The 144,179-nt window shown below is 44.7% G+C and overlaps 1 long non-coding RNA gene across 1 annotated transcript; it reads left to right on the top strand.

The window, feature by feature from the left end:
• Positions 1 to 40,245: 40,245 nt before the first annotated feature.
• On the top strand, positions 40,246 to 44,212 carry LOC138504819 (uncharacterized). Its single transcript, XR_011279995.1, has 2 exons — positions 40,246 to 40,421; positions 43,414 to 44,212. It is a non-coding gene; the product is annotated as an uncharacterized lncRNA (long non-coding RNA).
• Positions 44,213 to 144,179: the final 99,967 nt, after the last annotated feature.

The following is a 144,179-nucleotide window of genomic DNA, read 5'->3' as shown; positions in this document are numbered from 1 at the left end:
AGTGAGAGTCACTCACGGTTTGGGTGATGGTGGTCTGTCTGCTTCCGCTGTCAAAAAGGGCTCACGTTGGTATCCCATCTTCCTGGACATCAACGGTATAGCGTCCTGCCAGATGCCGCTCAGGAGTCGTCTTCATATAGCCCATTTTCATGGGTTCCACTCCTTTTCTATTTGGGCAGAATCCACAATAAAAACATTGAGGTTGTCGATATCCTGTCCCTAGTATCAGTGGTCTGCTTTTCAAACTCGGTCTTCTCTCATCTGGCTTTATCGTGCATTCATCAGGTTGTCTCCACTTCGGAAAAAACAGTCTTTGTTCCTTTGGGTGGCAGAAATTCTGTACGGTGTCTCACCCGCTAGACATGGGTGCTCTGTTAAAGCCTGCCTTCTGGTATGTGGAATATATATCTACTGCTTCAGCCAGTGTCGGCCGATGATACTATCTAACCCATCTCTGCATCGGGCCAGGCTAAGCTTCTATGAATCGCTCCAGAGTCACTTTGTCCAATATTTCATGATTAGCCGCTGGGGGGAGGGGGCTGTAACAATTTCTCCGCTAAGCCATTAAGCCGGTAGTAGAGCTGCAGGGGGCTCTCACTGCTCTTCAGCCTCGTATCCCATAGTTGCATTTGATAGGATTCTTCATCAAGCCCAAGTCTATCCAGTACAGCATTCTTGATTTCCCTGCATTTCCCCGATAATAGAGGATAATAGATCTGGTGGCCATTGAGCACTTCGTGCAATCCTCTCAGAGCTTGTGAAAAAAAATGCTGGGTCCTCCCGTCCTTATATTTTGGCAATATTGCTGAGGGTACAAGGGGTTGATTCCTGGAACTTGCTACAGCATCCATAAGATGTAAGATAGTTTCATGTTGTTTGTCCTCGGCAGTCGTTTGCAATGAGCCCTGCAACTGTATAGCTTTCTGAAACGCTTGACGGTCTGCAACAGCTTGTTGAGACTGTATTTGTATAAGCTAATGTTGACCCTCTGCTAGTGTCTGTATCAGATTCTCCATGGCGCTCTCTATCCCACCTTCGTCGCCACTTTTAACAATTCAGGGACCCAAGCAGGTATTGGTATGCAGATGATTTATTCACTGAAGAATTTCAGTAAAAAGAAACACAACGAAAATAATTTCCTTTGAAGTTTGTTCACTGTCAAGGGGTTATCTGTGCTCGTGGCCAGGAAAATCTTCTGTTTCATTTTCTCCTATTTATACAAGCCTAGTTAGGCCCACCAGTCATTCTCCTTTCACTCACATTGCTCGGTGTTCTGAAATAACCAACAACAAAACCATTGTCAGCGTTCTTGTATGTATCATTCACTTCTGGATACATGAATACCAATCAGTGCTTCTCATTCTAAGTTCTTTCCTGATTGGCCCCGGTTGCCGAGTCTTGCCCCCTTTTTGAGCCGCCGTCCAAAGCCCTGTGGTAGGCCACCCTTCGTTGTGTGAAGTAGACTAAGCCTGGCCCGGTCACCATAGTAACGACAGATGCTGTGTTGTTGCTGCGAATAGCTGCCCCGCAAGTAGGGGTGTGAACCCGTTCAGATGTCAAGGCGGAAAGTGCTGAGTTTCGCTTCCCACAGCGAGTTGCGACCGCGTACTAGGTATCCAGCTGAGAGTTGACAAAAGTGAAAGAGAGGCAAAAGATTGTGAATCGAAGTGGTCCTGTGACGGCTCATGCCAAACCCTGCACACAATCGAAAGTTTTCGATGTTGATACAGTAAAGAAAGTTTATGGCAAAATAAATAAAGTTGGTTCGTGCCCGGCAGAGGGAGATCAATTGAAAGCTTTGGGTTAAAAAGAGTTTGTGTTAAGTGGATCAATCGGTCCGAGCCTGGCGGAGGGAGACTGATTGAAGATGTGTCAATGGGGATCTGAGACCGGCGGAGGGGGGTCCAGGGTGATGTAAGGAAGGCATGGTATCGAAGTAAAGACAGACACAAGTGATCACAGTTCAAGGGTGTTTATTAAACTGTATAATGGGTGAGATAAATGCCTAATCTAAACCTAAATCTAAGATGGGAGAGAGTTACGACCATCAAATAATAATAATAATACAGTCCAAGTGGAATCTAGTCAAATAAAAAGGGCCAGTACTAAGAAAAAATGATTGCCAATCCTTACCGCTATACTACAAATTAGTGTGGGATAATGTTCACAAGAAAAGAAAGAAGTGTTCACAAAATGATAAGTCAGGATGGTATAGCAGGGTCTCCCTTCCCCACTTTTTTAGCACGGACAAGATGACACTCCTGAGCACAGCACACTCCTAGGCTTCTCCAGCACGAGGTTACAGTTCCTTTCAACGATATCAGGACCTTCTGAGGCCAAGTCTCTTTTATGCAAAGGCTCTTGCGTTAAAGGGCCTGATGGACCATAAACAACAAACAAAAAACGTTCCTTCGGTAATCTTTTACGTTGGGCGATTACTCTCCGTCACTTGGATCCCCTCACCCGGGCTCTGATCGTTCTTCAACAAGTGCCTCCCTCAGTCGGGTTCACTACGGCTTTCCTTTCAAAATATCACCATTTGTAATATTCGAGAGTCTCAATGTCTTTTTAAACAATCATTCACTGTGGACATCCCTCGATTGGGTTCACTCTGGTCAACACAATGTTCACAGAGCTATCACTGCTCACCCTGATTCAGAGGCATCCCTCGGTCGGGTTCACATTTTCCAATTACACAGTTCACTCTACTTTATCACAATGTGGGATATACTTCCCTTAGCATTTCCTCTTGACAACGTGTCAAAGACTTTCAAGTATACAAGGGGTTTGACTTAACCCTTGTATGACCACTTTGACACTTCATGCCGGCCTCTCCTAGGGCCTCTTGGCATTTGCAGTTTCAGCAAATGGTACTGGTCAGAGTCCTTCGAATGAGCGCCCACGTGGCACTGCACCACTCTGCAGCTGGTCTTTCACTGGGTTTTCAAAGTTCAATCACACACAAGTTCCTTGTTCATGCAATGTTGCCTTTTTCAACATTGGGCTCAACACCGTCCGGTTTACTATCAGCTCTCTCCGACTCACCGGGTGTGCTGAACTGGTTGGTGTTTCAAGTCTCTGGAGTCAAGGACGGTACCACAGTAGTAAGCGCGTCTCCCCGCATGGGCTATTAGTGCGGGAGGGCTTCGTGCACCGTTGACATCTGTTATACCACACGCCAGTTGTACTTCCCGGCCTTTGCGGGCTTGGGTTGAAAAGGGCAAGGGCACTTCCCTCCTTGTTGTCCCATCAGATCTCGCCGCCTTTCTCCTCCGTTTGAACTGCCGTTCTGCAGTAGCTTCTTCCTCGTGCGTTTGGCCTTGCTCAAAGTGTGCTCTCGTGCCCCGCCTTTTATCCATGTGGGGAAGGGAAAGGGCCGTCAGGTTTGTGTAGTTATTATCGATTGCCTGACTCTGCTTGACCCTTGTGTTGGGACATGTCGGGTAAATAGCTCTGGTGTTAGTCTGTTGTCTTTCACGCTGTAAGAAAATGTTTGTTTCAGAAAGGGGTGGGATACCGCTTATAAATATCCTATGGGGTAGGATGGGGAAAAGGTGTTACAAGGAAGGGGGTACCGCGTCTCGCCCTTCGGTGTCCCACTTCCACTCCTCAAAGACCCCATTCAGGTGATCCTCCCCCACTGGTCCACCCCCAGGAACTGGATCCAATAGCGAAGGCCGTGTCCAGGCCATCTGGATGACAGTTCTCTGGGGACTAGAGGGTGAGACAACTTCAGGTTTCTCACATACCATTCCTTCATGCGATGTAGCCGCATTTGCTTCACAGGGAACCGGGAAAGGAAATCTACATTCCACCAGTCTTTACCTTTCCAGTGTTCCACTGTGAAGCAGTAGGGCTGCAGGTCTAGAAATCATTGCATGACCCGTAGGGTGGAGTCTTTGCATTGTCTAATCCAAACTTGGGGAGAATGGTCTGTGACTTGTGTGAACGTTCTTGCTAAGAAATAGTATCTAAGGTGGATAATGGGCCACATGATAGCCATGGCCTCTAGTTCCAGCACATAGTAATTTTTTTCACGTGGGAAAAGCTTGCAACTCATAAACAAGATGGTGTGTTCTAATCCATCATAAACTTGAGCTAGGACTGCTCCTAACCCTGTAAAGGAGGTGTCCATTTGCAAAATAAACTCCTTGGAGAAGTCTACTACCTTCAGGATCGGGTTCTGGCACAGAGTTTGCTTTAAGGTGTTATAACATATATAATCCTTGTCAGTGAAATGAAGTTTCTGGGGTTCAGAGTACTTGAGTGTATCTGTCAGCCTAGCTGTTTTGTCAGGCAAATTTGGGATAAACCTACAGTAATATCCTATTAACCCTAAAAAGGCTTTAAAATCCCTTTTGGTTTTAGGTGTAGGTGTACTTAGGACGGCTTTCAATTTCTCATGATAGGGTTGTACATTTCCATTCCCTACAAAGAAGCTGAGATATTTCATGACTGACTGGGCCAGTCTGCATTTGGATGGGTTAGCAGTTAGGCCGGCATCTCTGAGGAGTGTCATAAAAGTATGAAGATGGAACAGGTGGACTTCACAGTTCTACTATAAATTACGATATTATCAATAAACGCTCCACAGAAATCGGAATAGGGTCGTAAGATTTTATCCATCAGGCGTTGGAAAGTGGTTGATGCGCTGTGTAAGCCGAAAGGGAGGACTTTAAATTGAAACAGGACTGTTTCAATTCAACGCTGCGTCCAAAACGCTGTCTTTTCCGTATCTGGCCCATATACTGGGACCTGCCAGTACCCTTTTTTTAAGTCTAGGGTGGATAGAAAGGTGGCTTCTCTGAGCTTATCAATTAGGTCATCGGTGCGTGGCATGGGATAGGCATCAAAGTCAGAAATGTATGTATTTATTGTTTATTTATTTATTGTTTGCTTGTTAGGCGCTTATACAATTAGAAAATACTGTTTCAAAGCGCCCACAGGACAGCGAGGGATTGAGGATGGGAAATACATTACAAATCAAATATTTAAGACCAGAGGGGGGAGGGACGAACCTGCTATGCCTTGTGTGTATGCAGAACATGCAAGTGCAGAAAGGAAGAGGGAAGAGGGGGTAAGTGCTGGGGAGTCTGAGCTCGTGGGTGAGCCATAGATAAAGTGTTAGAAATGAGTGCTACATGGCCTGACCACAGGAGGTGTAAGTATGAGCCTCCAGAGCGGAGGGTGTGAATGCAAGTGCTGTGGTTAGACAGTAGCTGGGAAGAATTGGTGTGGGAGGTCAAGGACACAAGGATGCATAAGGGCCAAGGACACTGATTCAGTAACTGTGAGATTAGCAGAGGAGAGAAGGAAGGAAGGAGGAGGAAAAGAGGAAAGTCTTAAGGAGCTTCTGGAATTTGAGAAGATCCTGCTCAAGGCGCAAGATGTGGGGGAGGCTATTCCAAAGGAGGGAGCCCAAAGAGGAAAGAGAGCAACCCCCTGCCCTCTGTTTAGCAAAACGCTTTACACACAAAGAGTCGATGCCAGTGGAACAAAGTGGTCTAGAGGGAGAGTATTTAGTGAGATAAAGTTGAGGATGGTGTGGTCCGTGGGCCCAGACAACCTTGTGGATGATGCAGAGGGATTTGAATTTAATCCGTGCAGCAACCAGGAGCCAGTGAATATGTTTTAGTGCAGGAGAGATGCAGTCCCTGGGCTTAAGGCCAAGGATAAGTCTTGCTGCCCTATTCTCGATAAGCAGGAGAGGTCACAGAGTGGAAGAAGGAAGATCCAGGATGAGGCTGTTACAGTAGTCAAGTCTAGAGAGAACTAGGGCTTGAGTAACATTGAGCCTCGGAGGGAAAGTGAGAAAGTATCAAATTCCTTTGAGAAGGAAGAGCTGATAGTTGGACTTCTTGGCAATGTCCTGAGTGTGAGGGAGGAAGGAGAGAGGGGAGTCGAAGATGACTCCAAGGTTTCTGGCTTCATCTGAAGGCGCAGGGGGAGAGCCCAAGGAGGAGGGCCAGACTGGAAGAAGGAGAGAGCATTTATCCTAATGGGAAGGATCTCAATTTTACAGCGTTGAGGCAGATATCATTGGGGGCACACCAGGACTGGATGGCAGATAGGCAGTCAGAAGTGATGGAGGGTGGAAGAGGGTCAGCAGGGAGTCTGGAGAAGAGCCGTGTGTCGTCTGCGTAACACTGGAAGTTGGAAGAGAAGGAGGAGATGAGGTGTACAAGGAAAATGTTAAAAAGCCAGGGGAAGAATTGCATTAACTTGACGGAAATCTATACAAAACCTCTAGGAATGGTCAGGTTTAGTGACCATTATGATGGTGGAGGACCATGGGCTCGAAGAAGGCTTGATAATATTTGCTTGCAACATTTTGTTTAATTCTTCATCCACTATCTTTTTACGGCCTCTGGGAGTCTATAAGGTTTTAAATTAACCACTTTTCCCTTGGATGTTCTAATATAGTGGTAGGTACCTTTTATTCTTCCTGGTTTTTCTGAAAATACATCAGGGAATGATGTAACTACATCTTTTAGATCTTCTTGTTGTTGAATAGGTAGCTCTAGAGGAATTAGTTTAATGCGTCTATTTCTTCTGGAACCAAACAGGATAGTACTTTTGCCTGGGCAACTGATGGATTCACTTTCCACTCTTTTAAGAGGTTTACGTGATATAATTGGACCTTCTGTTTTATGTCCAGTTGGGCATCTTAATAAGTACAGGTTCCCTTTCGTTCTAATATTTCATAGGGCCCGTGCCACTTAGAAACAAGTTTGTTTTCGGAGGTGAGTAATAGGACCAATATGTTCTGTCATATGGAAAACGATCTTAAGCTTACTGTCTTGTCATGAATGGATTTTCGTTAGCTCTGGGCTTTTCCCATATGAGTGAAGACTAGATCTTGGACAAGTCTCATATGTTCTCGCAATCGACTACCGGTTTGTAAAATGGGAATGGGTGCCTCTTCTCATGCGTCCTAGGTTTCCCGGACCATGTCCAGGACATGTCTGGGCTCTGTACTATAAATTAGTTCAAAAGGAGAGAATCCTGTAGAGGCCTGGGGCGTTTTCCCGTCCTTGTTTACCAATTTTCGAGAGATTAATTTGAAGGTTTTGTTGAATTTTTCTATCAACTCATCAGTTTGGGGATGGTACACAGAATTTAGTAAGGTGGTAATATGGAGTAGCTCCTTGACTTCTGCCATAAGCTTGCTCATAAAGATTGAACCTTGATTGGTTAGTATTTCCTTGGGAAAGCCGACCCTGGAAAAATACAGTAGGAGGTGTTTAAGGATTTGCTGTGTGGTATTATTTCGCATTGGGAACACTTCGGGGTATCTGGTGGCACAGTGAACAATCACGAGGACATACTTGTGGCCTAGTCTGGATGTTTCTGGAGGACCAATGATGTCCATCCCAATTCTTAAAAAAGGGACTTCTATAATTGGCAAAAGATTCAAAGGGGCAGGTAATGGTATGTGCTTGCTAGTTTTCTGACATATTTTGCACATTTGGATAAAGGTCTTTATATCGGCGTGGATACCTGGCCAGTAAAACTTCCCACTCATGTGTGCCTGGGTTTTGGACTGTCCTAAGTGGCCCCTGGTAAGATGGGAATGTGCAACCTCCAGTACAACATTTCGGTGGGTCTTGGGGATTACTAAATGCGTCTTCACTAACCCTTCTGTAGATGTTTCTCATCTGTACAACAATCCCTCCTTAAGTAGAAAAAGGCGTTCCCCTTCTCTACACCTGCTCCTTCCAGAATAGCTTGTAAAAAAGCTTCAGCGAGAGCTGGATCATTTCACTGGGCTAAGGCTATGTCGGGATAGATGGTAGGCTCTTCTCCTTCCTTTCTTCGATGTTAAAAGATGTATCCGCTTCCCCAAGACCTAATGTACCTCTTTCTGTTTCATCTCGTTCACTTTCTTTAAAGTGAGGGAACAGAGCCCTTTCCAAAATTCCTTGTGCAATTTGATCCCCACAATGTACTTCAAATGGGATTTTGCCATTATTCTGTAAGAGAACCATTACATCTCCACAGAACTTGGAACTGATAACGCCTGCTAAAACGTCTATACCGAATTCCATGCTAGGCCAGATTATGGGGCCAATCTTATATAACAACCGGAGGGGGTATCAATCCCAAATCTGTAGGAATCATTCCTATTTTCCCAGGCGGGGGGTGACAGCTTCCCTACTGCTACAGATATCGAAAACTATCAAATCTTTTGTGGCAACAGAGGGGTAGAAGCTTGATGACTGCATTTTTGAAATTGTAGGGTTCCCCAATTAGTTTCAATTGAGTCACATCCCACTATGTAAGGAAGGCATGAAGGCATGGTATCGAAGTAAAGACAGACACAAGTGATCACAGTTCAAGGGTGTTTATTAAACTGTACAATGGGTGAGATAAACACCTAATCTAAACCCAAATGTAAGATGGGAGCAAGCTAGGACCATCAAATAATAATAATACAATCCAAGTGGCGTCTACTCAAATAAAAAGGGCCTTTACTAAAAGAAACTATTGCCAATTCTTACCGCTATGCTACAAATCAGTGTGGGATAATGTTCACAAGAAAAGACAGAAGTGTTCACAAAATGATAAGTCAGGATGTTGTAGCGGGGTCTCCCTTCCCACATATTTAGCATGGGATAAAGCAGGACTCCTGAGCACAGCACACTCCTGGGTTTCTCCAGCACGAGGTTACAGTTCCTTTTAACGATATCAGGACCTTCTGGGACCAAGTCTCTTCTGTGCAAAGTCTCTTGCCTCAGAGGGCCTGATGGACCATAAACAAACAAAATAAAGTTCCTTCAGTAATATATCACATTGGCGATTACTCTCTGCCCTTTGATCCCCCTCAGCCAGGCTCTGATCCTTCTTTCAACAATTGCCTCCCTCAGTCGGGTTCACTACGGCTTTCCTTTCAAAATATAACCATCTGTAATATTCGAGAGTCTCAATGTCTTTTTAAATAATCTTTCACTGTGGACATCCCTCGATCGGGTTCACTCTTGTCAACACAATGTTCACTGGGTTATTCTGCTCACCTTGATTCGCAGGCATGCCTCGGTCAGGTTCACATTTGTGAATTACACAGTTAATTTTACTTCATCACAATGCAGGATTCACTTCCCTTAGCTTTTCCTCATGACAACGTGTCAAAGACTTTGGAGTGTACAAGGGGTTTGACTTAACTCTTGAATGACCACTTTGACACTTCACGCCAGCCTCTCCTAGGGCCTCTTGGTATTTGTAGTTTCAACAATGGGGATGGCCAGAGTCCTTCGAATGAGCACCCATGTGGCGCGGGATCTCTCTGCAGCTGGTCTTTCACTGGGTTTTTCGAAGTTCAATCACACACAAGGTCCTTGTTCATACAATGTTGCCTTTTTCAACCTTGGGCTTCACACTGTCTGGTTTCCTATCCGCTCTCTCTCACTCACCGGGTGTGTGGAACTAGTTGGCTTTTCTTGTTTCTGGACTCAGTTATGGTACCACGGTAGCAAGCGTGTCTCCTTGTCTGGGCTATCAGTGCGGGAGGGCTTTGTGCACTGTTGACATCGGTTATACCACATGCCAGTTGTAGTTCCCGGCCTTATGATTCCTTTCATGGAGGCTTAGCGGGTTTGTGTTGAAAAGGGCAAGGGCACTTCCCTCCTTGTCGTCCCTTCAGGTCTCGCCGTCTTTCTCCTCCGTTTGAACTGCCATCCTGGAATAGCTGCTTCTTGTGTGTTTGGTCTTGCTCAAAGTGTGCTCTTGTGTTCTGCCTTTTGTCCCTATGGGAAAGGGAAAGGACTGTCAGGTGAGTGTAGTTATTGTCGATTGCCTAACTCTGCCTGACTCTTGTGTTGGGACATGTCAGGTAAACGGCTCTGGTGTTAGTCTGTTGTCCTTTACGTGTAAGAAAGTGTTTGTGTTGGAAAATGGGGGTGGGGGTAAAGCTTCTAAATGTCCTACGGGGTAGGATGGGGAAAAGGGGTTACAAGGAAGTGGTACTGTTTCTCGCCCTTCGGTGTCATACTTCCCCTCCCAGAAGAGCCCCCATTCAGGTGATCCTCCGCCACTGGTACACCCCCAGGAACTGGATCCAATAGCAATGGCTGTGTCCTGGCCATCTGGACGACAGATCTCTGGGGACTAGCAGTTGAGACACCTTCAGGTTTCTCAGTGAACATTGAATTACCTGAAGAATTTGATATGTGAAAATCCTAAGAACATTGTGTTGAAGTGGATCTGAGTGAATAGTAAATCACCTAAGAAAATTGTGTATATGTGAAATAAAAAAGAAAAGAAACTTTTTGTTTGTTTGTTGCAAATGGCCCTTTGAAAGAAGAGACTTTGAATGACAAGAAGGCCATGATGTTGAAGTTCTGAACTTCACCCTAGTGCTAGAGAAGCTAGAGACTGTGCTAAGCTAGAATGTGCCGCCTTATCCCATGCTGAAAACGTGGGGAAAGGAAGTCTATGGCTTGAATATCCTGACATATGATTTCTTGAACACTTTTCTTTTGCATAACATTGTTTCCCACACTATTTGTATTTAGAGGTAAGGCTTGGCAATAGATGTATTAAGGCCCTTTTATTTTGACAAGACACCACAAGGACTGCATTATTATTATTCGATGGTGGTAGCTTGTGCTCATCTTTAGATTTAGGATTAGATTGTCGTTTTTCCAACCCAACTGAAGTACAACAAACACCCTTGAGCTGCGGTCACTTGTGTCTGTCTTACTGTTGATACCATGCCTTCCTTACACTACCCCTAGCCTTATACGCTGTAAGAAACCGGTTTCATCCAAAATGTTTGAAAAAAATACCAAATGCGTGATTCAACCAGATTTTTGGCAATTCAAAAAATCTGAACGGCCGAAAAGTTAGACCAGATCACGTATTTATTGCTGGGGGATGCAGGGTGTCCACCGCACCCTTGCTCACTACATTGTGAGCGGGGAATGCGGGGGACACCCCTGCAGCTGTCCCGGAAAAAAAAAGGAAAGGACCCTGCAGCGCCGGTTCCCGATCATGGAAGTGAAAGGGAACAGGTGTTGCAGAGACACAGAGAGTCGAATTGCAAGGTAAGTAGGTGGGTTGGGGTGGGGGTGTGGGCCAAGTCAGTTATGTTCAGGGCAGAAAAGACCAAAGATTATTTCGAAAAAATTATCTTCAATCTTTTTTCCCTCGAACATTTTTTTTTTATTTTTTATTATTTTTATTGCATTTCTTAAACATCAACAGTAGAGAACTGTCCCCTCCCCCGTCCTTAACCCACCCCCTTCTCCCCCCTAGCACCCTCCCCCACTGGAGTCTCTGTTCTCGAGTTCATTAGTGCTGCTTGTTTAGTTTTTAGTGCTATGTGAACAAATCCACAATCCGTATGTTGTGTGGGCACCACTGTTCCATATAATCGCTCTGCAGGTATTTGAGCGCCGTTCACCTGTATGTGGTGAACTTTTGGCGGTTTCCCTGTATATTGTGCATGATATGTTCCATTGCCAGATGGGACCAAACTCTTTGCAGCCAGTCCAGGCTTGAGGGTGGTGTCATTTGCTTCCATTTCTTGGCTATTCCTAGCCATGCCGCTATCAGGAGCCCCATGAAGTTCCTTTTCTGCGTGTTCGTCAGGGTCTTATCACCGGGGCTCCACATCCCGCACATCCACACCTCTTCCCACAGCCCATCCGTATCTTTGAACATCACCTGGATCTGGGTCTTTACCTCTGCCCAATATTGTTGTAGCTTCGGGCAGTCCTACCAGATGTGTCTCCAGTTACCTTCAGCGTCGCACCCTCTCCAGCATTTATTCTGGATATTGTGGTACATTGTATGCAGTCTTTCCAGGGTGTAATGCCATTAAACCAGTATTTTCATCCACGCCTCCCTCAAGTGAATTGCTCTTGTCCATTTTGGGATGAGTTGCCAGACATGTTCCCATTGGACCTTTGTTATTGCTCTTCCCAGCGTTGTTTCCCACTTCTTCATTTATTGCCATTTGGTTTCTTCCCTCGGGGCGTTTAGGAATTTGTATATGACTGATACCAGTTTATTTGTACCAGAATGTGTCATAATGAATGTTTCGAATGGGGTAAGAGTTCTGGTTGCTGCTTTAACCATTTGTGGGGAGGATAGCCAATGGTGGATAGGTCATACTTGAATCTATCTTTTTCTGCCAGATCCAGTAGTTCTCAGCATTCCTCAAAAGATCTAATCAGTTGCTCATTGTACATATCCCCCACGTTCGTGCAGTCTGCCTCCTCCCATTTTCAGAATGCTCCCTGTTCCATACCTGGTAGGAACTCTGGGTTTTGAAATAGAGGCATGAAGGGTGCCGGATCTATTGACAGTATTCCCTTTTTTGTTGACCTATTCCAAATCTCCAGCTGTGTTTTCATGACTTCACTTATATTTACATGTTGGTGTCTATGTTCCGCGCTGGTCCACAAAAGGTGGCGTAATTGGGTTCTTGCCACAGTTGTCTGAGATCCATTCCTTTAGGACCCACAATTGAGCCGCCTCATAATACTTCCTGAAGTGTGGTAATGCCACTGATTTCCTCTGCGTTGTGAGTAGTATGTTTGAAAGTCTTGGAGTTTTCTTCTGCCACACGTATGCTGACACCGCTTTGTGGAGAGCTTTAAAGAAGGTTGGCGGGAGTTCGATGGGGAGCGCCTGGAAGGCATACAGCAATCTGAGTAGCACCGTCATCTTTATCACTGTCATTCGGCCCCAACATGTGATCGACAGCGGGTTCTACCTCTCTAGGTCCTGTTTGGTCTTTTCCAGGAGGCGTGGGTAGTTCCCTGCGTAGAGGCCATTCATTTTGTTCATCAAGGTCCCTCCGAGGTATTTCACCCCTTCTTTTGCCACCCGTAGTTGAAGCTCCTCTGTTTGTTTATGTATTTCTGCCCTGTTTCCGGCCAACATTAGGAGTTCGGATTTAGGTTTGTTGATTTTTAGGCCTGATATGGTGCCGAATTTCTCTATTTTTCGTATGAGGGTGGGTAGGGACTTTGTCGGATCCGATATTGTCATCAGCATGTCGTCTGTGTATGCCATCACTTTGTGTGTTAACCCTCCCATATGTATTCCTTTTATGTCTGGGGCCTCTCTAATCCGTTCTAGGAGTGGGTCTAAAAAGATTGCATATAAAAGTGGTGAGAGAGGACACCCCTGTTCAGTGCCCTCAAACATTTCTAATTAGGTCTTTCAACCCCAATCTAAGAAACCAGCCTGGTTCAAATCACCATCTAACTCCTCATGAGTTGGAGACTGGACGTCACATTAGAACCCTCCTTCCTCCTCCAACTAGGTTAAAAACTGATGCCCATAGTGTAGCAAAAACATTAGGTAATGAGATGCATGATTACCTAACAACAATGACTGCAAGTGTTTCTTTCATGTCTCAACAGGTCAAGAATCGAAGGGAGAGGTCAAAGAGAAGCGACAAAAACGATCAACCGATTGAAGCAGAGGATTTGTTAAAACAACCAATTTTATACCCAGGAGACCATGTGCTGGTACAAATGTTTGTACATACTTGGTGTATTCCCTGCTTTGAAGGTCTATACGAGGTGGAAGAATTAACACCCACAGCAGTCAGGTTAAAAGGAGGAAGAGCCCGGCTTCATTTGCACAACATCAAGCCATATAAAGGGGAAACGCCCAACCCCTCATGCACGTACCCCAGTGGAGCAAGAGAAGGAGTTCCGCATATGCAGACGTGTTCCATAGTCAAGAGTAAAGACAAGGAAAGTAAAGAACACAGCAGCACCTTTGACTAAAGGCCATTATCGTTTACCATTTGAAAAGGAGTAAACTGATTTGCAGTTATCCTGGAACATTTTTGTACAGGCTCAAGACACAGTGCATTAAAGTACTGGAACTGAAAGAAGAAAAGCACACTTCACCTTTACGTTACCTATTGCAATAACAGTACACACATTCTTGTATGCTGTTTTACCTAAATGGAACAGTCTTATCCAGCTCTAATAAGAAGATACATCAACGTCATAACATTTCTTAGAAACCCTAAGAACAATCATATTATTTTTAGGATAATTATTGCAATCATCTTGCAGTTTTTGATATAAAGGTGTGATTCCTTGAGACTTACAGAGTTACAGATTAAATGTTTGAGCAAAAATAAGGAGGTTTCAGAATATAAGAGGCTCATTGCCATCAAGGAAATCAATGAGTTTCCATCAAATAATAATTGTGGTGTCATTCTGCATTATGTGTTTGTGTTTTCCTCTGGGTTATTATAACATTTAGACATGTTATAAGAAACAATACAGATATGGTGGGTGACAATGAAGCATTTACTGTTCCACCTGATGAAATTATGAACAGCATTTTTTATAATCTTACTAGGCATTTATTTCGATTTAAAAGGGATGTTGGGGGAAGATACTGAAGATAAAAATACATATCTCGATAATTCAGCTCATTTAAATAATAACCTATGATATCAGCACATGAAAAAGGTAGGAAGGAGCCCATCAAATGAATGCTGCTATGTGTGTTACCTTATACCTTATACTTTAGGAACCTCTAAAATATTCATAGCAACAGAGGTTTTAGTGAAAAGGGCACATTGCCTGACACACCTTGCACTTTGCCTAACCAGAGGACAGTTCCAAGGCAGAACAGCATCCATAGTGTGGGTGAATAAAGCGACATCTCAAAGAGTAGACAAATATGTACAAGACAAAGTCAAAAGGAAAGCCAGAAACAATGCATAAAATAATAAAATACAAACAGCCTGGAATAAATGGAGCAGGAATTAAGATTGGAGAAAACAAGATGTTACAATGCAAGGATAAGAATGGGAAGGAAATACAAGAATCTTGGGAAAGAGTTTAACTACAAATTAAAGGAACAGTAAAGGAAGGTTGGGCTGAAGGATTGGTTGTGTGCAATGCAACAGCATTAACCGGTCAAGGGAAAGTAGCTGCGACAAATGCAGAAAAAGAATGCAAAAACCAACGGCATAAGATTGCAAGATTGTTGACATGGGTCGACAATGAGGGAGGACCATTGCAGGTACTCCCCCTGAAGAATGCACATTTATGCTTCAGAAATAATGGCACAGCGAAAGCTGGGGGGAAATCGAAAGTGTGACTGGGTTTTTGATGTACCAGGCATGAAAGAAGGAACAGCAGACCTGATGGACCATTATTGGGCCTGTGGCTCAAGAGCATATATAAAGTTGCCACCAAAATGGGGATGAGTTTGTTAATTGGTGCTGATAAGCACACACGCCTTAGAAGTCCACAAAGTGGCCTGCAGATTACAGACTTCCCAAAAATGAACACGCACCTGAGGAAGAAAAGATTGTTTCATTGAAGCAGACAGGGGAGAGATAATTACTTCTCAGCAAAATCAATAGATGCCTATTATAACATTCCAGATGAGCATAAGCTGTTCAACAGATTGGCTATTGTAGGCCATCTCAGCCTGGGACAGTAATCAGCACATGAGCACAATGGGGCTTGGGGAGAAGGGCCCCAGTGTGCCACCAGTTCCAATGAGATTACCCCTCTCTGGCTCTCCTGGCCGCAGGCAAGGACATTCTAGCTTGTAAGTTCATGCTGTATCACTTTTGTATCAACTGTCTTCAGTTTGGTACGGACAAGGTCTCTGCCTGCCTCGAATGAGTGGGCTTTGTCTCCCTGGTTCAGATTACACGTGTTGGGACCGCAAACTTAAGTTTCTCTTCTTGCATTTATGAGGATTTTCAGCTTCTTACTCTTTCAGGTGTGCTCTCTTCTGTTAACTCAAAACCTTCTCTCTCTTGGTGTCCTTGGCAAGGCTGTGCACAATAGCTGCACTTCAGAGTGAAATCAGTGTCTCAGGCCTCACCCTGTGTTCTTGAGCCTCATCAGTGCCTTCCATTCTTTTCAATGCGGCTGTGACTTCCACCTTAATTTACATGGCTGTTCATGTTTGTTGCGTTTTAGCGTCAGAAAGCAGTTCATGTGTATTCCTGTGCAACTTGTGGTTACTTGCACGGTAAAGATGTGCCCATTCTCTAGCTAAGTGAGCCACAAGCATGTTCTTCGTGTCTAAGAGAAATATGGCCTATGTGTCTGCATAACCTTGTTCTGGAATGTGTGTGCTTCATGTCTAACGCAATCTCGTGTGTGTGTTTGTTCAGCCATGTCGCCTTTTTATGAGTACTTCAGTGATGTCATCTGGTTATGGTCTGTAGGGCTGCTTTAGTGAGTGGCGTCTGTCACATTGATGGTATACGGGGGATTGATGCCCCCACTACACAGGTGTCAACCCAGACGAAAAAGGAAGGTGCACATCTAAGGAGCAGTGGAGAGATATACCTGAGCATGTATAAAAGAACCTTACATTTCCCAAAAAGTAGCTAGGCCCTGAGGATAAGGATTGTTTAAGCAGGTATGCCACACAAAATCTTTGAACGCTTCCTGTGCTATGCTCAGTTCACAGGATTCTCAAAAGATAACCAAATGACTGAGAGAAGGAGTTCATGGTCAGGAGATATACTGTCAAGGGAGGAGATGCTGAAACATCAGATGCTGGAAAAATAGATTTGACAATCCCAAATCTAGGAGGGAAACCATCAATGGTGGCCAAAGGATATTGGCCGTATTCGCGTTCTAACCTATCCCTCAGGTCCGGTATAGACCAGGTGTACTTAGCTCAGTCTATCCTCAAAGACTTGGGTAATATGTTGGAGAAGATTGATGCCGATGACGTCTGCAGCAAGGAACTGACGAGAATTGTGCATCAAGCCCAGCTGGCATTAGATATCGCCATGGATGCAATCAGGCAGCTGCTACTTCCTGGAGCAACCATTTGTTAGGTCTGATTTTCTATACTCTGGCCTGGTGGACAGATGTATAGAAGGCCAACCAATATTGTGACAGGTAAAACTCTGGGGAGCTGTCGCCATACCAGTTCAAGGTAGCAAGGCGAGTGGTCTAGGCTAAGTCTCAAGAGGTGGTGAGCTTGTAAGGGGTCCAAAATTAGCACACACAGCAAAGCAGTCAATGAACACACTTAGACAAACAGGTATAAAAATACGTCTTTACTTATGGCTAAAATAACACTGTGAAAAATGACTACTTACAGGTAATAATATCACACAACACTAACATTAGATACATATATGCAATTACTGGTGTAGGACAAAATACATATCAAACACCTGAAAAGAAAGGTACAGATTAGTATTAGCATTACAAGTTCACATCAAATCACCCCTAACTTCCATTTCTCCTCCTCGGATGGACAGGAGCCCATCCCAGATGCCAGCAAAGCATCTAACCTGCGATGCCCGCCCAGGATGCTCCTTCACTTACTGAAACGGTGCTAGGGTAAGCCTACCCGCCCTCCCCTAATCAGCTGCTCGTTCTGCTCTGCACCACTACAGGCCCTGTCTGCTGTATCATAGTATTGCAGGCCTGAATGCTCCTCTAATTTGATGGCGTTCTGCTCTGTGCCACTGCAGGCCCCGTTTACCCCATTGCTCGACTCCAGGCCCGATTGCGCCTGTGAACAGCTGATTGCTGTTTTCGGCGCCATTGACCATGCCGAGTCCCCAACTATGGGTGAGTATCATACCAGCTGGTTTGGTCATACATAATCAACCAGGATTATTCCTGGAGGATGAAGAATATAAAACGGGTTTCAGTAAAATCGTCACCAAATGTAGTAGAGATCTGATGGCATTGACCATTTCTACAGCCCAAAGATTAGCTATATCACTACAGAAGGAAAGTGAGGCAGATTAATTAAAATTTAAATCTAATCCTCTGATTGTCAATCCAGAGGACAAACTAAGAGAGATTGAAAAACTCTTTGATGAATTCAAAACATCTACACTGTCCAAAAAGACAAAAAAAACTTGGAAAGGATATTCAAGAATTCAAGATAGAGAAAATATTTCCCTACCTTAGTGCAGAATATCTACAACAGAAAAACCAGGAAAGATCCCAACAGACCGGACGGAATAGAAGAGGACCCAGAAGGTGGGTCACATTTTCAGAGACAAGCAGTGACTCTACAGGTGAGGACCAACATCAACCAGGATCTCAACAAATCTTTAGACCAAGAGGCCAGAGACCGTTTTTAGGAAGGGGCCAGTTTTGAGGTTACCAAGGGGATTTTTACAGCCAGCCATGGGACCCTTGGGGAGACAGGAGGTGGCAACGGCCACGCAGGAGAGGCTACAATCAATAGAGGCCTGTTACTATTACTATCAATAGAGGCCACCCATACTCCTTGTACTACAAATACAGAGGTTAAAACGATTCCAGTCTTCAATTTGTCAGACATAATACTGTCTGATACACAAACCCAGCTTCTTAAAAGGGCCTATCCTTCGTCCCTACCAACACGACGGACTGGTACTCAACTGAAATTGAGATGAAACAGTTCTTCAGAAAAATCAGACTTAGCAATTTTTTCTGTGAACATGAGGAACGTGAAAATGCATTGGACTCAGGGCTGAGGGTCCCCTCGACTTTTACTCCATCAGACAACCAGGTGGCAGAGGAAATAGTCCTGTTTGAGAAATGTGTTCTGAATGACCTGAAAAGACTTCAGAATATGACGCATCATGTTAGGAATAACCTTCCGAACAAAGAAAAGAAAGCACTTGAAGAATTAACATCAAATCCCCACTTGATCATCAAACCAGGAGATAAGGGGGGAGGGATTGTCCTCTTTTCATGGTCACGATATAACTGCATGGTATTGGACCTACTGGAAGACCCTTTAAGCTACTGCCCCCTACGTAAGGATCCTTCCCCTAACATAGAGAATGAGATCAGGGAGGCCACATAGTATGCAGCAGATCGCTTATGGATCACCAAGGAGGAACTTGATTATCTAAACCACTTGGAGAAAAGGATTCCTTCCTTTTACGCTCTCCCCAAAATTCATAAACGACAATCACAACCACCAGAGAGACTGATCGTGTCGGGTTGCAGTTCCATTTTGGAACCACTGTGCATATTTACAGACCTGTTTTTGCAACCAATAAGTCAACAAACCGAAACATATCTCAAAGACACTACAGCGACTATAAAAATCTTTGAGGGCGAACCATTTGATGACCTCTGTATTCAAGCGAAAGTGGGACATATTTCCTGTACTCTGTACAAAAAACAACCGACAGAAACACCTTTTTGCACTTTAAGAGCTTCCACCCCAGATCCCTAAAAGAGAATTTGCTGTATAGCCAATTCCTTAGGCTAAGAAGAAACTGCACAGCGATTGCAGATTATTATGTACATGCCAACAAATTAGCCATTGATCTGAAAGAACGAGGATACCCTAAGAAACCGGTGTCACATGCTCTCAAAAGAGCGAGATTTACTCCTAGGGAGAACCTGTTGGAACCTAGTTTGAGAAATCAAACCCAAGATCGAATAACATGTGTTACAATTTACAGTACCCAATCGTTTGCGATTAAGAAGACACTCTTATAGCACTGGCCAAAGGTGAGTAGTTGTGAGCAGTTGTCTCCCAGATAAGGTCTAGGAACCTGAGAGATCAACTTGTCCACTCCACAAGCCAGGGTGCTCCCAATATCAGCCATAGAGTCCTTCGACCATTGATAGGTCACTTCCCAAGTGGAAACTGCCGGGCCTGGCAATTCACTAAGAAAGTGTCCAATTTCAAAATTGAGGACAGAACATGGGAGAACTGCGAATGTGGTTTACTGCATTCAATGTCCTTGTGGACTGCGATATGTGGGGCAGACCAAGAGACCAGGCCACACACAAATTAACGAACATCGATCTAGGATCAGATGCAAGAACCATCAAGCACCGATGGTATCCCACTATATCACTTTTGCCCATTCACCTGAGGACATGCAATGGTGGGTTATCGATATCGTTAAAAATACCTCTAACACCCAGCGTACATTGAACAACAAAGAGTCCAGATGGGTCCATCGTCTGAAAACAGTTGATAAATTAAGAGGTCTTAATGAAGAGTCTCCGGTCTACCAACTACAGAGTTAGTTGCACATATTCACAGGGCCTCTAGTTTGGGCAATTCGGACACACAACATCGAGGTGATAGGTGGTACATCTTCATGGGTGTTTTTGGAACCCCAGATGTAGTACAACTTTAAGCCCTGGGCAGATCCATTACCCATCCCTGTTCAATCAGAGTGCAACAGCATAAGTGTGGTACACACATTACTAAATGAGACATGGCTTTGCCTCTTTCTCTCAATTAATCTGGGGTATTTTCCACAGGAATTGAGTTGGGAGCGCATGTCTCTGGCCGTCCTTTAAGCTCGCGCATGTGATTACAGCACCCCGGGTACCGTACCAATTGTACGCTACCTTTTCCAATGCACCTTCAGGCATGTACACTTAAGTGGAGCATGTTTGTCTTTTCGGTCCGCAATTGCCACCTTGTGCTATTTGAGTCACTTTATTAGGCTTTATTAGGTTTTGCAATATCTAGCAGGACGCATAGGCCCGTGGTTCACTTCCTAGGCTTACATAAGCACTTTCATCACAGTAGAGCGAGGAGGCCACTAGTATGCTATCAGGGTGTTATTCCACCTCTGACCACTAAATTGTCAAATGCCGCCCTATCCAAATATAAGCCGCGGCACAGAGGCTGCTTTTCCTCGGCAACTTGGATCCTCAGTGAGGAGACACTCGTTCCACTGGCTCGGCGTCTATCACGGTAAATTCCTTGCTCGCGCCGCTTGCAGTCTCACAGACCTTGGAACCTGCCTCCTCTTCGCCAAGCAACTGCCCGTCTTAACCTCTCTCCGATGTCACTTGCTTTTCTCTATAGAGATTTACATCTGGGAGTGCCCACTGGTTTATTTGGAAGAGGTGTATTTTTGGCGGAAAAACGCTGGCTCAACCTGGCTCCTATATTAGCAGCAACACAAGGTATCGCTAGCCTAGAGACTTTGGTGTGTTGCAGTTTCTGTTCCACATGTCACCTTTTTAATTTAATTTAACAGCAGTCTGTAAATATTGCATTTTAGCGGCCACGCCTGGGCAAAGTGTTTAAACTTATATTTATCGTCCTCTGCGGCCGCCGCCGTGCTGGCTGTCTGCATTAATTTCAGCTCACTTTTCTGCGCTCCAGCACGCTTTCACTACGGCACATAATCTGACAAGACCTCAATAGAATCAACAGTGGGTTGACTGCGCTCTGTGCCGGCACAGGTACTGGTGCTTTCTTCTGCTTTGGGGGTACGTTCTGCAGACATACAATCAGAATACCATAGAGCACACACACGGCTAGTCCGGATTATGCTCTGTTTGTCTCCCCCTTCGTCTCTTCGACATCCACCTCTCGTGGATGTTTTTTGCATGACATCAAGCTCATGGCTCTCACACCAAATTTTGATCCAGTTGGGGTGCACTGCTTTAGGTTACTCCTAGTAGGAACCCTAACACCCACAGGCCCCTTTGTGGTACACACCTAAAAGCAGCAGACACCCTGTTTGGGACAGACACAATGTCACCATTTAGTCCTTTGGCCTGGCCTAAATGGGACTCTTCCTCTTTTTACCTCGACATAATGTCTGGGTGTATATGATATGTTGGCATTCTCTCTAAATATCGATATGTGTATCCAATGTTTAGTACTTTGGGAGAACTAGCCCTCCATAAACACTGAATGTTTGTACGATTGAGCCCTTTGTTGTCTTTTCTTTACCTTTTTGTTATCTTCACATTTTGTAGCCTTTTTTAAATGTACCTCTTGATTCTGTTTTAGTTTTAATAACACTCAACTGTGTGGGGACAGGTGTGGTGAGCTGGACACTTCCATCCTTTCATGTCAGTGACTTGTTCTTTTCCCTTCCCTTTTTCCTTTCTTTAGGGACATTGCTCTTACATTGACCTTAGGTCCTGAGGAAGGCGGTTTTCTTCAGATCAACACACCGAAACGCATTTCACCACGCCACCTTGACTTTCCAAGCAGGAGTGAGTGATTTGCCTGTAAAACCAACACAGGCCATATATCTAGACCTCTAGCAAAATTGTAAGAAAGAGTGAGACAGTGTTCGTACATGAACTAATATCTATGAGAGATTCAATCTCAAGTCCTACAACAAAAATAATTGAATAACCTCTTTTTGCTGTTGTGGGATGCTTTCAACTCTCAAAATTGAAATTGAGTTATAACATTACTGAGACTGTGTTCTGAAAACCATTAGCCTACCAACGTTATGGAAATTGGATGGTTTTTCTGGAAAGAAATGCATCTGCTTTAGTTATTTTCTAGCATTTCTCATTGTAGGATACTAATTAAATTTGTATGACTTTTCAGTGAATTCTCATGCAGATTGGAAAGTTTTCTTTTTTCCTTTTTTCAATGTTTTTTCTGCTTTATTTGTTGATATCCGATTTTTATTGACAACTTGGAATGATTTAGATGATCATTTGTTGCTCTTGCTTTTCTGCAGTATGTTTAAAGTTGAGTTGGTTTTAAACAATATTGTCACATCGTTTGTAAAATTCTGTGAGCTTTTTATAAAGAATTGATATAAGCTTTGTAATAAATCATGAAAAGCACCTTTGAGTTTATAGTTAAACTTCATGTTCAGTGAAGGTCCTTTTCTCTTAACTGACGGCTCAGAGTAAGGTACAAATGGTGGGATTCTGCACAAACATGATGGTATCTTGAATATACAGATAACACTAGGACACAATCTGGTAAATATTGGCCAACATATCCAGAGAGGAGTGATCCTTGATCTTTCATTTTTCATGGTTTCTGCATTCAGACAAAATGGTGGGGTTGTAGGTAATTCATACACCACATTACCCTTATACCACTTCCTGTGGGGACAAGCTTTGCTGTTTTTTTGGAGTCCCCAAAGATGGCCGCCGACTGTTTTCACTGCTAGGTTGCCAAGCAACCTGCTCGCACCTCATTGGCGAGCCGTTCTTCATATTCAGCCCCGCAGGACCGGAAGGCGCAAGCCGTCCCCTCGCCAAGGCACCTCATAAGGCATGACACACCTGTCTGTGTCTGTCCGTGGCCACTGTACCTTGGTCATACATCGCATGAACCATCCATTAAACAGGTATTCTCCCCCCTGACTCTGATTATCTACTCGAAACATTTCCAATGACTATGAACCTTCCTGCACACGTCTTGGGTCTCGCCTTCATATACCCACAATGGCTTGTGAACTAGCGCATTTAAAGTGCCATGATTTACATACGTATTCTGTCTGTTCTCTTGGTCCACATGATCCCACTGCCCCATATAATTTGAACTAGCATACTGTAATTTTTAGTAGTCCCCTTGTACTGAACTAGCCCGGCGTGACTTTAAGTAGTCCCCTTGTACTGAACTAGCCTACTGTAATCTCTACTAGCTCACTGTGATCTGAACTATCAAATCTCTAGAAATTCGACTGTAGCAAACTTGTACTGCAACGTAAAAAGTGTTTCTCTCTCTTGCTCCCCTACCTGGTACACCGCACCACACTGCTCATGTAACTCTTCTGCCTGTGGCCACACCCCACACACGCCATGCTGCCCAAAGCAAGCAACAAGATCCTTCATAAGATCTCTAGCTTCCTCCCCAACACTATCACCACCATATTCGCCATTGCACTCACCTTATCCACTCTCTATCCAATCAAGACACACACACCAACTTCACCAGCATGATCCCACCACAATACCACATCACACCTGCTCTCCCGCTACTTGCTACCATGTTCGCTTGCAATCCCACACTGACCCACATCCACACACCAACTGCCACCTCATGCTCACTCGACCTCAGACCCCCCAGACTCAGAACCCGCACTCAACCAATTGACATCAGCTGCCACGGGACAGCTACAGCACTCTGCAATCTACGCCTAGGATCACACCACCTTCAATGGCACTCCACACTTTGAACGCATATCCACATCTAGTTACACCATCACTACTGCCACTGCATGGACCCACACCCCCCACTACTAAAGATAAAGCCAGCCTCCCCACTAGCTCCAAGCCCAATACTACACCCATACCTCTCCTTAAATGTGCCCTCTTAAATGTCCACTCACTACCGGCACACGCCCTGGAAATGTATGATCTCCTAGACAGCCTTAACCTTGACCTGCTATTCATCACTGAAACATGGAAAAGAATGATAACTCCAGGACTCAGCGCCAGTGGATAAGTGAATGATTGTTTTAATGTTCAATCTAAAACAACAAAGTTGCCCTTTGCTTGGTGATTAAATGTGTTTTGGCTCGCCTGAGCCTTTATCAAATCAGGGCTAACATATATGAGCAAAGAAATGTATGACAATTACAATCAGTAACAATGATCAAAATATATGTAGAAAGACAAGAAGAACAATTCATACATGTAATATTTCATTACAGTACCATGGTATCATTGTACCCTATGGTATAGCAAAAATGAAAAAGACAGAAAAACAAGGGTTGGTGAAGGGAAGGATTGGAGGGAGTCGAGAAATCATTCCATGATAAACAAATATCACAGAAAGGAAAAAGAACATGAAAATGCCATTAGTTCAGTTGCTAATATATCTGGTTCTTCAGCGCTATATGCAGTATTGTGTTTCCAACAAGTGCTTATATATTAGCTTACCAGCAAGTAACATGTAAACAATCCATATGACAGTTTTCAGGTGAGTAATAGCTGGGACAAATCCCCAGATTCAGTGATCTGTAACAAAACATTTAGCAAGTTCCTATATTAATATATGAACATGGTTAACGACTAATATGCTTAAAAGAAAGGGAAAAATCATCCCATGCCGTGTAGGGAGTGGAAAACATTTAAGATGTTAATAGTTACACAGTAAATACTGCAATCTGAGCAGATTAGGTTTGTCAAACGTTTTCACCCTAATTATATGAACATCCCGTAGTTCGTCATGTTTATAAATAAAGTGGAATTCCAAGTAAAGCTGAGACACTTCCCGTCGTATTGCTATTAAATACAAGATACACTTGATGTGTGTTATCTGTGTTACTGTCTCTATGCAGCAAGAATATTGCTGTTCTACAGATCGCCAATGTATGCAAACTATGTTGTTATCTCGATACAGAAAGAAAATTGCTACGCTCAAAATCACCATCAGTAAACTCAGAATATAAATTAAGCTGACCATTAATATCATATCTGTAAAATGTATGAATGAACCCGCATATAAACGGTGTCAGGAAACAGAGACTTACCCTGTTCCTCGTAGTAACATGCATCGGCTGCGTACGGCTCTTCAGCAGCCAACGCCATTTTAGAAACTCGGGTAGTCTTAGGTCTCCATGGCAATGCGGCCACGCGTTGTCATGGTGCAAAGACCTCTCCTAGCAACCCTTGCTCTCTGGAACGGCCACCATTATTTCATGCTACAGATTCTATTCAAACCTGAAGGCGGCCATCACCAGACTGATGCATAGACCCGTTGCTCTGTGTGAGCTTGAGTGTTAATTTTTCTTCTAATAAGAGTCTCACGATCACAATGTTGTTGGAGTTGTATTCAGCAAAATGAGCTTAGATTTACGCTTTTGCAAGCACACACAATTGCCTAATTAGTGTGTTACGGTAACACACATAATTACTTAATTGGTCACATTATCCCGCTGATCAGGAAGATGAATTAAATACTTCTGCCATACTCTGTATATTTATGTCGGCATCGCACTACTAAACCATTCAATGGCCTCTATTAAATTCTATTGGCTGATTAAAAGTAAAAGGGTTCATGAACCTTTACTTGTGTTAAATCATTGCATTAATAAATGGAAACAATCAGTCCTAATTAGACATATAATATCATTATGAAAAGGTTATAGCAAATCAGTGCTTAAATGCTTTCTAACACCCTACATTTTCAAGCATGGAGATACATATATAAATTGCAATCAGTCGGGCTATATACAAGCCCCCTTAATCATTATGCATGCCAAATTACATTGTAGTAAGTGAAATGCAGTAGAGTAAACCTACAGAAAGAACACCATCTCTTTGTCAATATTAAGACCTGTTATGGTTGAATTGAAAAAACATATAGCACGGGCTTCTGCCCGTCTCAGTAATTTTAGTCTGTCTCCTCCTCTTTTGTTCAGGGTAATATGTTGCAGACCTATACATTTGATCTCAGATTTATTTTGCATGGGTTCTGTAGGGTTAGTCTACTGCATTTCACTTACTATAATGTAATTTGACATGTATAATGATGAAGGGGGCTTGTATATAGCCCGACTGATTGCAATTTATATATGTATCTCTATGCTGGAAAATGTAGGGTGTTAGAAAGCATTTGAGCACTGATTTGCTATAACCTTTTCATAATTATATTATATGTCTAATTAGGACTGATTGTTTCCATTTATTAATGCAATGATTCAACACAAGTAAGGGTTCATGAACCTTTTTTACTTTTAATCAACCAATAGAATTTAAAAGAGGCCATTGACTGGTTTAGTAGTGCGGATTGCGACATAAATATACAGAGCATCACAGAAGTATTTAATTCATCTTCCTGATCAGCGGGATAATGTGACCAATTAAGTAATTATGTGTGTTACCATAACACACTAATTAGGCAATTGTGTGCGCTTGCAAAAGCGTAAATCTAAGCTCATTTTGCTGAATACAACTCCAACAACATTGTGATCGTGAGACTCATATTAGTAGAAAAGTTAACACCCAAGCTCACACAGAGCAACGGGTCCATGCATCAGTCTGGTGATGGCCTCCTTCAGGTTTGAATAGAATCGGTAGCATTCAATAATGGTGGCTGTTCCAGACAGCAAGGGTTGCTAGGAGAGGTCTTTGCACCATGACACCGTGTGGTCACGTTGCCATGGAGACCTAACACTACCCGAGTTTCTAAAATGGCGTCGGAAGCTGAAGAGCCGTGTGCAGCCGACGCGTTTTACTACGAGGAACAGGGTAAGTCTCTGTTTCCTGACACCGTTTATATGCGGGCTCATTCATACATTTTACGGATATGATATTAATGGTCAGCTTAATTTATATTCTGAGTTTACTGATGGTGATTTTGAGCGTAGCAATTTTCTTGCTGTATCGATAACAGCATAGTTTGCATACATTGGCGATCTGTAGAACAGCAATATTCTTGTTCCACAGAGACAGTAACACAAATAACACACATCAAGTGTATCTTGTATTTAATAGCAATACAACGGGAAGTGTCTCAGATTTACTTGGAATTCCACTTTATTTATAAACATGACGAACTACAGGATGTTCATATAATTAGGATGAAAACTTTTGACAAACCTAATCTGCTCAGATTGCAGTATTTACTTTGTAACTATTAGATGAAAACTTTTGACAAACCTAATCTGCTCAGATTGCAGTATTTACTGTGTAACTATTAACGTCTCAAATGTTTTCTACTCCCTACACGGCATGGGATGATTTTTCCCTTTCTTTTAAGCATATTAGTGGTTAACCATGTTCATATATTAATATAGGAATTTGCTAAATTATTTGTTACAGATTACTGAATCTGGATTTGTCCCAGCTATTACTCACCTGACAACTGTCATATGGATTTTTTACGTGTTACTTTCGGGTAAGCTAATATATAAGCACTTGTTGGAAACACAATACGGCATATAGCACTGAATTATCAGATACATTAGCAACTGAACTAATGGCATTTTCATGTTCTTTTTCCTTTCTGTGATATTTGTTTATTATGGAATGTATTCTCGACCTCCTCCAATCCTTCCCTTCAACAACCCTCGTTTTTCTGTCTTTTTCATTTTTGCTATACTATGGGGTACAATGATATCATGGTTCTATAATGAAATATTACATGTATGAATTGTTTTTCTTGTCTCTCTACATATACTTTGATCATTTTTATTGATTGTAATTTTCATACATTTTTTTGCTCATATATGTTAGCCCTGATTTGATAAAGTTTCAGGCGAGCCGAAACACATGTAATCACCAAGCAAAGGGCAATTCCGTTGTTTTAGATTGAACATTAAAACAATCATTCACTTATCCACTGGCGCTGAGTCCTGGAGTTATCATTCTTTTCTAGTTTACTGAGGACGGTCAGGGACTTTTTTCCATCCAATTCCGCTGACCTGCGACATTTTGGAAATTCAAATGACAAAATAATGATTTTTTGGCCAACAACAAGATACTACGTATAACAAACCAACAGGGATTGTAAGGAGTCGCCAGGCAGAGCATCTTGCAATTAAGCCCATTTTCGAATACAATCACTGAAACATGGCTTCATGAAGCATCAGGTCCCTCCATTGCTCTGGCAGTCCCACCAGGTTATACTATTTTCAGGCAAGACAGACCAACACGCTTAGGAGGCGGGGTAGCTCTCATCTCCAAAGAAACACTCTCCCTCAGACCTATCACTCACCCCTGGGACAGCAACTCGGACATCTTATCTGCCAAGCTTGCTCTGTCCGCAACAGCACCATCAACAGTCACGTACTGTGTCATCCCCCTGGCCTTCCTATGGATTTCCAGGGCCACCTCCTGCATCTACTAAGCAACAACATCAAAGGCTCCACTAAGACCCTACTTCTCGGAGACTTAAACCTCGGTTTGAATGACCCCAAAGACAAAGCTGCCACTTCCCTCACCAATGAAGTCAACAAACTAGGTTTTACACAAAAAGTCTCTGGCCCCACACACACCAAAGGCCGCACCCTCGATTGGGTCGTTGACCACAACTGCCACACTTCCATCATCGCCAACTCAGCGCTACCATGGACCCATCACAATTGCATTGAGTTCACCCTACCGTCCTCCTGTAGCACCAAACTCCTCACCCCGCCCCCAACATTAGTGAGAAGCTCCAAAAAACTCAAAGAGGACAGCCGTCGCGCACACCTTAACATCCCAGCACTAGCCCCCCCTTTCTCTAACGACCCTAACGCCTTAGCTGACATTTACAAAGATGCGCTATCCAGAGCCATTGACTCTGTAGCTCCACTTGAACCCAAAAAAGGCAAAAAATACTCTACACATTAACTCGTGGTTCACCGATGAACTACAGTCGCTACACTCTCGTAAAAGGGAGGATAAAATAAAACTGTCTAGAACACCTACGTGAGGATACTAAAAACTGTTTCAACCAAATCTCTCGACTATTCAAAAAAGCCATCACCAACGCCAAAGCTAATTCCTTCAATGTCCGTATCACCAATGCCAAATCACAATCTAAAGTAATCTTTGCCATTTTCAATGAACTTATATCTCCCCACAATAAATACACCAGATGAGATTACTAAAGATGAACAAGAGAAAACAGCTCAGTGGCACTTCCACTGAGCTTTGGAGACGCCTGTTTATGTAGTAAACACTATTTCACTTGTATTATAGTTTTAGATTTGATTCTTTGGTGGTCAATCATCCATGTGAGGACCCCCGTTGTATGCTTGATATTAAATCACTTATGCATTGTTGTTTTGCAATTTTTCTTTAGTGTATTTATTGTGGTAGAAGCCCTTGCCAATGCATTTCGGACAAAGTCCTTCCTCAGGGCGAGTTTCTAAGAAAAGAGACATTAACAATTCGGGGTTAACCTCACCCCAGATACAGTCAATTTAAACAAAACAATCAAATCTATATAATATCAACGTTCATGATAGTAATGCGAAATGACATGCCAACCAAAGAACACATACCTGCCCAATTGCTATGTATTTTTCTCTGTAGTCTATATCAAAAATTCACGCACTGCGGTAGCCGTAAGCTATTCTTAAAGAGAGCTTCTGTGTCGTGTCACGTATATATCAGCCAAAGTATGTTAAATTGAGGAGCAGTTTGAGTGGTTGTTCATTGTTGTGGAAGCATCCTTAGATATTCTGGAATGAAATATGCAATGATGCGCTTGACTAAAAAGGCTACTCTTATTGGCATGAAAACATAAATGCATTTACACACTAACATGTGTGAAAAGATCTGAGGAAGCACTAGTGTTCTTACCTCCTCCGGCTGCCGGTGAGGTATACCGTTGATTTGATCCCTCGAACAAGTCTCAGGGCTGTATATTCCGTCCGACTTGTTCTATCCAGACGAACGACACGCGATTTAGTTAGTAATGCGTTCGTTTCCACTGAGACCACGTATGTCTATATGGGCATGATTCATAAGTTTACCTGTTTCTTCTTCTTTGCGCGGTCGCGCGCAGTGCTGTGGTGTCTGGGGCAATGGATGTTTCCCCTGGCAACAGAACGCTGCGCGTCCTAATGCGTGTTTAAGAGTACCGCGTCATCACGTAGTATACGTGATGACGCGGAATTGTAGTTCAAACGACATTGGGAAATGTCGTTCTTTCTGAACAGTGTTCGTGGACTCGTGAAGTCGTGTCCACAGTCCGGATGGCTAAATTAAGCCAATTGGTTCATAGTGTGTAATGTATATACAGGCATCTATAACCTAATACACTGAAAAAATTGTTAACAGTGTGGCGATAAGTCAAAGCGTATTATATTTAGTGCAAGAGAGTAAATTCCAATTGAATGGTCTATTGGACTGTCTAAGCATGACCCATACATATAAGTATACATATTTTGCACTCTCTACCTGAATACTGATAATTGTTGGAGATAAAAGGGTCGGATTACTTCAATGCTTATTTCCGAAAATGAGACGCATCAACATTACTTATCTATTTCATTCACTAATTTGACACGTACTGTACTTGCCTAAAATGGCAGAATGGTATGATTATGTATTAACAGTAGTTGTGATGTAAAAGGACTCATCTCGGTCCCTATGCTTCTACCTCAAATACTCCTTGTGACTTGTACACATAGTTAAACCGTCCTGACTTAGTTGCTCTTTGGCTCATATTACCGTGTATCATACATTTAATTCACTTTGTGCATTTCTAAGCATGCAAATGTTATGGCACGGTATGGTTATTCATTGCATATGTTGTAGCTTATATCACATGATCGCTCAAACTTTTTTTACCCATACAACTTAGGAACTGCTTGCAGAGAAAATCATACAGCTTTTTGTCAGCATTTCCAGTATTTTATCCAAAGATAACATGCTTTGCATTCCTCCTTGTTAATATGGCATATGTAAAATTGTACCAAGATCACAAAAAACAGAATAAGTCTAGTTCTTCATTTAAACCTGTGGGAGCAACAGTCCCAAGCCTGTCGATCCAAAATGCTTCCCGTTGTTCGAGTCTCTTGTTAATGTTCATACGGAGGTCTTTCGTCCTGATAACCTCCAAAATTTGAAATCTCATCTGTGTTAACTGATGTTGATGCGCTTAGAAATGCCTTGCCAAAGGAGAGTGACGATTATTTGTTCTTATGTTGGATTTATGTTCATTCCAGCGTATACGCGCTTTACGACTGGTTTGTCCAACGTATGTGAGACCACATGGGCATTTGATTGCATATATCACATTTGATGTTTCACAGGTAGCATAGTCTTTTAAGAAAAATGTTTCTCCGGTGTTTCAATGGGTGATGATGTTACCTTTAGTCACATTGTTGCAGTTGTTACAAGACAGGCACGGGTACGTCCCCAGATGTTTGCTGCGCTGCTTCTTAATTCGGTTGGGATTGGTCTCAACTAAAAGGTCTTTCAAGTTGTGACTCCTTTGGAATGCAAAAATTGGTTGATTGCTGAAGTTACCTTGTAATTTCGTATCACATTCAAGTATTGGACAATGCTTTAATATTATTTTTTTGATCCTGTTAGATTGAATACTGTATTTGCTTACAAAAACAAGTTGAGGGTCAGTTTTGCTGACATGAGCTTTTGGTGTTAGCAACTGTACTCTGTCTTTTTGGTCCACTTTCTGTTTTGCTTCTTGTAATTCTGATTTTCTATATCCTCTTGATCTGAACTTATTAAGCATCTTTGCTGATTCACATTCCCAATTTGTATCAGAATTTACAATTCTTTTAACTCTTAATAGTTGACTGTCGGGTAGACTTTTGATGTTTGTGGGCGGATGAAAACTTAACCTATGAAGGAGATTATTCTTATCTGTTGGTTTATGGAAAATATTTGTTTCAAAGTCGGGTGCTGTTGGTATGATCTGTACATCAAGGAAGTGTAAACAAGGGTTTCCAATTTCTGATGTGAACTGTATTCTTGGGTCAATCATATTCAGATATTGCAGAAATAGATTAAGATTCTCCATTGTTCCTTTCCAAATCAAAAAAATGTCATCTACATAGCGACCCCAATGTTTGATATTTTTTGGCAAAACTGGATGATGTGAAACGTAGTCCTCCTCAAATTTAATCATGAAAACATTTGCATAGGCTGGCGCCATGGTAGCCCCCATGGCAGTTCCACTTATTTGTTGAAAAAAGGTTTTGTGATGTCTGAAATATGCATTTCGTGCTATCATCTCGAGCAAGATTACCACAAATTCCTTTGATGCTCCTATTTCATTTTCTTTTAACAGGATCCACTCCACTGCTTGTAATCCTAGATCATGTGGTATTGATGTGTACAAGATGCACACATCAATTGTGACTAAGATATCTGTTGGTTCAATTACTATGGAATGTAGTCTATTGAGAAAATCCGTGGTGTCCTTAATGTACGATGGAAATTTCTGGATGATGGGTTGTAGGATTTTGTCAATGTAGATCCCTAGAGGTTGTAGTAGTCCTTCAGTTGCTGCGACTATGGGTCTTCCCGGTGGTTTGTCAAGAGTCTTGTGCATTTTAGGTAATAAATAAAAGTGGGGAATCTTCGGGTATTGTGTTATTAGAAATGATTTGGTTGTTGACGAGATCCATCCATTTTCTTCAGCATCGTTCAACATTTCTTGAATTTTGGACTTGATGTCTTGTGTAGGGTCATTCAGTAAGACCTTGTAGGTATTGATATCTTGGAGTTGTCTTTGACATTCCTCTTCATAATCCGTTGTATTCAATATTACTAAGGCACCCCCTTTGTCAGCCGAGCGAATCGTGATATCTGGGTCTTCATATAGCTTTCTTATTACTGTCATTTCCTTTTTGCTAAGATTCCTATATTTAGGTGGCCTGAAGGACACTTTTTGCAAATCTTTTAACACTGCTTCTTGAAACACGTCTATTGTTCCATGAGTAACCGGAGGCATGTAAGTACTTTTCAAGCGTAGCTCCAAAAATTCAGATTCTTTACTACTTGCATCAGCTGTTGAGTCAGCGAAGAAAGCTTTAAGTTTCAACTTGCGTATAAATTTAAACAATTCAACTTTCGTTTCAAACAAAGTGGACTTGTGCGTGGGAACAAAGTTAAGACCTTTCTGCAATATTGTTAATTCAATTGCCGTTAGGTTTCTCCGTGAAAGATTAATCACTAAAGTCTCCTGTTCGGATATCGGCTCAGTGTGCCCGATGTCCCTGCTTTTTCTTTTGCCCCTTCATTTTCTTTTCTACGTTCTTGTCCTTGCCCTAAAAAAATTTTGGGGCGAGGTTGTGTTGTGGTTTGGTCAATTGTAGGTCTTTCTGCTTCCCTCGATTGTTGATCTGTACGACTCTCAGAGGTTTTGCCAGATTCTGCTTCAGATCCCGAGCTTGAATTGTCCGTAGAAGTTTTATGTTGGGGACGATGTTGGTTGTTATACTTATTCATCCACGTATATACTTCATCGTTGCAATAGTCATAGGTGTCTCGTTTAAACTTCCCTATTTTTTTGTTTTCTAGCTTGTCTCTATAGGATTTTAGTTTTTGATTGATCTCATCCAATGTATTCTTGAAATCTTCGTCGCTGATGGTTGTGCTTAGTTCAATTTTTATATCCTCAATTTCTGTATTAGTTATCGCCAACTCTTTTGATAATTCTTGGATCGTCAACAATATCAAATCTAATGAACACTTGTTTAACATACTTTCCCATTTTTTGACAAAATCTTTATTTTCTTTACATGTGGGACGTAAGGGCATCCGTAACCCTCTTGGGATTCTCTGAGCTCTGTGATACTTGGTCAATGTGATGGCATACAGTTTCCTGTTGATTTCCTTACGGATAAGATATTCCAATTGTTTAACCTTCTTGATTGGATCTGTGGGTTGTAGTCGAAGTCCAGAATCTGAAACTAAATTTAGTATTGCTTCTGCCTCCTCGGATGAAAATCCTAAAGTTTCTGCATGTTTATTAGTAATGTTTGTTATTTCTTCATAAGACATTCTGTGTGTGCCTCCACCTTGTGTTTGTGTAACAGTCTGGTGAGCAAATTGAATGAAAAAGGCGGGCACCGCTCTCTTCAAAAAAGTTTGTTTGAATGTAGATTATGGGTTAATGTCGAGATTCAAGGCGTCATCCAAAACATGCGACATACACAATGCCACAGAAAAAGGAACAAGAGAAAACAGCTCAGTGGCACTTCCACTGAGCTTTGGAGACGCCTGTTTATGTAGTAAAGACGAAGTAAAGACGAAGCCTGGTGCTCTAGTATTCAAGCCGCCATGCTAAACAAAATAGAGCTCCTTCAAAACAAAATTAAGGGTTATCACAAAGCTCCAGCCCACACTCCTGGGCCCAAACTATCTGACCCCTCTCCCCCTTCAGCCAACTCCAAACCACTCTTCACCTTTAAAGATATCTCAGAATTGGAAGTCACCAATATCCTCAAAAACTTAAACCCCTCTATGTGTAAAGGAGACATCTGCCCTCCCAAATTTATCAAGGACTGCACAGACCTCCTTGACCCTCTTATAACAGCATTCATGAATGCCTCTTTCAGAACCGGAATCATCCCTGCCAGCTTCAATGAATCATGGGTACGCCCCTTCTAATAAAAAACACCCTCAACCCTACACAGCCCAATACCTACCGACCCATAACCACTGTGCCATTCCTCCTCAAGATCCTAGATAAAGCTGCTCACTGCCAAATCCAACACTTCCTTGAAACCCACTCAATTCTTGGATCTAGACAATCTGGGTTTCGCAAAGGACATGGCACGGAGACAGCGTTGGTAGACCTAAAAAAACAGATCACCCAAATCATCAAGCCAGCCCTCCTGCTACTCTTAGACCTCTCAGCTGCTTTTGACCTTGTAGATCACAAGACACTCCATCACACCTCACATACTCAGCCAACTTCTCCAAAGAAGCTGCACACTGGATTACCTCCTTCCTAGAGGGCAGGGCCATGAAAGTATTCTCAGACATAGCCCATGCTGCCCCCACCACCATCCACTGAGGAGTTACGCAGGGCTCGTGCACCGCACCCACGCTATACAACATGTTCACGAAGCCTCTCTTCGACAAGCTTGACGCCTTAGGTATCGCGTATACCAACTATGCTGACGATACTCAAGTACTCTTACCACTCACTGGCTCCTACACTAGAGATGCCCAAGCACTTCACTCAATATACACCACCATCCAGGACTTGGATGGCAGCCAATGGCCTCTCCCTCATTGAAGAGAAGACCAAAATCATCATTCTAGGCCTAAGAACAACACTAGCCAAGCTAGACAACCTGTACTCCAACTTCACCATCGATAACAGCATCATCCCTGTTTCCACCTCAGTAAAGACCCTAGGCGTCTACTTTGATTCCACGCTATCCATGTCTAGGCAGGTTAGCGCTATCACCTCTGCCTCAGCACACACGACTAAACTCATAAATGCAGTAACACCATACTTATCCAAGTCCAATTGTCTCTCAATTGCCAGAGGTACCATTGGTGCCAAACTGGATTACTGCAATGCCCTCCTAGCAGGTACCTCCAAACATAATCTAAACAGACTTCAAACCGCGCAAAGTAATTCGCTCAGAGCAGCATTAAGCCTTCCCAAAAGGGAACACATCACTCAGGCTAGACAGACAGCCCACTGGCTCCCTTTTAAAGAACGCAACAGCTTCAAAATCCTCACCCTCACCCACACTCTCCTCATCAGCTCCATCATATCTTGCACAAACTTTATCCAAACTTACTCACTCCAGACCTACCAGAACACAAATACACCAACCTTCTACACACTCCCCACATCAACAGAGCCAAAGCGGGAGGAATAGGTTTCCCATTCATAGCCTCTAAGCTCTGGAACACACTACCCACAGACATCAGAACAGAAAACTCTCTTTTCACCTTCCGTAAAAAGACCTTACTCTTCATCTGACCCCCTGTATGTCCTGCTACATGCTACATGACTGCAATTGTTCACTCTGTAACTAAGTATACTGTCTGTAACTAGCGCCACGATGCCTCTGGGCTGCTGTGCCCTTAACAAATGCAAATCAATAAATAAATAACCTTCAGGAGTCCAACCCTAAGTTGTCTGGGCCCTATGCCCAAAAGTTCAGCAAAGTTTCCACATAGTTTATGAAGCTGGAAAAAAATGAAGGTAGGGTCTCTCGGGTCCAGTGAATAGTTCCAAGTGTCAGGGGACGAGTTAAACTAGCTAAGAAACATGTTCTCAACTTTCAGAGTGCTTGTATGAACAAGCAATGGCAAAGCCAAAGTGTTCAAAAAAGTTTTATAAAAGTTAACCTTTTAAAGGGAGTTTAGGGGGCAGGTATCGTTATAACTAACCCCCTGTGCTCTGATTCTTCATGAGACTTGGCAGGTCGGTTGAAGAAGGTCCAAGGTCACTTTTCCTGCCGTCAGCCTCAGCCCTTGATCCCCAGGGGTTGCAGGTTAGAGCAGATCTCTGGTTGGTCTCCGATGATGGTGCAAGGACTCTCAGTGGAAGAATGCAGAAAAACTCGCTGCAGGGTCCCTCTCAGGACAGGAATGGACACAGGTAAGCAGTTTCGGACGATGTCCAGCGATGCACGGCAACGCAAAGGGATTCACTTGCCGCAATCAGACTTTCCCTCCTAACTCTGGTCCACTGGATTCTAGGACCAGGAAATTTAACAGAGATAAGCCTTGTTGCACAAGCTGAGGATCCCCAAGTTCCAGGCAACTCGAAATGGTGACATCTACAGCACGGTAGGCCAAACTCAGAGCTGGTCATCCTTAGGGTAGTCCTGGGGCACTTCTGAATGCTCTTCTTCGTAGGACTCCGAGCTGACATTGAGAATGAATGTTCCCTCCACTCCAAGGGTTGCAGCTCCTTTGCAGGACTGCTGGAGATCTTCCACAGGATAGGGCTCTACCAGGACAGAAGCAGAAGTTGGTCGCCAGGCCTTCTTCTGACGGGTCCAAGGTCTCCTTGCAAGTCTTGTAGCTGGACAGGAGCCTTGGATCATTCAGTGTCTACCAGCATCTCTCCAGAGTGTGTGCAAGATTATTCCTCTTTTTATCCAACATGCAGGGTAAGAGCAGCAGCCCCCACTAGCCAATGACAGATTCCACCCAGAGACACTGGCACCAGTATGTGGATTGTGACCTGACAGTCAGAGCCCACTTCCTGGCAGCAAACACACATTGCCCTGCCCTTCACAAGCCCCCCCCCCCCCCAAAAGCCTCTGCTTTCCCAGGCACTGGAAGTCCATATAAGGATTTTCCTGGTCTCACAGGCCAGTAAAAAGGCTAAAAGGCAAGATAGCCAAAGGAGAAGCGAAAAATAACGTGGCATGGCTGTGTTTTGTCACTAGCCACAGTTAGTAGCCATACGTGTTAAACGCAGTAAAGCTAAAACGAAAAGCACCAAAAAGTTGTAAAAAGTCACTGCTGCTACCAACTTGTCCATTTAGCACACCTTGAGTAACTCAAAATCCTATGAGTGTTAGTCTAGGGCAAAACAAAAAGTGTACCTCATTGTACTGCAATGTAAGATGCATTGTACAATGATAAAATGTTACCACAAGTGATAACAAAAGTAACAAAGTAACTAGACTAAGGGAAACAATGGTTCCCTGTACTGACAGCCTGAAGGACATGTCAGTTTCCCCATAACAGATGAGCAAAGGCCAGTGTAGTGAAGCCTAAGTCTTCATTGCACTGTAAAAAGAACAGGTCAGATACAAAAATAAAAGCAAAAAGTATGGGGGTCCATAGAAATGGAAGGAAAGGTGCAGTAAAGTGGAATCTTTCCTAACACCATTGTAGGGGCCGAGAGACATATACATCTATGGGAGTGGAAGGAGGACTCCAGCGAGAAAAGTGTAGTTCTGCATGCCTTTCTCTGGGAGAAAGATAGACGAGATTGTGAAGTCCTACGAAGAACGGACGGATGTAATCTAGGTAGTGTGGGAATTTGTTTAACATACAAATGTATTCTGGGAATGGAAACCTTGGTTAACTTAACGAGAAAAAAATTGGCTTATGCACTGATGCCAATGATTTGAAAAAAGGAACGACTAGGACTTGAACATTGATGCCGCTGCAGCATGTCATTGTCTGCTCACTGTATTTGAGCTGGGTTAGCGTTATGACTCTCATTATAGGCATAGCACGACAAAAGTGGTGCAGCAGTGTTTAGCGTGGGACAGCGGAGTGGCAGTGTTTTTGCGTGGGAGGCCCCATTCACTTGCGAGGGATGCCCCATTCACTGAAATATCAATCACACACTGGACACAAACAACTGAACCCAGAGCCAATTAAACCATACAAAATATGGACTAAACAGGCGACACACATGCTCGAGTGACCTTAGGAGCAGCCCACCAAGGCTAGCTTCCCCAACTGTTTTGATTTTCCTCGGACAGTCCAGTGCTTAAAGTGGGCCGGGGCTGGGCCCCGGCAGTCTCCAAAAAGTGAAACTGCCGGGCCCTCCAATCCCACCCAGCCATGGCAGGTGCATCTCCCGCCACAGACGCAACGGGAGATGAGCCCGCCCGCCGGCCATCAAGAGGTCAGGCGTGGCAGAGTCAGGCAAGTCTGTGACTGACAGACTTGCCAGGTAGTCACAGCTTGAGCGACGCTGCGACTGGCTGACATTTCTGCCAGTCACAGCTGCCTGCTGCAGTGCTGCCGGAAGAGCACCTTGGAAACTAACTTCCTCTGGCAATCCCTCGTGAGGGTTACCAGAGGAAGTTATAGTCCCGGGAGGGTTCGACATTTCTTACCTGCTTTGCTACTGGATTCTGCGACGACCACCATCCGACGAGAAGGAGAAGCGAAAAAATCACGGTAAGAGACTGCTGGCACGCATGCATTTTCTTTCATTTATTTTCCTTGTTCCAAACTTTCTGCTGTTTGTTCCCTGCGAGGGAACAAACAGCAGAAAGTTTGGAACAGAGAAAATAAATGAAAGAAAATGCATGCGAGGCTCGCACGCATTTTCTTTCATTTATTTTCCTTGTTACAAACAGCAGAAAGTTTGGAACACGGAAAATAAATGAAAGAAAATGCGTGCGATGCTCGCACGCATTTTCTTTCATTTGTTTTCCTTGTTCCAAACTTTCTGCTGTTTGTTCCCTCGCATATGAGGAGGATCGCACACTTGCCAACATTCTGTGACCAAAAAGATGTGTAGGATTTTTCAAGTTTCAAAAATAATAATTCCCATAACAATGACATCACAGGGAAATACAAAGCATGCAAACAGCACAACATGGAAAGATGTTGAAATGTAAAAATGGAATAATTGTGAATGGTAACTTAACACGAAATTGTCAGCAGATGCTGTGTGATGGTGTTACACTCTGCCACTTGCTTTCACTGGTGGTTCACCTAAGAGTTGTCCTGGCAAGAGTGCTGGACAGAGTCAAGTAGCGGTCAGTTCAGTGGATTGGTCTGAGTCCAATTAAAGTAATCACCTGCCCAATTAAAGTAGTCCACTGTATAGACAGAGTAATGTGTTGCATGCTTTGTCCTGAAGCCTGCCTTAGTCACAAAAATTACATGCTGCCACTGTAAAAAGCAGTAGGATCTGTCACTGAAATCTGTAGGCCCCGCCCATCATGTCTTAGGCCAGCCCCCAAATGAGGGCCCCCCTCAATTTCTTACCCCACTTAAAGCACTGGGACAGTCCATATGTTCTCCCCACTATCGGTTAATTGCAAGAGGCAACCGGGGTAAGAATTTGTTTCACCTCCAGCAACCATACCATATACAATAGTCCTTGCCTTCATACAGAGGCATTAATCGGAGAGTAAATGTTTTTAAATGTGTAACCTCCTATTCACCGCCTCTCTTCTCCCCGCCTGTCAACTCAACGCGCAAAAGAGAGACACGTTGGGTTAAAAAAAAAAATACTTCTTCTCAAAGAGACAGATAAATAGTGTGAGGAATTAATTCCGTTTTCGGGTCTTTGAATAAGTAGTAGACAAGCAAAATACAAATTCTGCTCATAAATATCCAAACACGCCGGTTCTTCGAAAAAATGCAGCTGTTTTAGCCCTTTCCAGGCAGTGCACATTGTGTCCTTCTTGCTAAGGCGGGAATTGCCGAGAGTCCCCAGAATGCACCTGCTGATGAAATAACCGCCACCTCTGCACGGAGGAACGAGGAGCGCAGTCTTGCAGGTGGCCTCGGGCAGGGTCAGCGCGGTGGCTCTTGCGACAGGCCTGGCGTGATAAAGGCCGCCGCGGTGCTATCTCTGAGGCCCAGCCCAGCGGATGCCTCGGATTATGCTGTTGTTTATTTAGGTCTTCGCATGCGATCCCGCTGCGAATGGTAAGAGACTCTGGCAGGGCGTTGGTCGGCAGCTCGGGTTTCCTAATCTCTCTCCGCCCTGCGCTCGGCAGGGCCCTTTGATTTCTGCCTCGTACCTGGAAAGGACGAGCTGGCAGGGCCGCCAGCCCGAGGACTGCGCCCGGACTTCTCACGACATCCCTCTGTCACTCGCACGCAACGCCGGCCTGTCACGCCGTCTCGTAAACACGGCTCTGGCGCTGGCACGCGCGTGCTCGCGCCGCACGTAGAGCTCCCGAGTCGGCTGAATTACGAGTTGTCACCCATCGGGGTGTCGCCTTCCTTTGCTAGAATGCCTGTATTGCACGAGCCATTTCACCAATGAAGTCAAGGCCTTCCAGAGTTCGCAGCATGGGCGTAATTTTAGGGTTGGGGCACGGGTGTTTGTCCCCCCCAACTTTATTAGCACACCATTTTGTCCCCATTCATTTGGCTGGGGTACCTTTTCTTTAGATGTCATGTCCCCCCCAGCAAGGATACTCCACTGGTTCATAGCGGTCTGGAATCACCCCCTACAATGTAGAATTGCCATCCACTTATATAAAAACAACCTCTTAAAAATAGAATCACTTCCATTGGGCAAGTAAGATGTTGACAAACGTGTTGACAGGTATATAGCACGTGTGTATATACAAAAGGCATGCTGTAACATGTTCAACGACCTGTGCGGCCCAAATGAAACATTGACTAGCTTTCTGGTGACTAAATTGTGTCAATGTTCCACAGCTTAGGTTGTGCTAAAGTCGGTAGAAGTAGTAAAGGAGCGTTGCTAACTGACATCTGACTCGCAAGTTGCACTGACAAAAACTCACTTTGATATCATGAAGGTGTCTGCCTTGCAGGGACGGACTGGGGCATAAAAGTGTCTGGGGCACCAATAAAAAAGTGGCCCACAGCTGGAAATGGCAATTCATTCCTTTTGTGACAGATTGTTTGAGTAGTACCCATGGGGAGGTTTTGGATCAAATGTGATGCAAATTATGCATTTTAAAGAATATTTATTCAGTAACACTGGTCAAAACTACTTGCTGCATAGTAAAATAACTCATCAAACTGGCCCATATTGGCCAAAAAAAGAGGCCCACTTTGACCAAAAAAAATCAGTCCCACACTAACATTTTGTGTTTTTGGTTCGGGCATTCTATCTGAGTTCTTGTGTTGCGCCACTAACCCAAAGGCCTCGGGCATTGGCCTATTGCCTTATAAGCTAGTCCGAGCCTGCTTGCATGTATCTGCAGGTGTGTTCAGTGAGTATTATGCATACACCTGCCTCCTTTGCTTGCAATTGTGTGCATGTGGAAACTAATTGATAGATGATAGTCCTGGATATATAATGGGAAATCCATAACTACAACTCTTAGAATGAGAAGAAATAAACACGAATGGAGAATCCCCTCCCAAATGGAATGGGCCATTTTTCATATATATATATATATATATATATATATATATATATATATATATATATATACTAGCAGAAGCAGCCGTTCTACAAACTGGTTCTGTAGACAGACGTGACAACACTGATCCTGTAGGTCGCTGTTCTGATTCGCTTACGATTGATGTGCTTTGAATCCTGAAGCAAACTGCACTTAGAAAGGGCGCGTGTGGCTGGCTAACATACCCCGGAGCAGACGTTGGGGGGAGGAAAGAGTTGGTGTGCTGCTGCATACTGGGACCTTCTGTGCTCTCTCCCCACCTGTCGCCTCACCCTGGTGTGGTGCAGTTCATTGCGGTTCAAATATCTTGGAAGTCGTGCATCCTAGGGCCTGGTCCTCGGGTTTTGTTCCTCGTGTCTGGGCCAGTCCTTTTACGACCACATTGATGTTTTACCGATTTCAGGTTATCGTCTCATGTGTGAAGGTGCTGAAATCCTGGGAAAGGGGTGGGTGCCGCAATGTCATGTAGCTAGTAATGTCCGGGGTCCTAACAGGTAACTATGCAAAATGTGGTACAGTTTGGTGAAACAGTGTGGAATTGTATAAGGAACAATGCTTCGCCAAGCCACAAACCCACAATCAATTTTGACTTTTGCTGAAATCCGGGGGAATGGGTTGGGGTGTCCAAATGTCATGTAGCCAGTAATGTCCAGAGTCCTAACAGGTTACTATGCAAAATTTGGTGCAGATTGGTGAAACGATGTGGAATTGTATAAGAAACAATGCTTCGTCAAGCCATTGACCCACAAACTAATTTTGACTTGTGCTGAAAACTGGGGAATGGGCTGGGGTGTCCAAATGTCATGTAGCCAGTAATGTCCAGAGGGTACTAACGGGTAACTATGCAAAACTGCTGGCGAATGGTGAAACGGTGTGGAATTGTATAAGGGAAAATGCTTTGCTACAAGCCCACAAACACATTTGCACTTTTGCTGAAATCTGGGGAAAGGGGTGGGTGTCCAAATGCGATGTAGCCAGTAATTTCTGAAGGCTCCTGACAGGCAACCGTGCAACATTTGGTGGAGATTGGTGAAATGGTCTTGAATTGTGTAAGGAACAACGCTTCGCCACAAATCCTGCCAAACAAACATATTTTGACTGATATCACATCACTGGCACCGGACGTCCCAGTCCCACGTGTGTTGAGGCGTCTAATTCCAAGTTTAGTTTATGCAGATGATGTTGTTAGGGAGGGATAAGGAATTGTAAGAATAGGATAAGAACTTCATGATTTGGATATCACCCTCCAGAGATGTTATGCACCTGGAGAGCTCTCCACTTTGTATTGATCCATGCTGGACACTGTTGGCTTTAGACAATTCCTTATTGTTTCTATTAGATCTCCTTGTACGTTTAGGCATTTGGTCAAACCCCCTCACTAGAGAAACCACTAGTAAAATCTCTCTTTTTTAATCTCAAAAGAGTTGTGTCTATTGAGTTATTGCCAGCTACTCTAGAAACAAAGAGGCACATGGCATTGGCCACAGCGCAGGAGCTTCAATTTGTTAAAAAAAAACGTTTTTCTCTCTTTTTAGGGGTATCAAGGGAGACCACAGGGATAGCAAGGGACAACTCGGGCCGGGGAAGCAGTACTATCCGGTACACATGCTTACATTGACAACTACCATCACCCATTCGGGACCACGCATCCAACTTACTTGCCTTGAGAAAAACCTTAAGGTTGAAACACGTGTCGGCACTTGTGAAACCCAAGAAATTGCTCTTTTGGTATACTATGGAAGTCTTGACCAACTAGAATGCATGTCACAAGAATGACAACCATTGTATGAAGAACATGACAAACAATAAATCAATATTTATTGCAAACACTTACCAAGTGTGGAAATTAAAACTTATTAAATATCAAGTATCACTTGGTCAGCGCCCAAGTATGACTTTTGGATCTCTGTTTAAATGACCAAAACTCGCAAAATACTGCGCCCTGTACATAATCTCTATTTAAATGATCATAACTCATCAACTACTGCACACTGTACATGATGTCTCTGTTCAAATATTCATAACACTCCAGTTACCATGCACTGTACATTATGTCTCTATTTAAATTATCATAGCTTGCCAACTACCGTGCACTGTAACTGTCTCTGTTTAAATATTCATACCTCTCCAACTACCGTGACTTGTATATGATGTCTCTGTTTAAATATTCATAACCTTTGAACTATTGTGCACTGTACATGATGTCTATGTTTAAATGATCATAACTCACCAAATGCCATGCACTGTACATGATATCCCTGTTTAAATTATCATAACTCGCCAACTACTGTGTACTGCACATGATGTCTCTGATTAAATATTCATAACCCTCAACTACCTTGCACTGTACATGATGTCTCTGTTTAAATTATAATAACTCGCAACTACTGCGCACTGTAGATGCCTCTGTTTAAATAATCATAACTCTCCAACTACCGTGACCTGTACACAATGTCTCTGTTCAAATATTCCTAATCCTCCAACTACCGTGCACTGTACATGATGTCTCTGTTTAAATGACCGTAGCTCGCCAACTACTGTCCATTGTGTATGATGTGTGAACAATAGGTGTTAATATTGTAGGCACTTTGAAAGTGTATAATATAGGTTCCCTAGTGAGATAGCTGTGCACATGTTTTAAAAGGACCTTAGCTTGCAGAAAACAGAATGTCCTTATTCTAATTGACTGCTCACATGTGCTTGTGAAGTAGTCCAGTGGGTAAAATTAGCCAAACGACAGCTGTGTAGGGCTAAGCTGAGATGCTGGTCTCTGTCTGCTTTTAGAAATTGGGTTAATGACCTGCCATAAAATTCTGTGCGCTGAAATGTATAAAGTTGTTTTCTTCTTGTCAGTGCCACAGAGTAGGAGACTCAGATGGTCGCTTGTAAACCATGCTGGGCAGACTTAAGGCAGAATAAACCTGTCTCGCTCAAACTTTGATCTCCTGTGCTGGAGCTTTATTTATTTTAAGTTATTTGTGAACACAAGTGGGCATGCTGAAAAGTAGTTTCCCACAAATTGGCAACTCCGGGGGGGAACCTCATTGCTGTTAATATCCAGTTGGACTAATGAGCCATGGTTGGAGAGCAGGCAAAGTTGGGAGTAGGGCGTGAGGTGCACTGTGGTTATTTGGACAAGAGTTTTCCAGCAGCCACACCTTCACTCACCAGCTGACCTCTTCTACACGTTGAACTCTGCAACTGATGACCCCCGGCTGTGTGAGGACACTCCTGGTGAAGCACTGGCAGAGAAGACTGCAGAAAAAAGGAGGTGTGAGATTGTTTCATGCACAAAGTGTGATGATTTAATGATGTTGCACGGTCTGATTTGATGAAAATAGAATGTGTTTCTATAGTGAGCATACTGTTAATGAACCATAGAGAAATACACTTGAAAATATCATGTGTTTTCTATAGGGCGCATACTGTTAATGAACCATTGGGAATACACTTGGTGTGCACAAGTTGAAACCATGGTAGGGATGAATCATGAAATGAGCATGTAGTTGCATTGATTGTGTGCACAGTTAGATTGCCGTGATTATGGGCATACTGCACTTTAAGTGGGACATTATCAAAGCAGCTTTGTGATCACAAAGTAAATAGGAAAAAAATAGGATTGCAATTTTGTAAGAGTCAATCAGAATTAGAAAAAACATGTACCTGTTCCCCTTGTAAGGACGGTATGGTATCAAAAGTCCAACACACACAATAAATTATAGTTTAGGGGTGTTTATTGAACTTTGCATGGGCTGGAAAAACGGCTATCCAAACCTAATTCTAACGATGGGAGCAAGCTACGACCATCAAATTAAAGAAAACTCTGTCCTAGTCAAGTTCACTCAAATCAAAAATGGCCTATACTAAGAAACCTATTGCCAAACTCTACTCTAAAGAACAAAAGGTGTGTGGGATGTTGCAATATGTAAAAATAGTGTGTAATAAACAATAATGTCCAAGTAACGTGGTAGTTCAGGACTGTTGAACTGTAACTTCCCCTTTCACACATTTCAGCATGGGACAAGATGGAATAATATAGCACCTGGAGCACACTCTGACTTCTGTGGCACGAGGAGGCAGTCTCTTATGCACCCCAGGACCTTTCAGCATAGTGTCCTTTTTTATCTCATATCAAGGCTCTCTGTGTTGAGATGCCTTTGTCTGTATATAACAATTTAAACCATTTTACTTTCTCTTCTCTTGGTCTCTCTCACCCGGCCTCAGACCTCTTTCTTCTTCTCAATGGAATCTCCCTCAATCAGGCTCGTATTCCCCTTTTATCAGAAAACACAAAAGATCCCCCTCTGCTGGGTTCAGACCCTGTGTTTCAAAGAATGCTTCACACAACTTCTTTTCTCTTATCAGGACAGATTCCCCTTGATCGGGGGAAGCCAAATCCTAAGTTCGAAGACTTTCGATTGTGCACACACGGGTGGCATACCACTTTGTCACAATGGGCCTCATGGGCCTCATTATACGCTTTCCGGTCTGGAAACAACGGTGCCGTTAAGCCTACCGGCACCGTTGTTTCCGGACCAGCAAACTTCAAGTCTGCCCGCCGGAGCCACTTTGCGTAGCAGCCACAGTAGGCATACTTGTCACGGGAGCACCGGCACCGTTGTTAACAGTGCCTGTGCTTCCGTGTCCCCATTCCCATATGGGAATAGGGATTAACGAAATTGCTGGCTCCTGACTTCCCAGCTGCCGGACTTGAATAGCCCGGTGGCACCGGGAAGTCAGGCACCGGTAATTCATTCTGAGCCCGGCAGCAATCCGCCGGTAACACCGGCAAGCTTAACGCCAGACTTGGAATGAGGCCCAATGTATCTCTTTTTCTCTTAGTTTCAAAGGATCACTTCCTTTCGCCTCGGGCTTTCATCTGCATTCTCTATTCATCCACTTCATAGCACAGTTCAATTTATCAGATTATCGCTGCTCATAGCCTTCGTTTCAATGCCACCCGGTATCGCAATGTTGCTCCAACTCACCGGCTGCACTGAGCTGCTTGGTCAGCGTCTTTTTCTTGAGCCAAGGACGATACTTCGGGGCCACGGCACCTCCCTGCTTCTCACCACGCAGTAGGGTCTTGGCCAGTCTGCTTCTGTAGGACGGCAATTCATTTCACTCCAGCTGCTAACCAACTGTTCAGTTTCGACCGATAACAGGGGACAGGGTAAAGGGCTTCTCCTGGACCTGTTTGTCTTCTGCCTTCGTCCAGTCACCAGCGTGACAATCCTGCTCCGTTATGCTTTTTGCCTCTCTCCTCATCTTGCTGACAGTGTGCTCTCATGCCTCGCCTTTTATCAGTCTGGGGAAAGGTAATGGAATTAAGGTGTAAGTCGTTACGGGCAATTGCCTGACACTGAGATTGGGACATGTTGCATGAAATGATTGGATGTGAGTCTGTCTTCCCCCAGAGCGCTGAGCCCATGTAGTAGTGTTCATGTAGGAAAGGGGGCGGGTAAGGTTCCCATATAGCATATGGGATTGCAAGGGGTAATAGGAAAATTGGGAAGGGGATACCGCCTCTCCATTGGGTGCACTACTCCCCCGTGACTCGTCACCCAGGTGATCGTCCCACAATGGTCCACCCCGGGGGTCTGGATCCAATAGCGAAGGCCATGCCCCAGCCACCTGGATGACAGATATCAAGGGACTAGTCTGTCAGACACCCTCTGGTTTCTCACACCCTGGAAGTACGCCAGAATGGGAATTAATGATCAGGAGAGGCTTGGGCCTAGTGTTGTTTTTTTTCAACAATGAGATGAATACACTGCCAACAACTCTGATTTACAATTCCCAGCGACTAGTTCTTCTGACCTAGAAAAAATAGGATATTTAAGGGAAATATTAGCCGCTAAGGGTGATAAGGTCATTAGACCCCTGCAATGGGAAACATGTAAACAATGGGAAGATTATGCTCGACAAAAATCTACGAGGGAAGCACAGATTAAAAAACGTAAGCCACAATCCAAGAAAGAGAAAGCGAATGCATATGATCAGAAAGAGATGAAAAAAGATTGGGATGAGGGAAACCGCAGATATATAACGAGGATTAAGGGTGTGCATGCAGCCAAGGCTTACACCTCAACCATGACACCTGAATCCAAAGTGACCTTAGAGGATGAGACAGATCCGTTGTTAGAATTTTTAATGGTTAAAAGACCTCACCCACCCCTTATCGGGTACCTAGTGATAAGGTGGTCTCATTGCCACCTCATGCCCACAGGATTACAGCTCAAGACACAGAAACTGCAGAAAAGGTAGTGTTGGCATGGGTCAAAAATGGGGTGGAAGGAGTAAACCAGGCTAAAGTGTACATGCCCCATCAATGAGATACACTTATATTTGCAATAGTGCAAAGGCTATGCAAACAAATGTGGCTGTTACATAAATAGTTGAATGAGAACAATGACGTTTATCCCCTGCTAGATGACTATGAGGACATAGACCAAGCAATCCAAGAATATAAACTTGATTCAAACTTCTGTCCTGCAATAGTGTCAACCTTTTTACTATGGATTATAAATGCCCCATCAGAACCGGTGGCGCTGTTGAGCAGCCCAAGATGGCTGCTTAGTCTGAGAGCTCCGTGCGGCCTGGCCAAAAATCGGACTACAACTGCGGTTTCCGACAACTTTGCAGCCCTACATTAGGAGGAATCACGATTGTGCTCCAGCTGTCTGCTTCGCTTCGATCCCGGCCCAAATCGGCCATGGGAAGCCTGAAAACGGGACTCCTCGCCCGGCTGTCTGGTGGCCTGCAGGGCCCTGCGCGTGCGTCCAGCCCATTGCCTCCTCCTCCTTTCCGGTTCTCTACTGGGGTGATTGGTGGCCGCAGGACCCAGTGCCTGCGTGGTGCGTCTCCACTGGGGGCCTGCGGTGTGTGCCTGGAGCCGGGCAGCTGGAGCGGGGCCTTGCCATCGGCTGCGGCGGCCCCCCTCAGGAGTGCGCTGCTACACAGGAGGCCGCCGTGGGGGCCTGAGCCTGAGTGCGCCGCATCTCCTCGCCTGCTTGCCGGCTCTGAGGCACTTACATCGCTGGGGCGTGTGGTGGCTGGGCTGGTGCCTGGCTGCCCCCTGGACATTGCGGCCTACGCACCTTGGACACGGACCCCCAGACGCCAGGTGAGGTGCGGAGGGTAGGGGTGCCTGCATTGTGCCACCGGCGGTACTCCCACTCTGGCCCCCATCGTCCAGCTTTGCAGCCCTGAGAGGCCTCCCGCTCCGCCCTGAGGGGGGGACCATCTTGACTGTCTACCTCGGCGGGGGCCACAGGAAGGCCTGCCCACTGGTCACCTCACCGGACTTGGTCACTGCGGCGCCGGACTGCGCAGTGAACCCCCCCCCCGCGGGAGGGGACTGAGGGTGCGGAACCCCTGAACTGGTGGGTTCATAAACTCTCACCTTCCTACCCGTTCCATCGGAGGTGCCTGCTCCACGGGGCCCGACGCATTGCCCCTTGATCTACAGAAGGGGTGAGCTTTTGCACTGCAACGGCCGCACCTTTTGCTCAGGACACTGCATGTGTTGCCGAGACGGCTGCCTAGCCTTGTTTTCCCCTGAGTAACTCGGCACTCTTGTCATTGCTGTTCCCCCCTGGTTTGTACTATGCCTGTGGCTTGCCCATACCATTGCCATGTGTGCAGTGCCTGATATCGTTCATCGGCTGGATCCTACATACCTCGCCTATCCCGCCTGGGACCACTGGGGCGCCGGAAACAGCACCAGTGATGCCCAACAAATCCAGAGGGAACTCGAAGGGGGGGCCATGGACAAATTCGCTAGGACCGTCCCGAGGACGGAATCTGGCCCCTCCTCGTCTCTACAGGAGGAATCTGAACCTGACCCTCATCCCTGCGCGGCGGCCCCTGACTTGACCACACTAATGGAAACTATGGCCAAAAACTTCACGTCATTCCATGAAAAACTAGATGACATTAATGCCAATGTTGCCTCCCTGAAAACGCGTGTGGATCAGGCGGCCACCAGGATCACAGATGCAGAGAGTAGAATATCTACGACCGAAGACGATATCCAGGTTCTGCAGAATACAGTTGCCGCCTTATCACGCGGCATGAAAACTGTGAAAGCAAAATGTGATGACTTGGAATCGCGCTCTCGTAGAAACAACCTACGAATTATTGGGGTCCCTGAAAACGCCCTGAAGGGGTGCATGGAGGACGCAATTGAGGCCTTGCTCAGAGAACGCCTCGGCAACCCGGATCTCTCACCCTATTTTACAGTGGAGCGTGCCCATTGAACACTCTCACCACGCCCCAAGCCGGGCAACATCTTTGACCTATCATTGCTAGGATTCTAAACTACCGTGATAGGGATCTCATCCCCCGTCTGGCGCGTGAAAAGGGAGACCCACAACTTGAGGCCAATACCATCAGGATTTCCCCTGACTTCTCGATAGCAGTGCAAAAGGAGAGATGCAAATTCATCAGGGTCAAGAAACTACTTCGGGAACGAAAAGCCCCATACGCCATCCTGTTCCCCGCACGACTTAAGCTCACACACAACGGCAAACTGTATTTATTTACTGTGCCTGACGAGGCGGTGAAATTTATTGAAGCACACATCCCGCCCCATGCTCCGGATGGTGGCCGCGACGGTGAAGACTGACCTCACGTATCATACTCTAAGGCGGCCTGATCTATCTAGTAATTTCCTTCTCTCAACCAGAATGTGTCAATGGCAATAATGTACTGCAACCTCAGCGATCTAAATCCCGTGTATGGTCATCCGGCCTGGGGCTTACCCCTGGTCACTTGGCCATTAATCTCCGTTCTTCGTTCAGAGCATGGAATTGACCAAGACCTTTTGCTACTTCATCATTACCATCTGGTCCCATCAGTGAACTGCTGAATTCGGGACCTGACCTGAGATCCGGTTACTGCAGAACCTGACCTGACGGCTCCTGCCGTCCTACGCAATACTCAAGTGGCCGTCCGCACGGCAACAGCACACCTCACTGCCATTGCAATGTTCATGTTTGGTTTGGTGTTATTGTTGGTTGGCCCCAGCTGGGCCGGAGCATGGGCATATGCCCGTTGGATAGTGTCCTCTGACCTCCCTTACTCATGGAGTGTCGGTCCATCTGGTGGCACCTGCACTTGTTCAGTTGGTGGCACATGCCTCTGGGGGGGTAATTCCCACTGCAAGTTGGGGGTGGGCAGTGAGGGTGGGGAGTGGTAATGTTGGGGATCCGGGGCACTGTATTGTAAATGACGGGGGCAGTTTGGCAGAACGCACAACATCGGGGCACCCCGCAGGGTTTTCTTAATTCACTGTGTACGTTTCGACAAAGGTTGTGGGATGTACCCTAGTCTTCTGAAATGTCGACAGTAGTGATGTCCTGGAATGTCTGGGGTTTGAGCAACTATACCAAAGCCCGTAAAATCATGGCCCACACCAACAGGCACGGCTGTAAAATATTGCTCCTGCAGGAAACGCACTCTGAGGGCCATTTGGCTAGGTGCATGGCACCGTCGTAGGGTCCCCATAGATATTTTACCTCCTACTCGACCCGTGCCAGTGGGGTATTGACAATGATCCATAGGTCACTCAAGTTTGTGCTCCACAAGAACTATATAGACTCAGAGGGAAGATATATTATTCTACATTGCACAATAGCTAACAGGGAATACTTGCTGGTTAACACGTATGGCACCAATGTGGACTCTCCTCACTTTGTCGACCATGTGGTATCCATATTATTGGGCTATGTGGGAGTGCAGATCATTTGGGGTGGGGACATGAACTTCATATTGGACACCACACTGGACAGAACAGGCACTGCCACCAGACTGCTTTCTAGTGCGGCGTGTAGACTCCTTGCGCATAGCACGACGCTTGACGTTTGAGACGCGTGGCGGGTAATGCATCCGCAGACGCGTGAATATACTCATTATTCCTCTGTGCATGACAGCTCCTCCAGAATCGATATGTTCCTTTTGTCTAGTACGCTCCTAGGGAGGGTGGTTGAAACTCAAATTTTGGCATGCACCCTATCGGACCACTCACCTATCCGGTTATCTGTAGATTTAAGAGTCCCTGCCCCCACTATCAACTCATGGCATTGCAAGTCTTTGGCCCTACAGGACATAGTATTTAAGGCGGATATTCTTTCCGACATTCAGTCCTACTTTGAGCTTAACTCACCCCAGTCCACTTCAGTGGGGGTCCGTTGGGAGGCCTTCAAAGTCTTCCTCAGGGGAATGTTCATATCGAGGGAGGCGGGAGTTCTCAGAGCCATAAGAGCGGCCCTTACCCGCTCTGAAGCCAAATTACGCGAACTAGAGAGCGCGCACCCTACATCTCTCGAATCGGTGAGGAGCTCCAATTCTTTAATGAACAAGCCACCAGGGAAGTTCAATACTTCAGTCGCCCGCAGGCGGCTCGCAAATATGGAGAACGGGACAGGCCTCGCAGAACACTGGCTGCAGTGGCTAGGGGTGAATGGGGTCAAGCGCAGATCACCAGCGTTAAGGACAGTTTGGGATCGGAACGATGGACCAATCAACAAATTCTGGAAGTCTTTGCGGACTTCTACACAGACCTATACTCCCAGCCCCCTGAGCATCGTGAGTCCCAAATGCGTGACCTCCTTGAGCAGATCCCCACGACGATCATCTCCCCCGCAACCAGAGACCAATTAGATTCCCCCATACTGCTGGATGAAATAGTTGAGGCAATATCCAAATTCCCCAAGGGAAAAGCACCTGGTCGAGACGGGCTGACAGCAGAGTTCTATCAGGAGCACATGGCCATTCTGGCCCCCAAATTGCTGGAAGTTTGGAACTAATCACTCCGGTTGGGCACCCTTCCTCCGACAATTCGTGAGGCCGTCATTATGGTTCTGCTTAAACCTGGTAAACCTGCAGATGAGTGTGGATCTTACAGGCCCCTCTCATTAATGAATTTGGACACTACAATCTTCGCCAAAGTGATTGCTAGCCGCTTTCTCCCGGTCATGTCCTATATGGTACATGACGATCAATCAGGTTTTGTTCCTGGGAGATCGACGTCCCACAATATTAGAAGGCTGCTCAATGTCATGGCCCGCATTGACCAGGGCGCAGGTGCAGTGGCGGTTACGTTAGATGCCCAAAAGGCTTTTGACATGGTGTCTTGGAAATATACCTGGTTGGTAATGGAGACTATGGGTATAGGGCCAAACATGATAGCATATATCAAGTTGCTGTACACTTCCCCGGTGGCTAGGGTCCGAGTTAACTCCCAGACGTCCGCTCTGTTCCCTCTTTCTAGAGGCACCCGACAGGGATGCCCGTTCTCCCCGATCTTGTTCGCCCTGGCAATAGAGCCAATGGCCGACTACATCAGGGAACGGCACGCACGCAAGGGGATACGGCTGAAAGACGCCACAGAGATTGTCTCGCTATACGCGGACGTTGTATTACTTTTCATAAGAGACCCAGCTGTTCATTTAGACCCAATCTTATGCGATATCACCCGTATAGGTACATACTCCGGTTTCATTATAAACTATACTAAATCCAAGATCTTCCCCCTCACTAGCTCCACGATACAACCCACCATTGAGTACCCGCTCCGTTGGTCCCCGCAAGGAATTAGGTACTTGGGAGTCCAGGTGTACCTGACCAAAGATTTGTTACTCGCAGACAACTATCGGGCAGTGGCGGAGCAAGCTGAGGCCAAAATTGCACGCTGGCGCACGCTTCCACTGTCACTAGCTGGTAGACTCTCACTGGTGAAGATGAGCCTGCTCCCCAAGTTACTATACATTTTTGGTAATGTCCCCGTCTGGCCAGGTAGGAGATACTTTGCGAACCTGCACAAATTGCTTGCCCAATTCTTATGGCACTCTGGCGCAGTGCGTAAGAAGTGGTCAGACATGTCTCTGCCCTATGACAAAGGGGGCTTCACAGCCCCGTACCTGCTACAATACTGGACGGCATCACAGGCACAGTTTGCATCATACTGGTACCCTGGACCCCCACCCCGTCCTCACGTCAAGCTGGAGGTTCTGGCAGCAGCAGGCACTAATGTAATGTCTTTGATTCTAAACAGACAGTATGAACCGGACTCGCCCATTGATCCGGTCCAGACCACGGTGCAGGGCCAGATGTTTAAAACCTGTGACGAACAGCACCCGTATTACAAGTGGCTCCCCGCCTGGAACCTTCCCGGGCTGGAACCCACACATGACATCACCCTGGCACGACACTGGGAGGCCCTGGGATACAGTGCCCTCACTGATTGTTATCCGGAAGGGCAGTTTATAACACCGCAGACATGGAGGGCGGGGCACTCGGGTTCCATTATGGAGCTTCTGCAGTTCTACAGGCTCTGCGCTGCTTTCCGCAATGCGTGGCCTGACTTTCCCGATGAACCCCAGGACTCCCCTGGAATTGCCTACATCGCTAACTCGGGTGGCGCCCGAGGGGTGGTTTCTCCATTGTTTAAACTTTTACTGACTACTGCCTCTCCCCAACCATCCAGGGCCCGGGACGACTGGGCCTCTGAGCTGGAGGTGGAACTCACTGACCAACTGCGGGAAAAGATGTGCTCTCATACTAATAAGGTGTCCCTGAACTTCCGTTACCACATCATACAATATAAATTGCTCAACAGGCTGTATTACACTCCATGTAAAATTTCGAGGTTTGCACACTCTGATCCACGGCTCTGCCCTCGCTGCAGCGCAGAGGGTGCCAACCACCTACACATGTTTTGGAACTGTCCAGCACTGGCCACATTCTGGAGTAAGATCATAGAGACACTGGGCCTCATTACGAGTCCGGCGTTAACCGAGGCGGTAAAACCGCCTGGTTAACGCCGGACTCGTATTACCATTCCGCCTCCGTGACTCCCGGAATTACCGGGGCATCACAACCCCGGTTTTCCGGGAATCACGGAGGCGGAATGGTGTAAATCCCCATTCCCATTGAGTCCTATGGGACTCAATGGGAATCGGGATCATGGAAACACCGGCAGCATCTTGTAATGCTGCCGGTGTTTCCTCGTCCGCCTGCAGGCGGGCGGTGTTAAACCCGCCAGGTCAGACCTGGCGGGAACATCACCTCCCGCCTGCAGGGGTCGGGATCAGGCGGTCCGGAAACAACGGTGGCGGCGGGTTTACCGCCACCGTTATTTCCGGACCGCCACGATCGTAATGAGGCCCACTGTCTGCAATCACTGATTCTGTTGTCGATCCCGATCCGATGGGGGTCCTGTTTGGGGTTTGGGGGGCTGGGGGGCCTAGGGACATGGTTAAGTTCCTGAACGTGAGCTGTGTGATGGCCAAGAAGTGTGCTCTGCAAAGTTGGAAGAGCCCGACCACCCCTACATGCCAGAAATGGTTGAATTTGCTCACGTGGTCGCGAAACTGCGAGGAAGAATTCCTGGGTATGCTCCCGACCCGTTTCCATCCCCATAATATTTGTTCTGCTTTGAACAGCTACCTGAATAGCTTAAATGATACTTCCTCAATGGACAAGTCCTCCCAGCCCTCTCAGTTAACTGTTTGAGATTTTGGTGCTCCATGTTATGTCGCTACTTTACCACTGTTGCCTTACTCTTGCATATAAATCCTTTGTATCCATATGTATGTGTACCAAATGTGTTTTTGCTCCTCCGTTGTATGTGTGTACGGTATCTGCCTCTGTCAACAAAAATAAAAGTTTAAAAAAATTAAAATAAATGCCCCATCAAAGTCTATGGTAACTCAAGCATTTTGAATGAGAGATGTGCCTGGGTTTGACACTGATAACCCGTTGCACCTGGTTCATGTTCCCTGGAATAGGGTAGAATTACTGTCTTTTACCAAAGATTATCCAGATATTAGACAGAATCCAGAACAGTGGTATAACCAGACAGACTGGGTACTTAAAACAGGTCTGCTTATATAAGGAGATATAAATCAGTTGTTTTCATGCATTCTGCCAGTAGATATATGGCACCAATGCAGAATGCAAGAAGGTTTGGATACTGTCATAACGTGGGATCAGCTGACAGAGGAAGCGAATGAAAAGGGGAAGACTGAGGAATTGTCCAAAGAAATAATCGCTCTTACAGCACTACTGATAACATGGATCCAGCAAGTGGTACCCTGCAAGCAGATTATTTGGGATACATTGACTGCTTGCAGAATGGAAGAAAGGGATCAGTTGAAAAATATTTAGCATGAAAGGAAGAAGCTTTTACCTCGTTTAGTGGAATGACATGGCTATGCCAGAGGGACAGAAAGCCTTTTGTTCACATTTTGTAGGGGATTGTTGACTCACCTAAAGAATGATGTACAAACCTATGAGTCTACATGGCCGAATCAAACTTCTGCCCAGATTTTGACTATGGATAGGTATTTTACCAATCACCATGCCAAAGATAAATGGGAGAAGGAAAAGAAAATGAAGGAATTAAAAACCAGAGCACTAATGCAACAGGCTTTTGCAGAAAAGAGGCTGGGGCAGTATAGTAACAAATACTGGGACATCCGAAGAGAATAATGATCAACTGCATAATTATTTTGACCATAGGCAAGGCCAGCAATATTCAGCTAGGGGTCATTATGAAGATGACTATAGCACAATAGACTGCACATCATAGGGATGGTTCAAAGTCCAATATCTGATCCTGTACAGTTCAGCATAGGTCCCATATGTGCATGGCTCAGCTTGTTGTCACTGATAAATGTGCTTTAAATCTGTTGGGAATGGATTTGCTGAAACATTTGCATGCAACTCACCCCAGTTCCCTTGCCGCTCTGTAAGAGAGTTTTGATATTTTAAAATCTGCTTTATTTAATTCACCTGCTTTTAGGCACACCTGATTTATGTTGTTTGTGATGATGTGCATGAAAAGCAAGGCTGTGCGTTATCTGTACTAACTCAACAACAAGGGGGTAAAAAACAGACCATGCGCATATGTTTCTTCCACATTGGACCCAGTGGCAAAATCACTTCCAAATTGTTCAAGGAGTGTAGCGGCTGCAGCCCTTTCTATGAAACAGGCCGATGCCATTATATTGTGACACCAAGTTACATTGTCTGTGCCACATGTAATTGATATTTTATTGAATAAAACAAAAAAACCCAGCACCTGACAAATGCCAGGTTGACTAGATATGAGCTGACATTATTGGCCCAAGTATTGTAGTACAACATTGAAAATCATTGTTGAGGCGTGTAGGATATCTCAGCATTCAGCTGAAATTATTGCCCTTACCAGAGTTTGTGAGTAAAGATCTGGTCTTGTAGTTAATATTTTACTGACTGACAATACACGTTTGCAATAGCTCACAACTTTGGCCGCTTATGGGCTGAGATGTTTTTTAACTTCACATGGGATAAAAATGCAGCATTTTGCCATGATTTGTTAATTATTGAACGCACTGACCCTGTAAAAAAACCTGGCCATCATCAAATACAGCGCACGCAAGGCCATTGTATATGACATGGGAAAGGTGATGCTTTTGCTGACCAAATTGCAAATAGTAACTGCACAGTCCCCTAAATCTTTTTTTTTAATAACTTTCTTTATTGACCTTTTAATTACAACACATTGAACAACATCCCCTCTTATCCCCGCCCCCTTCCTCGGTACGTACGAACAGGTGATACCTGATGCATGGTAAGGCAACAATTACAGTCCCCTATATCTTTTATGTACATTACACACATGATGCAACCAGAGGATATCATATTTGATAAATACCCTTGAGGCAGTGTGAACTATTCAGGCTGAGGCCACTAAGCAAGAGTTTCAGGAATGGAAACAGACTGGGAAATGTGTAGATGGTTATTGGCTAGATATACAAGATGAGGGAAAATAGAAATGACCACATATGTATTTACCTTTACTGTTGTTCTATGCTTATGGCCAGTCTCATATAGGTGCAGAAGGAATGTGTAACATTTCTCACTACAGTGTGGAGTAACACTAAACTAAAGACCAGCTACGATTGCCTTTCATAAACTGTTTAATATGTGTGTCCTATAACATTGGGAAGAGTCAGGTAGCCCCAAAAAGACATTTCTGGCCACCTAAGTTTCTTTTGAAGCATTACAGCTAGAGTTTATCAAAGCTGCCACCCTGTCAAGAAGAAATGTGTTAGTGATAAGAATGTATCTTTAGCAAATGGGTAGGAGTATTTCCCCTGGGAAGCCAGTACTGCATTAAGCATTGGAAATACTTTTAAAGGAGTATTTACCCCCATGTGGACCGCCTTACACTGTTTTGAGCAAGAGTAATGTATCTTTTGTTAATGCTGCAACAGAATTAGTGCCCTCAGGTGTTGGATTGTCTCTGTAGAAAGTAGTTATGGGCTGGCTTGCAAATTATTGGGGTGTGCCAAATTTCAAAATATGCGTTATATCCGCTGTTAATCAACTACAGTAAGAGTTAGCTAAACACCAGTCTATTCTCAGAAAACAGGTTGCTGATTGGAGAATTTTTCTAAACACTATTGGGGAGGCCAGGACACGGCATCCCGGCAGATGACTGATTATTTGTTGAGCATTAGGACTGCACCCCAGGTGAAACGTGGTGTTGCAGGCAATCTACACCACTCAGATGGCAGCAAAGATATTGTGGCTGCTAGTTTTGGGTCCCCGCTTTATACATAAAAGCAAACATTTTCTTTTAATTACCCGCACCATTGCCTGCCATGTTTGGCACTAAAAGCACCCCTTCTGCTGAGATATTGGAAATTTGCATCATTGCCATTCGTCTACAAAGACATTGCTGGAGCAACAGAGTGAGCGATGTAACTTGAGACCCAGGAAACTGCGACTCAACGGCAACTGGATTGCAAACTGTGAAAAGGAATCCCTTGCCGTAAGGAACAGCTACCAGGTGGGCAAGCCCACTATCTCTAATGAATGGATCATAACTCGCCAACGTCTGTGCACTTTATGTGATGTCCCTGTTTAACTCACCAATTACCCAGCACTGTACATGGTGTCTCTGTTTAAATTATCATAACTCACCAATTACTACACATTATACATGATGTCTCTGTTTAAATAATCATATCTCTCCCAACGACTGGGACCTGTACATGATGTCTGTGTTTAAATATTCATAACCCTCCAACTACCATACACTGTACATGATGTCTCTGTTTAAATAATCATACCTCTCCAACTACCGCCACCTGTACATGTCTGACTTTGAATATTCAAAACCCTCCAACTACCGTGCACTGTACATGATGTCTCTGTTCAAATTATCATAACTCGCCAACTTCTGCGCACTGTACATGATGTGTCTGTTTAAATAATCATAACTCCAACTACCATGCACTATACATGATGCGTCTGTTTAAATAATCTTACCTCTCAAACTAACGCAACCTATACATGATGTCTCTGTTTGGTATTTCCCCTGGAAATTGTGTCTTTGTGAGTTTGATTCTTTGGCCCTCATATGAAATGTGTACAAACTATAGCTCACTCGTGATTTAAGCAAACTATAAGCATTACAAATAATCAATGTTCAGGTATTTTCTTTTGTTGAAAGCTGATTCTATGATTGATTACATGCATGTAGTGTGTACGCACCTATCTTGTACCAGTTATGTTTTTTATGATGATGGTGCCACAATTATGCATACCTTGGGACCCACAACTATCAATTGGTTGGGGTTGTGTTATGCACTACAACCATACCATCCCTTTAAGAAGATTTTGTTGCAAGTTGGAATGTTTCTTTGAAGGAAACCTAACCATAACATAACATAATATTAACCTTAAAAATGTGAAAAAAGTGGAGTGGTTTGGGTTACCTTGCTCCTAAAATTAAATTGTTACAGTATTGCAACTATTTAATTCGGGTAGCTGCTAGTAAGAGGAATTATATGGCTCCTGCAGCTTACCCTTCATGTAAGATAATGGGGTTCTGGTGTTTAGTACCCATATAAAACAGTTTTGTTCCATACAAAAATTAAATGATCACACAGACCAATGCAGAATTTCAGCAATCATAACTTAATACATATAATATATAGAAAAATGATACTATATTTGCATTACTAACTTGGACATGAATGATAACACATAATGCATAGAATACTTTCAATACTTTGTAAACTGATCCTAATCATCAGTAAATACACAGATCAAATAAATGTTGGTCACAAGCCTTGATAATGAATACTTTGCTCTGATAAGGAATACAGCACTAAATATTGTAATTGTATGTAACTATTGTATCCTATGTAACTAAGATATTGTCTGTAACAAGCGCCACGATACCCCTGGGCTGACGTGCGCTCTACAAATCTGAATAAATAAATAAATAAGCACTTAGATTTGGTTCACTCTTGGGGAAAAGGGCTTGCATGTACAAGGTCTCAAATTAATTAATATGATATCATAGTTTTCAAATAATGTTTTCAGACTGAAACCGAATCATCAAAATTGTTCACAATTTCACAGCTTTTTAATGATGTATTGTATTGTGGCAAAGTTATGGTTGCTTTAGCCACCTGAACTGGTAAATTTGAGCTGTTTTGCTAAAACCATACTGCCCATACTGTGACACGGTCATCAGTCTGACCTTGTCAAGAGGGGCAGGATAAGACCTGCCAAGTTCTTGTAAACCTATTGAGAACCAAAGAAGAGTGAGCATACTTACGGGATTCATCATGCTCATCCCAGTAGTACCAAGAAGTATAAGAAGAGTAAGAATATTTATGGGACTCATCATACTCGTCCAAGTATTATCGAATACCATAAGAAGAATGAGAATCCCTAGGAAACCATTCCGTTTCTAACCAGGGAAAGCTACAATCCTGAGCAGAGTCAAGTTGACCACACGTACAATGCACAGATCCCAGTGGGAAGATAGGCAGACAGAGAGACACAAGAAGAGATCCATAGAGGTGGAACGGAAAGTTCAAGGAATAAAGTGTCTGTTATTTCATAAATGCAGAATAAAAGAGCATACAGAAGTCCACAAGACAGAAAGTCAAGAAAGCAAGGAGTAACAAGGAGAATAATGTGGAAAAGACCTCCAGAACAACTTAAAGACTTAATAGAAGAAATAACCAAAATGCTATTTGAAGGTTCGATACTAAGAATAACATTTATTGGAAAGCTGTTTTCATCACAGGAGAAGGGAGTCATTCTCCTGGTCCTTAGTTGTTGTCTATTAGTGGCAGGGTGAGTTTAGGTTAGTTTTGGGACTGAGGACAACATTTACTTTGGACTTTGACACAGACGACGAGCACCCTAGTTTTAGTTGTAGGAAAGGAAGCTTTTAGATTAGGGAAAGTTAGGCCTTTTCTCTTTATTTCTAATAAATACTTGATAAAGATGGTAACTCTGGTCTGTCTTATCATACTGACCTGCCACAATAGGTATGGGGTTTTTAGGGAACCGGGTAAGGGGTTTGGGTAAATATGTTGGATGGGTACAGGATTTCAAGCAAAAATGCTCCTCTGCTTTTGCTGCCTTGTGTTATCATGGATCCACAATCAACTCTTACTAAATTGCAACATACACTTATACAGCAACGTGGGCCCACTAACAAAACACAGTGCAATCACATAGTATCCAACATTAGTTCCCCATAAATTAGCATGCATTTATTACTCGCATCACACAACAATACTCTATTAGTGCTCATGCGATTAAATAGTTTCACACATTAGTGTTCTGTTCATGCAGTCTTTCAATGCTTAAGTGAAATCAACACTTAACTTTTGTTGGTGGGAAGAGATTCTTTCACACTCCCTGTGTTGCCTCTTCTTAAAGAAACGTCTTGCATCAGTAAACAACATTACTTAATTGCCAAAATCTCAGGTAAGCATAAGTGCATGCACATAGTCACATACATTGCTGTGGGGTTCCCATTCTGCCCGGGGCCGTAATGGGCGAGCCATCCATTGTTAGCTTGTTTCCAGTAAACGGGTGGGGATCACCAGCGTGCCAAAAAAGTGGAGGAAACCCTACCAAACCATCTGCAGTACTGGCCAGTGCCACAGAATGGGGTACCCATGTAGCTGGAGTGCGCGGGAGAATCCGGGGGCCAAGGGTAATGGAACACCCACCAAACATACAAGCTGCCTGGAGCAGCCCAACAACAGAAAGGGAGGAAGGTTGGCACCCTCTCTGCCGCCACACACCACACCAAAACGCTTGCACACCAGGGTGCTAACAGAGCAAGGGGACAAGCCACAGAACAGGAAGAGGCAGGGAGAAAAAGAACAAAAGCAAAGGAGTGCCACACCAAGTTGTGAATGGCCGTTGGTGCCACCCGGCCGGAGGGGCAGCAAGCCTACCAAAAGGTGTATGGCCTCGGGCTATGTAAGGGGAATAAAAGTAAGGAGCCGGGACAGGGAAGCCAGTGCTTCATGGTACTCCGAACGGAGCACCAGCAGTCATCCCGCGAACGCAGGAGACTTTCTTTGAGCATTGTCCTGCTCATATATTACTTCCGTGAGCTTTGCTTTGCTCAGTATAGCTGTGCCTTCGGTCCGGTTGTCCCCAGTCTGTTTTACTTCGAGCCTTTTGTTGCTCGAATTTCACTTCCTTGAGCTTTGCCTTGATCAGGACAGCAGGACCGCGCGGCTGTTTTTATTCCCAGCATCCCCGAATTTGGATTTGGGCATACAGCGTGGAAGGAGGCATGAACGCACTTACAGCTGGTAGAGCGGGTGCACAGTGAACAATTTTCTTACCTGAAATCACAGAGAGGTATGCCAGCGGGGAGCAGCTTTCCGAACATCATTGACGGCATCCAAGTAAGACGCAGGCGGGGCTGAGAAGGAGGACCGCTGGCAGGCCACGCCACATATGAGCTGTCTTCGTCCGGAAGGGGAGCAGCAGCTGGACGTTCGGATAGAACATAAGCAAAAGTGCAGCCCGGGCCAAGATACTGAGAAGGTACTACAAGAAGGAACCTGTTAATTTGCTAACACAGGCAACTGCGTTTGCATCACAAAGTGAGAAGCAAGTAGAACGAAGCAGCAGGCCAGGCTGATAAATACTTGACAAACAGCGAGAAGAGAGGAAACAGGCTAATGGAGTGGGCAGCAGCTGCAGAAAAAATACACAGCTGGGCCTGGGTGCGCAGTAGGCTAGGTGATGACTCAGATGACATCATAGAGCTGGACAAAGGCTAGCCACCAAAAATGAAGGCGAAAGCAAGCAGTAAACCAACTACAACAGAGGAACAAGGCGACACAGACACTGAAAAGAAGAGAAAGAAAAACAAACGTAAAAAAAAAAAAGTATGACTGAATTGGTGGTTGCAAACAAGTACATTGCACAGCAAGAATTGTTAGTAAATGCTAAATTTGATAGGCTGGAAAAAATGTCAGAATTATGGGACAATCGATTAGGGGACATAGGAGCAAATGAAGAAAATGTACTAAATGAAAACAGGGATTTAAGGGCTTGGCTGGGGCATCACAGTGACACTCAAGCCAGCACTGAATGTGCACCCACTGCTAGGGCAATAATAACAGCGCCAACGTTGGAGGAATCAGCCCCATCGGCAAATACCGCAAACAACGACCATGGCAAGGACACACTCCAGTAAGGGAACAATGCGGTCACACCATCATTAATACCAGCCATTATCAGGGAACTGGAAAAAGAGATACAGAACCGGTTCAAGAGATCCTTAGGATGGAACATTGACCTGGTCGCAAAAGAAAAAATATGGAAGAAACAGCTTATAGACATATTTTCATAATTAGAGGAAGAACAAAAAGGCTATGATGTATTTAGGGACCAAAACAGGTTGAAGAGAAGGTCCTGGATAGAAAGTCACAGGTGGAACAACATTTTGACAACTGGTCAAAAGCTTTCAACATAATGGCAACAATACTACTGGAGAAAATCCCAAATGAGGGCAAAGTGCTGTTCGCATACCAGGATAAAATCAGGCAGGTTAGGGAAACCTTTGTGGGGAGGCTTGGCTCACCTATGACGATCAGTTCAGGAGGGCCATGCCCACAAGCCCAGAAATAGAGTGGGACGAGGTGCAAGCAAGCCACTACATTTACGAGGTATTGAAAACAAAATGCCCATGCTGCGCAGATAAAACCACGGCACACGCAGAAAATCCACAGGCTAGCAGTGGGAAATGCACAGACTCAGAACACCAAAGCAAGAGCCAGCAGCCATTTCATTAAAAAAAACGCCATGGGTGGCTACGTCATATACCCGCAGCCAGAGCAGCAACAAACCGCATATTCCCAGCAAAAACAGTGTTAAATGTTGGAGATTTGAGAAAGGTTACTGCACGTGGGGAAGGAGGGCAGATATAAACATGCATGCACTAAATGCAGGGGCGATCACAGCAGCAACAGATGTACTAAACACCCATAGGAGCACTGGTTTATCAGGCTAAAAAGGGAAAATGGGAGAATGTGAAAAAATACTAAACACCACGGATAACACCCATTAAAATAGGGACAGTCATGCAATTTTTAGAAAGAATATGAGACACAAGGAAATAGGACAGACAATTAAAAATGGTTTTATGGAAGGCTTTATCATCCCTTTTCAAAAACAAGGGTCGAGAGTAATACCACAAAACCAAAAAAACAGCAAGATAAAACACAATACTAGTAAAGAAGAAATTACAAAAGCAATTAGAACTAGGGAGAATTGCCGGGCCCTGGGGCAAAATGCCTTTCAGCAACTTTATATGCTCACCACTGGGGCAAAAAGGGAGCAGGGCAATATCGATTAATACACCACCTGTTTCAACCACAGGGCAAGACTGTAAATGACGGGATACCAGAGACAGAAACAGCTGTGTCATATACACAGTTTCAGGAAGCACTCAGACTTGTCAAGAGATGTGGAAAAATGCATTAATGGCTAATGTAGATATAGAATCTGCATTCAAACTACTACCGGTCCATCCCAAGTTACAGCCCTGGTTGGGCTTTACATCTGAGGATAAATTCTATACTGACAAGTGCCTACTTATGGGGTGCGCAATATCATGCACACTATTCGAGCAATTCAGTTCCTTCTTTCAATGGGCTTTCCTGAATGAAAGACCGGAGGCCCCGGGTGGCCCATTACCTAGACAATTTCCTGTTAATAGGGCAGCCAGGAATGACCGAACACAGGGAATCACTGGCAAAAATTATAGAATTGGCAGCGCAATAGGGAATCTCTCTGGCAAAAGAAAAAACACCAAACCATCCACAAGCATCATTTTCTAGGTATTGAAATAAATACAGTGCAAGATTCCAGCAGGGAAAAGGGATGAGTTGCCCATAAATATCAGATCACTAAGGGGGAAAAAAACTAAAGTCCAGTTAAGGAGATACAATCCTTAGCATGAGGTCTCAATTTTGCAGCCAAAGTAATCCCGCAAGGGAAAGTATTTTCAAGGAGTTTGGAAATGAAGACTAGAGAGTGCACAAAATCCCACCTTCACATAAGGTTAGGGGAAGAAGTAAAGAAAGATTTGCTAATATGGGAAGAGTTTCTGGCTAAATTCAATGGGAAAACAATATGGTGCACACCATTGAACACTGCCAAGAAAAGAGTACTTTTTACAGATGCTGCAGGAAGCAAAGGTTTTGGAGCAATACTAGGAAACACGTGGTGTGCAGGGCCAAGGGCAGAAGCATAGCACACGCAAGGCCTGGCAAAGAACATAACATTGCTGGAAATCATACCAATCGGGCTGGCGCTACATGTATGGGTCACCGGCCGGCAAACACAGAGCTAATTGCATGGTCAGACAATATGGGGGTAGTAGGGATCATGAACAGGAGATCAACTACATGCCACTTGGTTTTAAGAATACTTAGGGCCATGACCAACATAAATCTGAAGGAAAATATGGAAGTAAGAGCTAAGCACATCTCCGGCAAGGATAATAACATTGCTGATGCATTATCTCGCTTTCATTGGGATGCATATCGCCAAATGAGGTCGGAGGCAGATAAAAGGGGAACAGAAGTACCCATAGAATGCTGGGAAATACTAGCAGAGAAATAAAGGGAACACCTGCATCAACGCCGGTCTGCCGGGGCCAAGGTGAGATATCAGCGGCAACAAGCACCTCAGAAACGGGTGCTAACGAGAGCACGCTTATTGACGGTTACACAGACCCTGCAACAGGGTTGTTGTTGGGGCTCGCCAAGAAAGCTTTGGCAACCAACAGAGCAAAATAATATAGCAAGTGTCTGGAAACAGTACTAAAAATTACAAAGATGCTGCATGCAGAGCTAATAACAACAAAAGAAATTAATAATTTTCTTGAATAGGCATACAATTAGAAAAAGAAAAAAGAATGGGCGAAAGGCACCTATCAGCGGTAGCCTATTTTTCAAAAATGCAAAGGGGATCAGACCAAACTCGCAGCGCATTGAAAGCATGTGCACTCAAAGGATGGTGAAAGTTAGAGGGCCCTCACAAAGAAAAGAGGCGTCTTTAATTATTGCCATTCACCATTGCTTATTTTGGGGCTTTTAGGGTGAGCGAGCTCATCGCATCAAGCACTAAGGCCAGCGATGGGTTAGGCATGTTGGAGGTTCAAGTAAAAGGGGATTGTATTACAATAGAAGTACAAACATCCAAGACAGGGAACAAAAAGGAAATAACGATTTATTGCATTGAGGACAAAACAAACTGCCCGGTATGTACCACAGATCAGTACCTTAGGTGCCGCCCGTGCATTGGGGGGGCATTTTCTTGTACACGAGGATGGCAATGCACTCAGCCATTTTCAATTTTAGGCAGTCCTCAAGAAAACCATTGCAAAAGCAGGTTGGAACAGCACAGAGTATGGGACCCACTAGTTTAGAATAGGGGCAGCAACAACCACATAGCAAGGGGGTCTTGAGCCCCAAAAAGTGAAGCAAATCGGGGCTGGAGGTCTGATTGTTGTAAAAGATATATAAGGCCAGAACTAAAATAACCATGATTTTCCTTAACAGAACGAGAGGCCCCCTCAAATTGGTATGGATCGTAGGACATTCACTCAGTTTTAGGACAGGGAGATGGTCCAAAGAAACCAAAGAGAAGCCATCATTTTGAAACACTATCACATCATGGTGGGGGTACAGGGGCATGAAATGGTCTGAGATACTCGCAGACCTGGTAGCTTTCAGGGAACCACCAGAATTTTTAATTATACATTTGGGAGGCAACGATTTGGTAGAATAAGGCAGAAAACAGTTGCTGGCAAACATATGCGCATCCCTGGCAGGAATAGCACACAATTGAAAAGAGATGGACATTTTCTATTCAGCCATGTTACACAGAAAAGTATGGCAGGGGGCCAATTTGTATAACACAATAGACATAGCCAGGAAAAAACATAACGGGAGCGGAAAAAGGCTGCTTCAGCAGGGGAATTCACTTCATCCGACACACTGCAATTTTGCTAGTAGACCCAGAATTATTCGACATAGACGGTGTACACCTGTCGGAAAAGGGAATGGACGATTTCCATGCTGGTGTTGTAAATAATTTAGTCACGAGAGGATGCAGGTAGAGCCGTAAATTCTGGCGGCAACCCATCCATGTGTGGCGGCACGGGCCAGGTAGGCGCCCCCTCGCCTATATGCCCAAAAGATAACAGTATTAATCATTGTGTGTTTTTGATAAATACATTTACCAAAATATGTTTTATGATTATACTTTGTGCCATAAAAACCACAGCCTTTTATTGCCAACACCAATACAATGCCTCGAGTCGTCATTGTAGAATACTAAGCAGGAGAGGTGTCAGTCGGCTCTGGGCTCCACAGATTATGGCCATTGCTGTGGAATGGGATACCCATGTAGCTGGAGGGCCTGGGAGAATAATCAGAGGGCCCAGGGTAACGGAACACGCAACAAACATACAAGCTGCATGGAGCAGCCAAACAACAGAAAGGGAGGAAGCTTTGTGCCCTCTCTCCCGCCACAAACCACGGCAAAACGCTTGCACATCAGGGTGCTGATAGAGCAAGAGGACAAGCCGCAGAACAGTAAGATGCAGGGAGAAAAAGAACAAAAGCCAAGAAGGAAGGCCACACCAAGGTGTGAATGGCAGTCGGCGCACCCGGCGGGAGAGGTAACAAGCCCAACCAAAAGATGCATGGCCTCAGGCTGTGGAAGAAGAATAACAGGAAGGAGCTGGGACAGGGAAGTCAGTCCTTCATGGTACTCCGAATGGAGAACCTGCAGTTATCACAAGAATGCAGGAGTCTTTTTGTTTTCCCAAACCCACCCACCCAGAAGGAAGAAAAAGGGGAGAAGAAAGGAAATAACAGGGCAACAAACGGGTCCCACAAAGTCATGGGAAGAAGGTGGCAGTACGGGCCAGGTAGGCACCCCATGGCCCATGTGCCCAAAAGAAAACCGTGTTTATCATTGTGTGTTTTTGATAAATACATTTACCAAAGTATGGTTTATGATTATGCTTTGTGCAATAAATGCCACAGCCTTTTATTGCCAACACCAATACAATGCCCCAAGTCATCATTGTACAACACTAAGCATGAGAGGGGTAACTCGGCTCTGGGCTCCACAGATTATTGGCTTTGCAGAGCGAGGGGCGGAGGGTGGCTCATCGTGGGGCGTGGCTCCTCTCAGCGTGCCCAACAGTCGCAGAGCTGCTACAACTTGCGCCCTCTGCTCAGGGAAACGCGAGCGCAAACATCGTGCCTGCATTTCCAGCATTAGCGAGCTGACGTTGTAAAGATCTGTAGTTCTTGCCGCGTTGCTTGTCTATGGCATGTTGTTTTGTGTGTGTTCTTTTCCCTTGTTGGTTTTGCTGGTCCATATTGTTTTGGCCTGGAAAAGGAGCACAGAAGTTGTCTGGTGGGCCTGATAGCTGCTCTCCTTGGGGTAGTCTTGCCCACTAACATTATACTATTTGCAAGCCATTAGTCTGCTGGCTCCTGACAACAGTCCTGCAAAAGATTTTAGAGTGTCTGACACATGCCCACCAGCTTGAAATCCTAAGGCACCAAGTGTGGTGGTGCCAGTATTTCATATTGTGATGGGCGACATCCCAACATCTACGAAAGACAAGCAACTATCAACAACGTCCGAGAAACAAGTGTGAGGCTTAGTTGAAACCCAAAAGACTGTGAGGGTCTTTTCTTTCCTGCTCATATGGCTGAGTCCAAAGGTGAGAGTGAAGGGCTGACAATCAGAACCCCACTCCTTAACGCCTGACACACCCAATCCCTAAAAAAATGATCCCCTTTCCCAAACTTATTACCTGTATCTTTTTTTATGAATTCCATTTTGTTTCAATTACTCAGCAATTAATATTCTGCACAGAAAAATGTGTGTGATGAATATTCTGCAAGTAAATCATTGGGTACCTTCTTATGCATATAAAATATTCACAAAATGTAAGGTGCCCATACCTTAAGCTTGGAATAAGAATGCATGAAAACAGTACAAACTCCATATTATACACCAACCACAGCCCCCCAAACTACTCACCCATAAAAACACTTTGCAGCAAATTCTTGAAACTTTTTTGGCGCAAGTGAGGAGATGCACTAGATTATATGCGGTCATTCAGATGCCCTTTTTCCCCTGTGCATATTTGCGCATATAAGGAGGAATTTCAGCATGTTGTGGAAAGATAACCACTGACTATTCCAGTGGGTTGGTGAGCAATTTATTAGTAAAAGCAAAAACAGGACAAAAGCAACAAACATCAGTACGATACTTCAGCGCAAGTGAGAATCCCCCTCTGTTAGATGTACAAAGTACTTTACTATATAAAACAATGGACACTCACATGGGTGTTGAAGCAAAGGGTAAAAGATGCCAGAGAAAGCCTCCCCAATTCCATTCCTGCCCTGCAAGGTTGGCACACAGAGACTCAAGTGGAATTCAGGAAACCCTCCTGAGGAAGAAAACCCAATCACAGGGTGAAATGACAGCCCAGCTGATGTGGTATCACGATGCTGCAATTGAAGTTACGATGTCTCTTGGTGGTAGTGAAGGGCAGGGGAGAGTGGCCGACAAGTGAATGGATTGGGAAAGATAAATAGTGCCACTATGGCTAACAGTAGCTGAGTGAGCGCTGAAAGGAGTGAAACAGCAGTGTTAGCACTCGAAGCGCTGAGAAGCTCATGTACCAAATGGCACACACAGAAACGGAAAGAGACAGGAATGACCTAGCTAACTATTGGGAGAAGGGAGCACTGGAAAAAGGAGCATCTATGAATAAGAAAAAAGTTCTGATGTCCTGTGTAGGAGACACAGTCAATCCAAGGCACAGGTAAGGGAATCTGAACCAGAGAATCGTGAACGTGTTGCGCTGGCAGAGTGATGCCAGGTAGAGTGAAATGCTGAGAAGATCCTGACGTCCCTGGTCGGAAAGAAGGAGATCGGAGGGGGTAGGAAAGGGACAAAGAACAGCAAGAAGAGATCGGAAGGGGATGGTGGAAGAACAGAGAAGAACAAGGATAGCCAGGAACGTTTCTGAAAAATGTACAGGAGCGTTGCGGAAGCGACACGCAGAGCCCACTGCTGCCATCTGTTTTATTTAATTGCTTGAGATGGTCTGACTCATTCAGAGCCGGCTGGTTGCCATCTTGATAATGACTAGTCTGCGGATTGGACTTCACAAAAAGGGACCTGGGTGGTGCCATCTTGGAAGAGGGATACACCCCCCCCCCTTCGCATTCTACTTCATTTACCCCAAAGGGGCCAGGAGGGTGTGTAATTCATGACACCCTTCCTCTGTGCACCGTTCTCTTATACCCAAAGGAACATATGCATTTCAATGGAAGGGGAGGTACAGACAGGGCAAGGAATCATACTGAAACAATGTTGCTAGTCTGAAACACAGCCTCACCATACATATATATAAGTCTTTGATACCAGCTGAGTTCTTACATGTTAGACAGTATTATAAGGGAGGACAGCATATTGTGATACATTAAATTAAGTTGAATATACATATCAAAGTTTCACACACGGTCTGAGGCAGGTGAGAACACTTACTTGTGGTGATTTCTGTCCGCTAATGCTAAAAGCGGGAGCCTAAAACACGCTTACATATGCTTACATTTGGAAACACGTCAGAAGCAAGCGATGTGAAGATGAGCATAGTAACACTCTAGGCGAGGAGCCTTCATCGCAAACACTTGTAGAGTAAAGCCTAAAGCCTCACCTTGCACAAGCAAGAAACAGTTATTTAAACATGGCAGTTTGCTGTATTTCCTCACTATTATAATGCAGTAATGTGCAAGGAGAGTACATAAAATGTTAAATTCCAAATTTCTCCCTACAAGGGCATTTAAAATTTAGATGGCAGCCGTGAGAGCTGCTGGCTGGGCTGCTGCTGCTCCGGGGCTATATTGCTGGCGAGTGTCGCAGCTTGAGGGGCTGTTTGCCTGTTCGGTGAACGCAACCAGGACGCATCTGTGTCAGGCTGCCATTCAGGCTGCCATGGTTGTCCCGTGAGGGGTGCTGCTTCGGATGTTGGTGGATTTTGCAACCTGAGCGGCTGTTTCCCCATTTGGCAGCCATGCTTGGATCGGGCTGGAGAGGCAGGCTGTAACCGCTGTCTGGGGCAGCCAGTAGAGGTGGAATTGGAGCGGTCAGTCCAGGGGAGGCCCAGCCTGTGTCATCTTTGCCCGGTCTAGTGGTGGATATCATGTGGCCGTGGCACTGAGGAGAACTGAATTAGCTGCTGTTGCTCTCTTGGAGCTCCGTGAGCTCTCCCTTGTCTGTTGCTCAAGGATGGGGAGTTGTTGGCTGGTGTCGGGGAGTGTCTCCTGTCCCTGGTTGTAAGGCGCTTTGGACTGGAGTTTCGTGGGTAGTGTTGTCTCTTCTTTGGGTGTCCGACTTGCTGCTGGAGCATAGAGGCTGAGGGAGGGTGTAGGAGGTCGAAAGACTGAAGTTTGGATGCCCCCGTATGAATTTTGACTAGTCAGACTGTTATTTGGTGAAGTGAGCCTGTGACTCTGTCCATTTACTAATATCTGCTTCCCCCAAGGTTTATTTTTGGTTGGGAGAGGACTGGGTTTTAGTCTTGTAACTGCACATTATGTTACTTGACCCTCCTGTTTTCTCTGATTACTGTATCATTTCTTCTTTCTGGTTTTCGTTTGTCTTTTTTTGTTCTTTTCTGTCCTGTTGTTAATGTCCTCATTTCCAAAATGGTACCAGTTCATTCATTTGTGTATAGCGCCTTGGCGTAGGGCACTATAGAAGACAAATACAATACAAATAAAAGCACATCCCAAATTCACAAATGGGATGCAATTTTAAATGACCTGAAATGAGTGGCATCCCCCTGAGCCTTTCAAAACATGCACAGGGGAGGCGCAAATCATGTTGGGTCCTCTCTGACCCTTGTAGGATTTGTTTTTGAAGTGTGACAGTCATGGGTTAAACTTCAGCTGTCACGCTAGCATTTCCATCCCCCAAACGGATATGGAAATGCTTTTTTTCTGTTCATTTGACAGAGACGGGCGGTTTGTGGGCCCGTCTATGTGAAATGCACTCCCAACAACCATGTGGTTGCTGGGAGCCTGTCATGCATGAGTGACGGATTGTATGCGCCCCTGTTCAGCCCTTCCTGAAATGCCCAGGTCACCTTTGGGAATAAGGGTAACTGCACATTTCTAAAATAGCGCAAATTAAACAAACGCATTATCTGTGCTCCTTTCATTTGCACTATTTTTATGAATCTGGCCCTAGGTGTGCATATCGAAAAATATGCTTCTATAGATTACACATTTTGACAAAGTCCTGTGCCTTAGATTGGGCCAGTTATTGGTGAGTCCATGGGGACTCGGTGCAATCCCCCACTCTTTGACATGAGGCCCAAAGGAGGTTTATGGGGATCTCTGCCCATTTGCAGTCTGTTGTGCCAAGTCTGCCCAACCATTCCCCTGAGTAAGTTCCCGAAAGTCAGGAGCAATTCTGTATAGTATGACCATCACATTTGGAAGAACCCCAAAGACAGGGCTTTCACAATTGGCCATAGGAAACTGAACTGTGACTGAAGCTTAGATTGATCTCCACATTTAACTCACAGAAACCAGCGGACATGCGGACATCCAACAATGGTTTTCAGAGCAGAATGTAGTAAGACGGAAAAGAGGAGTAGTTTAAACACAACTTTAATTTGAAATGAAAGTAAACCTTCTGTAAGCCCTACCACTATGATGAGTTCCCTGCTCTGAAACACAACAAATGGGTGCTTGTCAGGACTTCTAGCAAATAATTTCAGTCCTCTGTCAAACATAAGCTATCCCAACATCTGTCTTACCACTATAATAAGAAAGAAAGACAATCCAAGTTTAACTTAGGATAGGGTGGTTCTCCTCCTGGATTTACTCAGTGGTGGCTGGGTTTCCGACCTCCTTCTCTTACCCTTTCCTGTGGACTTCTGACTATCAGCCTCATGTCGACAATGGGCCTGCTTATCCCCACTCAGGTTATGGTTTCTTTGGGGGCTTCTCTTACCCTCGGTGAGGGGTTAGAAATATGAGATGGACAGATAGGTATAGTTTGTTCACAAGTTACCATTTTTATTAAATAAAAAGGGATGAGACAAATGCCTATCTTTCTCTAACCTAACAAGGATGTCCCTGCCTAACAAAATAAGGCTAAAGAAAATTGACCTAGTGTCCATAAAATGTCTGATCCTCACACTTATATATACAACAAAATAATACAAAGTTTGGTGGACTTTCGTAAATCCCACAAAATAGCAAAATAATGTAGAACTCAAAATGTATAACCAATAATCCTTGTGTCCAGGGTTGGATTCCCTTCCCCTGGATCAATTCAGGAATATTCAGAAAAAAGTTCAATTTCAAGGAGGTTCTGTAGAGTAACAAAGTTTTACTCAATTTATCATTCAAATTCGTTTCCATTCACTGTCTCCTTTCACTGGACCAAATGATTATCCCTTTTCCAATGGTTTGATCATAAATCAAAGCAATTGTTAATATTTTCACAACCTCCTGTTTGGAAAACAAAAGTATTTTCCTTCCAAATACTTCCTGCTTGAGATAGCAAAAGTCTTCTACTCCAAAGATACATCCATACACCAAAAGTAAGTGTTCTTTTCTCAACATGCCAATCACTTGTAAGCACCTCTTATTTCTTCCTCAACAGAAACACTTTAGTCAGGATGGTTTCAACAATCACTTTCTGAAATGCAGTAGTTTAGCAAAACAAAGTGATGGAGTCAACATTTCTTTTCCAACAGAATCATTTAACACAATCACAGTACTTAGAATCACTTCTTGTTTCTGGTCCCCTCGCCTGCCAGGATTAACTACAATTGTCCCCCTTCCTGGTTTACTTGCCTGCTAGGATAAAACTCCTACTTCTACAATGTTGTACTCTGCGGTAACGCTTGTTCCAAACTCTCCACACAAGAACCATAAATGAGGAGACTTGATTCCAAAACTGCTTCTCTTGATATTCTTTTAGCTTTCATCAAAAGGATTCACATCTTTTCACAATTCATATTTCACAACAGGATAATTCTTATCTTGCTTGTCTTTTGGCTTTGGGTAATACAGGTTACAGTTATCTCCCCCTTATTTCTCATACAAGGAGGGCTTTGCTCCTGCAGCCTTTGTTTTCTGGTTGTATAGCCTCTTGGATGCAGGCAATGTGGGTTATAATTGTCTCACACTTGACATCTCTTGCTGGGAGAGTTGTACCCTATGTGCCTTGATATTACTATTTTGCTGATTTGACAATATGGGTTATAATAATCTCCTAATTGGTATCCATGTTCAGGAGAGTTATGTCCAATGTGCCTGTATATCAGCCTCCTCTGACTTTGGCAATGCAGATTACAATGTTCCCCTATTTGGAATAAATCATTAGAAGAGTGGTGCCCAGTTCGCCTATCTAACAATCTTCTGTGGTTGTGCCAATTCGAGTTACAATGGTTCCCTATTTAGAATCCCACATTAGGAGAGCTGCGCCCAGTTCGCCTTAATTCAATTGTTCGGTATTCAAAATAATTCGTATCACTTAGCGGTCTCCTTCCGAGCACCCCAGGGTCACCTGTTTCAGGCCAGCTCACTACTATGCCTTGGCATCTCCTTCTCACTCGCCGGTGTGGCATCTTCTCTCTTCAGGACCTCGTCTGCTTCTAACAGCTCCTTGCAGTCCTGCCTTGCGCCCCATACTTCTAGGGAGCTCTCACAGCTCTGCACACTCTCTGGTGTGAAGGAAGCACGGGAGCAGTTCACGGCGTGTCGGGAGCATCCCTCCCACATGGCATGGCAAGCTTCAGTTCCGCTTCTTACATGTGCGTCCTCTGCACAGCCACGTTGTCCCGAACTGTGCCATATCTATTACAGAGAGTTTGGCTACCACTACAAGGCCATCAGCTTCTGCTCCTTCCTGCTGCTGCTTCTATAGCTTCTGCTTCTCCCGCTGCTGCTCCTCCTGCTGCTGCTTCTCCCATTGCTGCTTCTCCAGCACCTGAAGGTCCGCGCTCAGATGTTCTTCATTAAAACAACTAGACCGCTCATGCCCATTCTATAACTCTGAGACATTCTTCCTTGTCCCAGTACTAAAAGCATTATGGGACTTGAAGCCCATAATGTTTGTTTTTATTGGTTTTATTCTTAGTTAATCCCATCTGACTGGATAACTGAGAGTGTTCTGATTTAGGGGAGGTTTTTAAAGGAGTTGGTGTTTTTCCTTTTTGGTTTGGGCTTTGATATAAGGCAGAATCATAGAGACTGTAGGTCTCTCAAAAATTGGGGGACAAAATCAGGGCACACTTTAGGCTAACAATGCCTACACAATTTCTATAGTATAAACAAATATGATCAGCAAAGATGTTTTAATGTAGCATACAATAGTAATTCATTACATAGAAAAGCATACCTCTACCTGTGACACCAAAAACATAATCTATGGGATTAAATTCCCTTGTGGACTCTATTATGTCGGTCTGACAACGAGGAAAGCTAAAACTTGTTGGTCGGAACATAAATCGAACATAAGACTGGCATCAGAAAGATCACCTGTAGCATTGCATTTCATCCAAAAAAAGACATTCAATTGCACAAATCAAATTCATCATTTTGGAGCATGTATGCCTACCAAGAAGAGGTGGCCATTTAACCAGAGTACTTCTGCAGGGAGAGATTTATTGGATTGATCGCCTTGATTCCATGTCCCCCCCGGTGGGATGACAGCGGACTGGGACCTTAGCTGTCACCTTTATCTGTTGACATTTCTTTTTTTTTTTTGACAACTTTATTTAATTTTTTAGAGCATCACAGACATGTGTATATCGACATATGCTTTGTGGCAGGTATGCAACTTTCCTGTACATGTCAAGCCATTGTATCCCCTATTTGGGTTTCAATACAAGAAAATAAAACTCCTTTCCTTTATAGGAAAAAGGAAGAAAAGAAAAACAAGAACAAACAAAAGGTAGAGAACATATGTAATGGATATCAAATTAGTCCCCCCCCCTCCCAAACATATCCCCAATTTATGGGTGAAAAGATGTACCATTCTGATTTATAAGTTCAATAGGCTGGATCGTTATAAGTGTAAAGTTCGAATTTATCAAATGATAACTGTAGCTTGAAGCAACCTTGGCTTAAAGAACATTTGTATCGTTCAACAAGTTGAGTCATTATCCCGGCTTGGAGCTTGGGGTTATCAAATGATAGATACTGTGCAGAGCAGCCTTGGCTTAAAAAACATCTGTTCCTTGTCGTCCATAAATTCGTGTAATGGAAGCCAGGTATTCAGGTACCTGGAATAAGAGCCACGGGCCAGTGCCGTCACCTTCTCCATGCCATTACTCCCCACATTCTTACCCACCACATGGCCAGTATTGGGCCTTCCTTGGTCTTCCATGCTTGTGCTTATGTAATCCTGGCCGCACTCAACATGTGGGTCATGAGCGTGGCTGTAGACCCTGAGTTCGCATAGCATCCCTCCACCGCCTCTCCCAGGAGTACCACAAGCGGGTCAAAGGGTAACCCTATACCAGTGATGTCTTTCATATGGCTTAAAATCTCCTTCCAATAAGCTTCTGCTAGTGGGCAAGTCCACCACATATGGATAAGGTCCCCGGATTGTCCACAATTCATCCAACAGGCCGTGGGATATTCTGGGTTAATGGAGTGCATGCGTATGGGTGTCATATACCACCGGAGGCAAAGTTTGTATGCTGCCTTTTTAATGGAGGTGCATTTGGAACCTTTAGCAGTTCTTGCCAAATGCGACCCCAGGTTTTCTCAGAAATTGGTTTCCCTAGGTCTGTTTCCCATTTTTGCATATATGTGAGTTTTTCTTCAGAGTCCACCCCTCCCATTAGACGGTATAATCTAGTTATGCCTTTATCTGGCTGACCTTCCTGTATAGTTAGCTCTTTTCCTGTTGGGTTTCTAATTGCCCTTTCTTTTACTTTTGCGTTGGAGACCCAATGCCTAAGCTGGACATAATGATATCGTTCCTGCTCCGGTATGTGGAACCTTGCCTTATAGTCCTCAAACATCAAGGGCGACCCCTCTGTCTAAAGATCTTTTAGAGTCAAGTTGTTTTCCCTGCCCCCCTAATGTTTCTAGACGTTGGCTTGCATTCCCTGGGGTAAAATCTGGATTATAGGCGATCAGGGCGAGCAGGCCCTCTCCCACTTTAATGTTCTTGTTTCTTAATACCTTATCCCAATACCATAGGGTAGTCTTAGTTGATTCTACTGGCATACCTCCTTTTCCCCTGTGACGTGTGGTGAGGAAACCAAGGTTCCCCAGGGGTGTCTTTGTCGCTGCTCTTTCTAGCGTTACCCATTGGTTGCAGTCTTCTCCAGATGACATTGTATCATCAGGGCTATTTGTGCTGCCCACAGATACCTATGGAATTCCGGGACCCTAGCCCCCCAAATATTTGTGGTCTGAAAAGTACCTTTTTTGGGATTCTCGGTCTCTTCCCTCCTGAGATAAAGGACATAACTTCTTTCTGTAATACTTGGATAGCTGGGCCCGGGATTTTAATCGGGAGAGCGCCTACCACATGTAGAAATTTTGGAAGTAGAGCCATTTTAACCGCTTAATGCGTGTCAGCCAGGACAATTCTTGCAATTACCACCGTTTTAGATCACTTGTTAGGGTTTTGAGAAGATCTGGAATGTTAGCTCCATATAAACTATCATATCTGGGAGTTAGTTGCACCCCAAGGTATTTTACTGACTTACGTTCCCATTTCAAGGTGTATTGGTTCTCCCATTCCAAAAATTCAGGCCACCTCTTCAGTAATGTTAAGGGCTTTGGATTTTGGGTAATTGATGTGGAAGCCTGAGACTTGTGCAAACTCTTCCAATAATTGTATGGCCACTGGCAGGGAGTTCGCTGTGTCCCTTAGGAACAGAAGAATATCATCTACATAGAGTGCCACTCTCTGCGGACCCACATTCCCACCTCAATCCTTCGGATCCCCTGATGACCACGGACCTTACATGCAAATGGCTCCATAGCCATAGCAAAGATCAGGGGCGATAGTGGGAATCCCTGTCTTGTGCCTTTCTCAATGGGGATATCATTTGTGAGTTTCCCATTAACCATTAGTGGTGTGTCCTCCTGTATACCGTGTCTACACTTCTACGGCGCCTGGGTCATCGGTCTCCTGTCTTTCCAGTAATAAACCATTCTGGTTGTTATTTCTAAATAGCCAGACAGGTACATTATTTGGAAGACTTCGTCATCTACACGACGAGGCAAGTCGCTCCATTTCAAGTGCTTCCTTGGTCTGACAACCTCGCTAGGTGAGTCAATATACCGGCACAAGTTAGTGCTTATCTAACCTTCTGATGTTAAGGGCCATGGCGTGGGACCCAGCGCTAAATTGTAGCGACTGGTCCCATGCTTGGGCATATATTTATATCAACACTTCTACATATGCCACTTGTCTTTTGCTTTTAGTGACCACCGGCTTCGGTGAGAGGTCTTAAGAGACTTACCAGAATTGACTGAAACGCCGTGTCAATGCTGTTACCAAGTGGTACTTCTAGACATGTCAAAATGGCACCTACTTTGTCTTCCAAAACACGTTTTTACTCTGGATTACTGCCGCTGACTCAGCGGGTCTTTCTGACTGCCAGGACTCGTGTTTTGGAATGTTGTAGGTTGCCATGGCAACTGGGAAGGCGTCCACAGCGTTCCTCTCACGTACGGCGTAATGGTTCGTCAGTTGACCATAGACACATAAGCAATCCTGGAACTCTGCCGCAGCGCTCCTTTTTGTTGAGCTGTTATGTTTCTTGATACCTCGTTTAGCATTCTGGTTTTGTGGACTTCGTTTTGTGACACAGACTTTCTCTGCCCGCCCGTGTCTGTTTGGTGATTGCTCTCTTGGCTTTTCGACCTCTGGCTTGTTTCCTGGACTGTCTGTGCTAACCCTTCTGTGCTGCTGGATTCTGCCCGTACGTTACCGAACCCTTGCTTTTGTCCTCACGTTCTGACTACAATCTTGTCCTTTCCTGCTCTGATGCTTCGGTTGTAGGTTTTTTTTCTCGCTTCCTCCACAAACTGCCATCTTCAAGTACTGTGCATATCAAGAACACGGGCACTACAGGAACATTCTTTGCCCAACGGATTCTCGTGTTTAATGCTTGTCTGTCCTGAATTCCATCTCTCACTGGAAGGAGACCTCGGTGCAACACTGTGATTTCCTGCTGACCCTCCACTGCTTACCAGGTGAACACTTCGGGGAAGTTATACAACGCTTTAGGGACACTAAGACTTCTTGCACTCCACTCCTATGGTCTGCCAACGGGGTCTCCCACATTTCAGGCGTCCTTGTGTCATCGTTTCCGGTGGTCTTGGGGGGACTAGAGACTGACCACCTTAGGGTTAGGCGTCCTTGTGCCATCGATCTCAGTGGCATTAAGGACTAGAGACTAGCCACGATTAGTTCCTCTCAGACTCCTTCATTGAATCGAGATCCTACGGTGGTCCAGGGGTATCGGCCTTGCACAGCTGGGATAGTGGTAAATTAATTCCCAATCCATTGGCAGGAATATCTCTTTCATGTGCTCTCCGTGTTTTCCTGTTCTTATTATTCACTCATTCCACGATTCTTGTGTTATAGGAGAGGTTGTGATCTGGAGTGTAAGCTTGTGTCTCTGTCTTTTTGTCTACACCCCTAAAGTGCAGGTTAGTCCACTTACTCCCTACTACCATTTTGTGGAGACTGTGTTACTGTGGTTTTGGTGGTAATTGTACCTCTTGTTCTACAGGTACTCCACATCACCTGGGTGTGTGTGTTTGGATCATTCTGGGACAGTCCTCCTCCACGTCCACTGGTCTCCATCTTCTGCACAATATATTTCTCAGTGTGTACATTATTTGTCCTCACACAGGAGATATATTTCTTTAAGGACTTCTATGGCTATACTATATTTGCAAGGCCGTCCAGTTTCCTATCATTGACACTGAAAACAAACTTCAGAGTGGGAGACACTCCATGAACACATAGGTCAGTGACCACAGCCTACTGGTCATTTATGTTGGCCAATTTATTTTCAAAGAACAGCCTCCTTGACATATCATTATTTGTATCCATTACAGAGTCCCATCAATATCTGATACCTGACGAAGGGCATGAATGCCCAAAACGCGTTGTATTGATACGTGACGATGCACTGAGTACAAACCACCCATCTCAATGCTCCATTCTTTTCAAAAGAGATATTTGATTTTGTTTAAGTGGAATACCCCTTGACAAATTCTCCTTTTCGCGTTAATGTATTCTATCTATATTTTTTGTTCCTTTACTAAACCAAAAAGCACATGACTGGTGTTTCTGACAGACATTATCAATCCTTCATTTTGTCCATCCTTTCAAATGTCTGATTTTAATAAACCTCTAAATGTCCCCCTTTCAACCCACATGTTTTCCCCCAGCAGATGTATATACTTAGAGATGCACATACATGCATCTGACGTACAGGCTTGCTCGACCCCGGTTTGATTGCGGTTTCTCTGGTGACTTCTCTTACCCCCTTCTGGTGTTTTCTGACAGACTTTATCAATCCTTCATTTAGTCGATCTTTTCAAATGTCTGATTTTAATAAACCTCTTAATTTCTCCCTTTCAACCCACATGTTTTCCCCCAGCAAGTAATTTCTAATTTTACCCATCTCCATTCCCATTCTTGAAACTCATTGACCCTTTTCATTACATTGACATGTGGGCTTGCTTGGCCCTGCTTAGGTTACAGTTTCTTTGGCGGTTTATTTTACCACCCTACTGGGGTCTTCTGATTATCAGTGCTAAGGGGTTGTCTCACTGCCCTTCACCCGCTATTCGTGCAATGCTGCGTACCTTTGTGTCAGCGGAGGTGCTGGTTTGTGTGGTGGTTTTCCTGGCATGCACAGACCCATGTTCTCATTCTGCATTCGAATTGTGTGGTTGGTTGCTTCACACCTTGGCTCTTTCCTCCTGTGCTGGACAAATAGAACGCTATACCCCTTCAGCCTCGGGATGTTATTTTCTTCCCTGGCGGTACTGGTCTTGCAGGAATAGCCAGGAAGCAGCAGCACTCTGCAGGATGCTGTAGTCACGGTTCACCATGCTGACTGTGTGGTTTTCGGCTCCTCCGGAGGGGGCGGGACTTCCTCTTTTGCATGGCAGTGCAAGCCAGCTGGTCTCTTCTTGTCTTGATCTGCTGGTGTATTTTAGACCCTCTTTGTAGTGGAAGAATGCATCCAATTTTTTATGGGGTTCACAATGAGGCTGCAGCAGATATATGACAGAGTCCGAGCCACCCACCTTAAAGGGGCCACGCGCATCGCTACCCTGCTCAGTTTCCACATAACCAACACATGCTTGGAAGTTGGCAGTGCAGAGAGGTGAAAGGAAAACCCTACTTTGGCATTCCTTGTCTCCATATGGGGGATCACCCACAATGGGATCTCGCTTGCCTTGTCACCTAGGAAGAGTATTGCGCACAAGGCTCATTTCCCCAGTCTCAAAGGGTGTGGCTACCCCTTGTGGAGGAAGGATGATTCCCTGGATTAATCGCAAGAGTCATCAAGCAGGGAAAACTTCAACCACCTGCATCCATGGACATTTGGAAGCACATCCTGCACCCTCTAGCATGGAAGCAGCAGTGCACAAACCAAACGAGAACATATCTGGAGATGTGGATGTTACCTGTGGCAGACTCAAGGCCAATTAAGAAACCAACATGGTGTACCACCGCTATGTATGTTCGGTCTTCCGGCCCGCATTATGCCACCTGGGAAAGGGAAGCCTATCAAACTGACAATGACTACGCTTGACTCAGGAGGTGTAAGTGATTTAAATCCGGCACTTCACCTAAGTCAACGCCTAGCGTATAATGTACAACTGAAATCCTTATTTATTTATTTGTGTCTAAAAGTTCTTTTATTCTGAATGATGTACCACTTACATCACACCCCTCTCTTGGAACCCCCCCCCCCCCCCGGTCAAAATGAACCAGGAATCAGGCTGGTTTGCAAAGTTAAAATATTTATTTATGTAGTTCACAATATAATCACACTATGTTTAATGGTTATACAATAATCACCAATGGGGTGAGGTAACACTAAGCAATCTCTTTAATCACAAGGAGTAATAATGAGCAAAACAATGCAGCACAGAATTAATACTTTTGTGTGTGTGTGTTCAATCAAAAGGTAATGTGGTTACTATTTCCCCCTGCGCACCCCTCAACCCCCCAATATGCAATATAAAGAGATAGAAGGAGAGAGAACAGGTTTCAGGAATGCAGAATGCAAACAAAATTTCAATCCCAATTTCCCCCCAGCAACACGAGAGAGAAACAGAATTGATTGGCAAACTGTCAAAATGGTTTTAAAGTTACCTGAGAATGGATTGGTTAAAACAATAAATATGGCTTAAATTGCTGAAATGGTTTAAATTCTAATGGGAGCCGCCTTAGGTTGTTGCAGACAAACACTAGCAATGATTTGATACTAATAAGCAATGCGAAAACTTAAAACTGAGGTTGGGTGCAATGAAAAGCTGTTTTACACGTTATAGAAATTTCCTAAAACAAAATTTGCAGCAAACTTATCCACACGCGGTAATCTCGATCGCGGGAGAACTATATGGATTTGGAATGCAGTTGTAGGTTTAAGCTTAGGATGTTAGCTAGAAGCAGAAGTTGACATTTTATTTCTAGCATAAAAATTGAGAAAGTTATGGACATTTTAGTGGAGGTCGTTTTTCTGAGATAGGCGCAAGAAAAGGAAAACAGGGAAATGCTTTTAAAAGACAAATGGGATTTCTTTACACTAGGGGATGACTATGAAGAAGCAAATACCACACGGAAGCACAGCCACCGGACCAGGGCGCCACTGGATCCGGGCAAATGCCTGCCGAGGAGCTTGCCTTCTTCAGATGAAATATATGAGCGCAAAGATATTTAACAATACTAGTACCGAAGGAGATAGTAAGGATAATATAGAGAGTTCAGGCAATTTAAAAAGATGTTTAACAATGCAGGTTCTGAAGACAAGATTGGATGGATTTAGATAGGGATAGACTATGGATAGTACATATGCTAATGACACAGTCCTATACTACGGATACTCACTATATATGTTTTGAAAGGAACCGTCAGGAATCCTGGTCCGTCAAGATTTCTGGACAGGAATTCTGCTGGGCACCCCGGACTGTACAGGCTGCTGGGCACACTAGACTGGAATGGGTCTGGAATGGCTCTGGTCATAGCTATCTGGTCACAGCACGGCACTGCACCACACAGCACAACTGGATTGGATCTTTTGGTTCTGGTAATAATTCTTTTAGCAGGAAAGCAGTTACAGCACAGCCCGGCTGTTTCTTTTGTTCCCCTTAGATTTTGTGGGATTCTTTCTAGTCCTGGAAACTCAAGGCCTAATTGAAAATGGTTCAACTAATGGAATGGGCCTTTCTGCTTGCCAGGTTTCTGGAGTCAGGAGCAAGGAATATGGATGGATCTGTTTCAAGGTGCTTCACCAGGATCAGGATAGTGGGTGAATCTGTGTGTGTTTTCTAAGTCCTCAGCTGTTTCTATTTATGCTTATCATAAAGGGGTGTGTATGCTGGCTTATCCTAAGCGCACCCCCTAGGTAGGCTATTGGCTAGAGTCTCCTCTCTCCCTTGATTGGAGGAGAAAAGAGGGTGTCACTATGATGATGTGGGTTTATTAGTCAGATAATCCTCCCCTTGTTCCTTTGAACATAAAATCCACTTTTAGTACAATACATATTTACAAATGTGCAACCTTTCTAACAATAACATACATAGATCACATATTTTGTGGAGCAGATACTCTTGCAAGCCCCGTCGCTGTAGGATCTTGGGTCTGCTTTTGACAGAATTCCACCCATTTTGTCCGGAACACATGGTCCAATTTCAGAGCAAATTTCCACAAATGTGCACATTGTATAGGGGCATAAGCGTGTGAAGTTTCATGCTTTTGGCATAATTACATTTGGTGTAAAACCATAATTTCCACTGTTACTTCCCAGAACATAGCACAGAGTTCTAGCGCCTCTTAAAATGTGCAGCCGAAAATTAGGTTCACAAGTCCGGGGTGTGCATATTTTTCACAATTTTACACAGTAAATTATCAGTCTTTTTAAAAAATGTGCTTTTTGTCCTTGTCAATCAACAAATGGTTGTCTGCCCCGTCTCCTTCTCCTTCTGGCAGCTCAGAAGCAATTTCTGCCCCCTTCCTTCTGGGAGAGGCCGTTTATGACTCTTCATACTCTGCATATCCTTTCAGCCAGAGGAAGTCCATTGTCCTCTTCCCCTGCAGCCAAAGATCTCCTCCCCTGATCTAATCCTCACAGAAGTGTGATTTCCTGGCCATTCTTTTTTCTTGGTTTAAAACAAACTTGCAATTTTCAAACAAGCAGCTAGAACACTTATTCCAGCTTCTAAACCATGGGATTTAAATAGTTACAACCTAGGTTACTCTCAATAACCGGTCAATTTGTTTTCAGACATTAGATTTCAGTTGCACAAGTTTAATTCTTATGATTCAAGCTACTGACAGCTGTTATACAGGTGGCCGCTGGTACTGCACCCAGATTTTGACAGATTTCACAGGCAGGCACCTTGGCTGTGGATGTTTTTATGACAAATTCAGCTTTTCAGGATATTGCAATTTCACAATGATTTCTTGAATTCAGTAAATTGTGACACCTAGCAAGAATATTGGATGTTTGTGGGTGTTTTGTACCGGCATTTTGCAGTTTCAGCAACCAAGAAAAGGATTTAAATGCAAGATTTCGGATTTCTTTCAGTAAGCACTGCTTTTCCCTCTGTGCTCCATTTTTACTTGTTGTGCAGCCCAGTGACATGTTTCAGGGGTGCGCTCGCTGTTCCACCACTGACAACATGCATTGTAGATTTGACCGCCATCTTTTTGTGTTACAAATCGTGATCTCCATAGGTTTTGGCATGCCCAGGGGTTTTGCGGCCATTTTGATAATTCTTGCACCATCAGCACACAATGATGCCACAGGGCAGAGCATAAGTGGGTTAATACATCCCACAAAGCCTCCCCTCACGATTTGAAATTTGACCGCCCATCAAGGGGAATTCGGGAGATTGGGATGTCATTCTTTCTTTTTGGTTCAAGTGGAAAAATGTGTCTGCTTCTCCCATCAGTGCTGGATCGACAGGTTCTCCTCGCCGGTTCTGGATGGAAGTATGGAGCGATACCCCGGGCCCCTTGGGTCTTTCCTTCCGGTCCCCGAGTGGTCCTCCTTGGTGCTTGGAATCCTTGGTTTCAGTGCTATAACACAAAACAGAGCATGTTTGTGGACATTTCCCCACCACTATTCATGCAGTGGGGCAGATGCATACATTGGACATACAATTGGCAATCTTTCCTGCCTGTAATTACTACTGATTTTCACAGGTGGAATGGTTTTTAATAGTTGTAATTTTCTAGGGATCCGGAATGCCCCCCTCTGGGTTTCCATATGGCTCATTTAGTTGCTGCAGAGTATGCCTAGGATGGCAACACTTCAGCTGGTGGATGTGGACCCACTTATCTTCCCCTTCTGCCAAACTGCCTCTGGGGATACAGATTTTGTAGGCGACTGGTGAGATTCTGTCTACAATTTCAAAAGGACCCCATCAGCCAGGAAGAAATTTGCACTGTTTGGCCAGGTTCCTTTGGAAATTGTACAAGTAGACCCGGTCTCCTACTTGGTAGTCTTTTCTAGTTGTCTTAAGGTCATTGTGGGTCTTCATTCTGTCTGCAGATCTTCTAGATTCCGCTGAGCATAGGCAAAAGCATGTTGAAGGTGTTTTCTCAGATTCTCAACATACTTATGAGTTGTGGAGGCATTTATCAAGGTCTGCACCTAGGGTTCTGTAGAGCAGATGATGGAGAAGCACCATCCTTCGTCCAGTCATCAGCTCAAACTGTGACATTTCTGTCGCAGACGAAGGGGTAGATCTGATGGCCATCAGGACAAGAGGAAGTCGAATGTCCCAACTGGGCCCCACGTCTGCCACAAACTTTTTTAATATGCTCACAATTGTCTTGTTGTATCTCTCAACTCCACCACTAGAGGCTCGTCAGTAGGCAATGTGTAGTTTCCTTTTGACCTCAAGTATCTCCCACATCTTTGTCATCACTTCGCTAGTGAAGTGACTACCTCAGTCTGACTCAATCCTTTGGGGTAGTCCAAAACGCAAGAAGATATGGTTGATCATCAGGGCAGCTGCTGTTTCTGCCTTGCAATTTGGGGCCGGGAAATATTCCACCCATTTAGTGAACAAGCATGTCACAGTCAACATGTACTTGTTCCCCCTAGAGGAGCAAATCACGGGCCCGATAAAATCGACTTGTAAATCTGACCAAGGCAGTGTCATCCCCCTCTTTTGGATGGGAGCACGGTGTGTGGGTGATGTTGGGTTAAATTTTGCACACACAAGATACCCCTTCAAGTATTGGTCGAGGTCCTGCCCCAGGTGTGGGCCAGTATGCAACCTCTCTCAAGATTTCTAGTGTCGTATGAAACCCCCGATGACCAGCTGTGGCTGCATCATGCGTGTGACTTAGCATCAGGCTTCGGAATGAGGTAGGCCAGCTTTGGATCTCCTTACCAACAAACAGTCATGGATTTGGAACATTTTTGGACATTTCATCAACACTCTGAGGTCCTCCTTCCCAATGTAATCGGTATCCGTCAGGGGAAAGTTCTCAGGGTCCTCAATGTGTTGATAAAATTTACCAATTATTGGATCCCTTTTTTTGAGCCATAACCAAATCAGCATCTGGGGTCTCCTTACTCCATTGTGCAGTTGAGAGTTCATTGTGAGCATTTGTCTGGGACCTAGTGATAGCAGTGACCTGGATTTCCCCCAACAGGGACTCGATCTCATGTAGATCCCCTTGGATGGCTCCAGTTTTGGCCAGCTGATCAGCTATGTCATTTCCAATTTTGTCTGGTCCCTCTACTTTAGAATGACCCTTGATCTTTTTCCAGTAGATGGTCATCCCATTCAAAGTGACCACATCATCAATATTCTGTATTAATTTTCCATGTTTCAATGGTTTATTAGCACATAGCATGCCTCTGGTTTTCCAGTTAACCAGGTGCTCCACGAACCCGTTCCGTACATAATCCGAATCTGTGATTATGACCAGTTCGTGGAGTTGGTGTTGGACAGCAGTGAGGATGGCTTGATGCACAGCCATCAACTCTGCCACTTGACTACTTCGGGGACCAATCTTGTACCCAGCGGAAGGTTCTGGGGCATCATTCAACCATGCATTCCCTACACCAGCCACAAGTTCTTTTTCACTGTTGTTGTCAACATGGTAGGAGCACCCATCCACATAGACAGTGGGCATTCCCTCACACTGGTCTTCCTCATAGACTTTGTGTGGGGAATTAAGGTATGCCTCCATGCTGTCCTTGATTTTAAGACTTTCATCCTCGAGACAGTTTTCTCTGGCACAATCATGCAAGTCAGCAAGACGTTGCGCGAAGGGACTCTTCTTGTTTTGGCCATATCTGACCTACACAGGAAAGCCTTGCATTGACAGAATCCAGGAAGTAATTTGTGAATTACTCACATTTTCAGCCTGGATTCTGTCACTTTGGAGATATTGCAAAGGCTGGTGTGGAGTCTCCACTATGATGTGTTCCCCCTGGATAAACGGGCAGTAATTCTTCAATGCCCACACCATTGCCAGGAGTGCCTTCTCACAATCGTTGAATTTTTCCTCCACAGAGGATAAAGTCTTACTCACATCGGAGATTACTTTATTGACCTTGCCATGCTTTTGATATAATATTGCAGTCAAGCATGCATTTGAGAACCCTGCCTCCAAGAAGAACTCCTTGTTTTTGACAGGGTAAGCTAGCCAAGGCGCTTGTGAGAGGCTTCTTTTGAGTTTTCTTACTGCCTCGGCTTGTTCTGGACCGCACTCCTACTTGACCCCCCCTTCAAAAGATGGATCAGGGGTCTTGTGATCTCTGTGTAGTCCTCAATGAACTTTCTACTGTAATTAGTTAGTCCAAGGAGGCTCCTTAGTTCCCGCAGAGTTGTGGGGTCTTTTAATTTCTGAAGTGCTTCCACATTCTTTTCCTGGGGACAGAGACCCTGATGAGTTAGCTCATGCCCCAAGAAATTGACATGGGTTCTGCACGACTGTGCATTTTGAAAGGAGAGTTTTGCTCCGGCAGCCCTCAACTGTGTCAGAACATAATGGATCTCCACTATGTGTTCCTCCACAGTTGCGCTTTTGACTAGAACATCATCTACATAGGCCATGTTACCCCTTTCACCCAGGTACCTAGGAAAGAAATTTGGTCCAGTATTTGGGGGATTAGTGCCCTCCTGGGGAAAGTGAGAAGGGAAGTTCCCTGGGTTTCCTGCTGTCTGGTTGGTCCCCCCTTGGGCTGGAGAAGTCCACACATAACCCAGGATGGGCCTATTACCCTTGTAGCGTGGGCTGATGTAGTCAGGGGAGTTAGGGGTCCCTTTTGTGGGTTTACGCCCCTGGCTCCCTGTTTGTGATTGGCCCGAGGGCCTTCTGGGTTTGGGGTTGTTTGGGTTCTGTGTGGGCAGGTTTTTAGCCCCCCCATCTCCATATCTAAAATGGGGGAAACCTTAAACTCCGCCACTTTAGCAGCAGCAGGGCTGTTGGTTGTTTTGGGGCTTTTGGGACTATTTTTGTTTTCCAACGGCTTCTGCACCTCATAGATGCACGTTGCTTGTTGAATTACCCAGTCTAGTGATCTTTTCTCATGAAAGTCCCTCACTAGCTGGGACATAATATACTTAGGGAGAGCGTGAAAGAAAGTGTTTACAAATTCTTTGCTGTCAGTGCAAACCCTTCTAGTGGTCTGCGCAAAGTCGCGTCTCAACTCCTGAACAAATTCTTGTGGAGCCTGGTCTTCCCCATATTGTAAATTATAGGCTGCCTTGCAAGCCTCGTGAGGATTCCTGTGAATAGAAAAATGTTTCAGGATGGCCGCCCTATAGGTGGACCATCTGGAATGATTCTGATCCTCCAGCCCCGCAAAGAAGCTGGAGTACTCGGGAGAAAATGTCCACTTCACATACTGAATACAGCTTTGGCTGTCCCTGAGATGGAATGTGTCCATCATCTGTTCAAATAACTCCAGGTGTTCCCAAACCGAATACTTTGCATTCTTGTGGTAGGGCGTGATGACGCTCCTAATGGCTTTTATTTGTTTCAGGGGTTCCTTGAGCAAGGCCCTTTTGACTTTGTAGGCTTTCTTATTTTGGGTCACCCTGGTCCACTCATCCTCTGACTCAGAGGCACTGCTACCAGAGGTGGCCGCCTGGTCTTCTAGTCTCTCCCGGATTCTGCGAGCTTGGGAATGGCTGGCAGAATGTGGGGCCTAGTTTCTTGGGTCCTGAGGCGCTCAGAAGAGTCTTCTGACTCTTCCTTGCTCCCCGGATTGGCTGAGTACCCCCCCCCCCACTGTCCTAGCTGGGAAGAGGTTTCTAATATACTCTTAGTGGGCCTACCCTCAAGGAATTCCCCACTAAATTTTACCATCTGATCTCTGGATAAGTGATATTTCTGAGGATCCATTTCTCTGATTCTCCCCTCATTGGAGTCTCCCTGATCAGAGAATATGGCCCTAGCGCTTGGGAACCCATACAGAGATGCCTGCCTATCCATTTCTGGGAGACACTGACCTATGAGCCCCATATTTCCCCTTAGGTTGAAGTCTGCTATCCCTGTGGCCCTCGGCTCATGTGCACCAGTGGACATGGGGATGGCAGAGTCCATGGAGTTGAAGAGATGAAAGTCTATGGTACCAGGGTTCCTGAGGTTATGCTCAGGTGTTTCCCTCTCCCAGCGGACCTCATCTCTCTCAGCCCCTACTCCCTGTTGATATGCAAGAACCTGACCCTTTTATTCTTCTATCAAGACCTTACTAGTCTCTATTAGTTGTTCCTGCATAGCTACTTGTCTATGGAGCCTGTCATTTTTCTCACAGAGGGCCTCATTGTCTCTCTGTGCTTCCTGTGTAATTTTGGAGTATTGGGCCAATTTTTGTTGCAGGAGGGTTACCTCTTGAGTCCTGTCCTTACTGGCCTGATCATTCTTTGCTAGAGCATCTTCCACCCTCCTGGCGTGCTCTAACAGTTTTTCGTAGTCCCTTTTTAGCTCACCTAGACCCTGAAGGACCAGGTGGTTTTCTTCCATCTTGGTTTTCAAATAACTGACCTCCTGGCCTAAAGTGTCCCTTTCCTAAATTAGAGTACCCCTCTGTGCAGCCAGGTTGTCCCTTCGCTTTTTGAGTGCACCAGCTTTCTGGCGCTCTTCATCAAATTCAGTCTGGGAGTGAAGGTCTTTGAGAATTAATTTATTATTTTCTTCTTTTATCTCATCAATCTGATTTTCCAGGGTGACTATCTGCCCTGCGCAGGCCCTATTATAATTCACTTGCTGCTCCAGCTTTTGTTGGCTCCTTATTAGAGAGTCCAAACTTTCTTGGTACTCTTTTTGCAGCGCCAGTACTTTGGTATCCTGCTCTACCTTCTCTTGCTGCAGGATATCCAGATCTCCTTTTACTTTTATCGGGTACTGTCTGATTTCATTCTCTGATTCTTGGCTCTTTTGTACCCTTTGCTCTGCAGAGTCCAAATCAGTTTGGGTTTTTTCTAATGATTGTACTTGCCTGTTTGCCAGATCTAGGTTTTCGGCATATTTTTCCTGTATTGCTCCAATGTGGAGGTACAGATATGCCGCTATTTTGGCAATTTTACTTTGCTCTTCTTTTACCTTAGGGGCCGAGTACAGTTCACTAAGTGCCATGTGTAATGGACCCTGATCCTGCCATATATCTAATCCTGTGGCAGTGGCTTGTTCTTTGATTTCCGGCAACCAAACATTCTGATCCTGCTCTGTCCATTCACCCCTGACAAATAATTTGTGCAGTAGGTGTTCTTTTGCCATATTAATTTCTACTGGGGTCGCCATTCTGGAAATATTAATTTCCTTTCTGACTTACAGGAGTTATTTTATTTTTGCAAAGCAGGCGAACTCCTTAGAGTGTTTCTATTGAAGGGTGTTTTTACAGCGTAGCACAATGTGGTAGCCCAACAGGATTTATGTACCCCATCATTTAACACGCTGTATTAGACTGCCACAAGGTGTATGTCTAATTCAGAAATCTTGTGATGAGGCCCCAATCTGTAAGTGATTTCAATCCGGCACTTCACCTAAGTAAACGCCCAGCGTGTAATGCACAACTGAAATCCTTATTTATTTATTTGTGTCTAAAAGTTCTTTTATTCTGAACGATGTACCACTTATAGGACACCCCTCTCTTGGAACCCCCCCTGGTCACACTGAACCAGGAATCAGGCTGGTTTTCAAAGTTAAAATATTTATTTATGTAGTTCACAATATAATCACACTATGTTTAATGGTTATACAATAATCACCAATGGGGTGAGGTAACACTAAGCAATCTCTTTAATCACAAGGAGTAATAATGAGCAAAAACAATGCAGCACAGAATTAATACTTTTGCGTGTGTGTGTTCAATCAAAAGGTAATGTGGTTACTATTTCCCCCTGCGCACCCATGAACCCCCTAATATGCAATATAAAGAGATAGAAGGAGAGAGAACAGGTTTCAGGAATGCAGAATTCAAACAAAATGCCAATCCCAATTTCCCCCCAGCAACACGAGAGAGAAACAGAATTGATTGGCAAACTGTCAAAATGGTTTTAATGTTACCTGAGAATGGATTGGGTAAAACACTAAATATGGTTTAAATTGCTGAAATGGTTTAAATTCTTATGGGAGCCGCTTTAGGTAGTTGCAGACAAACACTAGCAATGATTTGACACTAATAAGCAATGCGAAAACTGAAAACTGAGGTCGGGTGCAATGAAAAGCTGTTTTACACGTTATAGAAATTTCGTAAAACAAAATTTGAGGCAAACTTTTCCACGCACGGTAATCGCGATCGCGGGAGAACTATATGGATTTGGAATGCGGTTTTAGGTTCTATGGAAAGCTTAGGGTGTTAGCTACTATCAGAAGGTTCTAGCATACAAATTGAGAAAGTTATGGACGTTTTAGTGGAGGTCGTTTTTCTAAGATAGGCGCAAGAAAGGGAAAACAGGGAAATGCTTTTAAAGACAAATGGGATTTCTTTACACTAGAGGATGACTATGAAAAAGCAAATACCACACAGAAGTTCAGGCAATTCAAAAAGATTTCTAACAATGCAGGTACTGAAGACAAGATCGGATGGATTTAGATACGGATAGACTATAGTACATATGCTAGTGACACAGTCCTATACTACGGATACTCACTATATATGTTTTGAACAGAACCGTCAGGAATTCTGGTCCGGCGAGATTTCTGGACAGGAATTCTGCTGGGCACACAGGACTGGACAGGCTGCTGGGCACACCGGACTGGACTGGGTCTGGAATGGCTCTGGTCACAGCTATCTGGTCACAGCATGGTACAGCACGGCACAGCACTGCACAGCACAACTGGATTGGATCTTTTGGTTCTGGTAATAATTCTTTTAGCAGGAAAGCAGTTACAGCACAGCCCGGCTGTTTCTTTTGTTCCCCTTAGATTTTGTGGGATTCCTTCTGGTCCTGGAAACTCAAGGTCTAGTTGAAAATGGTTCGACTAATGGAATGGGCCCTTCTGCTTTCCAAGTTTCTGGAGTCAGGAGTAAGGAATATGGAAGGATCTGCTTCAGCGTGCTTCGCCAGGATAAGGATAGTGGGTGACTCTGTGTGTGTTTTCTAAGTCCTCAGATGTCTCTATTTATGGTTATCATAAGGGTGTGTGTAAGCTGGCTTATCCTAAGCGCACCCCCTAGGTAGGCTATTGGCTAGAGTCTCCTCTCTCCCTTGATTGGAGCAGAAAACAGGGTGTCACCATGATGATGTGGTTTATGAGTCAGAGAATCCTCCCCTTGTTTATTATGAACATAAAATCCACTTTTAGTACAACACATATTTACAAATGTGCAACCTTTCTAACAATAACATACATAGATCACATATTTTGTGGAGCAGAAACTCTTCCAAGCCCTGTCGCTGTAGGATCTTGGGTCTGCTTTTGACAGAATTCTGCCCTTTTTGTCTGGAACACATGGTCCAATTTCGGAGCAAATTTCCACAAATGTGCACATTGTATAGGGGCATAAATGTGTGAAGTTTCATGCTTTTGACATAATTACATTTGGTGTAAAACCATAATTTCCACTGTTACTTCCCAGAACATAGCACAGAGTTCTGGCGCCTTTTAAAATGTGCAGCCGAAAATTATGTTCACAAGTCCGAGGTGTACATATTTTTCACAATTTTACACAGTAAATTATCAGTCTTTTAAAAAATGTGCTTTTTGTCCTTGTGAATCAACAAATCGTTGTCTGTCCCTGCCTCGTTCTCCTTCTGCCAGCTCAGAAGCAATCTCTGCCCCCTTCCTTCTGGGAGAGGCCGTTTATGACTCTTCACACTCTGCATATCCTTTCAGCCAGAGGAAGTCCATTGTCCTCTTCCCCTGCAGCCCAATACCTCCTCCCCTGATCTAATCCTCACAGAGGTGTGATTTCCTGGCCTTCATATGGGGAAGCTATCATACAGGTTGGGTGGCTTTGAGGCAGCTTAAATTCAATGTCATTTTGTTACTTTTTTTTCTTGGTTTAAAACAAACTTGCAATTTTCAAACAAGCAGCTAGAACACTTATTCGAGCTTCTAAACCATGAAATCTAAACAGTTACAACCTAGGTTACTCTCAATAACCGGTCACTTAGTTTTCAGACATTAGATTTCAGTTGCACAAGTTTAATTCTTATGATTCAAGCTACTGACAGCTGTTATACAGGCGGCCGCTGGTACTGCGCCCAGATTTTGACAGATTTCGCAGGCAGGTACCTTGGCTGTGAATGTTTTTATGACAAATTCCGCTTTTCAGGATATTGCAATTTCACAATGATTTCTTGAATTCAGTAGATTGTGACACCCAGCAAGAATATTGGATGTTTGTGGGTGTTTTGTACCGGCATTCTGCAGTTTCCGCAACCAAGAAAAAGGATTTAAATGCAAGATTTTGGATTTCTTTCAGCAAGCACTGCTTTTCCCTCTGTGCTCCATTTTACTTGTTGGGCAGCCCAGTGACATGTTTCAGGAGTGCACTTTCTGTTCCACCACTGACAACAAGCATTGTAGATTTGACCGCCATCTTTTTGTGTTACAAAGCGTGATCGCCATAGGTTTTGGCTGTCACGATCCACTTCCTGAAACTCCCCCCGGCAGGTCCATCGGCCAGGAGGGGTCTCGGCTCGGGCCCCCAACAAGCTTAGGCATTCTTTGCCTAGGCCCTCTTGGGGCCAGTCCTGGCGACTTTGGCACCAGGCTCATACTTAATGAAGACTTGTGCTTGGGAACTACTTTATTTCAGTGCCAGTCAACATGGAGGCATCCACATAGCTTGGCTCCTTGGAACCAAGCTATGCGTTATAGTGTTTTGGGTGTGGTAGCCTAGGGACTATTTTACTTTGACTACTTTCTTGATGCTATTTAAACCACACCCGACTTGGATAGCACACTGCGCGTTACTTTGCAATCCTGCAACGTGACGCTCATTTTCGATGTGCTTGACTATCTGGGTGTCTCCTACACTAACTACGCGGACGACACCCAGATACTCATCCCTATCACAGGAGACTACACAGCTGACACCAAAGCCCTTAACGATGTTTACTCGGTCATCCAGGCCTGGATGGCACAGCACGAACTTTGCCTTAACGATGATAAGACTGAGCTCTTACTTTTAGGATCAAATCATCGGCTCAACAAACTAGACCAAACCTACAAGTCCTTCATTATTGACGGCAATGACATTAAAGTCTCCAAAGATACTAAGACGCTACGGGTCTATCTTGAATTCTCGCTTTCTCTGAACAGACAAATAAATGCAGTTAGGTCAGATTCGGCCTATACCTGCAAACTTATCACTGCCTGTAGACCCTTCCTAAACTCCACCAACAGCATCACACTCGCCAGAACTCTTGTTATGGCCAAAATCGACTACTGTAGTGCTCTCTACCTAGGGACCAGTCAGTCTAACCTTAATAAATTGCAAACTGTACAAAATAATGCCTTAAGGGCAGCCTTAAACATCCCAAGATGCTCTCATATCTCCTCCGTCAGATCGGACTTATGTGGGCCCCGGTAAAACAGAGAATTGCCCTGAAAACCCTAGCTTTGACTCACAAATGTCTGAGCAACAACGCCCCACCTTACCTATCCACTTGCTTCTCACGCCACACCTCCACTCGACCTACCAGAGCAGCCCACACTCACAGCCTCATCGTGCCTAGATGCAAACTCCAAAAAGCTGGTGGTGTGAGCTTCTCAGTCCTGGCCTCCAAACTCTGGAACACCTTGACCACACCTATCAGAATTGAACCATCATTCCACTCCTTCAAGAACAATGCTAAAACATGGCTGCTCTCCCAAGACTCATGAGACCTTGACACAGTCCAGACTCCATGTGGGGTACAGGACTGAATATACATTTTCTCTCTGCTCTGTCCATGTATTATACGCTGTTAAGGTACCCTTCGGTACATGTATATATGCTGTATATTTTTGTAACTCACTGTAACTACTGCTTTTTGTAACATGTTTAAGAGTATGTACATGTATATATGCTGTATATTTTTGTAACTTCTGTAACTACTGCTTTTTGTAACATGTTTAAGAGTATGCGCCCGGTTGCCCCTGGGCCTGGTTTTTTGTGCTTTATAAATAAAATAAAATAAAATCAAATCCAATCGTGTTCTGCTGTACCCGCGAACCTCGGAAGAACAGCACCTGCAAAGAGAAAGGGACATCGTTAACAGCAGCAGCTTACCTGTAATCTTCACCGGCAGCTGCCCACAGCTCCTGCGAACAGCATCCTAGAATCGGCTCGTCTCCTGAACCGACCGACCTGCAAGAAAGAAAGAAACAAGACTTTAGACACTTTTCAACACAACGAACGGTGCCGAAAAGCTTACCTCACAAACTCACCCTTCGACCAGCACCATTTCGGAACTTCAAACTCTGGGTGAGCACCGCGACCTATGGGAAAGAAAAGACAACAGGTTAGCAAAAGCAAGACATTATAGCGCTTCGCACAGCGCCTACTTACCGCATCATAGCGCTCTTAATACGTCATCATTTACCGGCGAGACCCAATTCAGCCACTGTTTCACAGCGGACTTCCACGCACCTAAGGAAGAGAAAGAGACATTTATTAAACCAAGAAAGGCATGCAAAAATAACAACAATACCAAAAGCAATAAGACCTACCTGAAAGACTCAAAGCAGGCCGGCATAAGTGAAGTAACTATATCGCTTTTGCCCACAAAGAACGATGCGCCCCTGACAAGAAGGCAAGACGGAGAGTACGCCAGAATAAACAACAAGGTGAGGAGAAATCCAGAAGGGCTGCGGGCATCCGGGGTGGAGGGGGGCTGCTTACCCCAATTCCCCAGTTTTGAACATTACTCACCTGTACTACAGGCAGAATTTTCCCGCTGGTCACAGCAGGGAACCGCAGAGAAGGGGACCAGAGTCCTTACAGCTGGGTGGCGTCCCCGTGGATACCAGGTGAGCGTAACATTGGCGCGCCCTGTGGTTTTGCAGCCATTTTGATAATTCCTGCACCATCAGCACACAATGATGCCGCAGGGCAGAGCATAAGTGGGTTAATACACCCCACAGGCATGGGGAGGCTTCCGAGGCAGGGCCAAACAAGGATAAAAGGTACCACAATTATTTGCTGGGTGTTGTATATGTTGGAGGTGAATGGTGGACAGAGACAGTGCAGAGTGGAGAAGACTAGTGAGGTTCTGGAGACAGAGAGCAGAGAAGGTGCTGGAGGAGGAAATGAGGGAAGGGGTTGCAGAAGAAAAGTAAGAGAGAAGGTGTTGGAAGAGGAGTGTGTGACAGAATGTCATCTGCGAAGGTGTGATTTTGTCTATGCAAAATGATGGTGGTTTTCTCTCTCAGAAAGTGGGCTCTGTAAAACAGGCTTCACTTTCAACATGTTCCATGCTCAAAAGTATAATTGGCACGTGGGTATTTTGTTGGGCCCTGTTTACTGACACACTAACAGCTGCAATGTGATTTGGCAACATGGCAGGTCCAGAGAAACATGTTCCTCTCTAAAACAGCCTGCTGAAACTTAATTAATTCCACCAACAATGGCTTGCCTTTGGAAGTACTGGCACCAATGTTCAAAATATATATAACTATATGACCTCATTTTTCTGGTGGCAGAGCTTTTGTGAAAGATCAATATATCGAGGTTTGATATAGTGGTAGATGTGGAAGTACAGTTAAAAATGCAGAAAAACAAATGTATGTTGTTTATTTTCTGTTGGTTTGTACAGGTCCTGTAGCTTCAGGGCCATTTCTGTATTGTGCCTGACCTGGAAATTGCATCTACAACTTAGGTTGGGCATTGTCCATGAAGGATGCACATTGTTCTTTCTTGTGACGCTTTGGCACCTCTCCCAGGAGACCACGACATACCTCACCCAGGGGCAGGGTGGGAGCTTCAAAAGAGGCCTCTAAAACACAATGGGAAAGTTACCCCTGGGAGATCCTCACTGAAGTCCTTTTGATCCGAGCGGACAGAGGAGAGAGGGGAAGTGTTGTGTAGCTGAGAGAAGACACACTTCCTTCCTGCAACCCCAACCTCCCCGGCCCCACTCCCCAAACATCCTGCAAACAAGGCACTCCAGGAGCTGACATCATAAGGAATAACCCTTATTACAACAGCAAGGATTGGCCCCCAAAAAGACTTGGAATCAGACAATCTGTAGTGCCCAGGTGCTTTATTAGGGCTTCTTAATTGAATTATCTCTGAGACTCTTCTTGGAGCATCATCTTGAAGAAGATTACACTGGAGACATGATGTGATAAAGGCTGCCCAAGGTTTACATCCATTGGGGCATAGACAAGGATTTTCAAACATGGTGCAGACTGTCTCCCTAATCACTTCAGGGGAATATGTCGAGTGACCTACTCAGGCAAAGCCAAACTGTACCTGGATACTGGTATGCAGGACTCTGCTTGCCGAAGTGGAAGTTCTTCAAGTTCCCAGGCAACCTTCCTGGCTGAAGATAGACTCACCTTTAAACAAGGACCCAGTGAAGGGCCCAACATCACCCTAAGGATCAAAAGAAGCTGACTTTGGCTCTCTTCAATTTCAAGGCACTCCAATCTACTGTTATTGCTACAAATTCATCCAGTGCGCTGCAAAACCTCAACAGGGCTGTATTTGAAACTTTAATTTGCAAGCCACTTTGAGCACCTTTGAGCTACACCAACTCAACATCGCCTGACTGTCTCAAGTTTCTTCTGGCTCTGAACCATTGCTGCTTGTTGAATCACACTGCACTGTTGCATCCTGACGAGCCAGCTAGCCAACTTGAAGCAGAAGTACCCAGAAGCTCCCAGAATCTTGGCCCGATGATGTGCAGACACTAAAAGCAGATAAAGGGTATACGTGATTCTGTCATCCCAGCCTTGTTCTATGGGCCCTAGTGATATTTATGATCCCTTTGCATATCTTAAAGACACATTCTTGAAATTGCTTGACTGTTCGACAAAACTATATATCTCCAGGCGCCTGTTGTTCAATGCTGAGAGATCCCTTTTCTCCTAAAATCTGCATTGTCTGTGCATCTCATTATAGGTTTGGGTTGTGTGATGATGTTGTCACTTCCCCCGAGTGGGAGTCCCTTCCCATGAGGTTAGGGAGGTGAGGCTGCTACCTGATAGTCTCCCTGTGGGTGGTACTAAGCAGGTGGATCTCATGAAGAGGGACTCACCCTCTTGGGACAAGGACGATCATATAAGGGAAATGTGGTATGACATCCCTCACCCAAATATCCCTAGCTCTAAAACCTGCTCCACATACCTCCCCTTAATACCACAACATCCATGTATCTCTTTAAAACCCAATACGTATCCTCCACCAGGACGAGGGCGAGTAGGGACTACCCAAGAGAAACATCCTTGGCTCACACTGGGACAAAGAAGAGCAACGAATACCCAGAATGAATACAGTGGACAAGTACTGGGATGATGAGGGGGTGCAAGGCCCTAGCGACTGTTCATAGAACACCCAATGAGCCTTTTAGTGGTTCGTTAACTCCCATTGGAAAGGCACACATAAAAATAGAGGAAGGACTACGGAAGAAAGAGAGCATCCCTCCCTGGAGGAGCCGTGAGAACAACTCAGGAGAGCGGAACCCAAGATGTGTGTCTGTCGGCAGAGGCGATCCTGGCAGATCTAGCGTGGACGGACCAACAGAATGGGAGGAAGAATGTGCATCCAGCCGACCGAGGGAGCTGGAACACGCAGTCAGCTGGAACAGCACAGTCCGAGAAGGAGAGACCCCCGCAGAGCCACCTTGGCCATTGGCGAAAACAGCCCAAAGCCGAGAAGGGACACGGAGAAGCTCACAACTGACTGGAAAGCACCAGAAAGTGGCATGCAGATATCTGGGCTGTAGGGACGGTTGGTGGGACACCAGAAAGGTGGAAAAGTGATAAATGATGGGTCTCGGACCCTAACCCAATAACAAATAGCCTTCTGGGTCACCTTCTTTGTGGCAGTACCTGGCAGGGTAGGGACCCAGGTCTGCCAGAGCAGGAAGGAGAAGAAAGGCCAGGGAAGGGAGACATTTCCTCATTTATTGTGAATTGTGATAAAGAGCTGTACAAAAGCCAGTAGAAGGGAGAAATTCCCCCTGGTGCTGTTGTGCTCCGAGACCCCCGACCGGCCCATAGAGTCAGAGTTTACTCAGAAGCACTTTAAGACAAGATAGCAGCACCCATGAGATGGATGGGGGTGCAGATATATACTTCAACACCAATCAATAAGGACAACTCAACGGTTTTGCAAAGGGAGTCAGTTTAATGATGACAAGTACAAAAAATGGGGAGTCATGAATATCAGCAATGGTGCGATCTTCCTTCTCGCTTCAACTCCAAATAATTTCATAAAAATCCTAACATTCATACTGAAAACTCATCATCATTGACGTGTAACACTCAAAAGTTGACATGCAATTTTATTGGTTCGGAAAAGGTGGCTTTACTATAGGTACTATATCTGTATATGGTAACAGAGTGAGGGGATTGGGAAAACACTGTCAGGTGGGCATCTAAGCCCTTCCTTCAAAAATGACTACTGCAGACGTCACTAAAAGTACGAAGTCCCATTGGTTCTACTAACTATAGGACCCTAGATTACTTGGTCTACTGTGATTGGGTTGGCACCAACCCCATGCATACTTTTCCACTTTACTCAGCAGCCCGCGGAATGGTCGGCCAGGTGCAGGGTGTCCCTCAAGTCACCCGGCCTTCCTCCAATCAATCATCACTTTAGTGGCTATGTATCAATTATTTCGCTTTGGATGGCCTCGAGACTGCATCTTCTGCCTAGATATCTTCTCCTGGCTCACAGCCATGAGTAGGTGTGGGGCCTTGCTTCTGTTGGTTCGGCTGGCCACGTGATTCAGACACCGTAGATTTGCCTTTTCTTCAACACTTTGTGTATTTAATTTTATGTTCACCCACCACCTGCCTTCGCCTTCTTATCTTGCCCCTTCAAGCAGTATATTCTGGTCCTTGCTTCAGTAAATTGTAGCTACTGCTTGTTCATTTTGATGGATAAGACCTTGGTTCCGTAGGCACGAGTTGTCTCTGCTGAGTTTCGTTTCTGCCGCTTAGCTCCTGATTCCGTTGAATGTGAAACCTTTCTCGAATGGCCTTAGTAATTTTGTTGATTCTGCTTTTGTGCAAAGTGGCAGTATGCTTCATATAAAGTGCTTTATTTGAGGTAGATATGTATATGGCGCTTGCTGCACTATCCCTCTATTAAGCATAGCAAGCCGCACAATTCTCTTAGCTTTCTTGTGGTTTCAAGCATATGTACAGGTGTAAACTGTTCAAATATCTTTGCCATGCTTACAGCTTAAGCTTCTTACATTTTGACATCGTCTTCACACTCTAAGTTCATGATTTCCTTGCTCATGCCATTTCGTCTCTTTGCGTCATTCTCTGGTCGTCATCTCTTCTACATGTGAGTCAGTCCGGGTTCTCGTGGCGTCACCATTCGTCTTCCATTAGGACCTTTTTGGTCTCTTCAGGGACTGTACTTAGGCGATCTTCAGTTCGTCTCATTTGTTGATATGGCTTTTTCAATGGGTAACTTACTGTCCATGGTTTCCTCTGTACTGGTACTTCAATAGGTGCTGTTCTTCTAATAGGTACTGGGCAGAGCCCTACCGCATCTCTCTGCTGGTTTATCTGCTCATCATACCTCACATATCTCGGTGTGAACGTTCTTGGTACATCAAAATGGATGGTTGGAGTGCAGGTTGTATTTGAGACCTCCTCTACACTGTGAACTGTGATAAAGAGCTTGAGAAAAGCCAGGGGAAGGGAGACATTCCCCCTGGTGCTGTGAACTGTGATAAAGAGCTTGAGAAAAGCCTGGGGAAGGGAGACATTCCTCCTGGTGCTGTACACTGTGATAAAGAGTATAAGAAAAGCCAGGGGAAGGGAGACATTCCCCTGGTGCAGTACACTGTGATAAAGAGCTTGAGAAAAGCCTGGGGAAGGGAGACATTCCCCCTGGTGCTGTACACTGTGATAAAGAGTATAAGAAAAGCCAGGGGAAGGGAGACATTCCCCTGGTGCTGTACACTGTGATAAAGAGCTTGAGAAAAGCCTGGGGAAGGGAGACATTCCCCCTGGTGCTGTACACTGTGATAAAGAGTATAAGAAAAGCCAGGGGAAGGGAGACATTCCCCTGGTGCTGTACACTGTGATAAAGAGCTTGAGAAAAGCCTGGGGAAGGGAGACATTCCCCCTGGTGCTGTACACTGTGATAAAGAGTATAAGAAAAGCCAGGGGAAGGGAGACATTCCCCTGGTGCTGTACACTGTGATAATGAGCTTGAGAAAAGCCTGGGGAAGGGAGACATTCCCCCTGGTGCTGTACACTGTAATAAAAAGTTTAAGAAAAGCCAGGGGAAGGGAGGCATTTCCCTGGTGTTGTGAACTGTGAAACCAAGTGAAGAGAGACTCAACGGGGAGAGAGTGGCATTCCCCCCGGCTGTGGGTGGAGAAAAGCGCTGTGAACCTGACACCAGGAGAAAGGAGTAATTCTCCTGGTGATTACCTATAAAAATGAGAATCAAGTCACTGATCCAGGAAAAGGGAGTCATTCCCCCTTGTGCTAGAAAACCCAAAGACCAAGATACCTGGAGAAGGGAGACATTTACCAGGAACCCAATAGTGAAGAAGCAACTATGGGCAATAATGAATGTTGATGTTTGTACTGAGATGAATTGAGATGAATTGCTTGTTGACATGACATCCTGGAACTTTGATTTATGCCTTGGAAAGGGATAGAGACCTGGGGAAGGGAGTCATTCCCTCAGCTAAACATTCCACCTAAGAACTGAAACTGTGGTCCATTGTCCATAAGAAGGGAGTCATTAATCTGTACCACGAAGATCCACTACTTCATTAGTTTAGTTATAAGTGTAAGGGATGAAAATAGGTTTTTGACACAGGATGGCGGACTCTTGATTTATATAGACATCCTGACTGAAATCATAGTATTTTAGTTGAGGTAGCGAAACCCCTCTTAGAGTTCTGGGGAGTTAGGATTTCCTTTTATTTCTGGTATAATAAAGAGCATGCCAACAACCATACCACGTGTGTCAGTCTTCTCTTTCTGCACCCTTACAGTTGTTAGTGTTTTTAATAGTTTGCCTGTGCTTTTAGTTTAATGACAGTCTTATTTTTATAGAAACCCAATTGGGCATTTCTATTATGCTGGTGCTTACCGTCCTATTACTGTAACGGATGCTTATATGCTTGTTCACAATCTCTTGAACAGTATATCCTGCCCCTGGCCCATGCCACCTTAAAGAGGTGAAGATGTTGTATCATTCATGTAGTGCCAGTTTCAACTTTGTGATTGGCATCACTGTTGTTCTAGTTGAAATGAGGGACTGAGTAGGAGTTTATAAACCACTACTCATTGTTCTACTCCTGCAAGGTAGTAGTTATTTCATCACAAGGGGAAAAGATGTGAGGTGATGTGCAAGATCAGAAAGGGTCGGAGCAGAGGTCAGAGAAGAACAGCAACAGGAGAGGAGAGGCCATCTTGATGGAGGATTGGAGTCGAGGAAAGGAAGTGGTAAGCAGAATATTAGAAGTTTAGCAGAAGGAGAGGAGATGGTGAGGAGAATGTGGAGAGAGCAGAGGAGGAGAGGATGTGCAAGGAACACCGGAGGGTAGCAAAGAAGGTAGAGCATGACGAGAAGGAGAACAGAAAAGGTAAGGGGAAATAGAAGGAGAAGAGATTGTTCGGGAGGAAAGAGGTGTGGCCTGAAATCACACAAGCTTGAGAACAAGTTCTGGCAAGTGTTCCTCAGGTGGTCGAGAAGAAGGCCGGCCATTTTCTACCAACCAAGATAGGGTTACGTCTGACAACCCAGACCAAAGTCAATCCTTGAGAGGATCCATAAGAGCCTGGCATGCAGGTGCACATACAGATTACCTCAGCATTGGTGTGGCCAGGTAATATAGAATGTGAAGCAGATTAGGGACCTCCTTATGTGTAAAGTACAACTAGTAAAGAAACAAGTGTGGGGACGTTCAAACCCCCAAAACTATAAATGACCTTCCCCCTACCAACCAGGAGACAGAGAACAAGATGATAGGGATGGATTTAGGACTATGGTCTTTAGAGGAAACATTTGCTCTTGGTCTTTCTATTTCTCAAACCCAACTCCCTTACCCCGTACTTATTTTGGTGAGGATAATAAAGATGAACTTAAGTCCTTAGAAGAATCTTCCTTTAAGTAATTCAGACTCCCACAACTATTTCCCAGCCCTAATTTAATGTTAATATATACTAGCTTGTGACAGCGTTCACATCTGCCACTCATGGCAATGATACACTATACGCTTGGAATATGTGTATGCACACACACTGACATAAAAAGAACTTGGAGTATGAGGAAGAGCAGACAATGTGTTCACACACATATTGGTGCATAGAGGGTTCCATGACCTGCATTAAGAATATGTCTTACTCTCTGCGCATCCCACGTTTGCAACGTTAAAGCAGACTCCTTCAAGGGCAGAGCTAGGTAATTGCAGTCATATTTGAAGCTATTTTGTATTGAATCTTCCCATGCATGCACCATCGCAACCCTCTCCATCTCTCCTTGGTGCATCCGCAGCCTGGTTGCTGCATAGGGGGTAAAGTGAGCGGAGCCCTATGTACATCACATAATACAATTCTAGAGGCCCAGGGACCTAGGCTAATGGTGATAGCGATTTGTTTGCCATGGTTGACCGGTCCCACTTCTCTTTAAACCAATAGGTGCCCCACTGTGATATGCCTTACCACCCCCTTGTCTTATTGCCCTGTTGGGTTTGACCCTTGCTTTCCAAATCCAACTGCTGTTATTGGAACACTCATGCACAGTGGAACATTCATGCACAGTCCAGTCCAAACATTCTACAACAACACTCTGGACATGACTTAAGAATACACACAGAATGGACAGGGAGCAGATCAAAACCTAACATCTTCCCCCTATACATAACCAGACAACAGCAGGATAAGAACACAGGGAGAAGATGCACAATTGCTCTGAAAGAAAATAATACTGACCACACAGGTCAAATCCTCCTCAATACAGCCTCTTACATACCAAGGTACTGCTCAGAGCAATAAATTGCTAACCTCACCATTCCTTACACTAGCTTAAGAAAAGCTAAGCACCAAACATAAACATGCATCAACTCTGCAGCGGGCCCACCACAGACGTCAAGTACAGGGAACCAGCCCTCATTCTCCAGTCAACCATAACCACCATGTTACATGCAAAACACTGTTATCATCAAACCTCCAACCACAAGGTGTGCACCAACACCTTCCAAACCTAGCACAAATGCCAGGACTAAATTTGTTCCTAAAATAAATACAGCTGACGGGACTATCCCCATCAACATTTTTTTACCCACTAATCACATAGCTGACCACTGTCCATGACACACCAGCATATAACCAACCACACGTACACACATGCCACACAGCCTCAAATCCAGCATTAAACATGGTGAACTTTACAAGAAAATACACGCCCGAATTAGGACCATAGTTTAAGCCTGCAGAGAGTTACGGTGTGTACATGTGGAAGAAAATAATAGGTTAAACATACATTTCATCTGTGTGTACCTGTGGAAAAAAGAATTAGTGGAACATACAGTGCATCACATTTCCTTTTCTTTACTTGATTCATACCCTTTGAGTAAAACTGCATTTGTACTGCTCAACACACAACATATTACTCCGGTATGTGCAACAAACATTACACCTAAGTAAATAACATAATGCATCTAGTATGCAAAAGTGGCTACTAACCAAAGACATCCCACATGCACCTCTAATGCACATACTATGCCAGGCCAAAAGCATCTCTTGTACACCTCCAATGTACTTCACACGCCGGACCAGTGGCGTCTCTGTGCACATCATGCACCAGACCAATAGCATCTAAAAATGCAAACTGTATAACTCCAATGCCAAACCAACGGCATCTCCTATGCAAACTGTGGCACAACCTATGCCAACCAATGGCATCTCATATGCAACCTGTGGCACAACCTATGCTAAACCAATGACATCTAATATGCCATACTACTGGCACTTAATGTACCAAAACCATGTCCAACAACGTCACAAACCGGCAGCTTCCTCTAATAGTCATCATGCTAACCATGAATTAATAAATGACTCTGCCATTCCCATAACATACCAATAGAACTAATCAGACTAAGTAGGAAAAATTGCAATGTATGAATAAAAGCCTCCAAAACCCAAGCATTAAAGTCCTCAGAGCCCTCTTGGTAAAGTTCCTAGGAAAAAATGCAAGGTCATATACACATAACAATTCATTCTGGAATGCATTACATCAATTCACAAAATTGCCAAAAACAAAATCGTCAACCAGCAGTGCCAAATACTCAATCCATTCATGGATTGACCATAACAATTGTCAAAATCACAGCAACACCCATAAATAACTCCCTAGTACTTGAGTTTAAAATGCAGTTCCCCCAATAGTTCGTGGCACATCACTGCATGTCCGGGTTCGCCACTTAACTTCACTGTAAACGGTTTCATCGCTGAAATTCCAAATAACTCTGCAACATCTCTTTGTATTTGATAAGACTTTATCTTTTTCACAGCTTGTCTGCAAATTCCACAAAAGATGACATGAGGTAAAACATCATGCGCCGCAAGCTGCATAGGCTGGAAGTTCAGATAGAAACAAAAAATCCTCATGAATGCAGTACATTACTGAATCCTTTATCCAGCCCACTGTTCATTTTCCAAGGTTGTATTTCTGTCTTAGGCACGGAACTAGGGCACGTCTATATCACGTTAGAAGGTTCCTTTTTCAAACGTAAAAATTCCTTGTGATGCAGTAGCTCCGCTGCCGGGTACTGGAATGCCAGCGAGAACAATCCACGGCAGCCACTATCGCCAACACCCCCAGCATCCATCTGATGTCACCATTAGGATAGTGAGAGCGGCCACGGACGGAGAGCACCGCTCCAACCGTCACCCAAAGGCTGCCCGGATGAGCAGATCCAGCAGGACCAATTCAGCGCCTCACAGACCATGCTGACAACGCGACCGCCTGGACCGCCTGGACCGCACACTCCACGGCCCAATATCAAGGCAGCCACCAAAGAGGAGGTACGTGCTTGTACGTTAACATCTTGCTCCCTATAAGGAGGGCACCAGCCGCCCCGCATTATTTCACCAGCTGGCCGTTGGGACCGCCACCAGCCATACATTGCTGGCCATTGGCACACCTGCAGGCTCCTCAGCGGCCCTTCAATCAGGTTAAGGGGCCATTCCCTAAGCAAGTTCGCATATGCAATATGTAGCGCTTCCTCAAAGGGGAACACCCGCGCTATAACGGTGTCCAACAGGGCTAATACTCCGACCGTATGGGTCTGTTAAAGTTCACTGCCCCTTAAGGAGCTAGCCAGCCCCCAGAATTACAATTTGGTGCAGTCTATTTCCGGCTCTGGCGAAAGGGACACGCTCACCTTCTGGCCCAGGGACAGCATGGGGTGGACGGTGGATGTGTCCTCTTCCTCTGGTGTTCTACCTCCTTTTCAATGCTGCATGTGCCCTCTGTCTCCAGATTCCTTTTTCTGAAGTGCAGCGTTTCTTCCTTGAGCTGCTCAGTCTCACCAGTAGACGTTCCCAGAAACAAATCCTCGTCGCCAATGTTACGTTTAGCTTCAGGGTAAAATATGCAGGCGGAGCCATGTGTGGGTTTGATAAGTCTTTACTGGTTTCATCTTCAGGTAAGTACATAAGGGCAGTTAAGTAAATAACATAGGCAGGGAGAGACATCCACCGGCCCCTCGTCCATTCAGTTCCAGGTCTCAAATGCTTTTCTTGGAACACTCATGCACAGTGGAACATTCATGCACAGTCCAGTCCAAACATTCTACAACAGCACTCTGGACATGACTTAAGAATACACACAGAATGCACAGGGAGCAGATCAAAACCTAACACTAGACTTTGTTTCACTGAACTCATGCTCCCCCATTCCACTGCAATGTATCTGCTGGGTTGTCTACTCTACTCCCTAACAAGCCGACTCACCACTAAATCTCCTATCACCTCAAAATACCCACGCAGACCACCCAACACATGGCATCTTCATGCCTACCAATACCACATTAACGTTTACAAAGCTATCCTAAAGTTCCCATATTAAGCTCTCACCACCCCCTGCCCCAAGGCAGCGGCTAGCCCATGTTCACAGTTCTCTGATGTATCAGATCTTGGGCTGCCTCCTCCAGATAACACACATACTCAAATGTAACTGCCAAATCAGCTTGTACTCCTAAGGTTTCACGTCTGCCTATTCCTCTATCCCACTAACAATCTCTACCCCTGCATTTTCTTGCAAAGCCACACAATGAGGCCATAAAAAGGGCGTAGGTTTCTTACACCAGGCCACTTTCAATTACATTACAAATACGCTGCACCCACAACCTACACATATTGGATAACACACAATAAGCAACACACACAATTAGACACACACTAAGGAGCACACATGCATACACCCACACTTGGGTAAAAACACAATAAAGAGGCACTCAATGGAAGAAAAACATTTGAAAAAATTAACCTATAAAAAGAAAATCTACAAATATTGAGAATGTGAACTTTCACCCTACTCCCAACACTCAGTCCAAGCAAAGACCAGAACACACACTATTAAGCCTAACACATTCGCTATCCCACTTACAACCCGTCCCTCTTTTCTTACAGAGCCACAGATGTGAGAGCAGTGTTATGAAAGACTACTTTACTTACTACACCGCTACTTGACAGCATTCACTTTCAATATGTTGTAATATACACCAGTACTGTAGCTGAAATATGTTTTGTGAAGTGATGGTGAAGTTTGAGTTATGCTTTAATTTGTATTGTAATGGGCGTTGTTTATACTGATTGTTTGTAATAGCCTTAATGTTGGCATTCCCAACATTTGTAGGCTGTACCTTTCTTTATAGATAGTGAACTTTGAACAAAATGCTTTACTAAATTCATTATAATTATTTATTTATAACATGCTTAGTACCCAGAGGTTTCTAAGCATGGACCCAGGGATCATTCCTGTGTTGCTCTGCGTCGTTTGGCTTCCAAGGTGAGCACGTTGCCCATGAGCTATACTCCCAAGACGTCATAAAAAGGACACAATGGCCCTCATTAGGACCTTGGCGGAGGACCATGGCGCTATTAGCACCATGGTCCATGGCGCTAAGCTGCCAACTCCGCCATGGTGGTTGGCGGACTTACCGCCCCATTCCGACCTTGGCGGGGCGGTAAGTCCCCAATCCCCATTTACCCTTCCCCATTCCCATTTTTGCCCCATAGGGCATAATGGGAGTGGGGAAGGCGTTAATTACGCCACCGTAAATTACGGTGGCGTAATTAACAACAAGGTCCCTTAGCGCCATGGATTTTAACGCCTGCTAAAAGCAGGTGTTAGATCCGCCATGGCGCTAAGGGAACTCGTACTCAGGCGGTAAGGGTCGGCTATGTTTACGCCGGCGTAAACCCCTTACCGCCTGGGTCCTAATGAGGCCCAATGACATTGCTCTACTGGTTACAAAAGCCAAAACGTAGGCAGACTGAGGATAAGCAAGCGACCTTGAACCAAATGTGACAGCAAAATGATGGGTTGGAACAGAAAGACAGTTACTGCATACAGGTTTGTAAGTTCCGGGACCTTCCTAGGGTTAGGGAAATGGCAAATGTTTTTTTGTATTGAGAGGTGTATTGAGTCAGCTTAGTAGCAGTATGATGAAAGCTCGTACACCGGTAAGTTCAGTAACACTTTATTAAATACCCTGCAGCGGCCGCACATCCACCAGCACCGAGATCCCGACAAACTGTGTCTCACAGAATGTTACCAGACAATTCACAAGCAACATTCCAGGCACGCACTCCATCCAACCAGATCCTGCATGCACACAACTACGAAACATCTTCCCCCCTTACCTACTAAGGAAGAAAAATGAAAGTAATAAATGATAGCATGGTAAAACAATGCACACAATAAAAACAAAATAGCAAATGAAGTATATTTAAGAAAACCTATAAACAAACTAAAATGGAATAACAATAAATTGGGAAAAACAAGTTAGAAAATACACACCACGTCCTCCCGACTGCTAAGATTGCAGCACTAGACATTGCAGCATGAGCGATCACCACTAACCAACCATAATCGTTCAACCTGGTAGGTGGACCACATGACCTTGCAGGACGACCACCACTCGAAGATCCACATTCATCACTCCTCATGCACACATCAGCAGCACCCAAATCATCTGTAGAAACAGTATCACCCCGAATACCCTCATCATCCCCATTTACCATGCTCTGATGAACCACAGAATCTGTGAACCCCTGTCTTGGAAACTGAACATCACAAACCATTTCACCAGGCAAATCCTCTGAGTGGTCACGGGCCCCACATTTTTTTACAACCGCCACACGTCTCTTACTCCACCTTGATCCATCATCCAGTTGAACATACCCAAACCATCTTTAACCACCACCTTAGGAGCCATGAATACACTACACCCCTTGGGCACAAATCTGGGATTTTTTATACATACTAGATCCCCCACCTTAACCTCAAGCGCTTTCACTGCACCTTGAATTTTCTCTTCACCATTCTGACGCATACGCACCCTCTGATGAACAGAAACCAGATCTACAATACGGAAACCACCACCGCCCAACACCATAGTTTGCAGCCTTGACCCCGCCTTTCTACCTCTCATCAACTCAAAAGGCATCCCTTCAGTCATCACCAAAGGTGTTCTTTAATAAGCCGCCAAATACTCAGACACCACCCCTTTCCGACACAAACCGTTAGCTAAGGCCAACTGAATGGCGCTTTCAATAACACCATTTACCCTTTCTAACAACCTACTATGTCCAAAGCCAACTTCGACCATGCATCCTTTGGTACCTCCACCTGGTAAATCGACTGTGGACGAACCATGTTACTCTTATTGCTCTCAGCGTGCGCTCTGAATTAGAAATGCATTGGGTCCTTTCCTACATTACACGGACCAGTGGCGCACAGAAGGGACTGTGTGCGCCCACCCGCAAAGCAACAGGGATGCTTCCAATTATCCAGGGCTGTCAGGTGCGCCCATGATGATGGAGACATGTCACCAGTCAGCTGTGGCCCGTTTGGTGTGATCCGCACACGTGGATGCTGCAGGGTCTGCTTCCTAGTCGCCAGTGATGAAAGCTCGGACACCGGTAAGTTCAGTAACACTTTATTAAAGATCCCGCAGTGGCCGCACATCGGCAGCACCGAGATCCCGACCAACTGTGTCTCACAGAATGTTACCAGACAATTCACAAGCAACATTCCAGGCATGCACTCCATCCAACCAGAAACTGCACGCACACAACTACGACATAGTACACAATGAAAATGTCCTAAGAAATCATTGACAATAGATAACAAGAGGATGATCGGCAGCAATAGCAATTTTAGAACCTCAAGGCAAAGATAACCATCACCATGTTTGGGAAACCTTATGTCATCTTAGAAAAGTAAATATTTACTCCAAATATCCAGGATCAACTAAAACTTGTAAGGCCATGCAAAAAGAGTGATAAGATAACAATCCATCCTTGGACATGTCGATAGAAGCATTGTGTGATGTACCACCCACGCTAGTGTAGCATGTTTCCCAGCTCTCTGTTAAATTGAAGTATGTGTGTGTGTATTACCTATATATCTCTAGAAAAATGATAACCATATTGCATTAAATATATGTTCCTACCTGTGTGCCTATTCTGGATAAGGTGGAGGGGACGTAGAGAGGAAGAAGGCAGGTTAAGGAAGAGGCTGTGTCTAACTTGTGTCCGTGTTTCATTTCTGACTCCTCACAGTGGGTAGAGCTGGGAGCAGGAGAATAGTCGGAGGAGAACATCAGACAAGAGAGAGGTAGAGGAGTACATGGGTCCAGTGCAGTAACTTTGTTAAAAATGTTGGTGTGGACATGAAATCTAAATGAAAGGGGCCCCTACCAAATGAGTGGGACAAAATGGTGTTCCACAAAATTGGGGAGGTGGGGACAAACACCCTTGTCCATCACCTAAAGATTACGCCCATGTGTGTGATGGGATGGAGACTGAATCATGCAGAGTGTCTGAAGGGTACACTCTATAATCCTCTTTAGTCAACTAACCCCACTGGTGATGGATGGTCAGTCTAAGAAGTCCCTGAGGGAGTTTAAACAGATAAGGCATTGGCCTTTAGGTGTTTTGTCTCCAAGTATAAGTGAGAACTTAGTAGGGAGAAAACTGCAGTGTGTACTAAACTGGGTACCTTCTTGCCCCTGCCTTGGCTGACTTCCGTAACCACTCCTTTGCCACTGGCTCTTTCCCACAATCCCTTGTGCACCTTCTCCTAAAAACGCCCTTTGCTGACCCTTCCTGTCTGGCTAACTATTGCCCAATCTCCATCAACCTTTTCCTGGACAAACTCCTGGAGAAGCTCGTCATCCCCCAACTGACCCACCACACTGAATCTGCTGCTGTCTCAACGACCACCAGTCTGGCTTCATAACATCCAGAGGCACGGAAACTGCTCTCCTGAACACCTGTGAAGACCTGCTCTCTAATCTTGATTCCAACTCTCCCTCAATTTTAATCCTTCTCAATCTTTCATCTTCCTTTGACACGGACAGTCATGCCATCTTCATAAATCGTCTCTGTGATACCCTTAGCATCACCAACAGGGCACTGGTCTGGTTGACCTCCTTCCTTCCTAACTGAACCTCCTAAGTGCAATTGGGCCCGTTCCTCTCTGCCACCTCACTGTGGCGTCCCTCAGGCTCCAGCCTATCACTGTGTCAATATCAATATGTATCCTGTCCTCTGTCCTACTTAATAAAACTTGATCTCCACCTTCTCTCCTCTTTCCAGTGTTATGCTGATGACACTCAGCTCTCCTTTGAGCTTCCCTCCTCTACCTCCTCTTCTTCCTCCCTCATACCTGACTGCCTGACTCCTATTCAGGCATGGTACTACTCAAAAGATCTCTGCCTTAGTGCCAGTAAGACTGAGATCCTTCTCATCGGGATGCCTTCTCCTGGTTTCCCACTGACTCTCTGGCCGCCCTCCTTGGGCCCCCTCCTTAAAACCTTGGAGCACCTTCGACTCCTCTCTCTCCTTCTCCCCTCACATCATGGACCTGGCCAAGAAGTCAAACGTTCGGCTCCACCTCCTCAGAGGCATTCTCCCTTTCCTCACCTTTCCCCAGAAGCACAATGTCTCCAGAGCTCTGGTTCTTTCTAGGCTGGACTACTGCAACAGTCTCTTCCTCATATGCCTCTTTCTTCCCTTCGCCCTCTTAAACTAAACTGGAATAGTGCTGCAAGACTCATCCTTGGCCTCAAGCCAGGCACTGCATCTCTCCGGCCCTAGAATCTCTCCACTGGCTCTGGGTGACTGCAAGGATCAAATTCAAGACCCTCTGCATCATCTACAAGGTTTTCTGGGGTCTGGGACCCTGCTGCATACAACTTTCTCTCCGTAAATACCTCCCTGCTCGAGTCCTTCAGTACCCTAGCTCCAACTCTCTGCAGAGCAGACATTTCTCCAAGCAGAGAGTGGGTGGTAGATCTCTTTCTTTGGCAGGAGCCTCCCTCTGGAACTGCCTTTCTGTCCCTCTCAGACTTGAAGCGGATCGCCTTAAGTTCTGGAAACTTCCCAAGACCTTCCTTTCCCCCACCTCCTTCCCTTTCCCCCTCCCTTGCTAATATCCCCCTGCTGCTGCAACTGGTGCCTGGTCCATTATGTGCCTCTCAGGGGCTAGGCCCACCATGTCCAGTCTACCTCAGCACCCCTTAACCAGCACTTGCCGTCGGGCACCCTTCCCTGGCTAGCCTAATCTGGTCCACCACGTCCTCGCACTAGCTGACCTATACCACTGGTTTTCCCCTGCCACTTGCCGTCCTGGGCTCCCCTCAGCACTTGCCCAGCCCCTGGGGCCCTCGCCTTCCTGCACTTCTCCCATCTGTATTGTTAGCTCCCGGGCCCTCAGTGGGATTGCACCATCTTGTACTTTCTCTCCTCTCAGATAGGTCTGCACTGGACCAAATTGGGATGCCAGAAACGCCCTGATGTTGCTTCCATGGGTTGCATGGACTTGTCACCTCTCTTCTAGTCGACAAGGAGTATCTCCCTGTGTGTCTCTCATCTCTCTCTCACTCACTCTGGTGCTTCACCTCCTTCACTCTTCATCAACTCTTCCTTCTCCTCTTGATGACACCTCCATCCTTCAACCTCCTCAACCCCCCAACAATTTCATTTCTCCTGATGGCATCTCCTGCTCCCTCCAAACTCCTACAAACTTTCAGTCCAACCACCAGCTCTATCCTCCTGCTGGCCTCTCAATACCCCTCGCTCTGGCCACACTCCACCAAACTCCTTCCTCCAGGACCTACTTGAACACCCCACACTGCTGTACTCAACTTTCTTAATTATGTAGTGGGACCTGTAGTCCTTTACTGGTATTGCAGATACATACCTGTGTATTGAGGGTGGTTCATGATTGTGATTGGGGCCTATGTTGAGGATCATGTGGTTTGGTAGGGGACTTTCCGGAAGTTACTTTAGGCCCTTCCGCTAATTTGGATTTCAAAAGGGCCAAGATGTTGCTTGGGGTTTTTCTCCTTTTCCTCAGAGCCACACTATGAATGTGTGAGTTCCGGCCCCCCTTTTCAACTAGTGTGTTATTTACAGTGAATAAATCACTAGATAAGCCAGAGAAACAGTTTGTTTATTGAATTACATTTCTTTGTGGGCTATCTACAAGAATTTAAACCCAAATGCACGGAGCAAAGGCTACTTATTCATTTCAGCGTTTGCACGTTCCTGTCATTTTTCCAGTACCATTTTGTAAGCATGGGCCTTCCATGGGTCACACAAGCATACATTCTAATGGGAGATGGGTCCCCCTGCACCACAGTATAGAAATGAATATCTTTGCCTACCCATTAGGGTTTGTAATGAATTTGAACCTTGTTTCTTCCATTGGAGGGGCTTCTCTTTCACACAGGAGTTCTATGTCTGGAGCATGATCAGCTCTCTGCATTCATCTACCTTAAGGAAAACATTCCATCCATGGGTCTGGTGAAGTCTCCTCTCCCTTTCCTGTTGATTCGAAAGAACAGTGGGCGTGAAGGAAATGTGTGAAAGCGTGAATCTGTAATTTCCCTTCTCATGGCCTTGCTCACCAGCAGGCGGGGGTGGTCTTCCAGTAACTGTTCCCTGCCTTAATGCAAGGACCCAGAGGGGCTGGTCTCTGAATCCCCTATATCTCCTCTGGGTCCAATGTTCACTAGCTCAGGGTGGCACTCAGCCCTGTTACTCAGCCCACTTTTGCTTTCTACAGTGTGGCAGGGGACTATGTCACACACTCCTCCACAGTTCTTCTCCCTTCCTCCCCATTTCCCTATTCATCTTTACTCTCATCCTGCTAAGTACTTCTCTCTGCCTCCTCAGATCTCTCTCCATTTCATCTCTCTACCTACTCCTCAGCCCTTATCGGCCCTTCCTACTCAGCTCCTGGGCTGACATGTGAGTATTTATATATATATTTATTCATAAGTATGGTGAAGCTAGAGCTGTGCTGCCCCGCTTCTCCGTCCACCACACCAACCACCTTCGCTTCCCAAAACTCCCGGGATTTTCCTCATCACAGTATTCTTGCACATCACAGGATTCCACAGGATACTACACACCCCTCTACCTTCAACCAGCTGCTACGTATCCCCACTCTACATAGTCCTGCAGATGGGCCAATCTTATCCCTTGTCTCCTTGACCTAGTTGTGGTCTTCTGCTCTTGCTCAGCTATACTGTCTGACCTTCTTTTCTTCCATCCTTCTTGGCTCATGTTACCCTATTCAGCATCTCCTTCCCACATTGTTACTTTCGTTAAGGGCCATTTTACATTGTATATATATATTTATTTATTTAAGAAAATACAGGGAGAATCAATGCATTTTTTGGCACAAAAATGCTTACAAAGTTTCATGAATACAGAGCAGAGGACAGCTGTCCTTAGCAATGGGGTCAGAGAGTGTCAGTGGAAGACCAGTTGATGATGGGGGAGGTGGAAACATGAACCGGGGACAAGGACAAAGCGAGGACAATGCATATATACATGGATGGTGGAAAGGTAGATGAAGTGCAATTTATAGGTTTAGGGGGCGGGGAAGTGCAGTTGCCTTTGTACAGATTATTTAGGAGAGAGGCCGGATGCTCATCACCTCTGGCATTACCTGCCATACACCTCCCTTTGCATACCATTGTCCTCTCCATGTTCCATATCCTCCCATCTGTCTTCCCCAACATTGTCTAACACCTTAATTACTTGTATTGGTTCTGACCACCTCAACCCATCCTTCCTAAAAAAAACCTTGTGCCTCAAATTCCAGCATACCTTAGAGACTCCACCCACACCTTGAATTTACTAGACAAAATTGCATGGCAACCACAATTTCATTTGGTCACATTAGATGTAAAATCTTATATACTTCAATTCAGCACCATCTAGTATTAGGCACCATTGACTTCTACTTTACGAACTTCTCTGCCTCACACACCACAATGATCGAAATGATTAAATCTTTCTTAAACTTTACCCTTAGCCACAATCAATTCCTCTTCAATGATCAATACTTTCTTCAAACCAGTGGTGTGGCTATGGGAGCTAAATATGCTCCATCACTTGCAAATCTCTTTATGGACTTTTGCGAGCACACATATGTCTATAATAAGCATGAACATTCCAAGGAAATTTTCCTGTGGCAATGTTATATTGATGACGTTTTTCTCATGTGGGATGGCTCCACGGAAAGATTTTCTGCATTTTTACAATACCTAAACAAAACACGTTTCACATAGAATTCACAGGACAAATAGACACTTCAACAATTGATTTCCTGGATCTCCATATATGTATTATAAACAATCTATTGCATACAAGTACACACAGAAAAATAACGGCAGTGAATTTGATTTTTCATGCCACCAGTTGCCACAAAAGGGGAGTGATTAACCACATACCCATGGGAGAATTTTATCGGGCAAGGCACAACTGCAGCAGTGACCATGCTTTTCAATTAGAATGCGAACTGCTCAGACAGAGATTCAAGAAACGAGGGTACTGGACCAAATACATTGAAAAAGCTAGGTCTCAATCGAATCTCTTGGACAGAAATACCTTATAAAACAAAGAACAACTCCAGAAAGAGTCATATCCAGATCACATCAGCTTCATTACTAGATATACGAGCAATAGCAGTGATATTTATGGACTGTTTTTCAAACACTGGCATATTCTCAAGCTGGATCAGGACTTGTCCAAATATATTACTTTGCGCCCCAAAATAATCTTTACCAAATCCACAAACTTGAAAAATAAACAGAGTCCCTCATTGCTAGTATCGAAGTCTGACAGTAAGGCTGGTTCAAATTGGGTAAATAACACCTTGACTGGGTTCCACAAATGTGGAAATTGTAATTTTTGCAAATTTGCCCTTTCACCTATGAGAACTGTTGCATGCCATGGAGGAATTACAATGGAGATTAAAGAATTCATGAATTGCAGAACGAAATATGTCGTGTATGCAGTAGTGTGTGTGTGCAAGAAAGTTTATGGCGGGACTACGTTTCAAGAATTAAGAATCAGAATTTGGGAACATTTGGCAAACCTGAATAGCCAAGATCCAAAACTCCCCTTTGCCATTCACTGGCAAACATTTCATCAAAAGGACAACAGCCAAGACATCACATTTGGAATGGACTAATGGGATTATCTGCTCCTTAATTTATATCAAAGAAGTGTGTACCTAGGATACCAAGTTTATGAACATCATGTGAATGTAAAACTCAATAATGGACATCTACTAATACCAACATTTGTGTCTTCTCTCTCCCTTTCTCCCCTCTCTTTAACTTTCTCCTTTCCCATTCATACTATACAATACATTTTTTTATCAATATTGGTTTATGAAGATAATGTTTATATCAGCGGTGGTATCTTAAACAGCATGATTGATAATGTTGCAAATTAATTTGGAATTTTGTTGTGTGCCCTGAGGAAGACCGAACAGGTCGAAACACGTGTTGGCACGGGCACATCTGTTTGACTGTTCATACCAAGATCAGTTTTCTGTTCTTTGGGGTCTCTTTGCATTTGTATAACTAACTAATGTTGTGTTTTTGAACTATTGGCAAACAGTGTACTCATCACCAAATGTCAAGGTTACATTGAAATTGCATTTAATCATGTTTTGTTAAAGTGACTTTGTAATTGGATATAATACAAATTGCCCTACTTTTGGGATACTGACTGAATACACACTCTTTTGTTGAACAGCGCGTATTTGTGGGACTACCAACCCGTTTCGTCCTTCCTAAGTACAACTGGTTGTTCAACGCGCCTCCATTTTTACGGTTTTGGGATATGAGGACCATCGCACTCGTATCCTGTCGTATGCCTTCATATTTCTCACTGGTGTTTCCCTTATTTTACCACTTACCCTTTCCTTTTAGACCTCCACCAGCCTATCTCTCTACAGCCACAAAGGTGTCCATTTTGTATTGGACCTCCTTCTCCAGCTAAATTCAAATAGTGAAATTCCTCCCATTGAGTGTGGTGTAAAGCTACATGCCACAAGCATCTCTCGCACTGCTGTGATCCAATCTTTCTGATTGGCTATTGGCCATCTTATAGTCTCTTTTATGATCTATTGAATATTTCCTCCATCACGCTAGTCTGAGGATTATTATATCGCACTGGTTCAATAGCATTACATTTCCGATAGCTCTCCATCGCTTTGATTTGAACTGCACCCTGTTGTCTGACAAGATCAAACAGGGGTGACCCCCATTTCAAACCAGGTGTTATGACATTTGTCGTACTAATGTTCGTGGTCATTAGTACTCCGACCCACCATGTTAATGAGTCAATGATCACTATGCAATATATGGCAACACCCTTATTTTTTAATTGGGTCAGCTATATCTAGGCCAACCCTTTCCCATGGTGCACTCGGAATCTCAGCCACAGACATCAGACACTTATGCCTCACACACACCTTCCCACCCACTTCACAAAGAATACATTCTCAGACGCTCTGTTCAATTGTTATGGCCACCAATGGTCATTCCTTATGTGTAGTTTTGTCTTTGTGATGCCCTAATGACTTTCATGAGCTAAGTTTACTATCTTTTCTCTTAACGCTTTTGGTGGGATTATTCTTCCACCCCTTATTAGCAGCATTTCATCCACCTACAGTTAATCTTTCACTTCATAACTTTGATACCACTCTTTCTCAGACGTGCTCTTTCCAACCTTCCATTCTTAATTTTGGCAGTAACACTTTTTATATCATCATCACCGTCCAGCACTTCTTTCCATTCTTGGTCAGGCATGGCCTGACTCATGACAGCCATAACATGTTCTACAATATCTTCGTTCCCAGGCTCTTCCTTGTTAGTCATCCTCGAAAGGCAGTCTGCTCTGCGCTTCCGGACCCCTGGTATGTGCATCCATTGCATGTTCTTGCAACTTGATCACCCATCTCCTTATTGTGTTCACCACCTTATGCAAACCCTTGTGCATCATAATTTCCCTAAATGGTTTGTGGTCTGTGTGTATTTCAAATGGCACACCCCATATAAACTATCAGAATTTTGTTATCGACCACCTTATGGCTAACATCTCCTTCTCCATCGTTGTGTATTCCTTTTTTTCACCTTTTAACAGCCTTAATGCAAAGGCTATGGTATATTCCTTCTCTTGATCTCTTGGTATGAGTGCTACTACTAACCCCACATTTCTTGCATCCGTTGCTATTATGATTCTTCTACTTGTTTCTAATTACTTAAGATAGATGCACTTTTCAGGGCTAGCTTCAGCTTTTTGAATTCTTCATCACAGTCTTCTGTCCACTCTTATATGGCACCATTCTCCAATAAATCTCTTAGAACAGTTGTTCTGTCCACTAAATAAGACACACATTTGCCATAATACGCAGCCATTCCTAGAAATGTCATTAGCTACTTTTTCTATCTGTTGGTGATGTCTTTTCAGTTGTATCTCCCAATTCCTTCTTCTGCTTTTCTGATATTATGTGGCCTAAGTAATCCTCTGTTGTTTCTTCAACTTACATTTCTCCTTGCTTAATGTCAGCCCTGTCCTTTCTAACTTGTATAGTGCTCCTCAGAGTCTTCTATTATGTTACTCCTCATCATTTCCATACACCAAGTCTTGGAAGAATAGCATTCCTTCGTCTCTGTTGAACATCTTATACACTACATTTTGGAACACCGCTGAAGCTGACACCAGGCCAAATGGAATTCTCACATACTGGTATAGGGCCTCTGGTGTGATGAATGCAGCGAGGTGCTTTGATGCATCAAGCAACCACATTTGATGATATGCAGCTGTGAGATCTAAGGTGACAAACACCTTTGCTGGGCCAATAGTGATAACAATTCATGAATGTTCGGTAATTGATGATGATCAGTTAAAACACATCTGTTCGGAGCCCTTAGCTGAATGCATATTATTAACTTCCCTGATGGTTTTACTTAATATACCAGAGGAAAATCCCAGTCGGAGGGTAGGATTCTTTGTATAATTCCTTGTTTCTCTAGCTTCTCCATCTCTTGCTTAACCTCTTCGTTTATCATGGTAGCTATTGTGATGAACCTAGTGAAATCATCCCTAAAACCCCGTTATGTGCCTCCTCTCATGTGGACATGGGGAGGCAGCCGCTACCTGATCCTGACCCTGGGCGTGGTATTATGAAGGAGTATCGCATAGGATGAGACTCATATCAGGAGGAAGTGGTAACTCCTTTGACTCATGATTCCTCTATTCTCCCTGAGACATTGATGGAATAGTTTAAAGTAGAGCCAATCAGTGTAACTGCTATTCACATAACATCTCTCCAAGCTTTGATTACATTTAGTTCACAAATCAATCAGAAGTAAATAGATATGAAAGAACCAAAACCACTATGGACTTCATGGTCCATAATGGCTATGGTACTGGGACGAGGAAGAGGGACTAAGAGTTGATGAGGATCAAAGGTGCTACTGAAAGAAATGTGCTGTCTAGTTGTTGCAAGTCAAGGCACCTAAACTGGACATTTAAATGTGAGAACGAGCCACAGCTGACAGAAGGAGTAGCAGAGACAGAAGCAGTTAGGAGATATGATAGTTTATTTATATAGCGCCTATACACAGTGTGTTTCAAAGTGCTTCAAGGCAAGGGAGGGAAGAAGGGAAAATACAATTACATTCTTACAGGCCATGAACAACAAGAATGTGAAATTAACTATTGTACTCAGCCTGGCTTTGACACAGACAGGACGTGGGTGAGAGGGAAATGGGTACAGATAGGCGACTACGGTAATAGGCCGAAGACATTTCTGGTAGAGCCAGAGATTAACAAGAGGTGAGGGAGAAAGGGGGGAGAAAGGAGGGAGAGGAACAAAACAAGCAACTATCGGGTTGTATACGAATTGTTTGTTTTACAACTGTTCGAATTACAATTGACCTTTTCACAATTGACCGAATTGTGAAGGTCAATTGTAACATATATGTGGGGGGAAACCCCCCACAGCCCCCCACCCAACGCCAAACCCCCCAAAACTACTATATAGATATACGGTCAATTGTGAAAAGTTCAATTGTGACCCTTTAAATTCGGTCAATTGTTCATTCGAACAATTGTAAACGAACAATTTGGGTAATACCAACTAATCGTACTAGACCTGACGACTTTTCAGATAGTGCTGGAGGGGGTGGGAGGAGAGTAAGTTTAGTTTAGTTTATTTACTTATATAGCGCACCTAACCCAAGGGTATCTGGGCACTTATACTTGGATACATAGTAGGTTACAGAGCACAAACACCAGTAATGTAAGAATGTACAAAGTTACACGATCATGAAAACAAGTAATAACGAATATACAGGGGTATTAAGACAGGCAAGTTCTGCCTTTACAAAAGAATTTACAGTCCACTTGTAAGCAGCCCCTGTGTTTGCAGGCCTACAATAACCAGGATGCAAGGGTATTACCATAAAGTCCAGATTGTCTATGATATGATATGATTTGGCATTTATAATGCACCTAAACACAAGTGTTTCAAGACATGACGAGGCAAGGCAGGGGAACAAGGGGGACATACAACGATCCTACTAGGCCAGGTGTCATTCAGATTGTGTTTATAGAATATATACAATGGGCCTCATTACACGGACGGCGGTAAGGGTTAACGGTCACCGTTAATGGCAACGGTGACCGTTAACCCTTACCGCCGTACTACGAGGTCCCTTAGCGGGTTGGAGTTTTAACGCCTGCTTTTTGCAGGCGTTAAATACCAACCCGCTAAGGGACCTCGGAGCTAATTACGGCACCGCAAAATTGCGGTGCCGTAATTAGCGCCTTCCCCAGTCCCATAGAGCCCTATGGGGCAGAAATGGGAATGGGGAAGGGCAATGGCGGAAAGGGGATTTACCGCCCCTCCAACCTTGGAATGGGGCGGTAAATCCCCTTTCCGCCAAGGCGGTGCCGGTATTTTACCGGCATGGTCCAGGGTGCTAATAGCACCCTGGACCACCGCCTTCCGTGTAATGAGGCCCAATGTACAATATATACTAAGGGAGAGGGAAAGGAAGGGGGAGGAGACAAACAATTGTTGCTATCATACTAGGTCCAAAAACAATTCAGATAGAGTAAGTGCATAGAAAAGGTAAGGGAGGGCAGGAGGAGAGAGGTAGAAGGGAGAGAAGGAGATAACGGAGAATAAGAACAGTAAGAAAAAGAGCAGAGATGCAGAGGGGAGAGCGAGTACAGTTGCAGGGGTCAGTAAAACACATAATGTAGCAGGGAACATGAAATTTAAGCAAGGATTCAAGATGACAATGCTCACAGCATGCTAAACGGTCACCCTGAGTACGAAATTCCAAGAGTCAATGGGCCTCATTACAACTCAGGCGTTAAGGGTTAACGCCACCGTTAACCCTTAAGGCCTGATTCTGATTTTAACGCCTGCTTTTAGCAGGCGTTAAAATCCATGGCGCTAACCTGCCATGGTGCTAATTACGCCACCGTAATTTACGGCGGCGTAATTAGCGCCTTCCCCACTCCCATTATGCCCTATGGGGCAAAAATGGGAATGGGGAAGGGAAAATGGGAAATGGGGATTTACCGCCCCACTCACCTTGGAATGGGGCGGTAAATCCGCCATCCACCATGGTGTAAACAGAGTTTACACCATGGTGGTAAAGTTGGTGCACTTAGCACCAAGGTTGTAATGAGGCCCAATATGACCAAAAGTCAAAATCCAAGCTTTCGCAATGGGTTAGTGATGGTGAAACCATAGTGAATCAAGACAGCTCCTGTAGTGATAAGGTGAGGGGGGTGGAGGTAAGGGAAAAGGGAAAGAAGAGCATGGGGGCAGAGAGACAACATGAGGGGCCAGAAAAGGGGGGCCAAAGCAGTTGGAGCTGAGGCAGGAGTGCGAAGGCCCGTAGAAGTGGATGTGGGAAGTGAAGGCGTGTGGTTTTGCCTAATATGTGCAGCAGGAAGCAGAATCGTGGATGGCAGCAGCGAGAGAAGCCCAGCTGTTTGGGAGACATGCTCCAGACCCGACGTGTGTCGCTCAGGTTTGCTGGAGGACGTGGAGATCCAACAGAGCCGGTGGAGCTCCAGAGAAGGACCATGCAGGTTACGGCAGCCACAGCAGAGCTGTCAATGGGATTGACAGACCGCAGATGGTCCGTTGCAGCAACAAGGAGTGACGCAGAGACGCCGAAAGAAGCCAGTGAGTTAGCCAAGAGGAAAAGGAAACCCTGGGGTGCTCCAATCAGAACATTTTGTAGTAACAGATCATTTTGAATATTGAATAAGTAGAATAAAGGGCAAAACGGGTGCAATTCTCCTTTTATGAGATATCAACTTGGGGAAACCTGTAACCTACAATACCAACCACCAAGAGACTATAACAAGAAGATAAAGGGGCAACAGGGGTACAATTCTCCTTTCCTGAGACACCAGTTTGGGGAAACCTATAACTCATATTGCCAACAGTCAAGAGACTATAAAGCTAGGCAACCAGTGTTGAACCCTCCTCACAAGACGTACTGGTGTGGAAAACTGTGGAACACATATTGCCAGTAACAGATGAGATCAATTGTAGTTGTAGGAGTTTTCTTTTCCCGGCTGCGAGTAAACCAGGAAAGGGATCAGTTGTAGTTACTCCTGGCAGGCGACTATACCAGGAAAGAAACAGTTGCTTTGTAGAAATGTGGTTGTGGTAGAAAAGTGTTGTGGAAAGAAACTGTTAACTTTATCATCCAGACAAACTTTTGCATCATAAAATACATTTGCTGTGCTTTCCTGACAAATGTATTCCACTGTTAGAATAATAGTGATATTTTTATATCTGTTTTATATTCTGGGACGGATACTGTCTGGAGGAAACAATTTCTTGTTTTTTTAATAAATGTTTTTGTGAAAGAGACATTTACTTTACCAAGTGGAAGGATGCATTGGATGGAAAAGATATTTTGTGTTGAACTGAACAGAACTTTGATGAATTCTGAATTTTTTCAAGGGTTTTCCGGAAATGATCCAGGGGAAGGGGGCAAAACCCTGGTCACAAGGATTACATTGTAAGAACTATAAGTTTGAACAGATACATTTACCTTATAAACTTTGTTATATGTGTTAGTGAGAGGGTCAGATACATTTGGACACAAGGTCATCTTTCTTTAGGTTTAGTTTGCTAGGTAGGAACCTTCTTGTTAGGATAGGGACAGATAGGCGTTTATCTCTCCCCTTTTTATTTTTAATAAAAATTACAAACATTGAGAAGAATACAACCTTGTGTCCGTCTCGCATTTCTGACCTCTCACAGTATGTTACATAGTTTCTGCACAACTGGTATTGATCCGTGTAGAACTTGTATCTGTTGTACATACTAATTGTTTAGTTTTGTTAGGCTCAAGTCACGTAATCACACTGCCTTGGCCCTTCACAGTGTGGTTGTTTGTTAATGTTCTTATCTAATTTTTTAACTATATTCTTTCTTTCTTCTGTTGATTAAATCTATGAGAGGCGAATGAATTTTGTTAATATATCAAACCGATTTAATGCAAATGTGTTTTAAATAAACTCTTTTTAAGAAAAAAACAATAACTTTGGGATTCTTTTCAGTCTGTGGCCAACAAGGTTGATGCTGGCTCATTAACTTGAGGTCGATAGTTGGTTCATTTTAACCTTGTTGAAATAGCGGTATAAATTTGAAGTCACTAGCTCTTTTGTTGTTTATCAAGGGTTCTGCCCTTAATGTGAGGGTCTGCTGGTGACTCACCTTTTTCCCTCAACCTCTTTGTGTTAAGATACTGTACATACTATTTGAGTCAGCCTAGTTTATCCTCAAACACTTCTCTTGTAAACGGTTCGTCACTACATGCATATACTGCTTTATCAGGATTTATTGGGATTTAGTTAGCCCAACTCAGCAGCAGCATTCTATATTTTTCTGACAAATATACCTTCCCTTTAGTTACCTGGTACTTGAATTGTAATTTGGCTGGGAACAACCCTAATTGATCCTCGTACCTGCATACTCCCAGTTTTGATATCCATTTCGTGCATAACTCTCTTATTGAACATTGCATTAACCCTTTCCTTGGGCAGTAGAGAGTATTTGGCACCATCATTGTTATTGGCGTCCCATCCACTCATACTGTGGTTGTAGGGCCATCGAGTACTTCGTCTTAATTGCCAACCATGTAAATACTTTCTTTTACTTCTTCATCCTCAAATGGTTCTTCTATGCAGTGTGCGTGCTCGATCTGCAGCATTAAGTGATATGGCTTCTCTTGTTGCACTTCCTGCATATTATTTGTCGAGCTGGACAATTTGGGGTGCATGTCATTGTCACACCTGTAACATTGTTGCTTATCTCCGAAGGTGGGGGTGCCATCCATTGCCACTTCCTCTGCTCTCTCCTCTTAAATAATAATTGAACCCGTGTTCAGATTTCCTTGTATTCAATTTGTCCAGCCCAGCTTGGTTTTTGTCCTTATTTTTGATGTACTTTGTATCAAAGCAACTTCCTGTGTAACACTGCTGGTCCCTTCTAATGTCTGTGTTTGCTTACTCCTTTCATCCAAGGCTTTCACACATGCTTCTGTTGTTCTACTTCCTTTGAAATGCGGAGAACATCTTCTAGTGATGGGTCGTTCCATGACTATAATATGGCCTGTACCTTGCTGTGTCTGCCCTCCAGCATAAACTGGTCCCTCAATCTTTCCTCTTTCCGCTCCCTGAAATTACATGTCCACGCCAAACCCTGGAAGGCTGTTATGTATTGCTCCACACTTTCCCCTTCCTGTTGCACCCTTTTGCCAAAGTGATTTCTTTCCAAGATTTTGCTTGTTTTATTATTGTAATGTTTATCTATTTCCTTCATACATTTCTCATATTCATTTAGGACCTCCACTTCTCCTTTTGTCAGCTCTGGTAAATTCTCAAACTGTTCTTGTCCTGCAGTTGCTAGACAATGTAACAGCAAGGATTTCTTAATTTCCACTGCACAATGTGAGCCAAGCATCACTACGGCATAGTGTTTGAATAGTTTCTTCCAGTGATCTCATGCAAGTGGTGGCTTGAATGGCTCTGCCAAGAATATCATGGGTGGCTTATGTTCTGCATAGCCCCCCTTTCCACACTATTGTTTTCTTTGTCTATTGGTATTTCACATTCATTGGTGGTGATGGTGATGATGGTCATTTAATTCTCCTTTACTTTTCTTTCAGAAGCGTCGTAGCGTTATTACTGGTGAATCCCGCTCTTAGGACTGGCTCAGCAGCTCGGCCTCCTGAACCTGCATGCTGGCGTACAGAGTGAAGTATCAATGTCTCGCAATAGCAGCGGATTGCATGCTGAGTCTGTAGCAGCGGTCGCATGCTGCCTCCATGCAGTAAAATCGTTCCCTGGCTATTATTTTATTATTATGATCATTCATTTCCAGTCATTCATTATGGCGGTCATCGCTCTGACCTAACTTCTTCAAGAAGACGGTGCTGCAACGATATCACCTCTGCTGCAGCCGAGACCAAGATGTGATGCAGAGCTCTCCCTCAAGTAGCTTTCCTGTCCAGTGCCCGCCCGCTGTATATTTATTCAATTCAATATCAGCTTTATTTCGGCTGTGCACCATAAAAGCAGATCAAACATACATACATAAAAGTCATACAATCACAGTTCATAAGATTTTACAGAGGAAAAAGAATAAAATAATCAGAACAAGTCTCAATTGTTAATTATATTGTTAACACATTCGCTCTTCACAGTTCACGGTTGGGATGCATCACAGGTCCACATTTCTAATACTGTGTAGTACGTTCGACTAATCTCTAGAAGATTTTGAGGAAACTCTCCCTTTTTTTGAAGGCAGCAAATAACATCAATACTGCATTGAAAATATTAAAAGAGAAGAATTATTTCATAACAATGAGAGTCTCTCTGGTGGAATTGATCGCCCGAGAGATGAGTAGTGGCTTCAACCATCTAGCTCTCAAATTTTTGTGCAATGGACAAAAGAAGATAAAATGGGCTTCGACTAGGGTGGGACATACTGGACAGTATAGAGACAGTCTTGTTCCCTAATGTCTCTTGAATTCCACGTTAGGCAGGATACCCAGTCGAAGTTTTGTGAGCAAGCATTTCTTCTTTTCCTTGCTGGGTAATTACGGTAGCGCTCCATGGCCATGTTCATAAGCAAGGGGAATATAGAGCTCCTTCCCTCTTCTCCATCCATCACACCAACCGCCTTTGCTTCCCAAACCTCCCGGCATTCCCCTCATCACGGTATTCTTCCACATCACATGATTCCAAAGGATACCACAATAGCATCAGTTCGGACAGAGGACAAGTTAAATTGTCGATGACGTCCTGAGGAGCACCTTTTATTATTTTGTAGACTAGGGAACTTCCACCATAGCAACAGAGCTAGGTTAGAGGTTTTAATATATGTGTAATAAAGCTGAGAATGTTGGACCATACCCAGTAGCCCACGTCCTATCTCTGACCTACCACAACATCCTCACGATGATATCAGAATACATTGATACTGAATTGTCAGCAAATGGATGAAGTCCACCGCAGGTAAATCCAATGGTTCTAGTTCTCTCGTGGGTGTGGTTAAGAATACGGCCAATCCTCCACGTAAACATTAAGACACACAGTACTCAGAACCTAGGAATAGGGTACCGGCAGCCCAATTGACATAAGGGTGATTTTGTCGCAGCCAGGATGAGAGGGAAGTGATACATTTTGATAAGAACAAAACAGATCTTGTCCCGTTGGTTGGCAATTGGGGGACAAAACCCTTCAAGGGGTGGTGCAGTGGAAGGATGAAACTAAAGATAATCAGGAGCAGGAAATGCAGCAGAGCAGAACTGGGACTGGGCAACCAGGACATACAGCAGAGCGGGACTGAGGCTGGCAATAGGGCTGGAGCCCAGCAAGGCAAACAGAGAGTCTCAGAGGCAGGAGAAGGGCAAACCCCAAACAGAACAGAAGGAGCTGGAGGAGCCAGGGGAGGGTAGCAGGAGGAAAGACCAGCAGACAAGGAAGAAGAAACAGGATAAAAGGAGCGTCGGCCCAGAGGGCACAAACCTGGGCATTGTGACGCGAGGCAGGTCCAGAGATGCAGCTTCATATACCGGCGGCGGTATGTGGTGTCTGCAGGCTGTTCCGGTTTATGGCTCATACAGCGTGACCTCTGGATAACAGTCATCATCTTGGATGTGGCGGTGTGCACTCATGCTACCACCATCTTGGTGGAAGAAGCGATGGCCCTGTTCCGACCTGTCAGAGGAAGGCAGAGTAATGCTTTTCACAATGAACTGAGGTACACCAAGGATCTGACACATAGTGGCTTGTCTTACGAGCCCTAGCAAAAACCAAGATGGCGACTTCCCTCTATGGTCTGAACCTCTTCTCTGGTACTCTCTAACTATGCTCCCTTCCTTTGACTGCCTACATCAAAAAGTCTCTGGTATTTAGCACTTTTGTGTGAAATGGCCATTCTCATGACAAGACTGTTTTTGAAGCACCGGTTCCCAGGCAACCACCTGGGAGGGGGCCTGTGCCATGGAGAAATGTGTTGAGCCACCTCCAGGGGATCAAAGAGAAGCCTCCTGGACTGGACCCATAATGGGTGTTGTGGGTATAACCAAGCCAGATTTCTAATTCACACTAGACCCTGTCATGAATTAGTCCCTGCTCACTAGGCTGACAATAATATAACATCCAATGCATGTAGCTGTATATTTGTGTAATCTCGTAGCCACCATGTCATAACCAGACATAATGTATATTTACATTGTAACAACTGCCACCGGGCTGCTGGGTTACACAGTTATAATATTTTCAATCAGAGGTGCAGACAGTTATAAGGCCACCCCTGACTGTTGAAACCTTGATTTCTAGCATCTATGTTCATGAATGCACATGTGATCTTTGTACCTGCCCTGCGGCCACTGGAGGGCAACTGCTGGGGATGTGCCACTGCAGGGCAGCTGGTGGGGATGTCAGGTGATGGTCACATCAAGGTACGTTATACTTTTTGGGCTGGAGTATTGTGAACGTGGGATAAGAGTAGCAGATCTCACTTCAGGCTAGCCACCCTTACTAGATGGCAATCTGTCACAGGTGAGTTTGGGGGGGGTGGGGTCTGAAACATTGGGATGGCAATACAAGTCACGGGGCAGAAAGGGGGCAGTAGTCAAGGGAGGTTTAAGGGGGCTATTGACTATCTATGAGGGGCTAAAGGTAGCAGCACATCAACAGTTAACAGAAGGGGAGCGGGCAGGCACTGTTACTGGGGGGGCCAGGGAAGCAGCAGGCAAGAGGGGCACGAGAGGGAAAAGGGAGTGGCAAATGGATGGCAAGAGGATGATGAGGCTGTCATGGGGAGGGAGAGGGGGAGCCCTGTTGCATGCAAGAGAGGAAACGGGAAAAGGGGGGCTGTTTTTATTTTTTTGTTATGGGCTGGAGTGGGGGTTTCTCCGGGGGAGCTGGGTGGTGGGGCGTGGGGTCTTTATCCTCTCTTGTTACCTGCTTATTCCTGTTGGTCTCCGGCTCCACTATCCACTTCGAGCTTTGATTTGAAGCGGGCCCGGAAGCGGATATGACCTGTGTCAACATATTTACTTGACGTAAGGTAAGGCATGTACGCCTTGCTTTTTTGCCTTACGTGGCTTACTAAAAAGGAACTAGCATTCTTACTTTGCATACCGGGTACGGCATTAACTGTGCTTGAAGTATGTGGCATTAACGTAGGCAGTTTACAGAGCACAGTTTCTGCACTATGTAAAATGACCTTCATTATCTTTTGTCATGTTTCTAAGTCTTAAAAGTATTTTTGCAAACCCAATAAGGCATGTTTTACACTCAAATCAATTTGCGTTCTAGTACTTGCAGACTTCAAGGTGAGAAAACTACAATCATACTATGTTTCAAATATTTCTAAAAGGATGTATATATTTGTCTGGTTGGATAAATACGTGATGTGTGTACCTTTTGCACCAAACAATTCTTGAAAGTAGAAAATCAAAAGATTTCTACCAACTAAAGCTGAGAGGATAGGTGGTGTGATGAACATGATGCTGTCATCACTCTTTTCCCAGTTGGGGCATCCCCCCCATGTGGCCAGGGACAGCGGCTATATGAGGAAGGACCAAATGGGGGGAGGTAACCCACAGGGGAATTTCATGACATCATCGGACGAGACATGGTATCCCCCATTTCCCTTTGAGGATATCCTTTCCATTCCCCATGCATTTATGGCCAACGGTTTTAGCTCTCATTCCCTCTCCAAAACTACTGAAAATACCTTTTCAAATTCTACGTGCAAGTCATCAAACTGGACATTTAGAATTGCTGAGAACACCTTCCCAAACTCTGCTTATAAGTTATCACAAACTGACTTCCCTTCAAGTACTGCCACAAGGAAGCTGAGCTAAGTTGTGAAATCAGTGAAGGCCCAGATCGTAAGCTGTGCTCTAGTTGTTGAGAGCACATACCAGCCGGCAGGACATTTAAACAGCAAAGCCAGCTGACAGGGAGGAGCTGGCTGGAGAGGTCAAGTCCTCTCGGCGCTCACTGAGGGACTGCTGGGCGAATGCGAAGTCTGTGCAGCCAACCGGCTCATGCAAGAAACCGATGGAGGCAGAACGCAGAGACTGGTACGCCGCAGGAACGCCAAAGAAGAGAAGAAAGCCTCCTGGCATGCAGTTGCACCGAAGGGCAGCCTCTGCATTGTTGGAGCATAGGGGAGCATGAAATAGGCAAGCAAGAGCCGCAGGAAGAACAGGAACCATGAAGCAGAGGCGGCAAGCCTGAAATAATTAAGTGGGATGCCAAGAAGCCACTGCAGGTTCGCCGCAGGAGAAGCCATTCCCACTACAGCATACCGGTGAGTCCACCTGAGGCAAGAGAAAACACCAGGGTATTTCTGCAACGGGACCTCAAGCAAACAGAAGTAAGTGAAGTGAATGAGAAAGACTAAAAAGTGCCATATTACTTAACTTGGAAATTTGGAAATGTATTTGATTTGATATACATTTAGCAACAAGGCTTTGTATAGCACAACATACAAAAAGATAAAATACATATTCAATTACAATCTAATTAAAAACACAAGTTGGCTTATCAGAGGCATGTTAAAATTTCAACTACATGAAGATGAAACTTAACAATAAAAAACATTAGGTTGATATCATTGCCTTGGATGAAAGTCAACCATAGTGAAGGTATTTCAAACACATTTACTGCATTATTATATGCCTTAAAATATTTAAGTTGTAGAGACACCAGGCTTTCACATTCTGTAACCAAGCGTAAAACTGTTTCATTGACAAGATTACCGCACAACCGACAGTCTGTATGATGGTATACTAGATTGTTCTGCCAGCTATTCGGTGATAAAGCTACCAAGACATTGAATTTAAGTAGCAAGTATGTCCGAAAGATGTGCGGGGCAGGATAAGCTGATATATATTTTGGAATGGACATACAAGACCATCTCTCCTTACAGAAATCAACAGTCGATGATACATTTTCGATGTTGTGAATGTTTTCTAGAAAGGCACACTTGCCAATTTTACCCTTCAGCCAGTATTTTATATCGCCAGCGAGGATTGTGCTGGGCCCCTCCTGTAACCACTTCTTATGTAACTGCTTTAGAGCGCCAATTGTTCCAATCGGTATTTTGTCTTCAAGGGCTAAAAAGGCCTTCATATAAGGGACTATGATAGTTTCTGTGTGTACAGTCGTTAGGCGGTGATAGAATAAAACACATTGGGCCATATAAACGTTCCAAATACCCTTGATGTTAAATTCAAGATATAAGTATTCAACACTGATGCATTGAGGAAGGCGAAATAATCTTCGCAAACGTTTAGCTTCAAACCTGATGATGCGTGTTTTACATTTTTGGCCCCAATTTGCAATAGCATTTGATAACATTGCCAAGATTTTGGTGTTATAGATGGACAAGACTGCTGCTGCACAAAAGCCGCTGTTGCGACCAATGAAAGCGCTAAGTGCATTTAGTGATATCATACATTTCTGTTTCAATTCGACTCAGTGTATGTCCCATTTTAATTTGGCATCCACAATTACGCCTAGATATTTGTATGACATTACTTGCTCAAGTGGTTCTGAAGCTAATGTCCAATGCAGTCTCTTTGGCCTAAGTTTCTGCGTAAACACCATGATTTTGCTTTTTGTGGTATTGATCTTAAGGCCATTATCCTTCGAGTATGAGACAAGAGCATTCAACATTAGTTGCACGCCAGCGGGGGTGTAGTCTAAAAGAAGAAGGTCATCGGCGTATGCAAGTCAGCCCAAAGACACATTCTTTATTTTTATGGGGTTGGCAGCTTGAATATTAAAGGAATCAAACATATCGTCAAGATATAATTTGAATAAAATGGCGGCAATCATACAGCCCTGTTTTACCCCACATTGGGTAGGCAATGATTTTGACAATATGCCTACTGCATTGAGGGGGACACGAACAGTTGCAGGCCAGGTGGAATCCCCCATGCATCGAGTTTGTGCCACAGACGATTTCTGCAGACAGTATCGAATGCGGCAGAAAAATCGATGAAGGTGCAATATACATCGAGTTTGCGCCGCTGCCATGAATGTTCAATGGCAGAACTAAGTATGAGAAGATTATGGGATGAACTTGATTTTTCTCTAAACCCTATTTGGTTTACTGGGAGGATCTTATTTGCTTTAATCCATGCATTCAATTCATGTAAAAGAACTTTTGTGAATATTTTAGATGTTGAGTCTAGCATATCCAGCATACGAAAGTTTAGTGGATTATCCCAAGCCCCTTTCTTGTGAACTGTTAAGATGTTGCTAGATTTCCAAGATGGGGGAAGGATTCCATGTTTGCCAATATGACAGAATAACGTGTGGAAAGCAGCGCCCCATAGTAGTGAATCGCCTTTAAAAACAAGATTCGATATGCCATCAGGGCCCGCAGCATGGGAAGATTTCAAGTCTTCAATAATAGCAATGATATCGAGAACAGAGGCCTTACATTCCCAAGACACTTCAGGGATCGGTGGAGGTTGAACAACAAGTTCACCACCACCCAAGGTTGAAGCAATATGTTTTGCCCATGTGTCCTCATCAATACAGTTTATTGTTAGATCTCTTTTTTATTTTTTGCGATCAAGTTCCAAATCCCATTGCTATTACCCGATAATGCCAATCTGGTGATTTTTTTGCACACAGTTTTAACTCAAGGTCTTTCTTATGGTTTTTTAGACAATGTTTATATGATTTCTTTATTGCTCTAATTTGTGCAGCAATTGGTGGATCAGGGGTCGCATTATTATATGAATGTATAATGCTTTTGATACTGTGACGTAAATTTCTTTTTGCATTTTTAATCTTTCTAATATTTCCATTTCGGGCAGGCAATGAGATATTGACTCTCTCGAAAACCGTTTTATAAGACCGTTGTTCTTTGGTCGTGCTTTGTATATCACTCATTATTGATGAATAACTCTCTTTGAGTGTCTCACATGGTTTAGAATTGGATACACCCAAGCAAATAAAGTCATGTAGTAAAGCCTGCGCCTTAGTGCAGGCTTCTTGAATTTTATGTTTTTTCCTCGTGATACGATTATGTCCCTCATTTAATGAGATCTGACCATTCCTGTCAAGTTCGGGTTGGAGCGTATCTGTGTGCAATGTATCGATGAGGAGACATAGACGCAAATGATCACTTTCTTCATGACAGGCAACTCCCATATCTATAATAGAATGTAGGCCCAACTGATTTAAAAATATATAATCTATGGTAACAGCAGAAGAACACTCAATTCTAGTGGGGGCCATTTGGGAGTCACTCATTGTTAGTCCATTTAATCGGACCAAGCTATAAGGTTTGAGTAGTTTACGCCATTTTCTACATTGGGTGTTAAATACGGGCTTAATGGTTTCTGATTTCTGGGGTCTATTGGTCAATTGTTGGATTGAGACTAACTCACCTATCTTAGCATTAAAGTCACCAAAGAGCCATAACGGAAAACGTTGTGAATATTTTTTAAGACCGTTTCCACTGCTTGCATGTTTTTGATAATTGATGACATCTTTGGTGGATCATAAACATTTATTATGATAATGTCTTTCACTGCATTAGAAATCTTTTCAATTAACACACTGGGCGTAGACTGAGGCAATTTGACGATCGACCAGGAAGCCTGTACTGATATTAGGAGCCCACCTTTTGGATGACCCAGGCGGCCTTTAATCGCGACTTCATGCACAGTAGTGCGGTTATCAATTTGTATCTCAGCAGTTATCCAGGTCTCTTGGAGAGCCACTATTGAGAACATGTTAATATTGCTCATTAAGCCATCGGGATCAAACATATGTGAATGACCCTGAGTATTCCAGGTATAAAGGAACGCAGGCTGCATTGGTCATTGACGGCTCCCTGTGAAGTGTTCCTTAAATGTAAGTGGCAACCATTGCCAGTAGCCATTGGGTACATCTTTGGACGATTTAAGGCTTTTGGTGACAGGACATACGGCATCATCTTGCAACTTATCTGTGCCACTTGTTGGTACTGAAACTGTCGGCATAGTAAGTTGAATATTTGATGTGGGGTGAGGTATAAGACTAATCTCATTAGAGGGAAGAGATGCACGACTGCAGGGTTTGTCTATCGCTCGTTTGTTAGTTGGGATATCTACTCTTTGGGCAATGTATCCCAATTGCAGAAGATCCTCCTCAAAGCTCAATGTGTAATTGAGAGTGGCAGCATGTTTTAAGCACACATTAGAAGTGTAGTGATTACTCAATTCAATCTGATCGACTATATCGATCAGATTGAATTGATATCATTTGATGTGATAATTCTCAATGGGACTATTTCATGGAAGATCTTAAGTATAGCCGATCTATTTAATAGACTATATGCTTGGTCATTGGGGATTTGAGTCAGTTGTAAAGCCGCCATTACGGTGGGTTCATTGATAGTCGGCGGATTAGAGCTAGATTGAGGAGTATTGTTTGCCCTTGGGTTGCTTGTTAACCATTCCTGGGGCAGAGTTTTTTGCCGATGGTCATCAACACTCTTTTTTAGAGGTTGTTTCTGTTGTGTTTTTCTGGTTTTCTTAACCTTTGTAGTTTTTACAATAGCTGGAATGCCACGCATAGAATTACAACTGGCACAGCAGCCTGCGTAGGATTAGATACGATCAGAATGGGGTTAATGTGAACAGGAGCACCAGAAGTTATTTGCGAGGCACGAGTAGAAGGGGACAGCATTAGTGAAGCTTTGCGTTTTATTTTGGGTTGCTTTATTCGCGTACATAAAAGCGTGATAAATACGATTGGTAGTACAGAATTTGCTTTTACTTGGGAGCACACTGGGTAGCATTGGCTTGGACTCAGATATGCTTGACGGGATAGGTGTACGAGGGACCACAGGCACAGGAATGGAATGCGCAGGGCACTTTGCACTGCAATTTCGCCTGAGGCTAGAGTGAATCAATAGAGATTGGACATCGATTTTAGACTCCAAGAGGGTACATTTTGTTAATAGATTGGACAATAGGATTTCTAGTGCCTCTAATTTGTCATCAGAGGTCATACTTTTATCGTTATTACTACCGTCCAGTGTAGGACCACTATCGGTTTTATGATCCCGAGTCAATAATGTGGGAGCTGAAATTGATGTTTTTACTAAAGACTTAAACATGAATAATGGCGTAGTGTTAGGGATTAGCTCAGTCTGCTCGAGATTTTTAGGTATATCAGAAATCAGATCAGCCAAGAGTAGATGTTGCTGATCTAGTAGACTGGCTGGTTTAGATGGTGGAGTAAAGAATAAAGAGGTATTAACAGGCTCTCTAATTGATTGATCGAGTGGTTGACCTAGATATTCTAACTCCATTTCTTCAAGCTGAGAAGTGGATAGATCTATTGCATGGTTTGTGGTGGCATCATAAATTGCAGTAGGGGACACATTAGTTGCAGCAGCAGGGTCAACCTGCGGCAAACCATTTGCGCTATCCACTATCGTAGTAGTCTGTGGATTATGAACTACTTTGAGTAAGCGATCAGGTGAGGCAATCGAGTCGGGTTCACATTTGGAAGCCAACAACCCACCCAATACATCATTAATTCGTTTGGAGCTTACACATCCCAGCTCACTGGAAAGTTCAATGATCAGGTCATCAGTGGATTCGGTTATCGAGTCATTTGACACTGAGACTGTGTTACTTTTTAACCCACTCAGGAGAGTATTCGGCATATTTGTTTTTGGGAAATAGGCCGTAATATGATTATCTTGGGTTGGAAGGCGAGTAATAACCTTAGGTATACATATCTGACGATTTCCAAGAGTTTTGTGCATTTCAATTTCACGAAGGTGGTCAGCCATCATATTTAATGTATCACACAACAATTATTTATTAGCACCTATTTATAATTTAATATGTAGCACAAAAGGGATACACAGTAATCCATCCAGAATGGTGAACTGGAGACTTGTACACTGTGATCATGTGATTCTCTAGTTCTCTGACGGATAGATTAGTAATCTCTGGTTGATTGCTAGCAGTGCAATAATTAGGATATTAAGAAAGAAACAGAGCAGAATAAAGATAAGGACTTGTCACGTTTGCAAGTGTGCGTAAAGCAAATATGAGAAGTATTTTGCACATAAGAAAAAACACTGACAGGAGAGTATATCAGGAATTTCAAATCGCAAGTGGTTTTGTATGAGAAGAGGTGTTTTGCATATAAGAAAAGCCCTGGCAAGAGAGTACACAAGGCATTTCGAATCATGCGTGCTTGTGTACAAGTTATAAGTGTTTTGTATGAGAGAACATGTGTTTGTAACACTGCTAAGAAAAACTATCATAACGGTAATTTCCATGCACCTAGGATGGGCATACTCGTCGTTAGCAGTAAAGGGGTAAAGAAAAGTCCTGACAGGAGAGTACACCAGGCAAATTCAAGGTGCAGAACTATGCATATGAGAAACAGACTTGTAGGAAAGTATACCAGGCATTGCAAGTCATAAGTGATTATAAATGATGAAAATAAATGTTTGCAAATGAAAGAAACCTGGCAGGAGAGTATGCCAGGTAAAACCAAATTGGCCAAATTATAAAATACACTGCATGTAAAAGTCCTGAGACGGATATATTAGGAAGTACATAAAGAGTGTGACTGAGAGATTTCAAGGAGTCAGAAGAAACCTGGCATGAGACCACATTGGGTGGCCTATCAAGAATCAGACTGTCAGCCAAGCTGTTTGGAAACCAGTATAAATCTGAGTGAAGAGAAATCCAGGGGAAGGGGGCCACCCTCTTAAATTATGAACTTTATCCTCATGGAACTTCTGTAGTTAAGCATTTTTCTTTTTGAACATTTGTATACCTTCCAATGGGAAAGACATTTCCCTATTGCTTTGGACATCTTGACAAAGGACCGACCTATTAGTTTTGTCTTAGTTGGTGAAAATACCGCTAGAGCAGAGACAGAGAGGCATTACGTTTATGGACACACTTATTAATCTCATCTGTATGAGTTCATTCCTGGCCCTTCAAAGTTGGCAAGTGCCTAGATTGCAGCCTGGGATCCAATCCCTGCATCATGCTTAACCATAAATAGTGTGATCCTGGGCAGTCATTTAATATCACTTTGCCATTCCTGTCAAAATTGAAAGTCTCTAAAAGTGATTTAGTAGACAGAGAACACTATCCAAAAACTCCTCAATATTTGCTTATTTAACTTCCTGCGATGCCCTCGACTATCAAAGACGGGTGTTCCAGTGTGGCAATGTTTTCTGAAATGTGACTTCTGGGCATGTCATGACACATGAAAATTAGGCGTGAAAATGAATGGGCTGAATGCATCCTTTTTAAAAACCATGCTAATTTGTAGCGTTTTTAATACATATACAAGACTACAATGCGTTCAGTACCCAACTTTGTGTGTGCACGTATGAAATGTGGGCAATGTTGGTGAGGGACAGATGGACGGCGTTTGCAGAGTGATGCGTCGACCCCCTCCATCTTGTCTTTGTGTGTGTTACAGGAGCAGAAACAAATACGTCAAAGTCCCGTCTTGTGGTAAGCGGCTGAGGGCCTGAAGGAAGCCTGCAGCAGGCGGCAGTGTTGGGTTTCCCCGTCGAAGGCCTAGTGTGCAGCCAGATGTAAGTGCGCTGCTTGCTGCGCCGCTCATTAAACCTGCATGGCTGATATCGGATTACCACGTGTGCTTTCTTTCAGGTCTCTTTCTCCCCTCTAGCCCCTCCTGCTGGGCAGGGAGCAGAGGCCCCTGACCCCCGGATAAGGAGGCCTGCAGAGGTGGGACCGTGGCCGCACGCGAGCGCCTGGGAGCACAGTAATCAACATTCCGCTCCCACAGCCCTCCGCCGCTCATTAACTTATTAACTTCACCGCACGCGATCCTTCTCTGGCGCGCGGCGCGGGGCACCGAGCAGGGCATACAATAACAAGTAGAGCGCACATGTATGTGCAGCGAAAGACATGCACCGCACAGCATGCCGAGACATAGCATGCACGGACATACAGATGGGATGGGAAACACGTGGACCTGATGTCGAGCACAGAAGTGCGCACAAGAAAAGCTACACCGAGCACACGTGCGCAGACAAATAGCACACACAAGCAGAACACACATATGCACATACATGTGCGGGAGCCTGGGCAGCAAAATATGTGTGGGCCTCGCTTATTTGTCTGATATCAGTGGTATTACATAAAATGAGATAATAGAACGAGTCTTCAATACACCAAGGTATCATGGGAAGTTGCATTACAGCATGTTGTCATGAGTAAGACAGGAGACAAATGAACCGACTTCCACTATTTGAATTGTCATATGTGCAGTATCAGGAGTGAGTTTTTTTTTTTAAGGTAGTGTTGTAAGTGGAAAAGGACAGAGCCCCTTTAAGAGGGGAGCCCAAGACTATGGGAGGGAGAGGGAAGCGGGAGGAAATGGAGGGGCAAGGGAAGAGGGAAGTCAGTAAGGAGAAGGAGGAATAAAGGGAAAGTCACCAGAGAACATGGCTCCCGTGTTTGTTGTTCAGTGTGCATGTGAAGGACCCGACTAAGCAGCACAACAACTGGCGACGAAGGGAAAAAAACGCCAGAGGTGCCATGCAGGTAGCACTCTGCAAGGAGTAGCTCAGCAGCAGGAGAGCGGGAATGGAGAAGCAAGGGTGTTGTGGCCTAAACAGATGACAGGACGCTGTAGTATTTCTAACGGTCTTTATTGACTAACAGCAAGTGAGGAGGCTATGCGTGGCCTGGTGGCGCGGGGCGCTTACTCACTGTTCACTGCGACCAAGTCCTGTGCTTCCCCAGTTGCTTCACTGTGGAAGGGTTGTGCACACCGGTGGCACGCTGTAGTCTCCTAGGGCCCCCATGAAGCCTCCAGTGGCTGTGGTGTTACGCCCTGGGAGCCGTGGTGTGAGTTCTCTAACTCACTTCTCCTTATCCTGTAGTCAGGAGCAGCGCTCCTCTCTGACCGCTTCTGCTGGCCAGGCGCCAACACTGAAGCGGGAACGTTTTCCCGCAGAGCGTGGGCTCGCGAGATCCCGTCTCGCGAGATCTCGCGAGAACACGCTCCCGCGATCACGTGATGTCCCCACACACCTCCTTTGCCGGGAAAAAGGAATGGGTGATCACTCCATGATGAAGTCCGCATATTTCCTGGGTTTCTTCCTCTCTCTCTGGGGCCTGCCAGGATCACGGTATGGAGCGGGATCGATGAAGTGTCCTTGGGAGGGTGCTGGTGATTCGGGTTCTCTTTGTCCAGCTCCTTGCTGTGATCCCCTGGGTGTAGTTGGGGGAAGGGAGCTTGCGAAGTCGTTGTGATGGTGCGGCTCTATGGTGTCTCCACTTGGGAGGTGATGGTTCTCGTATGGCTCTTGGCAGACTTGATCTCCTCCAGTGTCTCTTGGCGAGTGTACAGTGTCTTCTTTCCTGCGGTACATGGCTACTCTCTCTAGGTTCCATTTCCTGCCATCGCTGGTGCAGATGTGGTTTGTCCCTCTCTCCAAGACTTCTATGGGGCTGCTGTATCTGGAACCAGTGGAGGTGTCCTTGTGGGGAAGTCGTATTTTCACCAGATCCCCTTTGTTGACTTGTGTGTGTCGAGCGGCTCGGCGCAAATCCCCCTGTGCTTTCATTGCTTCTTTGTTGCGCTGCATGCGACACGTTATGTCAGCCATGTCAACTTCTTCGTCGGCTCTCACTTGCTGGAGCCATGGTGGTACCAGTGAGGATGCTGCCCTTCTCCCCCTCAGCAGATGTAACGGTGAACACCTGTGACGGCGTTGGGGGTGAGACGGTGGGCCGCTACGGCTTCTTTGACCGTCTTGTATGCGTCTAGGCCCGAGGCATGAGCCAGTTGTAACGCCCCTTTGATGAAGCGGTTGGCCCGCTCAACTAGGCCATTTGCCTGTGGGTGATACAGACTTGCTTTTCGCTGATTGATGTTGTTGAGCTTGAGAAATGTTTCCATTTCTCTGGAGACTAGCTGGACTCCGTTGTCCGTGGCGAGTTCTTCGGGCAGGCCCTCTCGCTGGAATATGGTGGTGAGTGTGTCAATGACTGTTCCTGTGGTGATGTCCGGGGTGAAGTCAGCTTCCACCCATTTGGAAAAATAGTCGACCAAGACTATCCCGTATCTGTGCTCTGGGGGCATGTTGTCCCGCGGCCCTATGAAATCCAGCCCCAGTTTTCGCCACACCCCTTTGGGGACTTCGGTGGGCAGCATGGGGGCTTGCCTCACGGCTAGGCGATTGTCGCTGTTGGAGCATTCGTGGCACCTATCGACCATCTGCCGAACGTCCTGGTCGATACCTGGCCACCAGTATGCGTCGCGTATCCTTCGTCTGGTCATGTTGCACCCTAAATGGCCCGAGTGTGCTCTGCACAGTATGACTTTGCGGATTCCGCTGGGTGGGATGATTTGACCACCTCTGAGAATGACACCGTTCATGGCGGTGATTTCTTCGTTCACCTTCCAGTAGGGACGAAGGCCTTCGGGGATCGCTCTCTCGTTGGGCCATCCATTTCGAACCCAGGTGCTTACGTGCCTTAGAGCGTAGTCCTGCTTGAACTCTTCCTGCCAGTGGCGCTCGCTCATTTCCATGTATTCGACGTTCCTCAGGTCGCCAATGGACGCAACGACACATTCGTCTTCCAGGAATGTGGTGCCGGGGGCGCTTTGGTTGAGGAGCCTGGACATGCAGTCCGCTTGTGCGTTTTTCAAGCCCGCAATGTGTTGTATCTCATAGGTATACTCTTGGAGCTTTGCGGCGATCCTGGCCAGTCTGGGGGTGGCCGTCTTGGTGCCGCCCGGGCTCAGCATGTGAATTAGGGGTTTATGATCGGTGATCAACTTGAATCTTGTCCCCCATAAGTATGATCTGAAATAGTCGACGGCCCAAGCGCATGCCAACATCTCTTTCTCTACCGTAGAGTAATTCTTCTCGGATGAGGATAATGCCTTGGATGCAAACGCCACAATGTTTTCCGTATCGCCCCTTTTCTGGGTCAAGGTGGCCCCTAGGCCGTATGCGCTGGCGTCAGTGGTGATGTAGGTGTCCCATTCGGGGTTGTATGGTTTAAGGCACGGCGCGTGTAGAATCCTATTCTTGATTTCGCCGAAAGCCTCATCTTGTTCTGGGCCCCACGAGTACGCTGCCCCCTTCTTCAGAAGCTCTCTCATGGGAGATGTGGTCTCAGAGAACCTAGGGACGAATTTGGCATAGTACTCGGCTAGGCCTAAGAATGAGCGTAGTTCCTCTTTGGACATCGGCGCCGGTGCCTCTGTAATGGCCTCCATGAGGTTCTTCTTGGGGCTTACCCCTTCACTCGAGATGCAGTACCCAAGATATTCTACTTTGTTCACCCCGAAGACACACTTTTCGTGTCGTAGGTGAATGCCTTCCTCCTGAAGTCTGCTTAGGACTGACTTGAGCGCCTTGTCATGGGTCTCGTTGTCCTTGGCGTATACCAGAATGTCGTCTTGGAAGAATGAGACATTGGTGAGGCCTTTCAGTAGGGAGTTCATCATCCTCTGGAATGCGGATGCTGCGGACGATAGCCCGAAAGGCATGCAGGTGTATTGGAAGGTGCCAAAAGGGGTGATGAACGCCGTCAGGGGGCGTGAGGACCTGTGTAGAGGAATTTGGTGCTAGGCATCACGCATGTTCAACTTCGAGAAAATGGCTGCCTCTTTCATCATGAGGACGATCTCATTGATGCTGGGGAGTGGGAAGCTATCCGTGATCACCTCCAAGTTCAGGCTTCTCAGGTCGATACAGATCCTGAGGTCGTTGCTGGACTTTTTCTTCACTAGTACTACCGGACTCAGCCACACTGAGGATTCCACGGTTTCAATGGTTCCTTCTTCGACCATCTTCCTCAGGTGGGCGTCCAAAGCTGGTCTTGTGGTGGCAGGTACTGCCCTTACTTTGTGCTTGACTGGAGTGGCGTCGGGTTTCAACCGAATTTTGTGGATGAAGTTTTTCACTTTTCCGGGTTTCTCAGAAAACAGGTTTGGAAAGATCTCCTTGTAGTTTTGCGCTGCTCCTGACGAGATCATGAGCACCTGTTCCGGAGTGCTGGGATCTAGTTTCATGCTGAGTTTGTGTTGGTCATCCCACCCCAACACGGCTGGACCTTTGGGTGAGAAATACACTCTGGTGGTGGTAGACCTCCCCTTGAAATCGATCCGGGCCTTGATGTAGCCCAACAGGTCGACCGTTGCCCCTCCAAACACGGTGGGTTTTTGCCTGGTTGATCTAATCTCTACTTTTTCTTGTCCCATCATCTCCTTGTACGTGTTGATGGGCAGAACGGTGAGGTCGGATCCCGAATCAGCCATGACGCGCGTCTCCATTCCGTCCACTTTAATGGTGCAGTGTGGTTTTTCTCTTCTGGCATGGGGGGCATTGACCATGACAACCATGGGTCTGTCCTGCAGTTCATCATCATCGGTTGAGGTGCAGTCACCGTCAACACGGGACACAGTTTTCTCCCGCCACATGCATGCTGGAGCCACGTGGCCAATGCGTCCGCACTTGGAGCACACCTTATTCCTGGCGGGACAGTCGCGGTCGTTCGCCATGTGCTTGAGGCTGGCGCATCTGTAGCATTTCGGTGCCTCCTTCTTCCTGGGACTTTTGTCTTTGGGGCCGTCGCGGGATTGCTTGTCTCTGCGACCTCTCCATTGTAGCACCGCCATTTCGGGCACGGGCAGGTGACTTCCCGCCTCCTTGCGTCTGCTGGAGGTTTCTTCCTCCGCTCTGGCAATCTGGATGGCTTTATCGAGGGTGACCTCCTTTTCTTGGATGAGTTTGTCCTGTACTTTCCTAGAGTTGGTGTGGACAACGAGCATGTCGCAGATGACCTGTTCTGCATTTTCTCCAAAGGCGCAAAGAGAAGCGAGTTCCCTCATCCTCGTGATGTAGTCATCCACGGGCTCGCTCCCTTCCTGTTTG

The sequence above is a fragment of the Ambystoma mexicanum genome, chromosome 11, assembly GCF_040938575.1.
Source record: "Ambystoma mexicanum isolate Mex_15411 chromosome 11, UKY_AmexF1_1, whole genome shotgun sequence".
Classification (NCBI taxonomy): domain Eukaryota; kingdom Metazoa; phylum Chordata; class Amphibia; order Caudata; family Ambystomatidae; genus Ambystoma; species Ambystoma mexicanum.
Note: the sequence above shows the minus strand (reverse complement) of the source record. Positions and strands in the feature narration are given on the sequence as shown.